The sequence below is a fragment of the Molossus molossus genome, unplaced genomic scaffold (assembly GCF_014108415.1).
Source record: "Molossus molossus isolate mMolMol1 unplaced genomic scaffold, mMolMol1.p scaffold_m16_p_3, whole genome shotgun sequence".
NCBI classification, from domain to species: Eukaryota; Metazoa; Chordata; class Mammalia; order Chiroptera; family Molossidae; genus Molossus; species Molossus molossus.
In genome coordinates, this window is record NW_023425366.1 from 123,466,460 (window position 1) to 123,609,039 (window position 142,580).

Sequence of the window (142,580 nt, forward strand, 5' to 3'; positions counted from 1 at the left end):
AGACACTGATGGCAGAAAGGACATATAGAGTGTGGAGAGGGTGTTTGGGGTGGGCTCTGGGCCCTCAGAGAGGGGCTGGAAGATCCTGGATTTGGGGAAGGAATGAGTAGGTGGGTGTACATGGGGGAAAGCCGAAGGGTAACACTCCTCGGCCCCTGGGTCCGTCCTAGGAATGAGGGATTGGGCGCCTCTGGAGAAGGCTGGGAGAGTCCTGGGGGGCCCCTGGTCCGTTGAGAGCAGGTCACTCACTTGCCCGTGTGGGGCTAGGCTCGGCCCTAGCAGAGGCAGGTGCCTGGGGCTACTCGAAGCTTCACTCCCAGACCTCTGGGTCCTGGTCATCTACTGGATGTAGGGCCACCAGGGAACAGGTGGAGGAGGAGAATCAGGCCCTGTGTTCGCTCCAGTGGGGACTGGGGAGAACTGTGGAGGGGTCGCGTTTAGCAAGGGCCGTGGACATCACGAATGCACAGCACAGGATCACCGTTGATGTTGACATCAGCACTTTACTACCTTCAGCCCCAGTTCGAGCACTCACCTGGGCAAGCCGAAGGAACAGAGACTTGGGGGCAGGGTAGTGACTCTTGTTAATTTAAAAGAACAGAAATGCTGGCAGTCTGGTACCCTTCCCAATCAACCCTCTCAACGTCCCCATCCTTACCCCCACCAGGGATTTACCCAAGGTCACATCAGAGGGGGGTTCTGAGTTTACTGCAATTACATCAGACCAAACTCCTTTTGCCGCAGTTCACTCCTTTTGATCTTGCCAGTGACGGTTTTGGGCAGCTCGGGGACAAACTCCACCTGGTCGGGGAGAAAGGGAACCATCCTGACTTAGTCCTGCTGTCATTTCCTGCCAATCCCCACTCCTCTCCTTCACCCCTGCAAGTCCCCCAAACAGGCTGCACCATGTGGTGGCCTTAAGGGCCCCCAAGTATGTCGGGCTCTCCTCCTTGACCCCCTGATTGGCTGCAGCCCTGTGACATGCTTTGACCAATGAAATATGGTGGCAGTGAAGTATCACCTCTACCAGAAGGGTGGCTGCTCCTTTACTCGGGTCCCAGGAGAACCAGGGTGGACATGAGCTTGAGCAAGGAAGATGCCTTCCTTTGAATAAGCCACACGGCTTTGGGGCTGTTTGTTACTCGCAACATACAGCCCCTCCTCACTGACAAGCATCCTCTCTTCCACTCTCTAGGGGGCAGCAGAGCCTAACATTAGAAGCAAGAACTCTGTTGCTGTTAGAGGCACATGGTTTGAGTTCCAGCTCTGCCTGTATTCACTCTATTCTCAGGCAATTTACATTGAGTCTCTGAGCCTCAATTTCCACTCCGTAAAATACATGGTTAGACCATCTTGGGTTGCAGAGAGGATTAAATAAATAATAATGCATGTGAAGCATTGAATCCAGGGCCTGGCACATGTGGTAAATATTCAGTAACTATTAGCTACATAGCTTTACAATATGCACTGGCCATAGACATTCAGACAATGTAGGAAATGTTAACTGGTTGACATAGGTATCCTTCCAAACTTTGCTTTTAAACCAATACAATAATATTAGGTAAATTCTCTCATAGCCTGCTTTTTTCTCTTAATAATATATTGTGATATTTTTATGTTAAAAAACTACATAATTTAAAATTACAGAAAATTTCACAAATAATTTAATAATTTCTCTATTGGACATTTTTGTTGTTTGCATGCAACATTTAAAACAAATGCAATAGCCCTAATTGGTGCTGCTCAGTGGTTAGAGCATCAGCTGGCGCACTAAAGGGTCACCAGTTGGATTCCCAGTCATGAGCATTTACGTGGGTTGCAGGTTCCATCCCCAGCTCCAGTTGGGCACATGTGGGAGGCAACCAATTGCTATCTCTCTCTCTCTCTCTCTCTCTCTCTCTCTCTCTCTCTCTCTTCCTCCTCCCTTCCTCTCTTCCACTCTCTCTAAGAAAACATAAATGGAAAAAATATCCTCAGGTGAAGATTAACAACAAAAAAATAAAAATAAAAAAACAAATGCAATAGAATAAAAAGCATTGGAATGGACTGCATGTTGTAAGGATCAATATAAATGTGTTAACATTTGTTTCTTGTGTAGGTAAATAAGTATTGAGCTGCAGTGTCAAATATATTTCTTAGTATGAATCACATTCAAAATTAGTTTGGAAGCTGCTGACTTAGATGTCTTTTTCAAATTTTGAAAGATTTTAAGTAACCTCTTGGAAAGCTGTGGGCACCTGTCTGATTAAGGTTAACCTGCCAGCATGTTTTGGGGGTTCTGACCCAGGACAGAGGTTCCATCTCATTCACTTGGCTGCACTCCACCCCCAAGCCCACTGCTTCTTCTGCAGGGAAAAATGCCAGTTCTATTTGCGGTTTAAGAGTCACCCGCCCACCCTGCCAGACTTGAGCGGCAGAGCACGGGAAGGGCACCGAGCATCAGCCCTCACTCACCTTCCTTGGGTACTTGTACGGGGCTGTCACTGACTTCACGTGCTCCTGTAGCTCCTTGGTGAGCTGGTCCGGGTCATGGGACAGAAACTGCGGGGTCAGGACAATGAAAGCCTTCACCACCTGCAATGCAGAACCACAGCCGAGGCTCAGGGTGAGTGGCAACTAATTGTACTGTTTAAAAAGTAAATGTTCATGCAATGAATGGAAAAACAAGTTGAGTTGACATTTGAGCTTTTGGAAAAGGACAAGACCAGGTTCAAATCTAAATACTTCCAATTTCTACTCTTTGCTTTGGAAAATGACTTATCCACAAATTCCTTTTCTCTGACATGGGGACAGTGCAGGTTCATCCCACAGTGGGCTTGTGTTCAGATTCCACAAGACAATGCATATAAAACATACACCTAGTTTAACTTTCCTATTATCCCTATCATTATTATCATCATCATTTTTATTATTAATGTATGTATAGTTCTGTGCCTGGAACCTTGTGGGCATTTAGTAATTGTTGGTAAGTTATTGTTTTTATATTGTTATCTATGTCCCTATTTAATTGCACAGGACCTTGTACACAGTAGGTGCTCAATAAACCCTTGTTGAATCAATGAATGCATTAGAACCAGAGTGCTCAGATTTCTGTCCTGGCTCCACCATGGTATCATTTTGGCAAGTTATTTAACTTCTTTATGCCTGTCTCTCTGTTTAAAAGGGTATAATAAGAGTCTTGAACTCATTAGGTTGTTTGAGGGTTAAATGACCACCCACATAGTAAGGGCTCACCCAGTATTAGCTGTCATCAAATCAACCTTCCTAGTCAGTATTATCTTGTCACAGATGATGCCACAGTGCCTCCTGCTGCCCACATGGTGTAAGTATGCCACACACACCAACTGTTCTGGAAATTTCCCCCGCCCCAGCCTTCCCAGTGCCCACAAGCAGACGCCTGACCTCTCTGCCCTTCTCACCTGCCCTCGGACCGGGTCCGGGCTGCTCACCACAGCTGATTCAGCCACTGCCGGATGCTCGGCCAGGCTGTTCTCCACCTCCACCGGCCCAATGCGGTACCTGCGGGACCAATGGTTCCTGCTCTGGTTCCGAGCAGACGCCAGGGCTGGAGTGACCCAGGCCCTCCAATCTTATGTCTCGGCATGTCACAACTTTCTTTGGCACAGAGGGCAAGTGTCACGAGAGGCAGAGGACTGTGAAAAGGCTCTGTAGTGGGATCAAAATGTGAAGCTCTGGGCATTCCAGGTATAAGAAATACCAAGCTCAGATGCTCCCAGGGTTTCTCCCTCACTGCCTCTTGTGTGTGTGTGTGTGTGTGTGTGTGTGTGTGTGTGTTTGGGGGGGGGGGTGTTGGAAAGCTGTCCCAGGGCTCTGGGGCTCTGGGGCTTGATGTAAGGAGCTCCCTCAGCAGGAAGACTTTTGTAATCCTCTCGGGAGTCCCAAACCTTTGCCTTAAACGTTTAGGGAAATTCTGCCTCCTAGTCCCACTACATCAGCATTTCATTTGGAAGTTAAGAAAGCAGCCAGTATGGCTCAGTGGTTGAGCATAGACTCGTGCACCAAGAGGTCACCAGCTCAATTCCTTGTCAGGGCACATGCCCAGGTTGTGGGCCCAATTCCCAGTGGGGGGCATGCAGGAGGTGGCCAATCGATGTTCTCACTCATCGATGTTTCTATCTCTCTCCCTCTCCTTCCCTCTTTCTATAAAATCAATAAAGAAAAAAAAATTTAGGAAAAAAGACAGCAAAACAAGTTCTTTGGTTTACCTCTGTGGAGCCGGAAGAAGAAGGTCAATAGGGGAAAAGGAGGGACTTCTGCAATACTTCAACAATAAAAAATAAAATAATAAAGCAAAACAAACTAAATCCCCCTGATGTATTTAAGAGACGTTGTTATTTGTGTTACTTTTTCTCCCTCAAAACCTAAGTGTTGGGGACAACAGATTGGAAGCCAGACTACCTTGGTTCAAATCTGGGCTTCACCCTGCACTATCTCGGACACTTTCAGCAACTTACTTCACTGGTCAGTGGCTCAGTGTTCTCATCTGTAAAATGGGCATAATAATGGCATCTACTGCGTTATGCAAAGTACTGAAGAGAGTACTTTCACATAGTAAGTACTCCATAAAAGTTAATTGCTATTATTATTGTTGTTGTTGTTGTTTTTGTGACATGTGCCCCATTAAAGGAACACAGAGAATAATTTCCTCCAACCAATGGGGACAAATAGGGGCCAAAATAAGATCTTCCTTCCCAATCCTACACTTATTCTTTAAATTGCACAGTGTCTTATTGTGGTTGCACTCCAGACCTTCTTGAACTTTATTTTGATGTTGAGTGAGATGCACAGGTAACCTGGGCCATGGCCCTGTAGACACGGCTCTGTTCAGGAATAGGCTGAGGGTCCCATCACCAATGCATGGAGGAATGGTGAGGCAAGCTAGATCCTGCCACCCACGTAGGTGATGCCTCCTGGCTCCGGGTCAGCCACACCTACCCAGAAGCGTTGATGATGTCATCATCCCTCCCCAGGAACCAGATGTAGCCCTCTTCGTCAATAGTTGCATTGTCCCCACTGTTGTAAAAGTCCCCACACTCCACTTCGGCTGTCTTCACTGGGTCATTCTGCAAAGAGAATGGCACTCTTGTTGAAGGCAGTGAGTTTAGAGATGTTGAGCTGCAACCTGGAGTTCGGATCTGGGTTCGAATCCTGATTCTCACTCTACCTGGCACCTGGGCAACTTTTATAATCTCTCTGAGTCTATTTTCTTTATGTGCAAACACTGACAATTGATATTAATATGACACAGCAGCTGAACAGATGGAGGTGTCAATAAACATTTGCCGAATGAATTTGCTTCCCCAAGTACTGTCTCATTTTGTCCTCAAAGAAAGTCTATGGGGTTGCTATTTTTAAAATTAAACTTTTAAGATAATTGTAGATTTGCATGCTGTTATAAAAAATAACAGATTCCATGTACCCTTTATCCTATTTCCCCCAATGGTCACATCTTGCAAAACTCTAGCTCGATATCACAACCAGGGTATTGATATTGCTACAAGCCTTTTGCCTCCCTCGGCTCTCGCCAGTGTTTTACTTGTACTCGCTGGGGTGTATGTATTTAGTCCTATGCAATTCTACCGTGTTGTAGGTTCGCGCGTTCACCCCCACAGCCGGTCATCTCCAGGACCCCTCGTGTCGCTCTCTTACACCCGCACCTGCCTCCCTCCTCTTCCCTTCACATCCCTAATCCTTTCACAGTAACTAATCCTCTCTCCAGTTTTATAATTCTGACACTTAGAATGGTACTGAAGTGGAATCATACAGCACGTAACCTTCTGTGACCAGCTCTGCTTTCTTTTTCACTCGGTGTAATTCTCCAGAGAGTCACCCAGGCTGTTGTGTTCATCAATACGTTGATCCTATTTACTGTTAAACAGCATTTTACATTAGGATGAACCATAGTTTATTTAACTGTTCACCCACTGAAGGGCATCTGGGTTGTTTCTGGTTTTCAGCTATCATGAATAAAGCTGCTATGCACAGGTTTTGTGTGCGACTGACATTTTTATTTTTATTTTTTTAAATCCTCACTTGAGGACATTTTTCCATTTTTGTTGTTGTTGTTGTTGTTCAGAGTGGGAAGAAGAGAGAGAGAGAGAGAAACATCGATGTGAAAAGGACACATCGAGTGGCTGCCTCCCACACGACCCAGCCAGGGCTGGGGACAAACTGCAACCGCGGGACATGCCCTAACTGGGAACTGAACCCGGGTCTCTCTGATCCGCGGGCCAACGCTCTAACCGCTGAGCCAAACCGGCCAGGGCGCGACTGACATTTTTATAACCCATTTAACAGAGGAGAAAACTAATGCTCAGAGAGTCACAGTAACTTGCTCCAAGTCACTCAGCCACTCAGTGGGAGGGTTGGTATTTGAACCACTAAGCAATGTGTTGGGATTCTTTCTCTTGTGGAACATGAAATGATTTTAAGAGGTTCCAGAAAAAACATTAAAAAAAAAAAAAAAAAGACACTGAATCACATCCCTTAATAGCTTCCCTTCCAATTTTTTTAAAAGCTCTGGGACTACCAAAAGGAAGCTATGTTTCAAGATCAGAGTTTTTAGCGGGGACAGGATTCAGCTAGAACTTAAGAACATTGTTTTGTTTGTATTATAGGTATGGTTATAACAGCCTTCTGTTTTTGGCAATCGAAATTGTTTCCCACATGCAATTATTTATTATGTGCGCTGCTGTTCTAACCTGCCTGGGGACATCTGAAGGACTAAAGCAAGACACTTATTTCACAGAAGCCAAAATGCAGGTGGGAAAAGCAGCAGGCATCGCTTATAGAAGCCACCAGGCAGATTGCAAAATTAAGAAGCCCGAAGCAAGAGATTATGGGTGGAGATACACAATGGACCATCATGGTCTGGAGGAGAAGCTGGGATGAGATTTGAGGCGTGGGTGAGGGAATTTGGAAATTCAAGACAGCTGTATACAGGGGCATTAAAGCCATGCACAGGTGTAGGCAAGATACATGCTCAGAAAAGCCCTGACAACGCCTTAAGCTTTCACAGCGGGCTGCTGACCCGAGGCTCGGAGCAAGCCCAGCTGAGTGGTGAGGGAGGCCCTGTACAGAGCCCATCCACACCATGGTTCTGTTTGTTTTTTGTTGTTGATATTTTTGTTTGTTCGTTGGAGATCCTGGCAGTCAAGGAAATCCCTGTCAAGACATTCGCTGAACACGAGTTAAAGGATCAGAACTTCAATGATCACACATGACAGAGAGTCTTTGCAAAAAAATTCTTAAAGCAAAGGACTTCTGTGATTATGGCCTTCAACAGTAGTAGAGGAGGAGGAGGAGGAGGGGGAGGGGGAGGGGGAGGGAGGGGAGGGGGAGGGGAGGGGAGGGGGAGGGGGAGGAGGAGGAGGAGGAGGAGGAGGAGGAGGAGGAGGAGGAGGAGGAGGAGGAGGAGAAGGAGAAGGGCCTGGGTTTGGCTCAGCGGTTGAGCATCAGCCTGCGGACCAGAGTCCCAGGTTCATTTCCTGCCAGGGGCACGTACCACAAAAAAAAAAAAGAAAGTGAGAGAAAAGAAAAACAACCCCACCAGCAATCTCAACCCCTAGGGAAGTGGGAGAATCTGATTTCCAGGTTTATCACATAATAATAGTGAAAGGCCCAATTTTCGACTGAAAAAATCGCAGAACATACAGAGAAAACAGCAAACATGGCTCAAAGAAATTTTAAAAATTGACAGAAACCATCCCCCGAGGAAACCCAGACTTCAGACTTACTAGATGCATCATTTAAATAAATGTGTTACTAAACTTAGTGTGGTGGTCACATTGTATGGTATATGTGTTGAATCACTATATTGTATATCTGAAACTGCTATAATACTGTATACCAAGTATGTATAAGTTAAGAAAAAAATAATAATAAAATGGTTCCCAATGCTGAGAAAAATGTTCAATGTGGCCAAAAAGCTAAGAGAAAAAATTGACAAAGAACAAAATGAAGGCAGTTATATTATATATGAACAAAGGAGATTAAGAAAACCATTCTATTGACAGAAGCATCAAAAAGAATAAGTACTAAAAATAAATTTAGTTAAGAAAGTGAAAGACTTGTGCACTGAAAACTAAAAATCAATGCCTATAAAAATGAAAGAAGACAAATAAATGGAAAGGGCTCCCATTCTTATTGATTGGAAACTTAATATTATTAAGATAGCAATACTACCTGAAGTTACCTACAGTTTCAATGCAATCCCTATCAGAATTTCAGTGGTGTTTCTTGCAGAAATAGAAAAACCCATCCTAAAATTCATATAAAATCTAAAGGGGTCCTAAATATACAAAGCAATCTTTTCAAAGGAGAAGAAAGTTCAAGGATTTATACTCCTGATACCAAAATTTACTACAAAGCCACAGTAATCAAAACAGCATGGTACCGGCATAAAAACAGCCATTCAGATGATTGGAATAGAATAGAGAGCCCAGAAAGAAACCTTCACATATGTTTTCAATGGATCTTAGACAAGAATGCCAAAACCACTCAGTGGGAAAGATGGTGTTTTCCACTGACGATGCTGGTAAACCTGGGTGTCCACATGCTCTTGCCTTATACTATATACAAAAACTATCTCAAATGGATCCAAAACTGAGATATAAGAGCTGAAATGAAAAAACTCTTAGAAGATAACATAGGGGCAAATCTTCATGACTTTGAATTTGGCAATGATTTATTAAATATAATACCAAAAGGATATGAAACAAACAAAATTTATCAAATGTTCCTTATCAAAGTAAAAACTTTGTACATCAAAGGATACTCTCAAGAGAATGAAAAGACAGTCCACAGAATGGGGGAACTATTTGTCAAGGGTATATTAGTGTACAAGCCTTTCACTTTCTTAACTAAGTTTATTTTTAGTACTTATTCAAATAAGAGGTTAATATCCAAGATAAAGAACTCTTACAACATAATAACAAAATAAACAACCCAATTAAAAACAGGCAAAGGAGCCCTGGCCGGTTTGGCTTGGCGGTTAAAGCGTCGGCCTGCGGTCTAGAGAGACCCGGGTTCGGTTCCCGCTAAGGGCGCGTACCTTGGTTGCAGTTTGTCCCTGGCTCTGGTCAGTCGTGCGGGTGGCAGCCACTCGATGTGTTCCTTTCACATTGATGTTTCTCTCTCTCTCCCTCTCTCTGGTCCTCTCTCTCCCTCCCACTCTACCTGAACAAAAAATGGAAAAATGTCCTCGGGTGAGGATTTAAAAAAAAACACAAAAAAACAGGCAAAGGAGCTTCTGCTCAAGATGGCAGACTAGGTAAATGCTGTAATCACATTCTCCCACAACCATATCAAAATAAGCACTAAACTAAAGAACAACTATTATTCAGAACTGCCTGAAATTCAGCTGAACAGAAGTCCTATAATTAAAGATATAAAGAAGAAGCCACACCAAGACAGGTAGGAGGGGTAAAGAAGCAGAACAGGCTGGTCCCACACCCATTGTGGTGGTTAAAAATCAGGAGGGATATCTCAGCTTCGAAGGTCCCCCTGAGAAGTGAGGGGTCCCAGCCCCGCACCAGCATCCCTACTCCCACCCAGGATTTCAGTGCTAGAAAGAGAAGTCCCCATAACTTCTGCCTGTAAAAAACCAGCTGGGAGCCCTGGCCAGTTTGGCTCAGCGGTTAGAGCATCGGCCTGCGGTCCAGAGAGACCCGGGTTCGGTTCCCGCTAAGGGCATGTACCTCGGTTGCAGTTTGTCCCCGGCCCTGGCTGGTCGTGCGGGTGGCAGCCACTTGATGTGTCCCTTTCACGTCGATGTTTCTCTCTCTCTCTTCCTCTTTCTCCCTCCCACTCTATCTAAACAAAAAAGTGGAAAAATGTCCTCGGGTGAGGATTAAAAAAAATAATAATAACAAAACAGCTGGGAGCCCTGGCCGGTTTGGCTCAGCGGTTAGAGCATCGGCCTGTGGTCCAGAGAGACCTGGGGTTCGGTTCCTGCTAGGGGCGCATATCTCGGTTGCAGTTTGTCCCCAGCCCTGGTTGGGTTATGTGGGTGGCAGCCATTCAATATGTCCCTTTCATGTTTCTCTCTCTCTCATATTTCTCTTTCTCTCTCTCTCTCTCTCTCTCTCTCTCTCTTTCTCTCTCTCTCTTCCTCCCACTCTGTCTGAACAAAAAATGGAAAAGTGTCCTCAGGTGAGGATAAAAAAAACAAAAAACCCAGCTGGGATTGTGGCTTCTAGAGACCCAGGCATTCATCTTAAAGGGCCCATACATGGACTTAACTCAGGCTCAATTGCTCTGAGCTCCAGAGCTTGGTCAGTAGCTGAAAAGGCATCAGGGACATACGGGGAGGAAATAAATCATCTGGCTTTGGGGTGAGGGCTTGAGGGGCAGCTTTCTCCCAGACAGAAATGCTGGCAGAGGCTATTGTGGTTTTTTTTGCTGAGCTTCCTCCGCACTCCCTAGGTGGCAGGCAGGTGCCATATCTGAATCTCCATCAACCTGGCTAATATCATTTGCCCACACTGGTGATTCCCTGAGACCCCTCCCCATTCAACTTGTAGGCCCACCCAAGCCATTTCCCATGGCTTTTCCATACAAATGGCCTGTCTTGGCTCATACTTTAGACTTTCCTAAAATCTCTCAAAGATTCATAAACCCTAAAGAAGCAGCACCTGGCCCCCATGTGCCCTGTACCTCTTGTTAAGTGGCTTTAGGCATGAACTAGTGGCAGCTGGCCTTGGTTCACAGCTTGGCCTTTCCTGGGCACCTCCAAGCCCAGCACAAGTAGGAGCCATATTTAGATCACTGTGTAGCTCATGCCTGGTGGCCCCAGACAAGGCATAGGCAACTGCTGACTTTGGCTTACACCTCCAGGGAGACCCCAGAGCCAGCACACCCATGGATAGCTCTAGACAATTCTGGAACAGCACCCGACCACCTAACCAGCAACCCATTCAATGTGTGGACTCACTGGGCACCAGAGCTCCTCTGAAGGAAGCCTTGCTCCCTAGGATCAGCCCCTGCACAGCAGTTCCTCCACCGTAGTCCAGGCCAGTCCTCACAGTGGATCAACCTGCAAGTCAATCCCTTCTGTTGTCATGACAACAGCAATCAAGACTAAACTGCAATGGAAGGGTGCATGCAGCCCACATGGGGAGTGCACCTGGAGAGTCCAGCTTGGGTACTAGGGAGGCTGTGTCACTGGGCTCCACAGGACATAAAGCCACTCTTTTTTTTTTTCTTGATATTTTGTTCAGATAGAGTGGGAGAGAGAGAGAGAGAGAGAGAGAGAGAGAGAGACATCGACGTGAAAGGGACACATCGAGTGGTTGCCACCCTCACCACCCAACCAGGGCCGGGGACAAACTGCAACCGAGGCATGTGTCCTCAGCGGGAACTGAACCTGGGTCTCTCTGGACCGCAGGCTGACACTCTGACCGCTGAGCCAAACCGGCCAGGGTTAAATCCACTCTTTCAAGACCAAGAGGCATAGAAAGCTCTACTTAATACACAGAAACAAACACAGGGAGGCAGACAAAATGAAAAGACAAAGAAACATGACTCAAATGAAAGAACAGAACAAAACTCCAGAAAAAGAACTAAATAAAATGGAGACAAGCAATCTTACCAGACATAAAGTTCAACATATTGGTTGTAAGGATGCTCAACGATCTCAGTGAGAACTTCAGTGAAGAGACAGGAAACATAAAAATGAAGGTAGAAAAGCTTAAAAAGAACCAGTTAAAAATGAAGAATACAATAATTGAAATTAAGACTATATTACAGAGAATCAACAGTAGAGCAGATGAAGCAGAGGATCAAATCAGAGATTCGAACAATGAGGAAGTAGAAAACACCCAATCAGAACAGCAAAATAAAAAAGAGTCCAAAAAAGGATAGTTTAAGGAGCCTCTGGGACAACTTCAAGCCAAGATTGGCATCATGGGAATGAGAAAAAGAGGAGAGAGAGAGCAAGGAATTGAAAACCTATTTGAGAAAATAATGACAGAAAACTTCCCTAACCTGGTGAAGGAAATAGACATACAAGCCCAGGAAACACAAAGAGTCCCAAACAAGATGAACCCTAAGAGGTCCACACCAAGACATACCATAATTAAAATGCAAAAGATTAAAACTAAAGAGAGATGCCCTGGCCGGTTTGGCTCAGCGGTTGGAGCGCCGGCCTGCAGTACAGAAAAAACTAAAGAGAGAATCTTAAAAGCAGCAAGTGCAAAGCAGTTAGTTACCTACAAGGGAGTTCCCATGAGACTGTCAACTGATTTCTCAACAGAAACTTTGCAGATCAGAAGGAATTGGCAAGAAATATTCAGAGTGATGAAAAGCAAGGACCTACACCAAGATTACTCTACCCAGCAAAGCTATCTTAGAATCAAAAGACAGATAAAGAGCCCTGGCTGGTTTGGCTCAGCGATTGGAGCATCGGCCTATAGACCAAAGAGTGGCAGGTTTCATTCCAGCAAGGGCACGTACCTCGGTTGCAGTTCTACCCCGGATCTGGTCAGGGTTGTGCAGGAGGGAACCAGTCAATGTGTCTCTCTCATATAGATGTTTCTTTCTCTCTCTCTCTTCCTCCCTCCTTCCCATTCTATCTGAAGATAAATGGAAAAATATCCTTGGGTGAGGATTAAAAAAAAAGACAGATAAGAAAAACTAAAGGAGCCATGGCTAGTGTGGCTCAGTAGATAGAGCATCAGCCTGTACACCAAAGGTCATGGGTTTGATTCTCAGTCAAAGATACATACTTGGGTTGTAGGTTCGATCCCTTGGTCCAGTTGGGGTGCATGCAGAAGGCAACCAGTCAAGGTGTCTCTCTCACATCAATGTTTCTCTTTGTCTCTGTCCCCCTTCCTCCCTTCCACTCTCTCTAAAATTCAATGGAAAAAAATATTCTTGGGTGAGGATTAACAAAAAACAAAAAAAGAAAAAGCTAAAGGATTTCATCACCACCAAACCAGTATTACTTTTTTATTTTTTTTTTATCCTCACCCGAGGACATTTTTCCATTTTTTGTTCAGATAGAGCGGGAGGGAGAGAGAGGAAGAGAGAGAGAGAGAGAAACATCAATGTGAAGGGACACATCGAGTGGCTGCCACCCGCACAACCAACCAGGGCCGGGGACAAACTGCAAATGAGGTACATGCCCCTAGCAGGAACCGAACCCAGGTTTCTGTGTACCGCAGGCCGACGCTCCAACCGCTGAGCCAAACCGGCCAGGGCCAGTATTACTTTTTTAAGAAGAAGGGGTAAAAAAGATTTAAAAAGATGAATAATAAAATGGCAATAACTACACATCTATCAACAACTACTTTTATTTTTTTAATTTGAATATGTTTTTATTGATTTCTTAGACAGAGATGAAGGGAGAGATAGAAACATAAATCAGCTGCCTCCTGCGCATCCCCCACAGGGGATTGAGCCCACAACCTGGGCACATGCCTTGAACAGGAATTGAACCAGAACATCTCAGTCCATGGGAGGGCGCTCAGTCCACTGAGCCACACCAGCAGGGTATCAACAATTACTTTAAATGCAAATGTATTAAATGCTCCAATCAAAAGACATACAGTGACTTAAGGGATAACAAAACAAGACCCTTAGGCATGCTGTCTAGAGGAGACTCACTTCAGATGGAAAGGCACACACAGGTTGAAAGTGAAGGGATGGAAACAGATATTTCATGAAAATGGAAACAAAGAAAAGCTGAGGTAGCAATACTTATTCCAGATAAAACAGACTTTAAAACAAAAGCTATATATCAAGAGACAAAGAAGAACTGAGCAATTCCACTTCTGAGTATTTATTTGAAGAAACCCAGGAAACTAAAATGGAGAAGACACATGCATCCCTGTGTTTATTGCAGCTTTATTTACAATAGCCAAGATACAGGAGCAAACTAAGTGTCCATCAAGAGATGAAAGGAAGTCCGATTGGTAGCAGGAGTGGACAGCAGACCCCAGAGAGCCAGGAGCAGCCCCACTGCCGCGGACGACAGTCTAGTTGCACATCCCTGGAGGAGCTGCGGCTGCCGCATTGGCCCCAGTCACCATCACCAAAACCATGAGCAGTGAGGTGGGGACCCAGCAGCCCCCTGCCACCCCAACCACCACTCCCTTCCCGCTGCCCCCATCCTCAGCACTGTGGACACCAAGCTGGGCACCACAGTCAGCCGGAGAGAGCAGCGGCCTGGCAGTAGGGACAAGAAGGCCACCTCAGAACAAAGGTTTTGGAAACAGTAAAATGATTCAGTGTAAGAAACAGGTAGGTTTCATCAACAGGAATGACACCAAGGAAGATGTATTTGTACACCAGGCTGCCATGAAGAAGGATGACCCCAGGAAGTACCTTCACAGTGTAGGGACGGAGAGACTGAGTCTGATGCTGCTGAAGGAGAAAAGGGTGCAGAGGCAGCAGATGTCACAGGCCCGGAGGAAACACGCAGCAGATGGTAACCATCCGGGCCGCTGTCCCACAGGGCTCCTCCACGCAATTACCAGCAGAGCTTCCAGAACAGTGAGGGTGGGGGGCAGAACGAAGGGTGGAGAGTGCTCCCAAAGGCCAGGCTCCACAGCGCAGGCCCTACCGCTGGCGACAGTTCCCACCTCACCACGTGGGCGTGGCCCACAGTATCCCTACCCCCTCGTGCAGGGAGAAGTGATGGAGGGTGCTGACAACCAGGGTGCAGGAGAACAAGTCAGGCCAGTGAGACAGAATATGTGTGGGACATAGGCCACAATTCTGCAGGGACCCTCCTGAAGGACAGCCTAGAGAGGATGGCAAGGAAGAAGATAAGGAAAATCAAGAAGATGAGACCCATTCTCAGCAGCCACCTCAGTGTCGGTGGCTTCATTGACCAATGCGGACGCCCAGAAAACCCTGAACCACAAGCTGGCAGGAACCAAAGCAGCCGACCCAGCAGCTGAGAATTCAGGCACTCCAAGGCTGAGAGGGCAGGGCTCAGTACATGCCCGTGCACCGTCTCTCCCACCATCCGGTTTAGTCATCCAACAAGAAGAAATGAATATGGAATCCCAGCAATAAGAAATGAACAAAAGATGGGAGCTGAAGACCTAAGTGCTTAGCCAGAACTATCTGCATTACGTATGCAGCATAGGGTTTTTACCTAAACACGTCTCTTTTTGGTGGTGATAAACGTGTGTGTGTGTGTGTGTTTTAAAGGCCTGATGTTTTCTCAATACACCTTTGTTTTATTTTATTTTTATGAGTCTTTTTAAATTTTATTTCATTTTTAAATTTATCCATATTTTAAAAAGTCACTAAAACTTGAGGAGAAAGCATTAACCTTTGTACCTGAAACTTAGCATTATTCTTTTATTGAAGAAGGGAATCAACCCATTAAAATGAGAAAGTATCCTTTTGAAGGGCTTGCCTGGCATGTGCATTTACAAGTTTATTTTGCAAGTTTGAAATATCACTTAAAAATATTATTAAAATGAACAATTTTCTACCTATTTTTTTTTCTTTATTGGTTTTTAGAAAGAGAGAAAGGAAGAGGGAAAGATGGAAATATCAATGACATCAAGTGGCCGCCTCCTGCATGCCCCCACTGGGGATTTAGCCACAACCTGGGTCTGTGCCCTGACCAGGAATCGAACTGGCGACCTCTTGGTGCAAGTGTCAATGCTCAACCACTGAGCCACACCGGCCAGGCCAATTTTCTACCTATTTTATTTTACTTTCTTTTCTTTCCTCTGAGTAATTTTTCTCTTCTTATCTTAAAATTTATTTCTAATGCTTAAAAAAAATAAGGAGAATTAAATGTAATTATTATTTAAGATATAACCTAGAACATTTTTTATATTGTGAAGTATTTTTGTTGTACTTTTATTATCCAAGTTTTTATTTACTATATGTATTACTTCTTGTTTACCATATTGTACTTTGAAACCTTTATTTTAAGTTTCTTAGTGTAAACACTTGGATTTTGAATGCTAATAGAAATATGTCTTTCTTAAGCTATTTCCTTTTTCTTCTAAAAAAACAAAACAAAACATCTTTAACATTCTTTCCATGTCTAAAATATATCCTAACGCCTAATTAAAGTGACAACATACCCAGAGTTGTGTAAATTCTATTTTGAGATTTTGGATTTAAGAGCTTATAATTTCTTATGAAAATAAAATTTTCTAGAATTACAAATAGATACCATATGTCATTAAAAGAAAATAAGACATATTTATTCTACTTTTAAATATCAAAATTTCCTGGATGAAATACACAGGTTATAAATGGCCTTTGAAGATTGGGATGTTTCCAGATTCCAAAAGAAGAATAAGGGCATCCAAGCACTGTTTATGTAAGACTATAGTCGTTGGTCAGCTCGAGCCTGAAATGATCAAAGACTTACTGTGTTTAACATTCAACTTGCTGAATACATTCAACCAATTTCTTCAACAACTGACCTCAGAAGTTCAAGTTTGAGGAAGCCCTGAGATTTTCCACCTCCATATTGTAATGAGTAAGCACAACTCCCGGGAAACTCTTTGTCCTGCATTAGGTTGTATCTAGCGTGCTCTCCAGGATAAAGGCTTCAGAAGGCCCTGATGAGATATGTCAGAGAGCTGCCCAGAGGCACAGCACTGTGCCTCCTGTGACTTGGCTTTTTTATTTTTTTATCCTCACCCGAGGACATTTTTCCATTTTTTATTCAGATAGAACGGGAGGGAGAGAGAGGAAGAGAGAGAGAGAGAGAGAGAAACATCGACATGAAAGGGACACATCGAGTGGCTGCCACCCGCACGACCAACCAGGGCCGGGGACAAACTGCAACCGAGGCACGTGCCCTTATTGGGAACCGAATCCGGGTCTCTCTGTACCGCAGGCCGACGCTCCAACCGCTGAGCCAAACCGGCCAGGGCCGACTTGGCTTTTGAGAGGTTCATCCAAAACCATTTGCCATTTCACTTGAGGCTTGCATTCTATTCTTTGCTTTCCTTTAGCCTGAATGCACCTCAGAAGAGGAAGGAATGGTAAGGGCTTCTACAGAACTAACAGCGGGCCTCCTGGCTGGGTTCCTGCATCATGTACTCTTATGGCACAAACCGAGGGCAGCTCCAAAGCATTGCTGTCCTCCGCCCGGCTGCCCGGAGTGGCTTGCTGAGCTGCCATAGTCCACCGAGCGACAGCAGCAAGCTTCCATACCTTTAAAGGTTTTTTAATTGTTTTGTATCTGATCAAGTTGAGATTTTTAAGTACCTCACATTTAATTTGTAATAAAAGTTTACACCTTGATTTTTTTCAAAAAAGTAATAAAAACTACAAGCACCTCTTTTTTTTTTATCCTCACCGGAGGACATTTTTCTATTTTTTGTTCAGATAGAGTAGGAGGGAGAGAGCAGAAGAGAGAGAGAGAGAGAAACATCAACATGAAAGGGACACATCGAGTGGCTGCCACCCCCACAACCCAACCAGGGCAGGGAACAGACTGCAACCAAGGTACGTGCCCTTAGAGGGAACCGAACCCGGGTCTCTCGGAACCACAGGTCAATGCTCTAACCGCTGAGCCAAACCAGCCAGGGCCAAGCACCTCTTAATAAGGGCCTTAAATAATAAGCTTTTAAAAAGAAATGAAAGGATAACAAAGAAGTGATGATACGTACAATGGAATATGACTCAGCCACAGAAAAAGAATGGACTCCTACCATCTGCAACAACATGGATTGACCTAGAGGGTATGTGCGGAGTGAAATAAATCAGACAGAGAAAGACAAATGCCAGGTGATTTTACTTCTATGTGAATCTAAAAAACAAAATAAATGAACAAGCAGAACAGAAACAGACTCATAAAGATAGAGAACATTTTGACAGTTGCCAAATGGAAGGAAGATAGGTTGGGAAAATGGATGAAAAAGGTGAAGGGACTGAGAAGTATACATTGGTGTTTACAGCATAGTCACAGGGATGTAAAGTACAGCATAGAGAATATAGTCAATAATATTGTTAACTATGTATGATGTCAGATGGTACTAGGTTTATTGGAGTGATCACTTTTTAAGGAATATAAATGTCTAACGACTGGTTGTACACCTGAAACAAATATAATATTGTATGTAAAGTTGTATGTCAACTGTAATTAAAAAATAAAAACTTAATTTAAAATGTGTATGGAAAAGCAGAAAAATTATTTGTTGTACACTTGAAACTAATATAATATGTCAATTATACTTCAATTTTAAAAAGCTGAAAACAACTTCACAAATTAAATGTAAATCACTGAAAGAAAAATGTTAAAATTTACTGAATGCTTATTATGTTTTAAAAAAAAAAGAAAAAGAGGACTTGAATAGACAATTCTGCAGAGAAGAGATACAAATGGCCAAGAAGAACATGCAAAGGTGCTCAATTAGGAAAATGCAAATCAAGACCACAATGAGATACCATCTTACACCCATTAAGGTGTCTGTTATCAAAAACAAACAAACAAAAAACTGAACACAATGTCAGGAAGGATGTGGAAAAATTGGAACCCTTGTGCACTGTTGGTGGGAATGTAAAATGATTCAGCCACTCTAGAAAATATTTTGGCAATTCCTCAAAAATCTAAACAGAATTATCGTATGATCCAGCAATTCCACTTCTGGCTATAAACCCAAAAAAGTGAAAGCAGAAGCTTGAACAAATACTTGCACACCAGTGTTTATAGCAGCATTATTCACAATAGCCAAAAGGTAAAACAATTCAAATGCCATCAAGAGACTAATGGATAAACAAAATGTGGTATGTACATAAAATGGGATGTTATTATTCAATCTTAATAGGAATGACATTTAGTTACGTACTACAACATGGATGAACCTTGAAAACATTCTGCTAAGTGAAATAAGCCAGACACCAAAGGGCAAAGGTTGTATTACGTCACTTAACTGAGGTACCTCAGGCGAATTTTTACAGACAAAAAGTATAGAATGATTACAAAAAGCTGTGGAGATGGGGAATGCAGAGTCAGTATTTAATGAGAACAGAGTTTTTGTTTGGGACGGTGAACACTGTCTGCACATGCACAGTTGTAACGGTTTCATAATATAGTGAATTTACACAATGCCATGGAACTGTATGCCCCCAAATGGTGAAAAGAGTCAATTTTATGTTGTATATATTTTACCTCAAAAAAAGAAAAGAAAGGAGGAAAAAAATAAGCAAATCTCAATGAAAGAGAGACAACATATTGTCATGAGCGCATGTGAAATGAGAGAGCATGAGTGGGCATATGTGAGGACATCTTTGCAAAATAAAAGTCATGTCCAGTAAAAAGAAATGTCATTGTTCTGGACCATCCCAGTTCAGTTTAATCATTCAGTCATTAACAGTTTTTAGAAAAAGCTCCCAAAATGAGTTTAATGTGCAGACGGGGTTGAGAACCACTGTTCTATATACATGTTAGTCTGTGTTTGTTTTCTCTTTTATCCAAGCTTAAACTTGTGCTCCAGAGAATGAAGGCTAAGACCTTGTGTTTGCTTTCAGGTGATAGTATCAAAGAGGAGCAGCGCCCCCTGGAGGCCAAAGTGATTACAACAGTGACACCAAGACAGCCTCGGGATTAAAGTTCTTTTGGAGAAAGGAGATGGAGTATAAGATCAATTTCAGGTCTGTCCACCCTTCTGTGGCCAATCTTGGAAGCTGAGAATGTCCTCTTATTGGCCTCTGCTACCCTCGGAGGGCTAGAATTTGTCTGGTCAAGAGTTTCAGCAGGTTTCCTTATAGCCTATTGTGTTTTCTGTAGTCCCTGGATTTCTCATTTAGGCTTTGGGGCCCAAAATACATGGGTTTGAATTTTTTTATCCTCACCCGAGAACATTTTTCCATTTTTTTTGTTCAGATAGAGTGGGAGGGAGAGAGAGGAAGAGAGAGAGAGAAACATCGACATGAAAGGGACACATCAAGTGGCTGCCACCCGCACGACCCATCCAGGGCCAGGGACAAAGTGCATCCGAGGTACGTGCCCTTAGCAGGAACTGAACCCGGGTCTCTCTGGACCGCAGGCTGACGCTCTAACCGCTGAGCCAATCCAGCCAGGGCATGGGTTTGAATCTTAGACCTGCCATTTATTTGACATGGGGGAAGACACATAACTCTTCCAGTCTGCAGGTTTTTTTGTTCTTCTGTAAAGTGGGGATAGTGAAGGTCCCTGGAGGCTCACCACAGTTAATAGATTTATTCACAACGTGTTAGTAAGTTGGGTGGTAGGATTTGAACCCAGCCAAAGCCTGCATTCTTAACCACAGGAAGTCACTGGCCCCAAGTCCGATGATTCTGAAGCCAGGCTTCTTTCTACCCCGTCAGTGCCACATGGGTTAGGACAGGAAAGGATGTGGGAACACGACATGAGCTTTGCGATTAATTAGAACAGGCTTCATTGAATTGGAGCAAATAAAGGGAGATGTGAAGAAGTCTCAGGATGCAGAGTTGAGTCCACTCCCTTAAAACTGCAGGGATTCTCGGGCCAGGGAGGGGCAGACGGGGTCCTTACCTCATAGCACATGAACAGGCCGAAGGGCTTGGTAGGCTTGATCCTGATGCCAATTGTGCCTTCAGTGTTGGGCGGCAGGATGTTGCCCTTGCTGTCAATGATCTGAAGCAAGATCATCTGTGAGTCCCACCCTGCCGGCCTCCCCAACACTCCTGCCCCACCCAAATGCTGCCTGGCTTGTTCATGTGACACCAGTGGGGATCATTGGGGATCCCTGTCGTCAGAAAAAGAATAAAATTGTCACATCTTTGAAATCAGCGAGACATGCGTCTATCTGTTTGATGGGATACGGACATTGCGAATGTGTCTTCAAGCCAGGAAGCATGGGTCAGGAAAAGCTAAAAGCACCAGGCGGACACAGCTGCCCGTGCTCCTCCTGGGAGCTCTGTGTGAGCCTCCGGCCATCAGGGGGCTGTACTTATGCCCACAATACTGAAACCTCCCCAGGAAATCAGAGGGAAAATAGGAGCAGGGGAGGAAGGACAACTCGGGCAGAGGCACGGCTGCTTCTGCCACCTGGTGTCACACAAGGGTCCAATCCCAGCGGAGCCCTCGATGCTCCCTGACAATGCCTTTAGGAACAGACCTGGACTTCGAAGGGTGGGATGGCTTTCCCCATGGAACCGGGCTTAATCTTCATTCCCCGGAAAGTACCACAGGCTAGGCCCTGTGCACAAAAGAGGGAGAATACTGGTTGTCAAAGGGTCCGGGCTGATCACAAAGCAGCAAGAATCATACACAGCATCTCTGCTCACAGATGCCACAGAGCCCTGTGGGGAAGCTAGAAGGTCTGGACTGTAGGCTCAAGGTGTTGACCCTGCTCTTCCGCAGACGTTCACTGCTCTGGGCCAGTGCTGGCTGCTGCGGCGACAGGGTCCAGTGGGGGAGGCCAAGAAGGGAGCAAAGGGCTAACCCAAGGGCTGTGGGCCTGTGCTGTGGGTGGTAGGGAGCTCACTGCATGCCAGCCATGTGTCCATTTGCAGGGAATGTCACAAGTCCATCTGCCAAACATTTGCTCAGGACTGTTAAACAGTGATAGGAATCCTGCCTCATCTGCTTCTCTGGGCTATGTTGAAACTGCTCAGTTCTCCTGATGAACTACGTCTCCTTTGTGGCTCTCTGACATACCCTTCTTTCTAAAGCTAAGTGCTTTGCCATCAGACAGACCAGGTGTGAATCTTGACCAATGAATGCCCCTGGATCTCCTCTGCCAAAGGGGCACGGTTCCAGCGTCCCCCACAGAGAGCTGGCAGGTGTTGGGCTGCACAGTGGTCGCACACACCGAGTTCAACTGGCTGCTTAGGTCAACCAGCTGTGACCCAGGCCCCACCAGGGTCAGCTGGGAGATTCTCCTGTAGCATTTTCCCCACATTTCTATTGTCACCAACAGGGCATTATACTGATTTTTTTTTTTTTTTTATCCTCACCCGAGGATATTTTTCCATTTTTTGTACAGATAGAGTGGGAGGGAGAGAGAGGAAGGGAGAGAGAGAGAGAAACATCAACGTGAAGGGACACATCGAGTGGCTGCCACCCGCACGACCAACCAGGGCCGGGGACAAACTGCAACCGAAGTGATTTTTGCATGTCTGTTTCCCTCAGTAGATAATAAACACCTGAGCATCGAGATGGCCCCATCGAGCTCTGCTCTCCTGACATCTGGCCACTACCTCCCCACATCCAGTGAGGACAGCAGTGCCCGCACTGTGGACATGTGCCGGGCTGGGCACTGTGGCCGGAGCTTTACATACTTCCTTTCATTCCCCTCGTCACCACCCACATCATCCTAATTCCCATTTTGGAGAGAGGGAAGTTGAGCTTCTGGAAGGGTCTATGGTAAGCCTGTGGTCTTGAAGCATGCCATTGGCAGTGCTGAGGCGAACTGAGGCCTGAGCTCCTGAGAGAGGAAGGTCTTCCCTCTGCCACGCTGCTGCTCACACTTCAGGCGGAAAGTGCTCACAGATGAGTGAGTGTTGAAAGTGCTCTGGGAAATGAAGCACCATGCAGGGGTAAGGCAGCATTCTGTTTCAAATAGCCAGTGCAAAGGGACTGGGGTTATGGGTGTGGCGTGTGGTTCTCCTAGTCCAAAAATGAACTGTGAGCCATGCAAGGACAGGCCTAGAAGCAGATCACTTAACTGATTAAAATAATTGTTTTTGCAAAAAAATAAATACATAAAAACATCACACAAATATGTGAATTAGGACTGAAACAGGCATTTTGCTGCAGGTCCTGTAGGGGCAGTCGACTCTGTCCACTGACAGGATAGTGGGAGGCTGGGGAAAGTGGCTCTGTCAACATCAGAAGGGGGTGGAGGCCCTGCCGGTGTGGCTCAGTGGTTGAGCATCGACCCATGCACCGAGAGGTCGCTGGTTCGATTCCCAGTCAGAGCACATGCCCAGGTTATGGGCCCGATCCCGGGGGCGGGGGGGGTGTTTATGCAGGAGGCAGCCAATCGATGTTCTCTGTCATTGATGTTTTCCTCTCTCTCTAAAATCAATAAAGAAAAATTAAAAAGTGGGTGGAGGATGCCTTAGAAGAGAGGTAGCCCCTCGTACTGTCACTGATGGAGTCCTTGAGGTTCCAGCTGGGCATGCTGCTCTGAGTGCCCTGCCCACCTGCCTGCTCAGTGATTCAGTGTGGGATCACAGTGTGTGTATGGGGGGGCGGTGAGAGAGAGAGAGAGAGAGAGAGAGAGAGAGATGTCTCTGCTCCCTCCCCCACTCCTGCTCATGCCCCATAGTCAAACCTGTGTGCTGCCTTCATAAACACCCAGAAATGAACTTCTGGGGCCAGCTGCTGCCTGGCCCTGTGGTTGCTGGTCCTAGGGAGGGAGGGTGACTTGGGCAGGACATGCAGGTGGGGGCCTCCATGTTGCAGGAGTGCACCTCCATTTCCATCACCCCTCCTGGGCTCCCCTGGTCACAGGAACATAGCACCGTGTCCTTAGACCCCTTTGTAAGATTTTGTCCAGTAGTTTTCAGCACACTGGTGTCTTGAAAAGTCAATGGGCTGTGTGTGAATTGTCCTTCTGCAAATTGATTTGGGGCAAGTTAGCCTAGAATGTTGGAGCCTCCCATCTGCTTGCTGTGCGCACAGTGGGGCCTGTACACCCACTCGTGGCCTGATTCAGCTCATCTGCTGGACTCGGGGCTGGGCACATGCTGACTGACCCAGAGGGGCCTGTCCACCTACCGTTTCTGACTGTCCATAGCCCTGGTAGAGCAGAAGGCCCGTCTGTTGTCTCCATTTCTCTTGCTCCTCTGGCATTAGGGCCTCCCCGCCGGTACTGCAGTGCTCCAGGGTGGGGAACCTGAGGCTTAGGGGTAGACAAGGTCTCAACAGAGCTTCAGAGCAGGCCCTGGACGCTCCAACCCGGCTCAGGTGTTAGGACCTCATTCATCCTTCTGTTTCCTCACTTTCTTACTTGCCTTCCGGTTGGAGTCATTCACTTCCGGTCAGTCCCTATTACCTCTTCCACAGACGGGGGTGTGTGTGTGGTGATGAAGCTCAGGGTTCAGTGAGAGATCAAATTAAATTTGGATGTTGAGACCATGTCTGAGGGAGGCATTCTATGTGGTAAGAGAGACGTTTTTATAAACCATATAGGGGTGAAGGCTAGGACTCCAGGGACATGCTGGGAAGGTACTTGGACTGTACTTTCTGCCTTCTGGGGAGAGTGGGGTTATGTGCACTGAAGGGTTTGTGTTTCTGAGTGGAGAATTCAAGTTAGGGGTTGGAAATGAATTGTTCAGGACGTCTGGGAAGATTGGGCTGAGTGTTAGAACAGAGGACAGTGGTCACAGGTGACAGCCCTGAGAGAAGAAATGTTGGAGAGAACAGAAAAGTCTACTGTGAATGTGTAGTAGGTACATCGTGTGCTAGGTACATTGTGCACCAGGTCCATCATGTACTCAGTACATCATGTGCTAGGTACTTCGTGTACTCGATACATCGTGTGCTGGGTACATTGTGTACTGCAGATCCTATCTTCCATCTTCCCTGTGAAAATTCCCATTAATAATACAAAAACAATCACACAGTCATGATGGGTTTTCTGAAGGAAATGGGGAGAAGTGACTGAGGTCTGAGTACCAGCAGGCTGAGCCAGGCCAGCCCTTGGGGATGAGGGAAGTGGCAGACATATGGCTCCCCTTTCCACCCTGTCACCCTCTCCTGGTACACAGAGTCATGAGTGCCAGACAGGGCATCTGGTTTAGTTAAGGGTGTCTTCCTCATTCTTCTGGAGCCTTCTCCAAAGTAGATCAAATGAGGAGAGTCTCCAGCGGAGTCATTAGTTGTGCCCTGGTTGAAATTTTACTGGGTTTGGACAAAGTTCATCACCTGAAGAATGATGCAAAAAGTGACTGCAATATGAGCTTTGAAATACAGATAGAGACAGAATCCAGCCAGGTGGAGGCTTCATGAATAAAATCAAGTTGTATTTCAGAGTTAGCTTGGTAAGGGTAGATATTGAACTGCTTGATATTTTAACTCTATGTCTAAAATTTGTAAGGTCTGATTTTTGAAGCAGCCATTTTCATTTTAGAGTATCTAAAATATGCATAAGTGCCCTGGCTGGTTTGGCTCAGCAGTTAGAGCATCAGCCTGTGAACCATAGGGTTGCGGGTTTGATCCCCAGCCCTGGTTGGGATTGTGAGGGAGGCAGCCAATTGATGTGTCTCTTTCATGTTGATGTTTCTCTCTCTGTCACTCCCTCCCTTCCACTCTATCTAAAAATCAATGAAAAGCCTGGCCAGTGTGGCTCAGTGGTTGAGCGTCAACCGATGCACTAAGATGTCTCCAGTTCCATTCCTGGTCAGGGCACATGCCCAGATTGTGGGCCTGATCCCCAGTGGGGGCATGTAGGAAGCGGCCAGTCTATTTTCTCTCTCATCAATGTTTCTATCTCTCTCTCCCTCTTCCTTCCTTTCTCTCTAAAATCAATAAAGAAAAAAATATTTTAAAAAATAAAATAAAAATCTATGAAAAAATATCCTTGGGTGAGTATTAAAAAATAATAAATAAAATATATACATAAATGCCCATTAAATTCAAAGACAAGATTGCAGTTTAACTAAAAATAAATGTACAAACACAGGGGGATACAAAAATAAAACTATAGTAAAATAACACTATGCATCTGTGAGATGGGCAAACATTTATAAACTTTGATAAGAACAAATATTGCCAAAGATGTAGAACTGATACTGTTATAATAATCTAGTTATTAACTAACAGGGAAGGAGCAAAGGGGAGACTGGATGACATAGGCTGGCCAGTTATACAGCTTTGCCAGAAAGCTGCAGTTTAACATCCTCCAGGTCTGTTCCCCTGTGGATCAGTGGGAGAAGGGACTGGACAGAGACCGTTTAGATGCATGCCTGGTAAGGTCTGGGTGATGTGGGTAGATGCTTACCTGTTAGTCACACCTGGGAATGGGTAATTGGCCAGAACAGGCATGAAATCTGAGATACTTAAACTCCTGAACAAAGGGAGGTCTCCCTCTTGGCTCTCTTGCCCTTCTTGCTCTTGCTGATGGTGCCCAACGCCTGGCTTGCGGGGCTCTCACACTCCTGCAGTCGCCCACATGGCTCATGGCCAGGTAGACCCCCCACACAACGGACTAATGGGTTGTGATTAGCCTGATTCTATGCTGGACTTAAATCCACCATGTGATGGAAACTCTGGACACTGGCTCTGCTTCTAGCTCTGCTGAAAACCCCTTTCCCAGGACTGGGTTAAGGGAACTGGGACTTTTGAAACCAAAGGATATAACTTCACACAAATAAAGATCACTCATTCTCCTGTGAGAGTCTCAGAAAATTCTTTTTCTCAAGATATCATAAGAATCCAGCCCCCAGTACCCAATGGGGAAAGGAATCCCCATTCCCACTGGTGGACACTCCACTTCCACCAATAACAGAACAATGAAAATTCTTCCTACCGTGCTTAAAAACATTGATATGGCAGGGACACATCGATTGGTTACCTCCTGCATGGCCCTGACCACGTCTGGGGATTAAACCTGCACCCCAGGTATGTGCCCTTCACCGGATATCGAACCTATTACCCTTTAGCATGTGGACCAATGCTCTAACCACTGAACCAAACCTGCCAGGGCTCAATGCAGTATTGATCATAAATAGCCCTCAAATGGAAACTACCCAAATGTCCATTAATGGCAGAACTGATTTTTAAAAAGGTGGACTTTTGCCCTGGCTGGTTTGGCTCAATGGTTAGAGCATCGGCCTGAGGACCAGAGAGTCCTGGGTTCGGTTTCCACGAAGGGCACGTACCTCAGTTGCAGTTTGTCCCCAGCCCAGGTTAGGGTCCTGTAGGTGGCAGCCACTCTATGTATCTCTTTCACATCAATCTCTCTCTCTCTCTTCCTCCCTCTCTCCCTCCCACTCTATCTGAAGATAAATGCAAAAATGTCCTCGAGTGAGGATTTAAAAAAAAAAGTGAACTTTTCATAAAATGGGATATTATACAGCAATATGATGCAACATGGACACATCTTAGAAATACAACGTTGGAAAAAGAAGCCAGATATTACAGAAAAAATACATGATTACAAAGCTCAAAAGCAAGTAAAATAGACTGATTTGTTTCAGGATATTTCCTTAGGAGGCAAACTACAAGGGAAAATAAACAAATAAGAGAAAAACAAAAACAAAAGAAAGAAATGCACACCATAAAGGTCAAGATAGTGGGTTCCTTTAGGGGAGACGGAAAGGTATGAGCACGTCACTGGGGGGCTGGGAATGTCCTTTTTGTGACTTGAATGAAAGGTTACATAGGTGTTTAATTTTCAACAATTTCTTAATCTGCAAATTTATCTTATGTATTTTTCTGTATATTTGTTATTTATTTCACAATAAAAAATGTTTAAGAAACCCACAATATTGCGGGCTCACCAAGTACTTCATTTGGATCTCTGAGCCCTGCTTAATAAACTAATTAAACTGGCTGATAATTATCACTACCAACAATTCATACACACACACACACACACACACACACACACACACACACACTACCCTCGAAGAACGAATTAAAGCAGTCAGACTGAGACCATCCTTAGCTAGTTACTAAAAGAGAACAGCGGAGTGAGACATTGTTGAGCAAGGTCAGCTGGGAAGCAGAGGCCCATTTGCTTCACCAGGAAGCTACAGCTTCACACCTCAAGAAAACTGTAGCACTGTCCCTCCCAGGAGACTAACACCCCTCCCTCCCCCAATCTGGTTCCTACGTATAATATTGTGTCATCTGCGAGTAGTGACAGCTTAACTTCCTCCTTTCCCATTTGGACCCCTTTTATTTTTTCTTCCTGTCTGATTGCTGTAGCTATGACTTCCAATACTATGTTAAATAAGAGTGGCAAAAGTGGGCATCCTTGCCTTGTTCCTGTTCTTAAGGGAAATGCTTTTAATTTTTCCCCATTGAGTATGACGTTGTCTATAGGTCTTTCACATATGGCCTTTATTATGTTGACATATGATCCCTCTATTCCCAGATTGCTGAGCGTTTTTATCAGAAATGGGTGCTGGATTTTGTCAAATGCTTTTTCAGCGTCTATTGATATGATCAAATGATTTTTATCTTTCATTTTGTTTATGTGGTGTATCACATTATTGATTTGCAAATATTGTACTAGCCTTGCATCCCTGGGATTAATTCCACTTTGTTATGGTGAATAATTTTTTTGATGTATTGCTGGATTCGATTTGCTAGTATTTTGTTCAGGATTTTGGCATCTATGTTCATCAGGGATATTGGTTTGTAGTTTTATTTGTTTGTAGTGTCTTTTTTCAGCTTTGGAATTAGAATTATGCTGGCCTCATAAAACGAGTTTGGAAGTCTTCCTTCTTCTTGAATTTTTTGAAATAGTTTGAGGAGAATGGGTATTAGTTTTTCTTTGAATGTTCGGTAGCATTCCCCCTTGAAGCTGTTCGGGCCTGGGCTTTTGTTTGCTGGGAGAGTCTTGATTACATCTGGAATTTCTTCTGTTGTTATTGGTCTGTTCAAGTTTTCTATCTCTTCTCGGTTCAGTTTTGGGAGACTATGTGTTTCTAGAAATTTGTCCATTTTGCTTAGATTGTCGAATTTGTTGCCGTATAATTCTGTTCACAATCCTTTGTATTTCTGTGGTGTCAGTTACTATTTCTCTTCTTTCATTTCTGATTTTGTGTCTTTGGGTTCTCTCTCTTTGTTTCTTGGTGAGTCTAGCTAATGGTCCATCAATTTTGTTTATCTTTTCAAAGAACCAGCTTTTTGTTTCATTGATCCTTTGAATTGTTTTTTGGTCTCCATGTCATTTATTTCTGCTCTGATCTTTACTATTTCCTTCCTTCTACTTGCTCTGGAGTTTTCTTTTTGTTTGCTTTCTAGTTGTTTAAGTTGTAAAGTTAGATAGTCTATTAGAGATTGTTCTTGCTTCTTGAGATAGGCCTGTAGTGCTATGAACTTCCCTCTCAGAACTGCTTTCGCTGCATCCCATAGATTTTGTGTTGTTGTGTGTTCATTTTCATTGGTTTCCAGGAAGTTTTTAATTTCTTCCTTGCTCTCCGTGGTAACCAATTCATTGTTCAATAACATGCTATTTAGCCTCCATGTTTTCAAATGTCTTTGCACATTCTTGTTGCAATTGATTTCTAGTTGCATGCCATTGTCATCTGAGAAGATGCTTGATATCTTCTTGAACTAGTAGAGACTTAGTTTCTGTCCTGACATGTGATCTATTTTTGAGAATGTCCTTTGTGCACTTGAGAAGAATGTGAATTCTGCAGTTTTGGGGTGTAATTCTCTGTAGATATCTATTAAATGCATTTGATCTAGCGCTTCATTTAGAGTCTGCATTTCCTTGTTAATTTTTTGTCTAAAAGATCTATCCAGTGATGTCAGTGGGGTGTTGAAGTCCCCTGCTATGATTGTATTGCTGTTGATTTCTCCTTTGAAGTCCTCCAAAAGATTTTTAATATAGGTTGGTGCTCCTATATTGGGTGCATATATGTTTATCAAGGCTATGTCTTCCTGTTGGATAGATCTTTTCAATATTATGTAGTTATAATATTGTCTCTAGTTATGGCCTTCATTTTGAAATCTACTTTATCAGATATGAGTATTGCTACCCCAGCTTTTTTTTGCTTTCCGTTTGCTTGAAAGATTTTTTCCCATCCCTTCACTTTCAACCTATGTGAGTCTTCTGTCTAAACAACATATATGTGAGTCATGCTTTCTTATCCAGTCAGCTACTCTGTGTCGTTTTATCGGAGCATTCAAACCATTCATATTTAAGGTGATAATTTATATGTACTTATTTATTGCCAGTTTTGTTTAGTGTGGTTCTATTTTTCCTCCTGTTTCTTCTATTAGTTACAGCAGTCCTTTTAACATTTCTTGCAGTGCTGGTTTGGTGTTAATATATTCCCTTAGCCTTTTTTTTGTCTGGAAAGCTCTTTATTTGACCTTCTATTTTTAATGACAGCCTTGCTGGGTAGAGTAGTCTTGGATTGAGATCCTTGTTTTTCATGACCTTGATTACTTCATGCCACTCCTTTCTGGCCTGTAGTATTTCTGTTGAGAAGTCAGCTGAGAGTCTTATGGGGTTTCCTTTGTAGGTAACCTGTTGCTTATCTCTTGCTGCCTTTAGGATTCTCTCTCTGTCTTTAATTTTTGGCATTTTAATTACTATGTGTCTTGGAGTGGGTCTGTTAGGGTTTCTTACTTGGGGCTCTTTATGCTTCTTGAAGTTGAATGCCTTCTTCCTTCACCAAGTTAGGAAAGTTTTCTGTCATTATTTCTTCAAATATATTCTCTAACCCTTGCCCATTTTCTTCCTCTTCGGGGACTCCTATGATGCGAATGTTATTATGTTTCCAGTTTTCCCAAGTTCTCTTAAGCTATCTTCCTGTTTTTCCTTTTGGTTTTCTGATTGGTTGATTTTTTTCTACCCTATCTTCTAATTCACTGATCTGGTGTTCAGCTTCCTCTACTCTGGTGGTTAGTCCTTTCAATGTGTTCTTAACTTCTGCTATGCCATTCTTCATTTCCACTTGGTCGGTTTTCAATGTTTCTATATGTTTACTCATGGTGCTGATGTCCTTACTCATGCTGTTGAGCTTCCTCAAGATAATGGCTCTGAACTCTATCTCTGATAATTTGCTTAGCTGCATTTCATTTATCTCCTCTTCGATAGAGTTCTCTTGTTCTTTAATTTTGGGATTTGTTTCTTTGTTTCACCATTTTGACTATCTCAGTGGGTTTTGGAGCCTGCCAAATTTTCCCTGTGGGTGTTGGTGTTCTGCTGTTTGTGGCTCCCTCTACTGGATTTGGATGAGCGTGGGTGAGCCCATGCTAAACACCACTGTCAAGTTTTACTTTCCTGGGTAGATTTGCTAGCCAAGGAAAGGTTCAGTTATCCTCTAGCTTTTTCCTGGTGGCTAGTAGTCTCAGTTACTCAGTGCCTTGGAATGTAACCCTGGTGTTCTGCATAAGAGGATTTCCAGAGGGTGGGATAGATGCTGGTTGTTAATGAGCCTCGATTTTTATTTCTTTGCCTCACCTGGGAAAGGCTGAATCTCTGAGGGGGCAGGGGGTGCTGCTGCTTTTCCCCACAGCTCTGGGAAGGAGCACACTGGCCACCGTCCTTTGTGGCCGCAACTCAGCAAAAACTGTGAGTGCCCTCCAAATCCTGGGTGTCCTCACAGAGTTCCAGCCCAGTCTGCCCTCCCTCTGCGTAGCCCCCAGGTGTGTGGCTGTGGCTATTTTAATGCTCTGTTCTGGCTCCCTACACTGTGGAGTGGGCTTGGTCTTTATTCCCCAAGGGCGCTGCTCACAGCTAAGACTGCTGCTGCCCTTGGGCTCCCTCTCGCACCTCCGCAAATCCTACCAATGTCCCTGGTTATACGGTCCTGTCCTGCTGCTTTTCAGTTGTTGTTTTTTCCGAGGATTTGTCTTTATTTTAGTTGTAATTCCCATTTGGTCCTGGGAGATTGTCTGAGTAGTTTCTATTCACTCCGCCTCCATTTTTCACATCCTCCATGCCTATCTTGTGCACAGCTGGGTCTCACAGGCCTTACTGGTGCCCCTGCATCCTGCAGTTCCCGCAGACCGGCAGCTGGATCTCACCAGTCCCTCTCAGGTTCCGGCCTCCCACCGCTCTTGTGAGCTACTGGACAGCACAGGCCTCTGTGGAGCCCCGGGTCCCACTGCTGGGGGCTGTGGAGTGCTGCTGCCCGCTGGGGCTCAACTCCTGCTCAGCTTTTGCTGTAGTTTTGGGGGATGGGTCTCAGTTGCTGGTCTGTGCTTCTGTTGCCTGGGGATGGATTCTGCTCCCCAGCCTCTGGTGCTGAGGGTATATCTGGACTCTGATCGGACTGCTACTATGGGGGATGGTGCTGGGCTCTGGGCTGTCTGTGGCTTCCGAGAAGGGCACCTTGGTAGCTCCACTACTGTGCACCAGTCTGTGTTGACACAGAGTGTCCATGGGTCCGATGGTGCCAGGTGTGCTGCTGGGCTCAGGTTGCTGGGCCCTAGCCGCTCCCACTGCCTCCTCCCAGGGAAGACCCGGGATCTTCCAAAATGGTGGGACCTCCCCGCGGGGCAGGGGGAAGCCCCAGAAGGGCCGCTCACTGCGGTAGCCGGCTGCTCTGACCACAGCACAGCAACCTTCTGCTCCGGGCTCTGCACTGCTCGGGTTTGGTCGTCCACCTTCACCTTCACGTCCACTCACACTCTCTCACACACTCGCTCACTCTCACACACTCGCTCACTCTCTCACACACTCACCCTCCCTCGGGTCCTGCCTGCAGCCCTATATATATATCGGGAATTTCCCTATCCCGTTCCTGATTGTGTGTGTGGGAGGGGACTGAGGGGAGGTGCTGGACCATAAAGGCCTGTCAGTCTAACCTGGGAAAAAGATCATGGAACCCCCAATGCAAGCCCCTGAAATCTTGGGAAGTTAATTGATTGTTTTGAAAAAGTTCCTGGTTAAAACCTCATGAGAACAAAGCTCTTTTTCTTTCTTGCTGCAGACGCACTGGCCCTATTGGTTCTTATTCTTTTGCACCTGGGAGCACAAGACCATACAGGTCTAGTGGCCACCTGGGGCCCACGGAAGACTGTGCCGGCCCAAAGGATTATGGAGCAGGAACTCTGGGCATTGACCTTTGCGTTGGCCTCGTTGAAGACAAGACTGACTTTTCCATGGCAGGACAGAGAGAGATGGGCCACTGGGGAGCCAGGAGAACTCTTTTGATATTACATCACAGACAAACGACATTGCCACATCACAGTCTCCCACTCATGGATCCTCGAAAGAGCCTGTTGCCCACTGACAACAATACCACAGACTCCCGAAAACTCTATCCAAAGACTGTTTTCACAACAAGCCACTTCTACCATACCTGGTAAAATTCTCCTGCAGAATCATTCGAAATACGGAGGGCGCAGCAAGGTATTGGGTGATAGGGTATTTGAAGAATGTCTACAAAGTGAGGAAAGAAAAGATTTATTTTTATAGCTAAGATAACAAATATTGGTCAATTATTAGCATTTTAATTCTGATCAGCTCTCCAGGACAGCCCATTTATTCATTGTTACTTCTTCCAGTATATGGATATTGAATATGATGTGCTTATGGACTGAGGGAGTAGAGCTGATGAACAGTGAGAGACTGATAATACAGAAGAAAAGGTGTAATGCGTTAGAGATGAGCAGAGGGGCCTCCAGTAGAAGGGCCTGGAGGCGAACAGGACCCACAGCAGTGTGGGGAGGGGCTGGGCCTCTGAGAGGTGGAGAGGCAGGTCTGCTGAAGGAAAGCAAAGGTGTGGGGAGTGGACAAAGGAACAGCATTTTCAGGTGCAGGGAAGTAATCTGCGGGGGTTATGCAGGCGACTTCAGTTGTCACCATGGTGTACACATGACAATAATAGCAACTGCTACCGATTACTGAGTGTTTTTAGGTGCAGGCCTCAGGCCTAAGCACTCGACACTCTTTGCCTGCATCATCTCAATATTCCCAACGATTTTATGAGGCAGTAACTATTAAAACTCTTATCTTACAGGGGAGACTGAGGCTCAGAGAGGTAAGTAGACTGCTAATAAATGCTAAATGTGTGAAAAGAAACTAGAGCCTTCATATTCCACGGATTCTGTTTTTACAAATTTTTTTTTCTTTATTTTTCTTTATTGACTTTAGAGAGAGAGAGAATCAATGAGTGAGAACATCAATTGGCTGCCTCCTGCATGCCCCCCACTGGGGATTTGGCCCACAACCTGGGCATGTGTCCTGACCCGGAATCGAACTGGCGACCTCTTGGTGCATGTGTCGATGCTCAACCACTGAGCCACAGCAGCTGGGCCAAGGGTTCTGTTTTCAAACACACACACCAGCTACCTGGCCCTGGAGGAGCCAGGAGACCTGAACCTGCTCTGGTTGCTTTAATTTCTCAAAATGTATATTCCGGATGATTCTGATACAATGACTAATTCGGCACCTCACATTTTGAGAAACCCAGAACCCGGTTTATAATATACTAATGGGCTTCTTCATTATATAAATTATTTGTCAGCAAGGTCCAGCTTTTGAGCTTGAAACAGGAGTTTCTTTTGGGAGTGTGTTGATACAAAAAGGTTAGTCCTCTTACCTGTATTATGACCTTAGGGTCAAACTGGGGCAGATGATGGATGAAGACTGTAGATCCTGCTGTCCATGGTGTAAACAGGGACCCTATGGCAGCCATAATCCAGCCTGGATCTGACAGGCACCAGAGGACATCAGCCGCCTTCAGCTGCAGGAATTTCCTGCTAACTCCAAAATACAGCAGACTCAGCATTGTAACCATGGGAGGGTATAATCAAGGGCTGGGATGTGGATCTCACTCTCAGTTCCTGTGGTTTGTGTGGGGCTCCAGACTCCCTCCCACCCCAGGTCCAGAGGCACATCAAATCATATTTCCTGGTCACATGCCACTTCAACTGGTTCAGTCATAACGATCCTTAAGGCTGGGAATACTGGGATGAAGTCTGTTTCCGGATTTGAGTCTGTTACTGCTATAGTCTTGAGCAATGCTGACAGTCGGGAAAAATAAGGGATGGGCCTTTCTGAGAACAGCATCAAAACATGACAGTAACAGCTGGTAGATGGAGAGAAGAAAACTCGAATCGAGAGGCGACTCAGTTGTCTGAAGCACTTCTCTACTCTACTCTTACTGCTTCCAAGCGACCTCTGTGTGCTTAACTCCTTGAGAAAAGTCAGCTCTCCATGAGCAGGCTATAGCTTGGAAGGGCTTTTCTACTAGTAGGGAGGGCGGGGGAGGGAGAGCCATTCACACTCCCTCAGCCCATCTCTCCTAGGACTGTGGCACACCCACAGGAAAGCACTAGCTCTGGGGACCTCCGTTCTGAGCTTCAGACCCAACCACCCACTGAATATCTCTTCTGGGATGTCTCAGGCACGCCAAACCCAGAGCACCCTAGTCTCTCCTACCTCCCCGGACTGATTCTTCTCCAGTGTTCTCTGTATTTCAGTGAATGTCATTACTGCCCAAGCCTGAAACCTGGGAGTCCACCGTGACTCCCTGCCCTCTCCTATCTCCCACATCTAGGCAGCACACTCGTTCTATCTCCTAAAATCTCACACTTGTTAACTTCTGTTATAACCCAGTAATTCTCCATCTGCTAGAAGAAGGAACCTCTCCTGGGTTCCTTGAACCCGAGTTGTTTTTGCAAAAGTCCTTGAAGAGGAAGGTATGCATTCCTTGAACCCGAGTTGTTTTTGCAAAAATTCTTTTTTATTTTTTTATTTTTTTATCCTCACCAGAGGACATTTTTCCATTTTTTGTTCAGGTAGAGTGGGAGGGAGAGAGAGGAACAGAGAGAGAGAGAGAAACATCGATGTGAAAGGAACACATCGAGTGGCTGCCACCCGCACAACCGACCAGGGCCGGGGACAAACTGCAACCGAGGTACGCGTCCTTAGCGGGAACTGAACCCAGGTCTCTCAAGACTGCAGGCCAACGCTCTAACCGCTGAGCCAAACCAGCCAGGGCTGCAAAAATTCTTGAAGAGGAAGGTATGCATCAGCCATGACCATGAGCTTAACTAATCAGGAGATGCCAGACAGGACAATGAGGCATTCAAGGCTGGGGTCTAGTAAATGTTAAGAAATATAAAATAAACAACTTGTGCAGTTACTAACGGCTGATATCTGCTTCTGTACACGTAGCTTGCTTGCTCTGCCAAACTCTTGAGTAACCTCTGCCCTATATAAGCAACCCTCCCCCTGAGCTCGGGGCTGCAGTTCTCCTCTGTGTAGGTTGGCTGCAGTCCCTGCGCAGGTAATAAAGCTCCTAATATTCAAAATTATTTGGTGTCTGAGTGAGGATGACTCTCCCGGGTTACAACACTTCCTTCATATCCCCTGCATCTTGTCCAAGCCACTACCATCTGGCACCTAAATTATTCTAAGACTCTCTAATTGGTTTTTCTAAATCTATCCTTTTCCCAACCCATCTCCATCCTGCAGCCACTGATCTTTTCAAAATACAAATTTGATTAGGTCTCTCCCTTGTTAAAACTTTTCAGTACCTCCCCATTGTTTTCCCAATAAGCTCCAATCTGTGCGCCATAGCCCATACAACCCTGTATGATCTGGGCCCGGCTCACTCTCTCAGCTCCTCCAGTGTGTCCTCACCTGACACCCTGAGCAGCAGCTCTTCTCAAATCTCTATAGTTCTATGAATGCTACTATTTTTTTATAATCCTCACCTGAGGATATTTTTCCATTGAATATTTTTTTAGATAGAGTGAAAGGAAGGGAGAGAGAGCAAGAATGACAAAGAGAGAAACACTGATGTGAGAGAGAGACACTGATTGGTTGCCTCCCATATGATCCTGAGTGGGCCAGGAATCGAACCCAAAACCCAGGTATGCGCCATGGACCGGCACTCTTTGGTCTGAGTGCCGATGCTCTCACAGCTGAACCAAACCAGCTAGAGTGGGAATGCTACTTTTTATCTTTGTGCTTTTGCTTGTATTACTCTGACCACACAGAAAAGCCTCCCCTGCTTTCTGCCCCCATTCCTTCAAGGTCTTGCTGATCAAGTGCTATTGTTAGCACGATACCCAGTGTCCAGAAGACACCTTTTCTGGCCCATGGTCTCATTAATAAGGTAGAAAATATATAGATCTTGATCTGGTCTGAATATTGCTAGTTGAGGGAGGAGGAGGGTGGAGGAGGAAGGAGGAAGAAGAGATTTGGTTTAATGTTGATTAAAGAATTAACCCAAGGCTATGGCTTCAGCCTCTACAATATTTATTTTAGGTTCAAGGTAGTAGCTTGATTCCAAGTATAACTTCTCTTAACGGCTCATGATTGGGAAACTCCAAGTATGACTTGCTCATAGTGAAGGAGAAAAGAGGACCTGTCACCTCTGGTCACATTGCTACAGCATTCTGTCCTCCTCCCACCAAACCCTGAAACCAGTGACAAAGACACAATGGCTTGTCAGTGTAGTTTACAGAATACCTGCTACCTCCACCCACGTTTCCTCCACACCCTGAAGGTGCTCAGGCAGGACCCCCGTTGTCCTTGGGAGGCTTCAAACACTGAGGAGGCCAGGCCTCTGCCTCGTGACCCTTAGCGGTCTGAACCAAAGGGAGCAGAAGGGAGAAGCAGGATGGACTGGGTTCTACTTAGAGCACCTTTCCCAGCACACACACACACACACACACACACACACACACACACCTTGCCCCAGATTGTGACCCAGCCCCTAAGTTGGTGTCCTCTTTCCTACCTTGAAGGCAAGGAGAATCGAAAGGCAAATCCATGGTTGTGTTTTGCCATCTTGGGGAGGCTGGTGGTCCCACTGGTAAAGTAAATGACCATTGGGTCCTTGGTCTTGGACTTAATACAGGTGTGTTCTGGAGATGCTGACCTGTAAAGGGATTCAATAGAAAAGGAGAGAAGTTATGTCTCCTGGCTCCCATCCTCCAGGTCAGCAAAAGAAACAACATGAGGCTCAGGGACAGAAAACTGGTTTGTTTGTTTGTTTGTTTGTTTGTTTGTGTTGATTTTAGAGAGAGAAACATTGATTTGTTTTTCCACTTAGTTATGCATTCATTGGTTGATTCTCGTATGTGCCCTGACCAGGGATTGAACCTGAAACCTTAGCGTATTGGGATGATGCTCTAACCAACTGAGCTACCGGCCAGGGCAGAAAACTGGGATCTGCAACACTGGAGGGAAAGCTGGTTCTCAGGGTCTGAGGTATCAAACAAAGTTTATGGATAAGAGGACTGACATTTCTTCATTTAAAAAATGGGGGAAACAGTGGATTATTTTTTTATTTAACAAACATGAAATAGAACTTACTGTTTCAGAAAATGCTCTAAATGATTTGCAAATAAGAAATCATTCAATCTTCAGAACAATCCTAAGAAGTAAGTATGCCCACTTGTCATGCTCACTTTGTGGATGAGGAAACTGAAGCCCAGAGAGGTTAGATTACTTGCCTGAAGACATACAGCCAGCAAGTGGCAGAGGCAGGATTCCAACCCAGTCTGATCCATAGACTGTGCTCTTAATCACACTGCTAAGCTTGTTTTTCACACAGGCTAACTCTTAAATTGCCCAGAGTCAGGATGGTACCATTTCTCAGCAAGAACCAGTGTTCCCTCCAGCATGGGAATGACCTGCAGTTTATTTGCACAACACAGGAAGTTCACGCGTCCAATCACCGCAGGTCCAAGAGACTCTGAATCTAGAAGTTTCCAAGAATCCAGGCCAAATGAGGAAACTGCAGATTTTATCTGCTGGCCTCAAACTTACACCAGGGCAGATAAGCACATATATTTGTTTCACTCTCACTCTCCAGGGCTTTCTCTCCCCTACTCCTTACCACCAAGATTGGGGAGTTTAGAAAGTTACAGAGGTAGTAGAAATGAGCCAGGTGGGCTGCGTGGACTCAGGAAACAAGTTAGCGGCAGAAGAATGGCCCTTGGAGCTTAGGAGAGAGAAGGGCAAAGATAAGCGCCTGGGGGAAGAGAGGGGGAGGGAAAGGCCCGTGCTCCCTGGAGGGAGAGCACTAACTCTCCAACCTTCTAATCTAGCGTAACACGTGACTTTGCTGTAGTGCTTGCCTTTTGGGGTTGAAGTAACTTTTTACTTTAAAAACAGAAAGGTTGCCCTGGCTGGTTTGGCTCAGCGGTTAGAGCATGGGCTTGCAGTCTGGAGAGACCCGGGTTCGGTTCCCGCTAAGGGCATGTACCTCAGTTGCAGTTTGTCCCCGGCCCTGGTTGGATCGTGTGGGTGGCAGCCACTCAATGTGTCCCTTTCACATCGATGTTTCTCTCTCTCTCTTCCTTTCTCTCCCTCCCACTCTATCTGAACAAAATATCGAAAAATGTCCTCGGGTGAGGATAAAAGAACAAACAAACAAGAAAACCCCACACACAATAAACATTCTTAAAAAATAATAATAATAAAATAAAAGCAGAAAGGTTGCTGCCTGGTCGGTGTGGCTCAGTGGTTGAGCGTTGACCCATGCACCAAGAGGTCGCTGGTTCGATTCCCGGTCAGGACACATGCCCAGGTTGTGGGCTTGATCCCCATTGGGGACAAGCAAGAGGCTGCCAGTTGATATTCTCTCTTATCAATGTTTCTAACTCTCTCCCCCTCTCCCTTCATCTCTCTCTAAAAATCAATAAAGAAAAAAAACACACACAAAAAAAAAACAAACCAGAAAGTTTGCTCTTGCATCTCGGCCACCGACATGCCATCCAGACTGAGGAAGATGGGCACGTGAGCCACGGCCTCAGCCGCATCAGCAAGGCTAGGAAGCACCCGGGAGGCCGAGGTAGTGCTGGTGGCTTGCATCATCACAGGGCCTACTTGGACAAATATCACCCAGGGCACTTTGGGAAAGTTGGCATGAGGATTATCACTGAAAGAGGAACCAGAACTTCTGCCCAACTCTCAACCTTTTTTTTTAATCCTCACCCGAGGACATTTTTCCATTTTTTGCACAGATAGAGTGGGAGGGAGAGAGAGGAAGAGAGAGAGAGGGAAACATCAATGTGAAAGGGACACATCGAGTGGCTGCCACCTGCACGACCAACCAGGGCCGGGGACAAACTGCAACCGAGGTACATGCCCTTAGCGGGAACCGAACCCGGATCTCTCTGGACCGCAGGCGGATGTTCTAACCGCTGAACCAAACCGGCCAGGGCCCAACTCTCAACCTTGATAAGCCATGGACCTTGGTCAGTGAGTGGACACAGGTCAACGCTGCTCAAAACCAGCCTGGAGCGGCTCCTGTCCCTGACATGGTGCCATCGGGCTACTACAACGTCCTGGGGACGGGAGAGCTCCCCAAGCAGCCTGTCACTGTGAAGGCCAAATTCTTCAGCAGAAGAGCTAAAGAGAAGATTAAGGGTGTGGGCAGGGCCTGAGTCCTGGTAGCTCAAAGCCACATGGAGGGCAGTTCATTAAAATGTTCATAAGTGCAAAACAGAAACCAACAATAACTGGAAGCGTTACTTCAAGGAAACTAACCCAGTGAACTTAAATAGTGTTATAAACCAATGTTACCTCAATAAAATGTTTAAAGAGAGAGAGAGAGAATAAACACAGCATGGTGTGCATTGTGGATGGGAAAAGGGGTTCGATGGAACTAACCGCACAGGTTGGTCTGATCATAAGTTCCTGACTGGGCAGGTCACAATGGGTAGTCAGGCCCAGGCATGTCACTTGTTCAATAAAAGGTTGTTTTTTGTTTTGTTTTGTTTTTTTTGTGGTACGTGCCCTGAGCGGGAACCGAGCCCGGGACTCTCTGGTCCGCAGGCCGACGCTCAACCGCTGAGCCAAACTGGCCAGGACTCAATAAAAGGTTTTAAGTCAGCCTTATTATTCTTGTACATCTAGGTTAACACCCCTTGAAATATGAAAAGTAATACCCCTTGAAAGGGGTATTAAGCCCAGCTGGTGTGACTCAGTGGTTGAACATCGACCCATGCACCAAGAGGTCACTGGTTCAATTCCTGGTCAGGGCACATGCCCAGGTTGTGGGCCCGATCCCCAGTGGGGGGGGGGGTGTGCAGGAGGCAGCTGATTGATGTTTCTATCGCTCTCTCCCTCTCTCTCTTCATCTCTCTCTAAAATCAATAAAGAAAAAATTTTTAAAGGGGTATTAACCCTCAAGAGAGCACATAATCTTAACTATCCTGTAATTGGATCCCCATTGGTTTTCTCCCACCTTCCTGTAATCTTTCTTATGTTCCCTCCTTAATTTCAAATGCATAAAAGAAGCTTCAAAGTGTTATTCTCTGAAGCATCTGAGATCTTGCTCCCCAGCAATGTTGTCTGTTTGGCTCAAATAAACTCTTACACAATTTTCCCACAGGTTCGGATGTTTCTTACATCCACAGGGGAAAAGCTGCCTGAAAGCTTACAGAATTCAAGTCTTGGAGGTGGAAAGGGTCTTTCTTACCTTTCAACATTTCCCTAACTTTTCCTGCAAGGTGTCCCTAATGGCACCCAGCCCTGGGGAGATGTTTGCTCCCCAAATTCCCTGCCAGCCACAGCCTCAATTTATCTTCCAGCCTCAAGTTTCACCTTAAAGATCTCCCTCCCTCCCTCCCTCCCTCCCTCCCTCCCTCCCTCCCTTCCTTCCTTCCTTCCTTCCTTCCTTCCTTCCTTCCTTCCTCCCTCCCTCCTCACCTGAGGACATTTTTTTCCATTGATTTTTAGAGAGAGTGGAAGGGAGGGATGGAGATAGAGAGAAACACTGATGTGAGAGAGACACATCAAATGGTTGCCTCCCAAATGACCCCGACTGGGCCCTGGGATGAAGCCTGCAACCCAGGTATGTGCCTTTGACCGGAAATCAAACCTATGACCCTTCAGTCCTCAGGCTGACACTCTAACCATTGAGCCAAACTGGCCAGGGCCAAACATTGATTTTTAATCTCTCATTCAACTTATTCATATATATATATATTTTTTTTGTACGTGCCCCTAGCGGGAACCGAACCCGGGACTCTCTGGTCCACTGCTGAGCCAAACCGGCCAGAGCTATATGAATAATATTTTAGATTCTCCACCTACAAGAAGGTTGAAATGCAATAATCCTCTAACTCTACTCATCTCCTTTTCATAGTCCCAGGGGTGATCAAATTTTAGTGCGAGAAGCATAGAAGTGCAAGTCTGTTTATTACAGAAAAGCACCTTTGGCTAAGAGAGGGGAAGGAGCTAGCCCAGGGTCACACAGCACGTCAGTGACATAGTTGAGAAGAGTTTTTTGGAGTCAGACCTGGTGAGCTTCCTACCACCAGCTGTTGTCCACCAGTGTTTGGGAGTGGAAGGCCTTCTCCCACCATTCCTCAGAGAGCACAGCTATCAGACCGGAAACTCACTTGATCAGAGATCGGAAGTCCATCCACCCTTTACGGCTATGATCAGACACCAGGAGTTTGATTTTCAGAGCAGGACAGTTAGAAGCCACAGAGTCCACCTCTGACGCAAGGGCATCTGTGGTCACAATGCTCTTGGCATTAGACACCTGCAGTCGGTAGAGAATGTCCTTGACCTTCATCTGGGTCGTCCCTGGAATGAAGATAATCCCTGGGGATGAGAAATAAACAATTTATTTCACTTTTCTCTTTCACAGCCATGGGCTTCAAGCCTGGCTTATCTGCACAGAAGTCCCCTAACCTCTTGCTATGCAAAGACCAGCAGCGTCAGCACCACCTAGGAGATGAAATCCTGTGCCCCACCCCAGGTACTGAATCAGAACCTGCCTTTTAACAAGACCTTTAAGTGATTCCCATGCACATTAAAATTTGAAACGCTTGCCCTAAACTTTTCTGCTCTAGATGGATGCAGTCAGTAGACAGGTGGATCCTACTTTGCACAAGTTTACATGGGATCTGGGAATACAGATGCACGTAGGACAGAGTCTCTGGCATCAGGAGGAGCTGCATCCCTGCCCCATTTTCCTCCTCCCACTTTCTTCTCCAACAGCCCCCATGTCACTGTGCACCCCATCTCTTTCCTTCATTCCTCATATCCAAATTTAACCACATCATTCCTTGAACTTTTCTACCATTCCTTCCATCTTCTGTCACCAACAATTAGTTCAAGTCTTTGTGTGTACCAATTGGATTCTAACCTCTCCACCAGATGCCTTGCCTTGAATCTTCCATATTATTATTTGTTTAAGTTCCACAGAGCATTTACTTCACCCTTTCACATTTTTCTTCTTCACTAACACCTGTGCCCTCTCTCCAGGAAAACACCACACTCCCCATTCTGACATTGAAGACGCTACCCACTCTCCACCTTTCTCTCCCACACCTCGATTCTCTATTTCAAGTGGCTATTCTTCACATAGGCCACTCCTGATGCCAAGCTTTGCATGTGCTATGTCCCTTCTTGCTTCTACTCCTCTTTAACTGTGCTTATCCCAGAGGGCTCAGCTCATGTCTTGGGTTTCTCATGGGCTATCTCCTAGCTCTATAGATGACATGGCTTCTTCATGCTCCCTCTGCTGTTGCTGTTAACTTTTGATTCCACATGACCTTGATGGATTAGTCAACTATTTTATGAAAGCAAGAGAGAGAATATATATGCAAGAGCATGGACAGACTGTTGTGTGAACATCTGATTCAACTGAAATGATTTTTTAAAAAGCCAAGAGTCCCATACAGATTCTAAATTGGATGGATGGATGGATAGATAGATAGATAGATAGATAGATAGATAGAGATAGATAGGCAATTAAAAGGGAAATCTCTGCAGAGGAATGTTAACTAATAAAAGTAGAGGGGGTGATATAAAAAGAAAATCTGCATATAAAACCACCATAATAATATTCAAGTCAGTCAAGAATCATGAATGGATATTCCAACCATAGGGAGAAAGACAGGATATTCACTCAGTCTCATAAGCATTACACCACAGACTACTTACTAATTAGGAAGGGAAGAGGAGCCTTTACCAAGATGGTGGTAAGGAGGTGAAGCAGTATCGCTGATGGAAGAACAGAACAACTACCTCTACCTCCTAAGGTGATGCACCGAAAAAGACACAACATCGTCCTCCCAGCATTCCTGCTAAAAATGTTTAACATGAATATAATCATGAAGCAAGAGTCAGAAATACAAATTTGTATGGATCTCCTGCAAAGCAACTGGCTCAGACAAATGTCATTGTCATGCAGAAAAGACTAGAGAACCATTCTAGGTTAAAGGAGACTGAGAAGACATGAGAAGTAAATGCAGTTGGATTTTGAACTTAAAGAAAGAAATGGCTCTCAAGTACATTATTAAGGCAATTGAGGAATTTTGACTAGGGATGAATATCAGGTAACTATACTGTATCACTGCAGACTTCTTGTGTGATAAGTCTATTGTAGTGGTATGGAGGAAATGTCAGGGATCCAGTGTTTATGGGTATTTATATGGTAATTATGGGTGTTACAATGTCTGCAGCTGATTCTTTTTTTTCATGTCCTATTGATTTATCTGAAGAACCGTGACTAATACAGCACCCAACCTTGGTAATTGCTTTTAGACTATTTTTTTTAATATAATTTTTTCTTTTTCTTAATTTATTTTTGTTACAGATGTTTCTCCTTTTTTCCCCACCGACACCCTCCTCCCCATCCCCCCTGCCCTGTCCCCAGCTTTGTTGCCCATGTCCATCGGTTATGCGTACATGCATATAAGTTCAATGGTTTATCTCTTCCCTCCCCCCACCACTCCTTCTTCTGCAGGTTGTCAGTCTGTACCCTACTTCCACGTCTCTGGGTCTACCGTGTTCCTCAGACTGTTATGTTCATTATATTCCACAAATAAGTGAGATTATATGATACTTTTCTTTCTCTGTTTGGCTTGTTTCACTTAGGATAATACTTTCAGGTCCCTCCATGTCGTCTAAAAGGATAAGAAATCTTTCTTTCTTACAGCTGCATAGTACTCCATTGTGTATATGTATCACCGCTTTTTTTAATTTTTTTATCCTCACCGGAGGACATTTTTCGATATTTTGTTCAGATAGAGTGGGAGGGAGAGAGAGGGAAACATCGACGTGAAAGGGACACATCGAGTGGCCGCCACTCGCACGACCTGACCAGGGCCGGGGACAAACTGTAGCCGAAGTACATGCCCTTAGCGGGAACCGAACCTGGGTCTCTGTAGACCGCAGGCCAACCCTCTAACTGCTGAGCCAAACTGGCCAGGGCTGTACCACCGCTTTTTTATCCATTCATCAACTGACAGATATTTGGGCTGTTTCCAGATCTTTGCTATTGTAAATAGTGCTGCTACGAACATGGGGGTACATATATTCTTTCTGATTGGTGTTTCAGGCTTTTTCAGGTATATTCCTAGAAGTGGGATCACTGGGTCAAATGGCAGTTAAATTTTTAGTTTTTTGAGGTAACACCATAGTGTTTTCTATAGTGGCTGCACCAGTCTGCATTCCCACCAGCAGTGCACTAGAGTCCCCTTTTCTCCACACCCTCCCCAACACTTGTTGTTTGATGATTTGTTGATGGCGGCCTTTCTGACAGGTGTGAGGTGATATTTCATTGTAGTTTTAATTTGCATCTCTCTGATGATTAGTGATGTTGAACATTTCTTCATATGTCTCCTAGCCATTGTATGTCCTGTTTGGAGAGGTGTCTATTTAGTTCCTCTGCCCATTTTTAAACTGGGTTTTTTGTCTTCCTTTTGTTGAGTTGTATGAGCACTCTCTATATATTGGAAATTAACCCCTTATCTGATATATCATGGCAATGAAGTTCTCCCATACAGTGGGTTGTCTTTCCATTTTGATGATTGTATCTTTTGCTGTGCAGAAGCTTTTGAGTTTGATGTAGTCCCATGTGTTCATTTTCTCCTTTGTTTCTGTTGCCTTAGGTGATGTCTCAGTGAAAATTCTGCTGTGTATGATGTCTGAAATTTTGTTGCCTACATTTTCTTCTAGGATTTTTATGGATTCATGAGTCACATTTAAGTCTTTTATCCATTTTGAGTTTATTCTTGTGTATGGTGTAAGTTGATGGTCTGGTTTCATTTTTTTGCATGTAGCTGTCCAATTTTCCCAACACCATTTATTAAAGAGGCTGTCCTTACTCCACTGTATGCTCTTGCCACCTTTGTCAAATATTAATTGAGCATATTGCCTTGGGTCCATTTCTGTTCCTCAGGTCTATATGCCTGTTCTTGTGCCAATACCAGGCTGTTTTGATTACTGCAGTTGATTTTTAAATAACTCAGTAGGGGGCTCAAATATGGCAAAAGGTTAACTCAGTAATAAAGTCTGAGAATGTGCAAGAGAAAACTGTCTGTGTGTATGAACGAGAGAACTATGACATTGTGAGTGTTAGGGAGAGAGTGAGTGAGAAGGAATAAAAATTTTTTTTTTTATCCTCACCAGAGGACATTTTCTCATTTTTTTGTTCAGGTAGAGTGGGAGGGAGAGAGAGGAACAGAGAGAGAGAAACATCGATGTGAAAGGGACACATCGAGTGGCTGCCACCGCACGACCGACCAGGGCCGGGGACAAACTGCAACCAAGGTACGCGCCCTTAGCGGGAACCGAACCCGGGTCTCTCAGGACCGCAGGTCGACGCTCTAACCGCTGAGCAAAACCGGCCAGGGCAGGAATAAAAATTTTTTGAGGGAGTCTGAGAAAGAGAAAGACTGTGAAGAAGAAGACTGTGGGGGAAGAGAAAGCACCTACTATTCCAGGACCAATTGGCTCTAGGCCATGCCTAAGGTCTCCAGGGTCTCTCTGAGTCGCTGACCTGTTCGGATGCAGCCCAGGCACACCAGCCACCACTCGGGCACTCGAGGCAGGATCAAGGCTAGATGGTCTCCCTGCTGCAGGTCACAGGTCTGCGTGAGGACGTTGGCTGTCCGGCAGGTTAAGTCTGTCAGCTCCCTGAAACTCCACTTCACTTCGTCTCCTTGGTTATTCACCCACCACAGGGCTGGGTTTGGGCCTCTTTTGCCTTCCTGGTCAAGATCATACACCATGTGTTACTTCCTGCTTTCAAGGAAAAGGGCACTTACTTCCCCAATCCACTGACATAGTCACATTCCAGTGTGAGCATAGCTCAGGGACTGAGACCCCCATTTTAAATCATTTAAAGAGCCAAGAAAAGTTAGGAGTGAGGAGTGATCCAGCCAACTTCTGGTCTACTGTAGTCACCTCCTCTCAAGTCACATAAAACCATGAATAGCCTTCATGTCACCAACTGAACTCTTAAAATTCCATTCCTACGTGTCTTAGTTCCGCGTAGACAGTGGGTTCCTCTTTGTGCCCCAGCTTTCTCATCTAGGAAATGGGGACAATAATATTACCTAGAAGGTAGTAAAGTCTAAATGAGTTATTTAAATGAGTAAAGTGTACATAACAGTACCTGGCACAAGTAGGTGCTCAATAAATATTACTATTATTATAATCGCTACACAATTAAAGAGGCTAATTAGGTTCTGAATATTTGGGGAAATTTATTTTTAAAATTGAGTTATCTTTAAAGGTGAAATTCACAAGAAGCAGAGAAACATCAAATAAACAACAAACTAAAATGTCTTTGTGGGAGCTCTCCAAACAATCAAGGATCTGTAGCAACCAACAAATGTCCAAACCATTAAAGCCATACTTAGCACGGTAGGACATTCTGCGGTGTTTTTGCTCACTTTTGCACCACCCTTCTCTAATGTGGTGCCCAAAGGTTGGGAGGAAGTCACTGGATTCCCAGCCCCTCCTTGGCACAGAAGGAAAAGAATGAAATTTGTTTGCAACATTCAGTGGGGTTGAGATGTAGCTGGAAAGAAATAAGTTGGTATACGCAATTGAAGTTAAGTTGTTATTAGTTTAAAATAGATTATTATGCCCTGGCTGGTTTGGCTCAGCGGTTAGAGCATCGGCCCGTGGTCCAGAGAGACCCGGGTTCAGTTCCCGCTAAGGGCACGTGTCTCGGTTGCGGTTTGTACCCGGCTATGGTTGGGTTGTGCGGGTGGCGACCACTCAATGTGTCCCTTTCACATCGATGTTTCTCTCTCTTTCTTCCTCACTCTCCCTCCCACTCTATCTGAATGGAAAAGATGGAAAAAATGGAAAAGATGTCCTCGGATAAGGATAAAAAAAATAGATTATTATAACTTCAAGATATTAAATGTAATATACACAATACACAGAATATACACAGAAGGAAATGAGAAGAGAATCAAAACATATCACTACAAGAAAATCAACCAGGCACAAAAGAAAGCTGTAAAAGAGGAAATGAAGGGCAAAAATAAGAGCTATGACATCAAGAAGACAATGAACAAAATGGTAATAGTAAATCCTTCTCTATCAGTAATTACTTTAAATGTAAAGGAACTAAATTTCCCAATCAAAAGACAAAAATTGCTGTCTACAAAATTATAGAATATAATAAAACCGACAAAAAAATTTCAGATTTTTTGCAATAAACTGCTAATAATATAATATCAATGTATATAAGCAAAACCATATTTACATTATAATCTAAATTTAGTAATAATTTTTCACTTATTTATTCAATATTACTAAGTTATTATTTGTTTTTTTAATCCTTACCCGAGGACATTTTTTGATATTTTGTTCAGATAGAGTGGGAGGGAGAGAGAGAGAGAGAGAAGCATTGACGTGAAAGGGACACATCAAGTGGCTGCCACCCACACGACCCAACCAGGGCCGGGGACAAAGTGCAACTGAGGTACGTGCCCTTAGTGGGAACCAAACCCAGGCAGGCCAATGCTCTAAGCGCTGAGCCAAACCGGCCAGGGCTAAGTTATTATTTCTTAGTCACTGTTCTTAGACCAAAAGGATACAATGATAAACAAGAAACACATATATGCACATCTGTAAATAGTTCTAAATATTTATGGCCAATTTTCTTGTTTAAATCACCTGCCTTATTTTCCCCAAGTTTTCTATAATGAACATTTTTAAAGATTTATTTTTATTCCCCAAATAAAACATGTTCAGAGTGAAAATTCAGGCAACGTAGAAATTTATGAGCAAAAAATGTTCTTATAAGCAAAATAATTTCTTCAAATTTCTCATCACATTTTTACTCCCTGAATGTTAGCACTGAAAATGGCTTAGTGAATATTTTTCCAGAATTTTTCCCCTACAGATACACAAACATAATATTACTACCTTTTAAATTCAGATGATTGGAACTAGAGTGTATATCTCATCTGAGTTAAGATTAATGTATGTGCATATACACATATATGTCTTTATAGCTATAAAAAAATCAGTGCTATGAAAATAATTCTTGCCCAGCAGATTAGAGAATATTAACAAGTATTTGTGACAAATTGTACACTGCTTATATAAGGGGAGCATAGTATGTAACATTTCTGCAGGAGTTTAAAATGTGATGGAAAAGTTGGTATGCCAAGGTAGAAAACAATTGTTGCTCAGATTTCAGACAGTGCGATATATATTTCTTGCACCTTAAAGAAGATATCACTTACGTAGTTATAGGTTTTTGTACTAAGAATAAATTTGATAATGTGATGTTGAGATAAAGCTGTTTTCGAGAAGATAAAAACACAACCCTTAAACTGGATTTGAAATTTAAGGTTTTATGAGGGAAGATTTGAAACCAAGGGATATTGAGAAATAGTTTTAAAAGACAAAACACTAAGTAACTCAGCAATAAAAAGAAACAAACAACTAGTCCACAAAGCAACATGGATACATTTCAAAAACATGCTGAGTAAAAGAAATCAGACACAGCCCTGGCCAGTGTGGATCAGTGATTAGAGCGTTGGCCCGCGGACCCGTGAGTTCAATTCGGTCGAGGGCATGGACCTCGGTTGTGGTTCGGTCTCCAGCTGGCAACCAGTCGATATGTCCCTCTCACGTCCATGTTTCTCTCTCTCTCCCTCCTTCCCACTCTTTCTGAAGATAATTGGAAAAATATCCTCAGGTGAGGATTAAAAAATTTTAAAAAGGCATTGGCCGGTTTGGCTCAGCCATTAGAGTGTCGGCCCGCAGACCAGAGAGTCCCGGGTTCGGTTCCCGCTAAGGGCACGTACCTCGGTTGCAGTTTGTGCCCAGTCCTGGTTGGGTCGTGCGAAGGGCAGCCACTCGATGTGTCCCTTTCATGTCGATGTTTCTCTCTCTCTCTCTCTCTCTCTCTCTCTCTCTCTCTCTCTCTCTCTCTCTCTCTCTCCCTCTATTGTAACCCAGGAGATCGACCAAACTCAGACCCCGAGATGGGGTTTAACAAAAGGAGGTTATTGAGCTAAGTCCGCAGGCACCTGCAGTATGTCCCACACAGGAGTAACTGCGGCCCGGAGAGCTAAAATGGCTCCTTTTTATAGGATTTTGTAAGGGGGTTGCTACGTGTAAGCAAGCATGTTACAGAAGCAGAATTTAGCAGTTAGTTAATTACCTGTTACTCAGTTTCCCAGACATCTCAAAGGTCAAGATGTTTTCAATTAGATTATCCCTGGTGCCGCCCAGGATTACTCAAGGGTTAGTTATTATCCCAGGGTTGGCGATTACTTAGGGATTAGTTAGTGAAGAATGTTCTTCAGTAAATGAGTAAACTGACAACCCTTTTGGTTGTCGTGAAGGCCTCTGGGAGTTTAGGTCAATGGCACTGAGTTATAACACCTCCCACTCTATCTGAACAAAAAAAAAAGAAAAGGAAGAATGTCCTCGGGTGAGAACTAAAAAATAAATAAATAAAATAAAATAAAAAAAAGAAATCAGATGTCAGATGCAAAGTGAGCAGCAGGTCAGTGGTTATCTGGGGCTCAGGGTCGGGGTGGGTGGGATCGACTGAGAAAGGACAAAAGCAAATTTTGGGGGTGATAGAAATATTCTAAAACTCATTCAACTTTGTACTTAAAATGTGGGCATTTTATTCTATGTAGAATATATATTGATATAGTTGTTTTAAATGAACAAAAACACAAAACTACTCCTTGGTAAGAAAATTGGAAAGGCAGATCAGTTACATGGGTGATTCATGAATGAGATTATTCTTTTTGAATATCAAAAACATACGAGTTTCTGCCCTGGCCGGTTTGGCTCAGCGGTTAGAGCGTCGGCCTGCGGTCCGGAGAGACCTGGGTTCGGTTCCCGCTAAGGGCATGTACCTTGGTTGCAGTTTGTCCCCGGCCCTGGTTGGGTCGTGTGGGTGGCAACCACTCGATGTGTCACTTTCACGTCGATGTTTCTCTCTCTCTCCCTCCCACTCTATCTGAACAAAATATCGAAAAATGTCCTCGGGTGAGGATAAAAAAATAAAAAAAACAAAAAAAACATACGAGTTTCAGATATACAACATAATAATTAGACATTTATATAACATACCAATATAATATTATATGTCAGTTGTAATTGAAAAATTTGAACAATTATTAAAAATCTAAAGACATCCAAGTCACATACACACAAAGAAACAAAACCTACACTTATGCATTTATTGTTTGTAGAAAGGGTTTGTCTCAGTATTTTTATTTTATTTTATTTATTGACTGATTTTAGAAAGAGAGGAAGAGAGAGGAGAAAGAGATTTGTTGTTCCACTTATTTATATATTCATTGTTTGCTTCTTATATGTGCCCTGACGGGGGATTGAACCCACAACCTTGGTATACTGGGACAACACTCTAACCAACTGAGCTACCCAGCCAGAGCCACAAGGAATTTTCTTTTGTTTTGTAATGAATTCTTTGCCAACACATACACACACACAATCAGAAGAGTGTGCATAAAAATGTTGGATTTCTAACTTACATTTTACAAGTAAAATGTGTTGAAATGTGAGTCAAAATAAATTCTGCCACCCCGTTATGGTGTTGGTTGGTTGTGTTGCTGATTAGGCCATGGATCAGTGTGGGGTGGTGACCGTTACATTGGAAGGGAGGCTCAGGGAGCAGAGTGGACTGCAGTGGTGTGCCCTCTGCCAAGTCTTTTTTTAATCCTCACTAGAGGATATTTTTTCTTTTCTTTTTTTTTTAAATTGGAGGCACTATTACTTATTTTTTCTTTATTGATTTTAGCGAGAGGGGGAGAGAGATAGAAACATCGATGAGAGAGAACATCGACTGGCCACCACCTGCATGCCCCCCACTGGGGATCAGGCCCACAACCTGGGCATGTGCCTTAACCAGAAATCGAACTGGTGACCTCTTGGTGCGTGGATCGACGCTCAACCACTGAGCCACACCGGCGGGGCTGGAGGATATGTTTTCTATTGATTTTTAGAGAGAATGGGAGGGGGGAGTGGGGAGAGAAAGAAACATCAATATGAGAGAGACACATCAATTGGTTGCCTCCCACACACTCCCCTACTGAGGTCTGGGATCTGCTGGAGCCGGGAATTAAACCTGCAACCCAGATATGTGCTCTTGACCGGGAATCAAACTTGCGACCCTCTAGTGCTCAGGCCGACTCTCCAACCACTGACCCACACTGGCCAGGACAAGTGAATCTTTAATAGGAGCAGCACCAAGACCTATGGATTGTAAGGCAGATTTCAAAATTAATTTATTCCACAAATGTTCATTGAGAAACTTCTAGGTGTTAAACACCATGCATCACTAGAAAGACGCTAATCATGGTCAAGGTGATTGGAAAAGTGGAAACAGACAGATCAGAAGTGTTGTGAGAATGAAAGTTAATGGGATAAGGGTGCTTGGGGTGACATTGGGAGACATTGGGAGATGTGGAGGAATTGACAGTGACTGATGATGGTGACATAAAACCCAACAAAAATGAGGGAATACCATTTACTTGGTGTTTACTTGGTTATCTCCATGGGTTGATGCAGGAACTAACCAATACAAATTTTACGAAGATAAATGCAAAGAAAAAGTGATGGGCTCACTTCCTCCTCTCTACCTCCTCCCTCTCCAACCCATCTCATGGTCTAAAAGGTCTTCATCAGATTTATGGCCTGGGCAGTAATGAAAGTCAACTTATAGTCTGAAGGGAGAGATGTTTAGTACCATCAGATCATGAGACCAGGTTAAATAATGGATTTTAGAGTTAGATAACCTGGATCCTATTCTCTCCTTTACTTACTAGGTATGTAATTTCTGTTGGTTATTTAAAACTCTCGGAACCTTAGTTTTCTCATCTGGAAAATGGGGATAATAAAAGTGTCCATCTAGTCAGACCATTAAAATGCAAAGAGCTTGTCCTGGCTTGTTTGGCTTAGTGGTTAGAATGTTGGCCCACAGACTGAAGGTTCGAGGGTTCAATTCCTGGTCAAGAGCACAAACCTGAGTTGTGGGTTTGATCCCTGGCCCCGTGAGGGGTCGTGCAGGTGGCAAACCAATTGATATATTTCTCTATCTCTCCCTTTCCTCTCCCTTCCACTCTCTAAAAATCAATGGAAAAATATCTTCGGATGAGGATTAACAACAACAACAAATGAAAAGCATTCAACATGGCATATAAAAAATACCCCTTATAACCAAAGACTCTATTTTCCTTGGAGTTACTATGAAAATTTAGAGAAAGGAAAAAGAAAGAAGTAGGAGGAAGCCCCATGAAAGGCATATGAGCCTTGAATACTAACATATAGATGCATGTTCATGGGAAACTTAAAAATTCTATCAACTCTCTGAATCTATCACAGCTGAATTCTCTCTTTGCACAAAGATAATGTTGGGTAACTTTTCACACTGTGAACGGCATCAGCTGGGACTTAGTAGCTGGAACACCACCCTGTCTGCCCCAACCCCTGGTGGTATCACTGCTCTTCTTTTGGTCTGTTTCTTAGGAAAAAACAAACCAAATACTTGTTTTTTTCTGAAGAGACATGTAAACTGTACAGGCTACAAGCACTGGTTTCTTTGGACATATCCCAATGCCACACCCAAGTGGGTAGTTGATAGGTAGGACTCCAGCTGAACTTGCCATCCTCACAGGAAGATTGATGACACGACTTAGCTCTAAGTGTCAGATGCACTCAGGTGGTCTGTCCCTTCCTTCTTTTTTTTTTTTTTAATTTTTTTTTTTTTATCCTCACCCTAGGACATTTTTCCATGTTTTACTCAGATAGAGCGGGAAGGAGAGAGAGGAAGAGAGAGAAACATCGATGTGAAAGGGACACATCGAGTGGCCGCCACCCACACGACCCAACCAGGGCCAGGGACAAACTGCAGCCAAGGTATGTGCCCTTAGCGGGAACCGAACCCGGGTCTCTGTGGACCGCAGGCTGACGCTCTAACCGCTGAGCCAAACCGGCCAGGGCTGTTCCTTCCTTCTGAGTGTAGCCTGAAGTTAAGCCCAAGTCTGGTGAGATAAATTCCAGTTAGACTCAAAGTCCCATTAGTTGAAGGTCAGAATGCAGACTAACGTCAACTTGCTGACCTTGTTGATTAGAACTTTGCATTTGGTCATGATTATCTGACTGTGCACCAGATACTTTTACCTGCTGTCTTGTTTCTTAAATGAGATTATCCCTGTTTCATAGATAAAACCACTGAGGCTCAAGAAGTACAAAATTGGCCAGGCTGCGAATCGAAGCCCTAAACGTAAACTTTTTCCATGGCACTGATAAGCTGAGGCAGAAGCTGTATTGGTTCTGTGCCCTCAGCCTACTAGGAGCAAGATAAGCAGGGAGGCCACACCTGTTATCACCGCCCCCCCCCCCCCCATCACAGGTGCCTCCTCACCTTCTCTATTTGAGTCCAGTAGTCTATTACATCACTTGCAAAGTTAAATTCCTCAGGCGTATCCTGGTCATTCCATCTTGTGGTTCCAGGTGCTGACAAAGACTGGTAGTGCAAGTGCCGAGGGGCAGGATGGAAGCCGTGGAAGGACTTGTGGATGCCCCAAAGGACCCGGAACCTCGTCAGCCCCTGCATGGCGGAGCAGTCCTCAGGAAGCGGCACAGACTTCTCTGGTCACCACCTGTCTTGGGGAGAGATGGCTAATAGGTTGGTCATGAAGCAGGACTTTCCTCCACAAGATGAAGGCACATTTCTGGTTACTGGCTAGAGTTTTGTTTCAGCTGACCAGTATTTGGAAGGCACAATTTATTGACTTAGGATGTAGGATTTCTCTCCCCATCTTAGGAACCACAAGGCAGAGAATTATGGGGAGGGACTGTGCTGCTAGATGAGGTTGGGACACATTCCTGAGGGCCTTCTCCTGCTCTTCCACCCCTGGGATTTAAGCTCAGGTTGGCAGCCATGTGGCCGCCCCTTTGTGGTGGAAACCCACCATTTGAAAGTCCTGCACTCCATGCTAGCCTTGCTCTGGAGACCTCTCTTCCTGCTGAGCCCAATGGGGTGGTTCTCAGGAAGCTATTCTAGTTTTAGATGATTCCAGGCCCTGTCCAAAGTTGATTGGTCCAGGGTTGAGCAGTCATTCCCTATAATCTTTTAATCCAGACTGGGCTACTCATGATTCCTCTCCTAAACGTGGCGTGTGCATGTCACCGAGGAGTGGAAGGCACTCTCTCTGGTGGCAGCCACGAAGCACAGTCAGGAGCGGTCGGGGTGCTGGTCCTGGCAGGTGGAGATAGCCGCCCTGCATGAGAGAAGAAAACCACGTGCAGAGACGTGGACCGAGGGGCAGGGAGGATCTCGGAGGCGTCCCAGTGGCTGGTTCATATTGTTCTGAGGCCCATCTGCATCTCCACCCCTCTCTTGTTAATATCCCGTCCTGGATTCTGTGAGCCAACAAGTTTTCCTGCCTGAGACTAGGTCTCAGTCACTTGGGACTATGAGGATATTGACAAACATCCACCACCGCACTCAGGTCAGATGAAACTATGTCACAGCACCTGCCGCACTGGACTGGGGTCTGGCCTCAGGTCTTCCCCGGGACAGCGTTCCGGCAGCTGTCACCAAGCCATCAGCGTTGACCCACCAGACCTTTGCCACACCCGATCCCAACAAATGCCCCTAAAATGGGAGCAAAACCCTTTTTTATTAGATCTTGAAGTGTGAGTGTGAACATTGGCTTAAGCTAGAATGATCTTTCCATAAGAATGCTGACCGAGGGAGAGCCGCCTCCCAAACAGCTTGGAGATTCAAGCCCTTTGTCACTGCAAATAGTTCAGGTTCCTCCCCGACTCAGTAGTCGGATAGTACTGTTAACAAGAGACCTACAGAATAGATCAATAAAACTTGACTCAGTTTATTTTCGGGCCGTTTGGACCCCAATAACCTAGCCTCAGCTAATTTTGATGCTGCCCCCAGAACCCTGCTACCAGTTCCGAGTGGGAAGGCCACGGCTAAATGCGTCACTGGGTTATTGTCGGCAGAAAAGAGCATAGAAATATGTAAAGTTCACGCCTCAGAGTCTGCTTGTTAGCATGGGTTCTTAGGCCACATGAACTTTGCTTCCTTTTTAGTGCCTGTCAATCAACAGCACCACCTTTTGTTTTGTCAGAGTGCTCCAGGGAAAGAAAGGCCCTGAGCTATCAGCTGATGGGACCTGGCACTCGGGGTATTTCCTTTGCTTTGTTTAAATGGGCGTTTCCAGCTTTACCCAGCGTATTTTGCCACACCTCCCTGTTTCTCCATTACTGCACCTGTTGAGTTTAAAAGTCCTGATCTTGCCCTGGCCGCTTTGGCTCAGCGGTTCGAGTGTCAGCCCACAGACCAAAGAGACGCAGGTCCGGTTCCAGCCAAGGGCACGTACCTCGGTTGCAGTTCCTCCCCGGCCTTGATTGGGGTTGTGCGGGTGGCAGCCAGTCGATGTCTCTCTCTCTCTCTCTCTCTCTCTCTCTCTCTCTCTCTCTCTCCCACCCATTCTGTCTAAAGGTAAATGTAAAAATATCCTCCGGTGAGGATTAAAAAAAAATCCTGATCTAAGCCAACACCCCAAGGTTGCAAGGCAAGTGTAGTAGCAGAGCTGGTTCTAGAAACTGACCTTCCCTGTTATTATTTCCAGCACGTACCTCCCTCCACAGGTACCAACTGGTTTAGAGCAAGAATGCCCAACTCAGTTGCTACTACTATACACAGGTGTATAAATGACCTCAGAAATCCTTAAAATACCCAAGGACGGTCCAAAACGCCCCCTTAACAAACCAAATGGAGAGAAAGAACAAGGAGATTTATTAACCCTTTATTATGAGCCAAATTGCATCACCCCCCCCCCCAATTTTATATGTTTAAGTCCTAACCCCCAGTACCTCAGAATGAGACTGTTTGGAGGAAGAATCTTTAAAGAGGTAATTAAGTTAAAATGAGGTCATTAGATGGACCCTAATCCAATGCGACCGGTGTCCTTGTAAGAAGAGATCAGGACACAGACAGGTGGAGGGGATGCCATGTGGACATGAAGCCGGCCGCCTGCAAGCCAAGGAGCTAGTCCCAGAAGAGACCACCCCTGCGGATGCTTCCATCTCAGGCTTCTCGCCTGCTGAACTGTGGGAAATGATCTGAGCCCCCCAGCCTGTGGTTCTTTGTTATGCCAGACCTAGCAATCTAACACACCTCTCTTAAATAAAAAAGAAATGACTTTGGTATTATCTTATAAAGATGTTTGAAATTCTGACTTACTCTTCATCATATGAGTGGGCCAAACACCACCAGCACGGAGCTGGGAGGACTGTGGGAGCTGAGAGCCTGCCCCTAGGAGTCAAACAGCACAGGTTCGAATTCCAGCCCCTCCACTCATCACCTGCACAGCTTTGGGCAATTTTCTTAACTTCTCTCTAAAATATTAGCAGCACCTGTTTCCTAAAGTTGTGGCAGTGAATAAATGATATCCTGTATAAAGCATGTAGCCCAGCCTGGCTGGTGTGGCTCCATGCACCAAGAGGTCACTGGTTCCATTCCTGGTCAGGGTACACGCCCAAGTTGTGGGTCAAATCCCCAGTGGGGGGTGTGCAGGAGGTTCTCTCTCATTGATGTTTTTATCTCTCTCTCCTTCTCCCTTCCTCTCTCTCTAAACTCAATAAAAAAATTTTTTTTTTAAAGATATAGCCCAGATTCCGCACAGATAAGTGGTCCTGATATGGGAGTTTCTGTTAATAAACACTCTCTCTGGGGAAACTCTCACTGAATAATTAAGCTTCAGAAAAATGGCTGCTTGACCTTTGGAATTAGTGTCTAATGTGAAGGAACAGGGATAAATTCCTGAACACAGACACCGCAGTGTCCAGCTTCTGCATGAATAAGTTAAGAACCTAATCTCACAGTGTTAAGACTAAAAGTCAGAGATATCTATACTTATACGTCTATCTCTATCTACATGTATATCTGTCTTTATAACTATCAATTTCTATATCTATAATTATGCCCATATATGCTGTTACCATCTGTATCTATAACTATTTGTATATGTATATGTATGTGTACATATTCCTCAGAATGCCTGGGAATCGAACCAGGACCTCTCAGACTAGAGGAGGAAACTCAATCCACTGAAACACACCAGTGAGGCACACATTGGTACTTAAAAAAAAAAAGTTAGATTTTTCTTTTTTGTCATAATTTGGAAAACTGAAAGATGAAAATTGGGGGGAAAAATTCAGTATGCCTACAAAATGTCTGAATTACAGAATATATATATATATATATATATATATATATATATATATATATGCCACATGTAGTTTTAGATATATCAGAGATTAATTAGGCTGCAAGAATTCCTACTCTCTTGGACTTTATAGTCTAAGGCAGTAACTTTTAACGGGTATGCTGCAAGAATTTTTAAAACATGCAATACCTGACTATTTAGTTAGGAGCACTGACCTTGTTTCCCTAAGATTGTCAAATAAAAAAATGACGGCTGCCTCCCCAGCCAGTTTGCTAAGTGGTTAGAGCATCAGCCTGTGGATCTCGGGCTCAATTCCCAGTTAAGGGCTCATGCCTGGGTTGCAGGTTCAGTCCCCGGCCTCAGTCAGGGTGTGTTCAGGAGGCAACGAGCTGATTGACGTGTCTCTCTCACATCAATGTTTCTCTCTCTCTCTCCCCACCCCCACTTCTCCCTTCCATTTTTTCTTAAAAAAAATCAATGGAAAAAATATCCTCGGGTGAGGATCAATAACAACAAAAAGACAACAGCCAACATAACAATAGCGGTTTGGTGTGAATGAATCAAAATTATACCTATTTTGGCCAGATTGCCAAAAAAATATAATATATTTTTTGGTGTGTCACAGAATTTTAGTAATTAGTTTATATGTGCCATGAGATGAAAATGGTTAAAAATCGCTGGTCTATTCGGCGGCGGTCACTGAGCAGATCGGAATCCTCTAGTTCGAGCACCAGGCTGGGCTTTCTCTACAACCATGTCAGAGAAACCTGATATGGCTGACACTGAGAAATTTGATAAATCAAAATTGAAGAAAACAGAGACGCAAGAGAAAAATCCAGTGCCATCAAAAGAAATGATTGAACAGGAGAAGCAAGCAGGCGAATCGTAATGGGGCATGCACCGCCAATATGCCCTGTGCATCAACAAGCATTGCCTTCTTATTTCACTTCTTTTTTTTGAAATCTTCACCCGAGGACATTTTTCCAGTTTTTCTTCAGATAGAGAGGGAGAGAGAGAAACATCGACGTGAAAGGTACTCATCGAGTGGCTGCCACCTGCACGACCCAACCACGGCCGGGGACAAACTACAACTGAGATACATGCTCTTAGCGGGAACTGAACCCGGGTCTCTCTGGACCGCAGGCTGACGCTCTAATCGCTGAGCCAAACCGGCCAAGGCTTATGTTACTTCTTTTAGCTGTTCAATTTTGTAAGGTGCAAAGAGGTTGGATCAGTTTAAATGACTGTGCTGCCCCTTTTCAAATCAGAGAACTACTGACAAGGAAGGCCGCACCTGCCTCTCCCATCTGCCTGTCTGGCTGGCAGGGGAGGAAAGAACTTGCCTGTTAGTGAAGGAAGAAGCTGGTGGGATGACAGTGAGACCTAGAGTGAAAACCAAGCTGGTCCAACGGGTCCTGCAGGCTGTAAAATGCAGTTTAATCAGAATGCCATTTTATTTTTTGTTCAAATTATTTTAATTAATGAAACAATTTTTTATGTGCAAATAAAAAAAATTTTCAAATATGCAAAAAAATAAAATCGCTGGGCTAAGGACATCCTACAAAATAGTTTTAAGGAACAACCTTTTGAAATGCTTTAAAGTGTATTTTGAAGTCACTTTGGCATTGCAGTTTTAAGGAGTGACTCAGCTCCCGACCGTATGCCGGTCCACAGCGCCTTGAAGGGTTCCAGCAACCTTCTGATTTCACAAAAATTTGGCCTGAAGAAAGCAATCTGTTTTCTAAAATAACAGATTTAGTGTGTCATAGGAGGTCTTAGAGTTTGGTTCCACTGCCTACCAGCTGGATTTTGGCCATTATTTGTGTCTCTGAACTTAAGGGCACAGTAACAATACCTACCACCCACCTTCCTTCAGGATTAGTAAAATAATCTACAAAAATTACTTTGCCAGAAAGAACAGGCAGATAGACCAATGGAACAGAACAGAGAACCTGGAAATGGACCCAAGGCAATATGCTCAATTAATATTTGACAAAGGGGGCAAGAGCATACAGTGGAGTGGAGTCAAGACAAGCTGTTTAATAAATGGTGTTGAGAACATTGAACAGCTACATGCAAATAAATGAAACTAGACCATCAACTTACACCATACACAAGAATAAACTCAAAATGGATAAAAGACTTAAATGTGACTCATGAATCCATAAAAATCCTAGGAGAAACTGTAGGCAACAAAATTTCAGACATCATACGCAGCAGAATTTTCACCAATACATCACATAAGGCAACAGAAACAGAGGAGAAAATGAACACATGGGACTACATCAAACTCAAAAGTCTCTGCACAGCAAAAGATACAATCGTCAAAATGGAAAGACAACCCACTGTATGGGAGAGCATAATAGCCAATGATACATCGGATAAGGGGTTAATTTCCAATATATAGAGAGTGCTCATACAACTCAACAAAAGGAAGACAAAGAACCCAATTAAAAAATGGGCAGAGGAACTAAATAGACACCTCTCCAAACAGGACATACAAATGGCTAGGAGACATATGAAGAAATGTTCAACATCACTAATCATCAGAGAGATGCAAATTAAAACAACAATGAGGTATCACCTCACACCTGTCAGAATGGCAGCCATCAACAAATCATCAAACAACAAGTGTTGGCGAGGGTGTGGAGAAAAGGGGACTCTAGTACACTGCTGGTGGGAATGCAGACTGGTGCAGCCACTATGGAAAACAATATGGTGTTACCTCAAAAAATCAAAAATTTAACTGCCATTTGACCCAGTGATCCCACTTCTAGGAATATACCTGAAGAAGCCTGAAACACCAATCAGAAAGAATATATGTACCCCCATGTTCGTAGCAGCACTATTTACAATAGCAAAGATCTGGAAACAGCCCAAATGTCCATCGATTGATGAGTGGATAAAAAAGCAGTGATACATATACACAATGGAGTACTATGCAGCTGTAAGAAAGAAAGATCTCTTATCCTTTGAGACAACATGGAGGGACCTGGAAAGTATTATCTTAAGCGAAACAAGCCAGACAGAGAAAGACAAGTATCATATGATCTCACTTATTTGTGGAATATAATGAACATAACAGTCTGAGGAATGGGGTAGTCCCAGAGACATGGAAGTGGGGTACAGACTGACAATCCCCAGGAGAGGGAGTGGTGGGGGAGAGACAAAGCACAGAACTTATATGCTGAACAATGGACATGGACAACAAAGCTGGGGACAGGGCGGGGAGGGGGGAATCAGTGGGGGAAAAAGGAGAAACATCTGTAAGAAAAATAGATTAATTAATTAAATTTAAAAAAAAAAAACTTTGCCAGCACTGTGTCTAATAAGGGTAAAGGGCTCAATAAATGTAATACCCAGCAAATTCTAAAGCTGATCCCGGAGTTAAATATGAAAATTGTTTTAGAAAATGAAAGCCAATGCCTTGGCCAGTTTGGCTCAGCAGTTAGAGTGTCAGTCCGAGGACCAAAGAGTCACGGGTTTGATTCCCGCCAAAGGTCATGTACTTTGGTTGCAGATTGGATCCCCCACCCCAGTTGGGGTCATGCGGGAGTCAACCAATTGATGTGTCTCCCTCACATCTCTCTCTTTTTCTTCCCCCATCCCACTCTATCTAAAAATCAATGGGGCAAAAAAAAAAAAGAAAAGAAAAGCCAAACGCTTATATAATGTGAACCCACTACTGCATGGTGGAGTTTTCTTTCACGTATTCACCTCTGGGTCTTTTTTTTTTTCCACTCCCCTCTGCACCTTGCCCCATGCAGAGCTGTACAACATTAAACCGATCACCTGCTCTGTGCCAGCCACTGCGTTAGGCATATCATGTGCATAGTCCCATTCATCTCCCTACTCAATATCACCACCCCCATTTTGCAATTAAAGAAATGAAGTGTCAGAAAAGTTAAGAGACTTGGCAAAAGTCAGCCAACCTGTAAGTAGTATTGTCAGAACCTGAAACCGGGCTTTCAGATTTTCAGTTCAGGGCTCTGTATATACTTGACTGCCCCCAGATTCTCTCTCTCTCTCTCTCTCTCTCTCTCTCACACACACACACACACACACACACACACACACACACGACGCTGTCATTCACCTCTCATTGGCCTCTGTCTTACCTGGGACTGGAGACTTTCTAAGAAACAGCTGGACCAGGTCTTGGATTGGGACAGAAAAGGGAATTTTGTGTGCCTAGTTCTCTCCAGTTAGCAGTTTGCAAGAGTGTGCACATAAGTGAACTTTGCTCCTAGTCACTCCCTGGGTGAAAACCTTGGCAGGAATTGGATGATTTAGAAGAAGGAATACTCAGGTAGAGCAAGCAGAGAGCCAATCATAGGCCTGCAGACAGAGAATTGGATAGAAAAACAAGTCATATGATCCCATAATTCTTGTGGGATGACTGTCAGTGTGAATGAACAAAGCCGAGTGGAGCACTTTCACTGTTCTCTGTGGCTGACTTGCTCCCCTTTCCCAGCCCTGTACCTCCAGTGTTTCCATGTAAATGAGAGCCAAATGGCAGTGTTGCCTAGTAGTTAAGGCCCGTGCTCTGGAGGCAGAAAGATTTGAGTTTAAGCCTCAGGTCTGCCATTTGCAATTTCTTTGACCATTGCTGACCTCCTTTCTTTTTTTTTTTTTTTTTTTAATCCTCACCCGAGGACATTTTTCCATTTTTTTGTCAGGTAGAGTGGGAGGGAGAGAGAGGAACAGAGAGAGAGAGAGAAACATCGATGTGAAAGGAACACATCGAGTGGCTGCCACCCGCACAACCGACCAGGGCCGGGGACAAACTGCAACCGAGGTACACGCCCTTAGCGGGAACCGAACCCGGGTCTCTCACGACCGCAGGCCGACGCTCTAACAGCTGAGCCAAATTGGCCAGGGCCTGACCTCCTTTCTCTAAGCTTCGGTTTCCTTATTTGTAAAATGGATATGACAGTAGTGACACCTGTTGCCTATGGCTTTTATTTTAATTTTATTTTTTTTGTTAATCCTCACTCGAGGATATTTTCACATTTATTTTTAGAGAAAGTGGAAGGGAGGGAGAGAGAGAGAGAAACATTGATTTGATTGATTTGTTGTTCCACTTATTTCATTCACTGGTTGCTTCTTGTATGTGCCCTGACTGGGGATCGAACCCACAACCTTGGCATATCAGGCCAATGCTCTAATCAACTGAGCTACCCAGCCAGGGTATGGTTGTTTTGTTGTTGTTTGGATTAGATGAAATAATTCGTGAAAAGCAAAGAGCACAGTGCTTGGCATAATCAATGTTGGCTGTTTGCATTAATTTGGGATTCTAAGGTTAAGTTTGCTGTACTAGCAAAATGAAGGGTCTTTGGAATCCCAAAGTCTTGAGCTTAAGTTCTGGCTCAGCCACTTATCAGATGGCCCATGTGCAGGCCATTTGCCTATTCTAACCTTGGTCTTCTGGTCTGAAAAATGGAGGTGTGGGGGTTGTTGTCAGATGTGTCCCCTGGGATCTCTGAAAGGACTGCATATGTAATGCCCGGGAGGTGCCTGGAGGTCCTATTGAATAAGCCTGGATTGTCACACGTAGTGGCTTGAACTGTTCGTTCTCTGCTGGAGGCATTTTGGGGGTTTTGTTGGGTATGTTGTTGGAGGATAGGGGCACCTCCAGTATTCTGGCCCAACTTTCTCAGTACATTATACCTCCCAACCTCCATTGATCCAGGAGAGAAATACCACTGTCCAAAGTCACCACCAAAGAGTGCTGGAAACACCTAGAACCTCCCTGCCGTGGCCAAAGGGAAACCTGGCTTCTGAGAGGTGGATCTTGCTCTTCCTGATTGATTCACTCGTGATGAACTTTCAGCTCGGGACAGACTTTCACGTCATGGAGAGGAGCCAGTGAGAAGGCAGGGCTAGTTGACGGGTCACAGCAAGCTAAAGATTAAACACCAAAAGTATCAAAGTATTAAAAACCTGTTATTCAAGCCCTGGCCGGTTTGGCTCAGCGGTTGGAGCTTAGGCCTTCGGTACAGAGAGACCCGGGTTCGGTTCCCGCTAAGGGCACGTACCTCGGTTGCAGTTTGTCCCCGGCCCTGGTTGGTTGTGCGGGTGGCAGCCCCTCAATGCATCCCTTCACATCACTGTTTCTCTCTCTCTCTCTCTCTTCCTCTCTCTCCCTCCCGCTCTATCTGAACAAAAAATGGAAAAATGTCCTCGGGTGAGGATTAAAAAACAACAACAACAACAAAAAGAAAAACCTGTTATTCAAGCAGAAGAAGCAGTCACTTTGAGAAGAGAATGGGGACAGGAAGAAAAGTCCATGAGATACTCTCTGGATCTCAGTAGATCTCCTGTGTGGAACTGTGACATCAGTGTTGGGGTCAAGAAGACAGGCTCCGGGGTCAGGAAGCCTGGGTTTCAGCCTAGCTTTTGCTAGTTGCCAGTTCTGTGACATTGAGGTTTCTTAGCGCTTGGGGCCTCGGTCTCCTCACCCCTAACAACGGGTGGATGGGAGAGATAGTAGAACTCTGAAGATTGTATGCACACTTTTCTTTCATTGCCCAGCTTCTCTCATAGTTAGAATGAGGCCACTGAACTCCAGTTGTGGTGAGTGAACCCCACCTGGAAGTGACACAAGTCACTTCTGGTCTAGGACATTTCAGGGCAGGTATGAGTTCTCGACTCTCTTCCCCTGACTCACTAGTCCTGGAAACCCTGTGTGGATATAGTAACATCAAAATACAGCAGAGACTCTGTCAGCCTAGTTCTGAGTGACTATGTAGCCAAGTCTGCTGTCAACCTGAACACACTCATTCCCCTCCTTAATCTTATAACAAACCTGTGATGCATTCATGCATTCAGCAGGTATTTATTGGGCACCCTCTTGGCATGGCTGTAGTTTTGAACATGTCAGACAAGTTTACTGCTCTCAAGGAGTTTAAATTCCCATGATAGGGAGGCAGAAGACTACAAACAAAATCATCAATTAAACTGACAAGAAGATCGCAAGTGGTAATAGGTGCCTAGAAGAAAACAGAACAAGGTGATAGGACAGTGTGACGGGGCGGTGGGTGGTGACTAAGGATATCCTCTCTCGGGACGCGACATTGGAGGGTTGAAGGAGCACGGAGAAGCACACCCAGCAGGAGGCAGCAAGTACAGGTGGAGGTGAGCTTTCCAAGGAACAGACCGAGCTGGTGTGGCAGACTTTTGAGTGAGGGAAGATGAGGCTGGAGTCAAAGACGCAGGCAGGAGGCAGACCACGAAAAAGAAAATGTTGGCCACAATAAGGAGTTTAGATTCTGTTGGAAGTGTGATAGGGAATCTTGAGAGGATTTTAAGAGAAAAGAGACATGATTCAAGATTCAATCAAGTAACTAATTTCCTTGGTTACTTGATTTTGAAATAAAATAGCACGGGAAGGTAGATAATTCAGAAACCAAACGATCAGATTTGCACTTTGGAGAGCTCACGGCAGTTCTGTGGAGAAGGGCTCGTGGGGGCAGGCACAGCTGCAAGGAGGCTGGGCCACGGCTGAGCTTGCTGGCAGCTTGGGCGAGCTTGACACAGCGAAGATGGAGAAATGGGCAGATGTGGGATGGCGCTTTGAGGTACCATTAGGAGGACTTATTGATGAGGGTTTTTTTTAAAAAAAAAATTTCTTTATTGATTTTAGAGAGAGAGGAAAGGAGAGGGAGAGAGAGATAGAAATATCGATGAGAAAGAACATCAATTGGCTGTCTCCTGCATGCCCCCACTGGAGACTGAGCCCACAACCTGGGCATGGGCCCTGACCGGGAATCGAACCAGCAACCTCTTGGTGCATGGGTCCATGCTCAACCACTGAGCCACACCAGCCGGACCTTACTGATGGTTTTGATAGAGGAAATGAAGAAAGAGAGGAATTAAGGACAATTCTCGGCCTTTTGGCTTCTGCGGTGATACATATAGTCAGTCATGTTTTATCACTGTAGAAGCAAGCTGGAGAGATTAGCTACCATGGCCAAGGTCCCAAAGGCTAGAGATGGCAGGAAAAGGCCTGGAGGCTGGTTTTCTTTAAGACAGCCCGCCCTGCGCATCTCTCGACAATATTCTACTTCTATCCTACCTGCCACACGTCTCCATCTCTGATTTCTGGCTTCTTATACACACACACACATGCACACACACACCAATAGATATGAGTTACTCAACTGAGAAATGGGTACTGGATGGTAGGGACTCCTATTCTCTTTATACTACCTGGTCAACCCCATCTGCTCTGGGAGAAAAAAAATTCTTTGGCTCTGGAATTTAGGGCCCCTACAAAATCTCAGTGTAGTTTTATCCTTCTCCAAACCATAAGAATTCCCTTGGGAATAATGTTTGGAAGACCCTCAAAATGGCCTGGCATATGGAACTTACAGAAAGCACTTTTCAAATGGCAGCTGTTATTGTTTTTGTTCATTTTATTTATTTATTTATTTATTTACTTACTTATTTATTTTAATCCTAACCCGAGGATATTTTTCCACTGATTTTCGGATAGAGTGGGAAGAAGAAAGGGCAAGAGAGAGAGAGAAAAAAACATCAATGTGAGAGAGACACACTGACTGGCTGCCTCCCACACGACCCCGACCAGGACTGGGAATCGAACTGCAACCGATGTACATGCCCTTGACCAGAATTGAACCCGAGATTCTTTGGTCCATAGGCCGATGCTCTAATTGCTGAGCCAAAATGGCCAGGGCTGTTATTGTATTTAAAACAGAGGTCTGGTGCCAAATGGGCAGAACTGAAATCCTGTTCCACCAGTAACTAGGTCACACCTGGGAAAGTTATTGCAATGCTGTGCTTCAGTTTCCTCACTGAAAATAAGAATAATACTATCTATCTCATAGGACTGATATGAGAATTAAAGGAGATAATAGATATAGACTGCTTAGAATAGTGCCTGGCACATCAGAAGAATATTACTATTATTATTATTATTATCATTATTATTATTAAAGGAGAGGGGCAATGGGAAGAGAGAAGAAATAATTCTTAATGACTTCTTGCCTGAAAGTATTCATAAACATCACCTCATTTATACATGTCCTATTACCTCAAGGTAGGTATTTTTATTTTCATTATAGAGATGAATTAATTGAGAATCAGTTATTTTTCGTGACTAGAAATATTGACTCAAATTTATTGAACGTTGGTTATGTTTCACTGTAACAAACCATTTACATGTATTAAGTCATATAATATAGACATTATGTGGAAGGTACTATCATTAGCACCATTTTACTAGTGAGACTATTGACATGCAGAAAATCTAAGCTGCTTGCCCAGGGTCACACAGCCAGAAACTGGCAGCAGCAGTGTTTGAATTTACATCCACCTGGCTCTAAATCTGCGCCTCTCCGTCATCATGGTTTTTTGTTTGTTTTTGTTCATTTTAATCCTCACTCGAGGACATTTTTCATCTTCTGTTCAGACAGAGTGGGAGGGAGAGAAAGGAAGAGAGAGAGAGAGAAACATCAACGTGAAAGGGACACATCGAGTGGCTGCCTCTCGCATGACCAACCAGGGCAGGGGACAAACTGCAACCGAGGTACGTGCCCTTATAGAAAACTGAACCCGGGTCTCTCTGGACTGCAGGCCAACGCTCCAACTGCTGAGCCAAACCGGCCAGGACTCAGTCATCATGTTTATTCACCAGTGCAAATTGAGCCTAAGGATAACTTCCAACTAACTGAAAGCCCACAGGTCTTTGATAATCATCCTTTGTTTTGATTTTTAGAGTCAACCTGTTCTGAAGACAAGTGCAAACACTCTGAAGCAGAACAAAGCTTAGCTTGAAGCTCGTACACAGATTACAATTATTATGCTCTCCTACACTGTCCTGGGAACTCCTAATACATTTTATCATAAAATAGTATTGGGGGGAAATGTTTTTAACTGAATTAAAGTGTACACACTTACAGGTGGCAGAGATTAATCAAATAATTCACAACTAGAAATATAATTACGGAACTTTCACTTCAAGTAATGGAATAGTATCTTCCACAGCATCAACTTTCTGACAGATACCAACTATGACCCCTGGACAAAATATAAAAAACAATGCTAGAATGTATTATAGAGCAACCAAAAGCTGTCATAAAACGGAGGACATCTACCCTTGTAAGAAATGAATGGCATCGGGTGAGTTTCCCATTTTTTATGGGGAAAATTCAGGAAAGAGAGAGCCAGAGAAAGGGATCCCCAAATTCTGTGTATACACTTTGCCCAAAGTTATGGCTTATCCCTCAACTGCACACAATCCTTTTAGCTTCAGTCTAAAAAGAACTGAAGAGAGGCTCAGTTTCTGAAAACTGTAGAGGGGACAGAGTTTAGAGCTTGAGTATGGCCAAGTTAACTGCCTGCTGAAACAATCAAAATAACTACCCTTCAGAAAAACAGAACAAAATTCAGAATCTCTGCAGTATACTATAGACAAATTGGGCCCAGCTGGGAGACCAGGGAGGCTGTGCCACTGGACCCTACAGGACACCTACAACAATAGGCCACCGTAGGAAGCCCAGGAGACATAGCAACTCTACCTACTGCATAGAAATAAATACAGGGAGGCAGCTAAAATGAGGAGACAAAGAAACATGTCCCAAATGAAAGAACAAAACAAAACTCCAGGAAAAGAACTAAACAAAATGGAGATAAGCAACCTAACAGATGCAGAGTTCAAAACACTGCTTATAAGGATGCTCAATGAACTTAGTGAGAACTTCAATCAACCTGAATGGTGGAATACTTTCAGAATCCATTATCTCGGTGCTGACTTCTTAAATCATGCCCCAAACCCTGGATTGGAGAGAATGAATCCTGGATTGTCTCCTGTCTCCTTACCTGTTGACTTTGCAATAAAGCTTTTCTTTTCTCAAAAGCTGGGGGTCACGATATTGGCTTTTATGCATATTGGACAGTGAGCCCTTGCTTGGTAAGAAGTTCATCAAACAGCTGGATCTTCATTTCTATAAACGCCCCTGCTCTTTTGAGCAAATGCTCTTTCTCTGCTCACTCCTCCCTTCTGTCTGTCTCCTTCTGTGGGCAGACTGGCTCTCTTGGTGGACTGAAGTTTTAGTAAAACTTACCTGAAATTAAATCAGAGGTTACTGCTGCTCAGAGTTCATGCAACCAGTTTGCTTTGTGCACCCTGACTGCACCTCTGATTGCGGAGGCAGATTTTATTCCCTTTTTTTTTTCTTTTAAGATTTTTTATTGGTTTTTAGAGAGAGAGGGACAGGGAGACAGAGAAACATCAATGTGAGAGGTAAACATTAATCAGCTGCCTCCTGCATACCCCTTCACCGGGGATCAAGTGGGTAACTCTGGTATGTGCCCTTACTGGGAGTCAGACTGACAACCCTTCAGTGCACAGGACGGCACTCAACCAACTGAGCCACACTGGCCAAGGAAAAGGGTTCACTGTTTGTTTGTTTTTTTAATCCTCACCTGAGGATATTTTTCCATATTTTATTCAGATAGAGTAGGAGGGAGAGAGAGAGAGAAGCATTGATGTGAAAGAGACACATCGAGTGGTTGCCACCCACACGACCCAACCAGGGCCAGGGACAAACTGCAACTGAGGTACGTGCCCTTAGCGGGAACCGAACCGGGGTCTCTCTGGACCACAAGCCAATGCTCTAACCACTGAGCCAAACCGGCCAGGGCCAAAGGGTTCATTCTTTTAGCCCCATCTCAGGCCTTCACACTTGTGCCTGTCAAATATGAATCTCTTCCTAGTTATTTACCTGCACCCTGAGAGCTGCTTCCACAGGCATAATCTTTATAAGTCACTACTACATCCCTGTGATGACAAAACAAGTAGAATAAATTGTTCCCCAAAATTGCTCCATTGAGTCAATCTTTGACAGAACTATGGCAGTTTATCAAAAGATATCTATAGAACAATGGTCCAGGAACTACCCTGACTTCTTTTAAGTTTGTTTTTCAGATCAAAAGCCAAGCCACAAACCCCAGAGACAAACTCAATACCTAGTTGGGAAAGTTCCTGCATTCCATAATAAATCTTGCACAATCCCAGAATGCTTCAATTCTCTGACATGTACCCGGACATCAGTGGGATCACAGTGTTCCTAAAAAGGAAAAAGCCAGGCAACCTACACCCTGACTGGTTAACCCCAGAAACTTCCATGTTCCCAGGGAATAAAAACCCTTAAACCCCACAGATGAGACTTAAGCCACATTTGGGGCACAGAACCAGAGGCCCTATCTCAGTGTTTTTGCCCTCTGCAGAGCCTCAATCACTATGCCTTTGCTTTTATCGGTGACCCTGGTCTAAATTCTTTAATATCAGGAGACAAGAACCCAAACTTGTCAGTAACAATGATGTTAGATCACTCCCATTTCCCAGATAAGGAAATTAGGTGTAATCGAAATCAAGTTTCAGCTGCCTGCCACCACAATAGCCAAATTCGTGAGACTGCTGCTAGTGAAAAGGGAAAGAGGTTTATTCATGTGCCAGCTACCTGAGAGGATGGGGGGGGGCTCTTGTCCAAAACCCATCTTCCTACCTCAGTGCAGGCAGAGGTTTTTATAAGGAGGGAGAGGGGAAGCAAAACAAAGAAATTAAGGGGAGGAGGTTGAAAGTTCTCTAGTTGCAGGCTAGCACAGTCCATTCCAATAAGGACCTTGAAACTGGTCAAGTGATGGTCTGCTGTGCATCATTTTGGTCTTCATCATCCTGGTTCTACAGTTGAAAGACAGCAAATCTCCTAGAACTGTAATGACTGAAGGTTGGATTCTGCATCTTCTGAAGTTAGTTCCTAATATTCTTGTACAAACATGCTGTTTATCTACAAGCTGCATATTACTCAGAGTCAGCATTTATAGAAACAATGTCAAAATAATGGTGAGGTGGGTTACAATTTGCCACAAGGGCATTCCTCTGGAGTAAGAGAACTAGAACTCAAACTTATAGACTTCAACTCCAAAAGTTAGTTACCTTTCTCTTCAATCTTTGGCTATTTCCTTTTAGGTAAAATGACACTAATTGCCTTTTCTTTGGGGTTTTCATTTTGGTCCCATCCCTTCTCTTCTCTTCTGTAATTTTTCCCCATTCTTACTCTAGTGTTTCTCAAACTTCAGTCATCCATGCCTCACCATTTTCTTTTCTTTTCTTTCTTTTTTTTTTTTGCTATAACCATTACCTGTAGTTTTATTTACCAATATTTGTCTTTACATTGATTCCCTAAAATTTTAATAAAACAACAACAACAACAAAAAGTAATCATCCAAATGGAATTATATCACTACTATAATTTAAAAGTTGATTTTAATTGCCACAAGGGAAGAAACTAAAAATGCATACAATGAGAGCACAGATTGTTATCATTTTTAAATGTCATTTGGATTTGGTTGCTGAGAAGTATTTGAGACTAATCTTGGTCTCTTTTTGTTAAAAAGGAGAATTAAGCTTTTGTAATTTTCTTTTTGCTATAATAATGATGCATAACAAACAATTCTCATGTCTCAGTGGCTTAAACCAACACACACTTCTTTCTCACACATTTGCAGGTTGTCTGGGAGACTCAGCTTCAGGCAGATTGGGGTTATGTCTAATCCACAAGCCTTTCATTTTGGGACCAGTAGTTCTGCAGAGCATATTCTTCTCATGATGAATGGCAGAAGCACCAAAAATCAAGTCAAACCATATAAGCATGTTTAAAACCTCCGTTTGCATCATTCTTCTTAACATTCTATTGTCCAAAGCAAGTTAAAGGACCATGCTCATCCTCGTGGAGTGAAGAACGCTGCTCCTGCCTTGAGTAGGGGGCGGGTAGATGAGTAGAGAATGAAAATTTGCTGAATAACAAATATGGTCTACCATATAGGAATAGAAGACATAGAAGTAGCAAACTGAAACTTTCTAATTAACTTAATTGAAGAGAAATGGAAAAGGATTGGCTTAGTCACATCATCATTCATGTCTTACTGGTGAGCTCACTCTGGTTCTGAACAAAATCAGGGTTTTAGCAAGGAACAATGTGGTGTGAAAGGGTTGGTGAGGAATGGCCAGTGGGTAGGTGTACTTGTCTGTTATAACAAAAGACCACAGACCGGAGGCTTAAAAAATACAAATTTATTTTCTCACAGTTCTGGAGGCTGGAAGTCCAAGATCAAGGTGCCGCCAGGGCTAGTTTTCTCTTGGCTGGATGCTTCTTCACACGGCCGTCTCTCTGTGCATGCACCCCTGGTGTCTCTGTGTGTGTCCTAATCTCCTCTTCTTAAAGGACACACTAGTCCGATTGGATCAGAGCCCACACTAATAGCTTCATTTTAACTTAATCATCTCTTTAAAGGCCCTATCTCCAAACACAGTCACAATCTGAGGTCTTGGAGTTAGGGCTTCACTATATTGAATTGGGGGGGGGGGCATGGTTCAGTGCATAACAGCAAGAGAAAGGCAATGTTTACCACATGTGTTCAAGTCCCTCCCTCCTTCAAAAATTGCTGCCTTGATTCTGTAACTTTTCTTTGGTTCCTTCTTTCATTTATTGTTTATTAAAAAGAGTAGTCGAGCCCTGGCCAATTTGGCTCAGCGGTTAGAGCGTCAGCCCACAGACCAATGAGTCCTGGGTTTGATTCCAGCCAAGGGCATGTACCTCGGTTGCAGTTCGTCCCCAGCCTTGGCTGAGGTCGTGCGGGAGGCAACCAGTCAATGTGTCTCTCTCACATCTCTCTCTCCTTCTCTCCTTCCCTCCTAATCTGTCTCAAGATAAATGAAAAAATGTCCTTGGGTGAGGATTAAAAAAAAAAAGAGTAGTCGAGACCTGGCCAGTGTGGCTCAATTGGTTGGAGCATTGTCCTGTGCACTGAAGGGTCATGAGTTCAATTCTCAGTCATGGCACATAAGGGAGGCAACCAATCAATGTTTCTCTCATTGATGTTTCTCTCTCTATCTCCTTCTCTTCCTTCCTCTCCCTCTAGAATCAGTGAGAAGTATGTCCTCAGGTGAAAATTAAATTTAAAAAAAAAAGAGTAAACTTGGCCAGTTTGGCTCAGTGGTTAGAGTGTTAGCCCAAGGTCCAAAGAGTTGCAGGTTCGATTCTGGTCAAGGGCACGTACCTCAGTTGCAGTTTGGTCCCCAGTCCTTGTTGGGGTCATGTGTGAGGCAGCCAATCCATGTGTAAATATCCTCAAGTGAGGATTAAAAAAAAAAAAAGTAGACATTAACTATCCCTATCTCTTTGCATTCTTCACTGATAACCACCGCAGCTATTAATTTTTTTCTACCCTTAGACTCTATTGAAACTTTTTTTTTTTTAAACAAGTTTTCAAATGTTCTTGCTGCCAAACCCAATGGATCCTTTTGGGTTCTGACCCTTGGCTGGTCATGGCAAAGTTAACCAACTCCTGAGTTGTCTCTTCCATCTTTCTGTTACCACATCCTGTCTTTTTTAGTTTTTGTTTTGTTTTGTTTTGTTTTGTTTTGTTTTAATCAGTATTGTCCATGGATTCCTCTTTCTTTTTTTCCTCTTTAAATGTAATTGTTCTCCAAGGACTCATCCTCAGCCAACAGTCCCTCTCATTTTTTTTTTTTTTTATTCTCACCGGAGGACATTTTTCCATTTTTTGTTCAGGTAAAGTGGGAGGGAGAGAGAGGAACAGAGAGAGAGAGAGAAACATCGATGTGAAAGGAACACATCAAGTGGCTGCCACCGGAAAACCAACCAGGGCCGGGGACAAACTGCAACCAAGGTACGCGCCCTTAGCGGGAACCGAACCCGGGTCTCTCAGGACCGCAGGCGGACGCTCTAACCGCTGAGCCAAACCGGCCAGGGCCAGTCCCTCTCATTTTACACGCACTCTGTCTATCCCATTCTCTCTCTTTCCACCCTCCCTCAATAATTTCCTAAACCACATTTAAAATCTTGACCTTTCTTGCCCTGACCTCTGTTGTTCTGTGGTTAGAGTGTCGTTTCACAGACCAAAGGGTCTTGGGTTTGATTCCTGGTCAAGGGCATGTTACCTGGATTGTAGGTTCTATCCCTGGCCAGGTTGGGATGCTTGCAAGAGGCAATTGATCAATGTGTCTCTTTCACATTGATGTTTCTGTCTCTCTCTCTCTCTCTCTCTCTCTCTCTCTCTCTGGCTCTCTCACCCTGTCCCCCCCTTCCACTCTCTCTAAAAAAAATAAATGAATAAATCAGCCCTGGCCGGTTTAGCTCAGCAGTTAGAATGTAGTCCCACAGACCAAAGTGTCTCAGGTTCAATTCCAGGTCAAAGGCATGTACCTGGGTTGCAGGTTTGATCCCTGGCCCCAGTTGGGGTTGTGCATGAGGCAACCAATCTATGTGTTTCACTCACATTGATGTTTTTCTCTCTCTCCTTCCCTCCCTCCTTCCCTTCCACTCTATCTAAAAATCAATAGGAAAAATATCCTTGAGTGAGGATTAACAACAAAAATCTTGACCTTTTTCACCCTGCCTGGTTTGGCTCAGTGGTTAGAGTGTCGGCCTGCAGACCAGAGAGTCCCAGTTTTGGTTCCTGCTAAGGGCACGTACCTCAGTTGCAGTTTGTCCCCGGCCCCAGTTGGGGTCGTGTGGGTGGCAACTAGTTGATGTGTCTCTCTCACATCGATGTTTCTCTCTCTCTTTTCCCCCCTCTCTCCCTCCCGCTCTATCTAAAGATAAATGCAAAAATGCCCTCAGGTGAGGATTTAAAAAAAAAATCTTGACCTCTTTCCCGAGTTCTAACTTAAATAAGTAGCTGATTACTAAATATATACTAACCTTGGTATTCCATAGATAACATAGATAAATTAACATGACCACAACTGAATTCAATGTTCTTGCCTCCAAACCTGTCTCTCTCAGAAAGTATTATCACAATCTACCCCAGTTTATCTGAGTAAAAAGCTAAACATCACCCTCCCATTCCTTCTTTCTCTTCACCCCATCTGCCTTACTTAGTCATTGAGTTCCAAGAAGTCCTTCTTCTAAACATTTTTCAAATTCTCCTTTAATACATCCACCACTCAGCTACCAGAATAATCATTTATAAATGCATAGTTCCCTGCATTTGTTACTCTCCAGATGAAGTCCAAACTCTGCCATGTGATACAATGACCACCCTTTCTGTCATTTCACAGCATGAATTGGATGTTGAAATAACATTGGATGTAAGTAAGATGACGGCTCTTCTCCAGGGTAAGTTCCACCTTCTATCTACAAATAATAGCAATAAATCTGGGACACCTCACGCCACCAACACACACCTAAGTCGGGGAACCCTCTAGAGCTAATGATTGTCCAGGGAAGTTATGCACAGGGACTTGGCAAACATTACTTCTTGGTTTTGGAGGTTTCTGGGGTGTCTTAAGGTTTTTATTAGACAAGGACAAGAAGAATGAGGTGGTCTACCTTTAGCTCATCCTAAAAAAGACAAGAGTTTCATTGCAGTCATAGTAAACCAATCTTTGGGAAATGTACTGGCTGAATATTATGGCTTGCTTTATACAAGCCATAGGGAGAAGAGCTGGAGTGGGGAGAGAAGAGGCAGAATTTGTACTTTGAGTAGGTCATAGATTTCCCCTAAAGGTATAAATAGGTTCCCATCGTTAATCATTCTTGAGCCTCTGTGGAGGCCCTGTTTAAGGGGTAAAATGGGGAACCATGGCCTTTTATTTCCTTCCTAAAATCTAGTTTTCCACTTAATTTGGTTACTGTCTGTTTATCTGTTCATCTGTGGGAGTAATAATGTTTTCCCCCTCCTCCCTCTCTCTTCCTTCCTGTCTTCCATTATTTTTTTAATTAATTTATTTTTGTTACAGATATTTCTCCCCCCCCCCACTGATTCTCCCCTTCCCCCTCCCCGCCCTGTCCCCAGCTTTGTTGTCCATGTCCATTGTTCATGCATACATGCATATAAGTTCTGTGGTTTATCTCTCCCCCACTACCCCCTCTCCTGGGGATTGTCAGTCTGTTCCCCACTTCCACGTCTCTGGGACTACCCCATTCCTCAGACTGTTATGTTCATTATATTCCACAAATAAGTGAGATCATATAATACTTGTCTTTCTCTGCTTGGCTTCTTTCGCTTAGGATAATACTTTCCAGGTCCCTCCATGTTGTCTCAAAGGATAAGAGATCTTTCCTTCTTACAGCTGCATAGTACTCCATTGTGTATATGTACCACCGGTTTTTGATCCACTCATCAACAGATGGACATTTGGGCTGTTTCCAGATCTTTGCTATTGTAAATAGTGCTGCTACGAACATGAGGGTACATATATTCTTTCTGATTGGTGTTTCAGGCTTCTTCAGGTATAATCCTAGAAGTGGGATCACTGGGTCAAATGGCAGTTAAATTTTTAGTTTTTTGAGGTAACACCATATTGTTTTCCATAGTGGCTGCACCAGTCTGCATTCCCACCAGCAGTGTACTAGAGTCCCCTTTTCTTCACACCCTCGCCAACACTCGTTGTTTGATGATTTGTTGATGGCGGCCATTCTGAGAGATGTGAGGTGATACCTCATTGTTGTTTTAATTTGTATCTCTCTGATGATTAGTGATGTTGAACATTTTTTCATACGTCTCCTAGCCATTTGTATGTCCTGTTTGGAGAAGTGTCTGTTTAGTTCCTCTGCCCATTTTTTAATTGGTTCTTTGTCTTCCTTTTGTTGAGTTGTATGAGCTCTCTCTATATAATAGAAATTAACCCCTTATCTGATATATCATTAGCAATTATGCTCTCCCATACAGTGGGTCGCCTTTCTATTTTGATGATTGTATCTTTTACTGTGCAGAAGCTTTTGAGAAAATGTGTTCATTTTCTCCTTTGTTTCTGTTGCCTTAGGTGATGTATCAGTGAAAATTCTGCTGCATATAATGTCTAAAATTTTGTTGCCTACATTTTCTCCTAGGATTTTTATGGATTCACGAGTCACATTTAAGTCTTTTATCCATTTTGAGTTTATTCTTGTGTATGGTGTAAGTTGATGGTCTAGTTTCATTTTTTTGCATGTAGCTGTCCAATGTTCCCAACACCATTTATTAAAGAGGCTGTGTTTACTCCACTGTATGCTCTTGCCCCCTTTGTCAAATATTAATTGAGCATATTGCCTTGGGTCCATTTCTGGGTTCACTGTTCTGTTCCACTGGTCTTTATGCCTGTTCTTGTGCCAGTACCAGGCTGTTTTGATTACAGTGGCTTTGTAGTATAACCTGAAATCTGGTAATGTGATCCCTCTTACTTTGTTCTTCTTTTTCAAGATTGCTGTGGCTATTCAAGGTCTTTTTTGGTTCCATATGAACTTTTGAAGTATTTGTTCTAGTTCTGTGAAGTATGTCGTTGGTATTTTGTTGGGGATTGCATTGAATCTATAGATTGCTTTGGGTAGTATGGACATTTTAATAATGTTGATTCTTCCAATCCATGAACAAGGTATGTGCTTCCACTTTTTTATGTCTTCCTCTATTCCTTTTCCCAATGACCGGTAGTTTTCTGCGAATAGGTCCTTTATTTCTTTGGTTAAGTTTATTCCTAGGTATCTTAATTTTTTTTGTTGCAATGCAAATTTTTTTCTTAGTTTCTCTTTCTGTGAGTTCATCATTGGTATATAAGAATGCCATCGATTTCTTGATGTTAATTTTGTATCCGCTACATTGCCAAATTCATTTATTAAGTCTAGTAAATTTTTGATGGGGTCTTTGGGGTTTTCTACATATAGTATCATGTCATCTGTGAATAATGACAGTTTCACTTCCTCCTTTCCCATTTGGATCCCTTTTATTTTTTCTTCCTGTCTGATTGTTGTGGCTAAGACTTCCAATACTATGTTAAATAAGAGTGGCAAAAGTGGGCATCCTTGTCTTGTTCCTATTCTTAAGGGATATGTTTTTAATTTTTGCCCATTGAGTATGATGTTGGCTGTAGGTCTTTCATATATGGCCTTTATTATGTTGAGATATGATCCCTCTATTCCCAGATTGCTGAGCATTTTTATCAGAAATGGGTGCTGGATTTTGTCAAATGCTTTTTCAGCGTCTATTGATATGATCAAATGATTTTTATCTTTCATTTTGTTTATGTGGTGTATCACATTTATTGATTTGCAAATATTGTACCAGCCTTGCATCCCTGGGATGAATCCCACTTGGTCATGGTGAATAATTTTTTTGATGTATTGCTGGATTTGATTTGCTAGTACTGTGTTCAGGATTTTGGCGTCTATGCTTACCAGGGTTATTGGTCTGTAGTTTTCCTTCTTTGTAGTGTCTTTTTCTGGTTTTGGAATTAGAATTCTGCTGGCCTCATAAAACGAGTTTGGAAGTCTTCCTTCTTCTTGAATTTTTTGTAATAGTTTGAGGACAATGGGTATCGGTTCTTCTTTGAATGTCTGGTAGAATTCCCCCATGAAGCCGTCCGGGCCTGGGCTTTTTTGTTTGCTGGGAGAGTCTTGATTACATCTGGAATTTCTTCTGTTGTTACTGGTCTGTTCAAGTTTTCTATCTCTTTCCGGTTCAGTTTTGGGAGACTATGTGTTTCTAGAAATTTGTCCATTTTGCTTAGATTGTCGAATTTGTTGCTGGATAATTGTTCATAATATTTGTTCCCAATCCCTTGTATTTCTGTGGTGTCAGTTATTATTTCTCCTTTTTCATTTCTGATTTTGTGTATTTGGGTTCTCTCTCTTTGTTTTTTGGTGAGTCTAGATAAGGGTCCATCAATCTTGTTTATCTTTTCAAAGCACCAGCTCTTTGTTTCACTGATCCTTTGAATTGTTTTTTTTTTTTTTTTTTGGTCTCCATGTCATTTATTTCTGCTCTGATCTTTACTATTTCCTTCCTTCTACTTGCTCTGGGGTTTTCTTTCTGTTCGCTTTCTAGTTGTTTAAGTTGTGAGGTTAGATAGTCTATTAGAAATTGTTCTTGCTTCTTGAGATAGGCCTGTAGTGCTATGAACTTCCCTCTCAGAACTGCTTTTGCTGCATTCCATAGATTTTGTGTTGTTGTGTGTTCATTTTCATTGGTTTCCAGGAAGTTTTTAATTTCTTCCTTGCTCTCCGTGGTCACCCATTCATTGTTCAATAACATGCTATTTAGCCTCCATGTTTTTAGATGTCTTTGCATGTTCTTGTTGCAGTTGATTTCTACTTGCATGCCATTGTGATCTGAGAAGATGCTTGATATGATTTCAGTCTTTTTGAACTTGTAGAGACTTAGTTTGTGCCCTAACATGTGGTCTATCTTTGAGAATGTCCCATGTGCTCTTGAGAAGAATGTGAATTCTGCAGTTTTGGGGTGTAATTCTCTGTAGATATCTATTAAATCCATTTGATCTAGCGCTTCATTGAGAGTCTGTGTTTCCTTGTTAATTTTTTGTCTAGAAGACCTATCCAGTGATGTCAGCCGGATGTTGAAGTCCCCTGCTATGATTGTATTGCTGTTGATTTCTCCTTTGAAGTCCTCCAAAAGATTTTTAATATATGTCGGTGCTCCTATATTGGGTGCATATATGTTTATCAAGGTTATATCTTCCTGTTGGATAGATCCTTTCAATATTATGTATTGGCCTTCTTTGTCTCTAGTTATGGTCTTTATTTTGAAATCTACTTTATCAGATATGAGTATTGCTACCCCAGCTTTTTTTTGCTTCCCATTTGCTTGAAAGATTTTTTCCCATCCCTTCACTTTCAACCTATGTGAGTTTTTTGTTGTGAGGTTGGTTTCTTGTAAACAACATATATGTGAGTCATGTTTTCTTATCCAGTCAGGTACTCTGTGTCTTTTTATCAGAGCATTCAAACCATTCACATTTAAGGTGATTATTGATATGTACTTATTTATTGCCATTTTTGTTTAGTGTGGTTCTATTTTTCTTCCGATTTCTTCTACTAATTACAGCAGTCCTTTTAGCATATCTTGCAGTGCTGGTGTGGTGTTAATATATTCCCTTAGCCTTTTTTTTTGTCTGGGAAGCTCTTTATTTGACTCTATTTTGAATGATAGCCTTGCTGGATAGAGTACTCTTGGATTCAGATCCTTGTTTTTCATGACCTTGATTACTTCATGCCACTCCTTTCTGGCCTATAGTGTTTCTTTTGAGAAGTCAGCTGAGAGCCTTATAGGGTTTCCTTTGTAGGTAACCTGTTGCTTATCTCTTGCTGCCTTTAGGATTCTCTCTTTGTCTTTAATATTTGGCATTTTAATTACTATGTGTCTTGGTGTGGGTCTGTTTGGGTTCTTCTTACTTGGGGCTCTCTGTGCTTCTTGAACTTGAATGCCTTCCTCCATCATCAAGTTAGGTAAGTTTTCTGTCATTATTTCTTCAAATATATTCTCTAATCCTTGCTCATTTTTTTCCCCCTTCAGGGACTCCTATGATGCGAATGTTATTATGTTTCCAGTTGTCCCACAGTTCTCTTAAGCTATCTTCCTGTTTTATAATCATTTTTTTCTTTTGGTTTTCTGATTGGTTGTTTTTTTCTACCCTGTCTTCTAATTCACTGATACAGTCCTCACCTTCCTCTACTCTGCTGGTTAGTCTTTCCAATGTGTTCTTAATTTCTTCTATGTCATTCTTCATTTCCATTTCGTTGGTTTTCAATGTTTCTATATGTTTACTCATGGCACTGATGTCCTTACTCATGCTGTTGAGCTTCCTCAAGATCATGGCTCTGAACTCTACCTCTGATAATTTGCTTAGCTGCATTTTTTTTGGGGGGGGGAGGGAGAGAGAGGAAGAGAGAGAGAGGGAAACATCGATGTGAAAGGGACACATCGAGTGGCTGCCACCCGCACGACCAACCAGGGCCGGGGACAAACTGCAACCGAGGTACATGCCCTTAGCGGGAACCAAACCCGGGTCTCTCCGGACCGCAGGCGGACGCTCTAACCGCTGAGCCAAACCGGCCAGGGCTGCTTAGCTGCATTTTATTTATCTCATCTTCGATAGAGTTCTCTTGTTCTTTCATTTTGATTTGTTTCTTCGTTTCGCCATTTTGACTATTTCAGTGGGTTTTGGAGCCTGCCAAATTTTTCTTGTGGGTGTTGGTGTTCTGCTGTTTATGGCTTCCTCTACTGGGTTTGGATGAGCCTGGGTGGGCCCACATTAAACACCATTGTCAAGTTTTACTTTCCTGGGTAGATTTGCAAGCCCAGGAAACATTCAGTTATCCTCTAGCTTCTTCCTGGTGGCTAGTAGTCTCAGTTACTCAGTGCCTTGGAATGTAGCCCTGCTGTTCTGAGTAAGAGAATTTCCAGAGGATGGGATAGATGCTGGTTGTTAATGAGCCTTAATTTTTATTTCTTTGCCTCACGTGGGAAAGGCTGAATCTCTGAGGGAGGGCAGTGCTGCTGCTTTTCCCCACCGCTCTGGGAAGGAGCATACTGGCCACCGTTCTTTGTGGCCACAACTCAGCAAAAACTCTGAGTGCCCTCCAAATCCTGGGTGTCCCCACAGAATTCCAGCCCAGTCTGTCCTCCCTCTGCTGTAGCCCCCAAGTGTGTGGCTGTGGCTATTTTAGTGGTCTGCCTTGGCTCCCTGGGCTATAAAGCATGCTTGGTCTTTATTCCCCAAGGGTGCTGCTCACAGCTAAGACTGCTGCTCTCCGTGGGCTCCCAGCCTGCCACCCTCTCACCCCTCTGCAGATCCTACCAGTGTCCCTGTTTATATGGTCCTGTCCTTTTCTGTTGCTTTTTCCAGAGGATTTGTCTTTATTTTAGTTGTGATTCCCGTTTGGTCCTGGGAGATCATTCTGCGTGGCTTCTATTCACTTCGCCTACTTTTTCACATCCTCTAGTCCTATCTTGTGTGCAGCTGGGTTACACAGACCTTTCTGGTGCCCCTGCACCCTGCAGATCCCATGGTAACTGGATCTCACAGTCCCTCTGGGGCCCGGCTCTATGCCTATGTTATGGGCTGCTGGGTCGCACAGGCCTCTCTGGTGCTTCAGTACCCCACAGGCCCTGTGGGTAACTAGATCACGCAGTCCCTGCTAGGTGGCACAGGCCTCTCTGGTGTTTCAGCACTCCACAGGTCCTGTGGGAAACTGGATGGTACAGTCCCTGCTAGGTGGCACAGGCCTCTCTGGTGTTTCAGCACTCCACAGGTCCTGTGGGAAACTGGATGACACAGTCCCTGCTGGGTGGCACAGGCCTCTCTGGTGCTTCAGCGTCCCGCAGGACTGAAGGGTAACTGGATCGCACAGTCCCTGTTGGGTGGCACAGGCCTCTCTGGTGCCCTTGCACCCTGCAGTTCCCGGGGGCGAGCAGCTGGATTGCACCAGTCTCTCTTGGGCTTTGGCTTCCCACTGCTCTTGTGAGCTACTGGACAGCCTCTGTGGAGCCCTGGGTCCCACTGCTGGGGGCTGGGGAGTGCTGCTGCCCCCTGGGGCTCAACTCCTGCTCAGCTTTTGCTGTAGTTTTTGGGGATGGGTCTCATCTGCTGCTTTGTGCTTCTGTTGCCTGGAGATGGATGTCTGCTCCCCAGCCTCTGGTGCTGGGGGTATATCTGGACTCTGATGGGACTGCTACTGTGGGGGATGGTGCTGGGCTCTGGGTTGTCTGCAGCTTCCGCAACCGGCACCTTGGCAGCTCCACTACTGTGCACCGGTCTGTGTTGGCACAGAGTGTCCACGGGTCCTTTGGTGCCAGGTGCGCTGGTGGGCTCAGGTTGCTGGGCCCTAGCCGGTCCCACTGCCTCCTTCCAGGGAAGACCCGGGATCTTCCAAAATGCTGGGACCTCCCCGCAGCGCAGGAAGAAGCGCCCTGAAGGGCCGGCTGCTCCGTCCACAGCACAGGCACCTTCTGATCCACATCTCTGTACTGCTCGGGTTTGGTCGTCCACCTTTGCATCCACTCACACTCTCACACCCTCGCTCACTCTCTCACACACTCGCCCTCCCTCTGGTCCTGCCTGCCGCCATCCTCTTATCAGTTTCTATTTTTATTGATCTCTTTATTTTCTCTTTTCTTTGTTTTTCCTTCTTTCTTTTTTTTCTCTTCCTCTAATTCTTTCTATCTTTCCTCCCTCCCTCCACCCCAGCTTTTCTCCCTTTCTCCTTTTTTCTTTCTCATTGCTGTTTTAATCTTTCTTTCTCTCATTTTCCTGTTCCTCTTCTCTGTTCTCTCTTTCCTTGCTCCCATTCCCACCCTCCCTTTCTTCCTTCAACATCTAACATGGGATATTTTGAGTTAATAACCAGGGAAAGACAAAAATCAGATGTCTTGTCATGAAGATTCTCATATTTCCAGAGGGAGACAGATGACCCAAAGGGAAATGGAAAAGGAAGAAGGGCAGGACCCAAAAGAAAAGCCCCCTACACGTCTCAATGGACCCTGGCTGGCCCAGACCACTTCTGCTTTTTATTTCAAAGCCTGTCAGGAAAGGGAATCTGGCCTGTAGTGTGTGAGTTCTTAACTTCATGTAGGAAAATTTCACATGAGTCCAGGTGAATTTTAGACGGTGTTTATTAATGCTGGGGACAGTGAAACAAGGAAGGGCTGGGAAATGAGCCCAGGCTGGGCTGCTGACTCACTAAGAAGTCAGAGAAAAGGGGGCCTTGGGCACAGGGTCGGGGATTGCTTCCTGGTTGCAAGCCTCATGGGGTCCCTTAGAGTCTAAGAGATGCATGCCTGTGGGGGAGATGCGTGGGGGGTGCAGGCATGCTCCTGGGAAGGAGATGGCACACTGGGTCCTTTGTCTTGAGGCTTTTATTTCTCTCTTGCAGGCGGGAAACTTAGGGGAGGGTTTCAGCAGAATATTCGTCAGTTTTCTAGGTGTGCTCCTTCAGGGTCCTGGTCCTTCCTGATGGGTCAGCGCCAGGGCAGAGGGTCGTTAGTCATTGCAGCTGGTCCTGGTGTCATCAACCTGGTTTTACTGCTTTTCTGGGTCTGGAGCTGAAATACAACTAAGGCCTAGATGTGTATTTCTAGGGAGGTGACCTTCCGTATCCACTGTATTATTATTATTATTTTTTTTTTATCCTCACCCGAGGATATTTTTCCATTTTTTGTACAGATAGAGTGGGAGGGAGAGAGAGGAAGGGAGAGAGAGAGAGAAACATCGACGTGAAGGGACACATCGAGTGGCTGCCACCCGCACGACCAACCAGGGCCGGGGACAAACTGCAACCGAGGTACATGCCCTTAGCGGGAACTGAACCCGGGTCTCTCCAGACCGCAGGCCGACGCTCTAACCGCTGAGCCAAACTGGCCAGGGCCGTATCCACTGTAAACTGTTCTGTCAATTTGTTCAGCTCTGTCTCCATTTCCCTGATCCACTTGCCCTGACTTACTGGCCTGTCTCAGAAGCTTCGTCCACTGGATTTTCCCTGAGACAGTTATGGGCAAGTCCAAGACAAACTCCATCTGTTGAGACTAATCAGCCCATGGTTGGCGTCCACAGCTCCAACAGCGTGGGATTTTTTAGAGGAATTGCTATGGGGTCGGGGGAGCTCCTGAGGCTCCAGGTGACTGACCATGGAAGCTGGAACACTCCAGGACAGCCCCTTGTGTGACCAGAAGGTTCAGAAAGTGCTCTGGGACAAGGAAAAGAAGAAAATGATTAGCACAGGACGTAAGAGTCAGCTACCTGGTCTCTGACACACTCTGGGACAGAGCAGCAGTGCAGTGAGCTGACATGACACGGGTCCGACGCCTGAGCTTGTACATCAGATTCTGCCTCCAGTCTCTCCTTTCCCGGCACTGAACAGGTCGCTAGGCTTTTCTGAGACTCAATTTTCCCAGTGAATAAGCTGGAAAATAACAACCTTGTTGCATTGTTGTGAGGATCAAATAAGGTTATGCAGGCTAAGTTCTTCGCATGGGTCAACGCTCCAAAATGTTGGCTGTGGCTTTGAATCTGGCCTAGAGACAGTGAACATCTAAAGGTTGGGGAGCCTGGTTTTCATTGTTATCTCCATCATTTCCTGTCGGTGTGTCCTCGGCAGAACAAAAAACCTCTCCAATGCACCTTTATCACTTGTGGGAGGAATGTTTGATGCGGAGGACACTTCCATGTCTAATATTCCCGAATCCTAAGGGATAGGTGATGAAGAGAATTCACTGAGGCTTCCGGTTATATGGCTCAGCTTGCAGAGCATTGGTCTAGAAGTCAGATGCTTTCAGGTTGAAGAAAAGTAATAACAATAGGGAAAAAGTATCTTCTTAGCAGCTGACTTGGCATAAGGCAAGACTAGCTTTTTTAAGGAAAGAATTTGTTAAAATCACTATGGGTGGAGCAGGGGTGGAAGGGGGAGGGGGTGAAAACTACAGCCTATGAGCAAAATCCAGCCCTTCTCCTGTTTGTTTTAATAGCAATATTTCCTTTTTTAAAAACATTTTTTAAAGTTGATTTTTAGAGAGAGAGGAAAGGAGAGGGAAAGAGAGATAGAAACATCAATGAGAGAGAACATCAAATGGCTGCCTCCTGCATGACCCCCACTGGGGATTTGGCCCACATCCCAGGCAGTTTGATAACTGGCAACCTCTTGGTGCGTGGGTCAACATTCATCCACTGAGCCACACCAGCTGGGCAGCCCTTCTCCTGTTTTTGTATAAAGTGTTTTGGGTTTTTTAAAAAATTTATTTGAGAGAGAAAGACAGAGAGAGAAACATTGACTTGTTGTTCCACTTATTTATGCATTCATTAGTTGATTCTTATATATTCTCTGACCAATGATCAAACCTGAAAATTTGGTGTATTGGGATGATGCGCTAACCAACTGTGCTACCCAGCCAGGGCTGTAAATAAAGTTTTATTGAAACAACAGCCATACCTATTTATTTACAGTTGTGGCTGGCTGCTTTCTCACTACAAGGGCACAGTTGAGTAGTTGCCACAAAGACAGTATGACCTAAAATACTTACTGTAAGAACGAGGTGGAACGAGGCGGTGCAGGGTCTCCAGAAGGGCAGGTTTATTGGGAATCAGCCTGCCGGACTACCTCTAAGGAGAGAGTAGCAACCGGCTTGTACAGACTAGGGATTTGTAGACTTAGGGCTGGGGGTTGGTCGGTCAGCCGAGGAGACGTGGTCAACTTTGATTGGTCGGGCCTGAGGTCTCCTGAGTTCTTGATTGGTCGGGAGCTGGGGTCTCCTGAAACTTGTTTTTCTTGTCGAGTGACCTTTGCAGTTTTGGGTGGGTTAGGGTGGTTCCATCCTTCCTTCCGCCTGACTGGAGTGATGGGTTTTGGTTTCTTGAAATGAGAGGTTTAGGGCAGTAATATGGAAGTTAAGAGCTAACACTTACCATTTGGCCACTGTGTATAGAAGGAAACCACAGAGGAGATCCAGGTTGTCGATGTAAGAAACATTTAAACCTAGAGAGAATTTTTGTTTATTTAAATCAAACTGTCAACAATTGTTGGGAAGCAAAATCTCAATGGATTCAGATAATTCTCCAGAGAATGGCAGTTTTGCACCTTATTTCATACACTAAACCCAAAAGAGAAGATGCAGGTGGGTTACATGAAATCCATTGATGATTAGGGAGGCAGAAGAAAGCAACGCGGGAAACCTCTGGGATTGGACGAGAAGTAAAATGATAGACACATGCATCTTTTACACAGGTGAGTACAGGTTAGTTAACAGTCAACAATTAACGTGATAACCAGCAAGGAAAAGATTTATGGTCTTGGCTCTGGTGCATTGGTTGTGCCCTGAGGGGTCTGGGGAAAGGGGGAAGTTGCCCTGACATCCCAAAGGAATCTTATCATAAATGCAAGAGACACTACGAGCGACAGGTTTAGTTAAGTTAAAGATTGACTTTTGTCAGGGAAAATTCTAGCTTAGGACATGACTACCTGCCATAAACTGCTTTTAATTAAGAAGCTTTCATTTCAGACCATCCTTTGTGGTTACTTTAGGTCTTTGACTTTGCAAGGCTGCCACGAAGGCCTCCCCTGAGCTTGGCAGGTTAGCATGCGGCCCCTTTTCGTGCACAAGGTTTAATGCTAAGAAAAAAGTGACTCTGTGTATCTCGAAGAAGGGAGCAGAAAGGTGTCGTCGCTGGGAGGAGGAAAGGGGTGGAAAGAACATGCTGCCCAGGGCATTCTAGAGGGGAGACTTATCAAAAGAGACACATCTACTGAGCAATAATGATACGGTTAATAACCTGTTATTATCAACAGGAAAGGAGTGAAGGGGAGACTACTAATATAGGCATGCCATTTGTACAGCTTTGCCAGGAAGCTGCAGCTGATACGTACTTTTCAAGTCTGTTCCCCACAGATCGATGGGGAGAAGGACTGGACAAAGGCAGTTTAGACACATACCCAATAAAGTCTGGGTGACATGGGAAGATGTTTGTCATTGATATCTGGAAACAGAAATTGGCTAGAATAGGCATGGCCACTGCAAGGGTACGAAATGGACTGATGGACTGAATCTAGCCTGATGCTCTGCTGGACTCGGCTTCACCAAGGAACGGAAACTTTGGACACTGGCCCTGCTTCTAACTGCTGGATTCCCAGATGCCCCTTTTCCAGGACTGGCTTCTGGGAAATGGGATTTTGCAACCCGAGGGATGTAACTCCATGAAAATATAGTCTTTTACCACATCTCATTCTCCCGTGCACATCTTTAAAAAATTGTTTTCTCACCCTGGCCGGTTTGGCTCAGCGGTTAGAGCGTTGGCCTGCGGTCCAGAGAGACCTGGGTTTGGTTCCCACTAGGGGCACCTACTTCGGTTGCAGTTTGTCCCCTGTCCTGGTTGGGTCGTGTGGGTGTCCCTTTCACATCGATGTTTCTCTCTCTCTCTCTCTCCCTCCCACTCTATCTGAACAACAACAACAAAAAATTGTTTTCTAAAAATAATGCAAGAATACCGTGAAGGACAAACACATGCTATGTGTAAGGTAGCCAGGCACTGCCGGTGGGAGGTGGGAAGAAACCGAAGAGCCAAACAGCCGAATAAGCAGAAATCAGGCTTTATTGGGTACACTCCGGGCGGGTTCACAGACTCTGGGGGTGGAGTCCGAGAAGCCGCGCCCGATGCTGGGGTTTGTGATTTTTATATCTGCGCCTATGGCAGCGGGAATTTGTTGTTAGGGTTAGGTCCTGAGGGGCTACGCATGGGGGGCCCTGGAATGTGAGTCTATTGTCCCGGAGCAAACAGTTCCTGGACTAGGACAGGAGAATGGGGCAGGAGTTGATCTATGAGTTCGGGGCAAACAGTTCCTGAAACAGGGTGGGAGTTTAGGTTGGGTAAGCAAGGTAATGGCTAAGCAGTTTGCCTGGTGCCAGTGCCCAGGCTATCAGACACTATGTGAACATACAGTAAAAATTTTTCCATTAAGCAAGGAAGGAGATATACATCAGCCAGATTTAACCCATTGTATAGTTAATTCATCCCTCAGACGTAATGGCTCACCGCAGATATCTGCTTCTGTAACTGCTTGCTTGCTCGCAAACCTTTAGTCCAATTTCTTAACTGGGGCTAAGACAACTGCATAAGCAGCCCTGCCCCGGAGCTCGGGCTGCTCTCTCCTCTGCGTAGGATGGGACAGTCGCCACGCGGCTAATAAAGCTCGCTTAATTTGAACCCAGTTCGGAGTCTGAGTCTGGTCTGTCTCGTTGGTCTACAACAATACCACTCTCACTAGTGATAAGAAATAGGATCCATTCATTTTTCCAGCAATAATAATACACTGTTATACTGCATGATAGGACTTCTCCACTGGATCCTCAGAAATATTCAGTTGCAACTCAAAATTCATAATATGCATGGTGTGATTGGATTTCTAGTCTCTTCTGAAAATCTTATTTAATTCTTACTAAGGTGCCTTACAAATATTAACTGTTCTTTTCAACAACCTGTGAAGGGGTAACACCATAAGCCCATTTTACAGATTCGAAAACTGAAGCACAAAGAGATTGCCAAGTAAGTGATGGAGGCAAATGCAACAGTCTTTTTCCAGAGACTGCTAGACTGTCTCACTATCAGTTTGAGACTGAAAGTCTGTGTGGTGGGCTCCTTTTGTTTTTTTATTAATCCTCACCTGAGGATATTTTTTCCATTGATTTTTAGAGAGAGTGGAAGAGAGGGGGGGGTAGAGAGAGAGAAACATAGAGGTGAGAGAGACACACTGATTGGTTGTCTGCCACACATGCCCCGACCAGGGCTGGGTATTGAACCTGCAACCAGGTATATGCCCTTGGCTGGGAATTGAACCTGCAATCCTTCAGCATGCTGGCCGACACTCTAACCAGCCAGGGCTTGTGTGGTAGACTCTCTGATGTGCTGCCCAGGCCCCCTGCAGGAAGTGTGACAAAAATGTGACATACACCTCTCACAGACACCAGAGAGGTGTTACTGTACAGCCCCCTGAGTCAGAGGGAGCTGGCTGTCCCCAACCTTGACTCTTGTCTTCTGATATAAAATAATTTATATAAGAGACTCTAGGTAATATTTGCATTGTGTAAGTGAATTTATTAAAACATTAATGCAAGTGGCCCTGGCCAGTTTGGCTCAGCAGTAGAGAGTTGGCTCGCGAACCAAGGAGTCCCAGGTTCGATTCCAGCCGAGGGTACGTGCCTCGGTTGTGGTTTGTCCCTGGCCCCCCCTTCCCCTGATTGGGGTCATGCGGGTAGCAACCAGTCAATGTTTCTCTCTCTCTTGCTCTCTCTCCCTCTCTCCCTCCCTCCCACTCTATCTGAAGATAAATGAAAAAAATATCCTCAGGTGAGGATTTAAAAATAATAATAATGCAAATGAATTTACTAAAACATTAAAGCATGCATATTTATGAATGAAACAAAGCCGCAAACCTATACATCTGGCTTATGAAGCACAGACCGGCTCTCAGCTAATCTGAAGAACAAGAAAGGTAGGCAGTTTCTACTTATATACCCTTCTGTCTATAAGTTTGCATTTTTTCCAATTTCTTTGCTAAATATCCTGGTACAGATTAACTCTAAAACTCTCCCCTTTTCTTTGTTATGGCTTTCCCATAATTTGTGGGAGGTACTTGGCAACTAAATCCAGATTCCTGGCCTTTTTTTGTTTATAATCTTCTTTTCTCCTCCTCCCTGCTGTTCTTTTTTTTCTTTTTTTTTTTTATCCTCACCCGAGGACATTTTTCCATTTTTTGTTCAGATAGAGCGGGAGGGAGAGAGAGGAAGAGAGAGAGAGAGAGAGAAACATCGATGTGAAGGGACACATCGAGTGGCTGCCACCCGCACGACCAACCAGGGCTGGGGACAAACTGCAACCGAGGTACGTGCCCTTAGCGGGAACCGAACCCAGGTCTCTCTGTACCGCAGGCCGACGCTCTAACCGCTGAGCCAAACCGGCCAGGGCCTCCCTGCTGTTCTAACAACTTCTGGATGATAGATATTTTCCTAGCTTTTCATTGTCCTACAACAGAAAGACTCACTCTCCCAAAGCCAGGCCCCTTTGGGGAGTGCAGCAGCTCAGGACAGCTGGCTCTCCCAGGAAAACATCCCTTCCCAGGGCAGCCTGCACGCAGGCCTGACCTACATGGGCTATAAAGGCCCTCCTCTTGCTGCTGCTCAGGAAACTGAAAGGTTGTCTTAGCTTCAGAACTCCCCTATGGGGCTGGCGGAGGCCCCCACTGGACTACAATCCCTTCCCTTCCAGTGTTCAACCCAAAGAACTCCCTAATAAACCTCCTACATGTTAATCTGCTTCCCAGAGACTGCCTCAGACACCCCACTGGGAACAATTAGCCTGTGCTGACTATTGTCAGTGAGCATCTGGGTTACATAAAAATCTGCGGGACTTCAGGCTTAATGTGGTTGCTTCCACCACAGACTCAAAAAAGATTATAAATTTTCCCTGGGGCAAACTCCTATCTTGTACTCAACTCCAAAAACTGAGTCCCTCTTCTATGTCCACCTCTATGCCTTAGTTCCTGCCCCAGAGTGAAAACAGATACAATAGATTCTATGCTTTTTGCCTTTTCTGATAATAACAATTCTATTTTCCTGTAGGGAGTCATCCCTCCCTCACTCAGTCCCTGTGGTGGGTGTAGGGCAGCCCTCTGTGCCAATTTGCTGCTGTCTCCCCAGGGATGATCACATGACCCAGAACTGACCAATTAGAGTGCTTCATCCCCTGGTTACAGGGATTGGTTTAACAACGGACACATGACCTGAACTGGTCCAATGAGAATCAACTTGAAGACTTGCTGGTGCCTTTGAGGAAAAGGGTACTCTTTTTCGTTTTTTCCCCCTGTTGTTTCTATTTTGATAAAATTTTTATTGAATTTATTGGGGTGATGTTGGTTAATTAAAGTATATAGGTTTCAGGTATACAAGTCTATAATATATCATCTATATCTTGTTTTGTGTGTTCACCCCCCAAAGTCATCTTCCATCACCATTGATCTCCCCTTTACCCTCTTCTACCTCCCCCACCCTCCCTTTCCCTCTGGTAATCACCATACTGTTGTCTGTGTCTATGAGTTTTTCTGCTTAATCCCTTCACCTTTTTACCCAGTCTCCCAAACCCCCCTTCCCTTTAATAGCTGTCAGTCTGTTCTCTGTATCTATAACTCTGTTTCTATTTTGTTTGTTTATTTATTTTGTTCATTAGAGTCCACATATAAGTGAAATCATATGGTATTTGTCTTTCTCTGACTGGCTTATTTCACTTAGCATAATAATCTCTATGTATGAGTTCACATTACCAGATTTCAGGTTATACTACAAGCCACTGTAATCAAAACAGCCTGGTACTGGCACAAGAACAGGCATATAGATCAATGGAACAGAACAGAGAACCCAGAAATGGACCCAAGGCAATATGCTCAATTAATATTTGACAAAGGGGGCAAGAGCATACAGTAGAGTAAAGACAGCCTCTTTCATAAATGGTGTTGGGAAAATTGGACAGCTACATGCAAAATAATGAAACTAGACCATCAACTTACACCATACATAAGAATAAATTCAAAGTGGATAAAAGACTTAAATGTGACTCTTGAATCCATAAAAATCCTAGAAGAAACTGTAGGCAACATAATTTCAGACATCACTGCTTTTTTGTCTATTCATCTATTGATGGGCATGTGGACTATTGTAAATAACACTGCCAGCGTATAGGGGTACATATATTTTTTCAAATTAGTGTTTCATGTTTCTTTAAATAAATTCCCAGAAGTGGAATTGCTATGTCATAAGGCAGTTTAATTTCTAATTTTTTGAGGTAACTCCATACTGTTTTCCACAGTGGATGCACCAGTCTGCATTCCCACCAACAGTGCACTAGGCTTCCCTTTTCTCTATATCTTCACCAATACTTGTTGTTTGTTGACTTATTGATGGTAGCCGTTCTGGCAGGTATGAAGTGATATCTCATTGTGGGTTTAATTTGCATTTCTCTGATGATAAGTGAATGTTGAGCATTTTTTCATATGTCTACTGGCCATCTGTATGTCCTCTTTGGAGAATATCTATTCACGTCCTTTACCCATTTTTTTATTTGATTTTTTGTCTTCTGGGTGTTGAGTTGTGTAAGTTCTTTATAAATTTTGGATATGAACCCCTTTTCAGATGTATCATTGGTGAATACATTCTCCAATTCAGTGGGTTGTCTTTTCATTTTGTTGATGGTTTCCTTTACTGTACAAAAATCTTCAGTTTGATTTCTCCCATTTGTTTTCCTTTGTTTTCATTGCCTGAGGAGACAAGACAGAAAACATATTGCTATAAGAAATGTATGAGATTTTACTGCCTATGTTTTCTTCTAGAAATTGTTATGGTTTCAAGCCTTACATTTAAATCTTTTATCCATTTTGAGTTTATTCTTGTGTATGGTGTAAGGTAGTGGTCTAGTTTCATTTTTGTGCATGAACCTGTCCAATTTTCTCAACACCATTTATTGAAGAGACTGTCTTTATTCCATTGTATGTTCTTGCCTCCTTTGTTCAATATTAATTGACTATAAAGGTGTGGGTTTATTTCTGGCCTCTCTATTTTGTTCCATTGATCTATATGTTTGTTTTTATGCCAGTAACAAGTTGTTTTGATAACTATGTCCTTATAGTATAGTTTGATATCAGGTAACGTGATTCCTTCACCTTTGTTCTACCAAGGATGTAAAAGACCTGTACTTGGAAAATTATAAGACACTAAAGAAAGAAACTGAAGAACATACAAATAAGTGGAAGCATATACCATGTTTATGGATAGGAAAAATTAATATTATTAAAATGTCCATACTACCCAAAGCAATCTATAGAATACAGAGCACAGAAATAAACCCACACCTTTATGGTCAATATTTGACAAAGAAGGGAAGAGAATACAATGGAATAAAGGAAGTCTCTTCAATAAATTGTGTTGGGAAAATTGGACAGGCACATGCAAAAAAATGAAACTAGATCACCAACTTAAACCATACACAAGAATAAACTCAAAATTGATAAACGACTTAAATGTAAGTTGCAAAACCATAAAAGTCTAGAAGAAAACATAGGCAGTAAAATCTCAGACTTCTCTTATAACAGTATTTTTGCCAGTATGTCTCCTAGGGCAAGGGAGACAAAAGAAAAGATAAACAAATGGGACTACATCAAACTAAAGATTTTTTGTACAGCAAAGGAAACCATCAACAAAATGAAAAGATAACTCAGTGAATGGGAGAACATATTCACCAATGATACATCTGAAAAGGGGTTCATATCCAAAATTTATAAAGAACTTATACAACTCAACACCAGGAAGACAAACAATCCAATAAAAACGGGTAGAGGACCTGAATAAACGGGTAGAGGACACTCTCCAAAGAGGACATACAGATGGCCAGTAGACATATGAAAAAATGCTCAACATTCACTAATCATCAGAGAAATGCAAAATTAAACCCACAATGAGATATCACTTCATACCTGCCAGAATGGCTACCATCAATAAATCAACAAACAATAAGTGCTGGTAAAGATGTAGAAAAAAGAGAAGCCTAGTGCACTGTTGGTGGGAATGCAGACTGGTAACTAATGGAGTTAGGTCAAAAACTTAAAAATGGGATTACCTTTTGACCCAGCAATCCTACTTCTGAGAATTTATCCTAAGAATCCCAAAACACTAATTCGAAAGAATATATGCACCCCTATGTTCACAGCAGTGTTACTTACAATAACAAAGATCTGAAAACAGCCCAAGTGTCCATCAACAGATGAATAGATAAAGAAGCTGTGGTAAATTTATGCAACGGGATACTATGCAGCCATAAAAAAGAAAGGCATCTTATCTTTTTGACAGCATGGATGGACCTGGAGATTATTATGCTAAGTGAAATAAACCAGTCAGAGAAAGACAAATGCCATATGATCTCGCTTATATGTGGAATCTAATGAAGAAGATAAACTGACAAACAAAAGAAAAACAGAGGCATGGATACATGGAACAGACTGCCAAATGTCAGAGGGGAGGGAATAGTGGGACTGGATGAAAGAAGGTGAAGGGATTATGCAAAGAACATATATGCATAGCCCACAGACAAGACCACAGTGTGGCGATGGCCAGAGGAAAGGCTGGGTAAGGGCTGGGGGGAGGTGGGCAAAGGGTGGGGGAGAATGGGGACATCTGTAATAGTGTCAACAATAAAAATAAAGTTAAAAAAAGAATTTTTTTAAAAGGAGTCATTAGCCAGGAAAGAAAAAGGAAATGAAGTCAATACAGAACGGAGTCAAGGGGTGAAAGAGACATCCCTGACCACATTATTTGCCTGTTACCAGACATGACTGAGGCTTTACCCACCTTTATGAATTGTGTGAGAAATGAACTTCAAATCGGATTTCTGTCACTTGCAGCTGAGAGAATCCTGAGTAAAATATAGCAAGACCTGCCCTGGCCGGTTTGGTTCAGTGGTAGAGAGTTGGCCTGCAGACCAATGAGTCATGGGTTTGATTCTGGCCAAGGGCACGTGCCTCGGTTGCAGTTTGTCGCCAGCCCTGGTCAGGGTCATGCGGGAGGCAACCAGTCGATGTGTCCCTCTCATGTCGATGTTTCTCTCTCTCTCCCTTTCTCTCCCTCCCACTCTATCTGAAGATAAATAGAAAAAAATATATCCTCAGGTGAGAAAAAAAACAAATTTATATATATCTCAAGACCTTGGTGCAGAAAGTGGGAATAGAGGCCAGATATTGGCTAGAGCTTGTTCTTTTTTTTTTTTTTATCCTCACCCGAGGATATTTTTCCATTTTTTGTACAGATAGAGTGGGAGGGAGAGAGAGAGAGAGAGAAACATCGACGTGAAAGGGACACATCGAGTGGCTGCCACCTGCACAACCAATCAGGGCCGGGGACAAACTGCAACCGAGGTACATACCCTTAGCGGGAACCGAACCCGGGTCTCTCCGGACCGCAGGCTGATGCTAGAGCTTGTTCTTATGGGAGCATCTGATTTTCAATCAGAGTGAGCTAAATGCTGAGGCCAATTTTCAGGCATCCATAGTTGCTAGATTGTTTTTTGGGGTTTTCTTGGTTATGGTCAGGCAGAATTTTGCAATTACAGTCTTTGTCCACAGTCAGAAGAAGGGAAACATGAAAGGATGTCATCTCTCCTTCCTCGAGTTTGGGGAGCCCAGAGTCCTCACCTTCCTGGTACAGGGCTGTCACTGACTTCATGTGCTGCCGCAGCTCTTTGGTGAGCTGGTCCAGGTCATGGGACAGAAACTGTGGCACTAGGACCACAAGTGCCTTCACCACCTGCAGCGAGGTTGAGGGCCAAGAAAGGATCAGAACACATCGTCATCTCCTGGGATAATACAAAATCAATGTGAAGACTTCCACCACAGCCACCACTTTTATGTCCTCTCAATTGTACCTCCAAATATTTGGGAGGGTACAAAGGGAAAAACTGGGGTAATAAAGGCCACGAGTCCAATTGCCTCTCAAATTGCTTATTGGATGGGCAGGTAGGACTGTAGACTAAGACCAGGCTCAACTTATATCCCAGGGACAATAGAATGACAGGGAGAAACTAGATATAAGTGAAAAGAAGGAAACAAAGACTGAATGATCTGTTTAACCTCTCCAAACTACAGTTTGCACATCTATAAAATGGAGATCCAATTGTCATACTTATTTCATGGGAAATACAATGAAATCATATACAGCCTGGCTTAGCTCTGTGCTTGGCACATAATTTTCTCAGTAGAGGATTCTCTTTGGGCCCCATTTCCCTAGTGGCTCCTATGATTTCTATGGTGATAATGTCCCATACCTGCCAGAGATATGCTATTGTCAACTTGCACCCTGCAGAAATGTACTAAGACATTGACCCATATCTCTGCACCTTAACCTTTCCCCACACATACACCAAGTTCCATTAGACTCCATCTAGATCTTTTTCTATAACCCTGGCATTATTATAAGTGTCTTTCATCTTTTCTGTATTCTTATTGCAAACCCCATGGCTCAGGGGCTCTATCTCTTGGCTCAAATCCCTCCTCTGTTCTTCTAGTCAGGGATCAGATTCTGATTCAAGTGCCAATAATAGTAGACCTTGTAAGGTGCTTGCTATGTGCCAGATCTTATTCCAAGCATGTTATAAATATTAACACATTTTATCATCAAACCACCCCTCATCTTACAGCTGGGAAACTGAGGCTCAGAGAGGCTAAGTAACTTGCCAAAGTTCTCACAGCCATTAACCAATAGGGCCAAGATTTGGACCCAGGATGTCCAGCCCCAGAGTACATCTCTTAACCATCATACTATATGCCCTTGTTTCCCAAATTTGCACACACCTCCAGCCTGCTGCTCCCCCATCACCTCTCCTCGGATGGGTTCTGGGCTACTGATAACAGCGGTCTCCACCACAGCAGGTGCTCCATCAGTGCATTCTCCACCCTACAGGTCCATTCCGGTACCTGGAGAAGAACCTACCCTTCAAACTGGACACAACCTCTAGGCCAGCTCCAAAGTCTGAAATCAGTCAGAATAAAAATCCAGATTACCCTTCCCAGCCCAGAACCCAAGCTCACCCACCCACTGGAGTAATTATATCATCTGCCTGCCTTATGTACTGGAAACATCCATTTTGATCTTTGAGGGCCTGATCTCCCATGAACCACAAACCCCTCGAATGCTGGCTGCTGTCTTCTCGAGGTTGTCCTGGTGGCCACAGAAAGACAGTCATTGTACCGACAAAGCCTAGATCCTCTGTCCCAGGGCTGCCATGAACAGATGTGATAGCTGTGCATTTTATAACTTGAACAACTACCCATGGTGGGCTTGCCCTGAACTTGTCAACCCCAGCCCCTGGGGTGGAGCTGGAGTAACCCCCTTTATTTCAGTTATTGCTCCCAGGGCTTCTCCCTTGCTCCTCTATGTCCAGTCTAAGGGATAATATCAATGTATTCATTCACCCATGCCCTAGGGCATTTTCCCTGACTGATTCTACCTTCCCTTCAATGGTCAGCCTAATTCCTGCTCCATTTCATGACACCATTTAAGAGTACCAAGGTTTATAAGACATTTTTCTTGGCTCCTTTGTTAAATGTGAAAGTTCTAGAAATATACCAGCAAGGCCCCAGGGCCCCACCAATGTGCATATTTCTACAATGGCTCGACTCCTCTGTTCAGGTGAGGTACTTGTTTGTGAACAGTGAGTTTTGGGGTTTACCCTTTGTTAGTGCATCTTTGTTTCTTGTTCAAGTGTAGGAGTGTGGGCTCTGAACTGGACGTTCAATCACTGGATTCAAAGGCAGCTAGGAAGTTCATGCTAGTCTCCTCATTTGGAAAATATGGGTATTGAAGATCAGAGAGATCGAAAGGCGTGTCCAAAGCCAGATAGCCATTACAGATGACAGAGCGAAGACCTGAAATCAAATCTCCTGACTCCACCTTGACTCTTTCTCATGGTCACTATTCAACCTCTGCTGGCACTATCTCTGTGGGCCTTGAGCCAGTCTGTTTCCTAGACTGTCAAATGGGGAGAACCCCACGCCTTAGCCACCTCACTGGCGTGTGAAAATGGAGTGGGACTGCACCCAGGAAATGCCTAGAGAAGTGCACCATGAGGCTGTACCCTCATCTCTGAGGCTCACTTTTCTTAATCTGTATAAGGAGAGTGATAATATGGATTTCCAGCAATTCTCTTCTTTTACACTCTCTTACATAGCATTGTTCTAAGTGTTTCACAAATACTGATGCCTTTTGATAGCCATAGTAATGCTATGAGACATTATAATACACATTTTACAGGTTAGGAAACCGAGGCATGAAAGATCAATCACTTGCTCACACAGAAAATAGTGGAATAGGATTTTGAATTCAAGCAATTTGGCTCCAAAGATATCAAGGTCATTGGGAGGATTAAATGAGTTTAATGTATGAGAAATGCTTTAGGACTATGCATATCATGTAGTAAGCACACAATAAATGACAGCAATTATTATTACTAAATTTATTACTTGATTTAATGTTTGAGGTCTTCTCTGCTCACTTTTCAACAGTGGTGGGCTTGCATGAGTCTTGTAATCTCTGGTTTCACCATCCTCCCCTCCGAAGCAAGGCTGTTGGACTCAAGGATCATCTATTTCTAACATTCCAGGGTTTGAAGATAGGAATGCCTCCAACTATATGGTGAAGTCTCAGTGTGATGTGTCTAATGTGGCTCTAAAGAGGAGTAATAGCATAGAGTAGGGAGATGATACTTGGGCACAGGGCTGCCCTTGGGAGAACGCTGCCATATGTAGTTCAAGGGCAATAAACTTTCTGCCATGAAACAGTTCTTGTGGGTGGAAAGGGGTATTCAAATAAAGATAATTATACAGACGAGATCTTAGTGATAAGCTAAGGATGGCACAGGTGAATGGCCAGTCTTTTATCTTGGCAAAGTGCCTATTCTCAGACATTGGATACTCTTTGTCAATGCCTCTTGGGAAGTTCATAACATTGGGACCCTCTCTCATCCCTCTCAGAGCTCTGTATTCCCACCAGGGGACAGAGGTGGAGGAGCACAAATTCCTTACCACGTAGCCAGAGAAGATACCTGTGGGCCTGATGAGTTTGATCCTGATGCCCAAGTCTCCTTTAGCAATCGGGGCAGAATATGGCCCTTGTCCCTACAACTTGGAGGAAGAAGCAGATTGTAAGAATGATCTGCATAACAGGAGATGCCTTGAACAGCAGCATGGAAAAGCTGAGCTGGTCAAGTGGAGACCCTCTTGCTCTAATGAACCAGAAATGAAGGGAAGCTAAGAGTTTGAAACCCAGATCTCTAACCCATCTGCCTGGAATGGTTTAAGCGAAACCCGGTATTGAGACTGGACCAGATGAGCTTGGGAAGCTTCTGGCTTTAGGAGCTCAGGAAATACAAAAGCTTCCCATTGTCTCTGAGGTCCATGGATTTAGACATCAGACAGATCAAAACTCAAATTACAACTCTGCTACTTTACTCGTTGTCTTTGAGCTAATTAAGCTCTATGTCTCAGTGTCTTAATCTGTAAAGCAAAGATAATAGCAGCTTATTTCACAGGACTGTTACCAGAACATGGACAATACTCTATAATATCTTTGAAAAATTAATCAAGTATTACAAGTTTATTGTAGAAACATTAGAAATTACAGATACATTCAAACAAATTATTGTGAGTCCCAAATATCTCCTGCAGAGCAACTAAGGTCCATATTTGATGTTCAGGAGAAATGGTTGCTGAAACCTTTACAAATGCAAACTTTGTGAAATCCTTGCTAGCATAAGTTTCATAAAATGCAGGATATATAGCTGAGATTGGGTAAATGGTCAAGCCATTCATTGAGATAGACACCACAGAAAAAAGAAAAAAAAAAGCTTGATGGACAAAAATTATGCATGAAGTTTTGGGCTGAAACAGTTTGTGTTGAAGTCTGAGATTCTTCTAATGAATACAAAAATATTAAGGGCCTATTATGTGCCAGACAGTGTACTAAATACTGTGAATATACAGGTGAACAAGACAGATGATCCTAACCTCACTGAGTTGGCCAGTATAGTAAATAATCAAACAGATAAATAATCATAAACTTTGGTAGGGGTTATGTAAGAAATTATAAGATACTAGCATTATAGTTAATGTTTGCTCACATCCTTAATATGTTCTTGTGGAGGTTTCCTAAAAGAGCGATTTCTGGATCTACAGATTTGCTTGTTTTTTAGTTACTTTTAAGTTTTTATAAATGGATTTTTTTGTTCACAGCAAAATTGAGGCAGAAAGAGTTCTCATATACCCATTGCTCCCCCTCAATCAACACTCTTGTATTTTAGGTTTTTAAAAATTATTTTACAGGGGCTTTGGAAAATGATAAAGAATAATGAAAACATACAAGGATCCTGGCTCGTTAAAATATGGTTTAGCGGAGAAATCGCGCAGTGTGTCAAGTAAAAACTACATTTCCCAAGGGGCAACGCGGCACGCCACAGAGGATGGACAGCGCACGCGTGTGGGGGGTCCTCGCGCTGCGTCTCAGCTCACGAAAGGGCAAAAGCGTGGCTCTCGACGTGCCGCGAATCTTCGAACACAAGCGCGTTATTATCTACAGACTTTGAAAAGCATTCGAGGGACGCGCCTACACCTGCCCTCGCAGTTTCCAGCGTGCCGTGCTTGTTCCCCCAGTGAATCGGTAGGTGGGCACGGGTCGCGAGCTGAGATCCTGGGAGAATGGCGGGAGCGGAGCACTGGGGTCCTCCCACTGCGTCCCCATTCCCAGGCCTCGCTGAGTCGGCTTCGGAGAGGCGGTGCGCACGCGCCTGGTCTTCCTGAGGAGAGGCGGGGCTCGGGGAGAGAGGGCCCCCGCGGGGCTTTGGGGTCTGCGCGGGCGACTTCGGTGCGGAGGCCGGCAAAGGTGGGGTACTCAGCGCAGGTGCGAGAAGACGAGGGTGGAGAACGGGTCCCAACTCGGCAGATGTATCTTCACAAGATGCACCGTTCCTAACAAAACATCATTCTTCCTCAATATACCTCCAGTTGCCTTCTCTCGACTCTGTCTCCGTTTGCAACCAAAGCTCCGGTTTGTACTTACTAGCACCTTCTCTCCTCCGAATCTCTTTTGGACCCACTCCAGTCAGGCCTTGGCCCGCATCTCTCCCCTGAAATGGCTCTTTGTCAGGGCAGCCAGTGATCTCGGGTCGCTAAGTTCAGTGTTAAGTTCTCAGCCCCATCGCTGTATTTGATGCAGCTGATTACAGCCCCTTCGTGAAACACGTTCTTCATTTGAGGTGGGAAACATTCTTGGCTAACTTAGCCTCAGCTCTCTCTGGCCTCTCCTCTGCTGGATCTTGCCCCTCTTTCTTTAATGGTTGTACTGCCTCAAGGCCTCATCCTAATCGCACCCCTGCTTTCACTTTCCAGGCGTTATCTAATTTCAGGGCTTTTAATACAAACACCGTCTGTTGTGACAACTCTCAGGTTTCCATCTTCAAACGCAGTGCTCCACCTTGAACTCCAGGTTTTTATTATATTCAGCTCTCACGGAGCATCTCTTAAATGACTGAAATTTTTAGTTTTACCCTTCACTTTCCCCAGCCCTCCTGCTCTTCCAGTTACTCAGGCAAAACTATTTTTGGTGTCATTTGCTTCTCCTCTCTCTTCTTCCTCCATCAATCTGTCAGCACGTATTTATCCTTGAAGCTTTGAAGTTGCACTACTGAATATTTAGTTGTAGATAATCTTTTTGGCACCTTTCTGCCTGAGAATTTATTTTCAGTTCTTTGACATTCTCTGTCTTTATTGAGATTTATCTATTTATCTGTATCCTGTTCTTTTTTTTTTTTTTTTTTATCCTCACCTGAGGACACTTTTCAATTTTTTGCACAGACAGTGGGAGGGAGAGAGAGTGAGAAACATCCACGTAAAGGGACACAGCGAGTGGCTGCCACCCGCACGACCAACCAGGGCCGGGGACAAACTGCAACCAAAGTACGTGCCCTTAGCGGGAACCGAACCCCGGTCTCCCTGGACCACAGGCCGACGCTCTAACCGCTGAGCCAACTGGCCAGGGCTGTATTCTGTTCTTTATTGCCCTTTTAGAGCGTTACTTTCACCTACAGATAAATATATGGAACCATTTGTTTAATGTCTGTGTTTCTTTCTGGACTGTGAGTTTCCTAAGAGCAAAGCAGGGACTGTTTGTCTCTTGCACTGCTATATATCCCATATGCCTGGCACAGAGTAGGTGTTTGATAAATATTGTTAAATGAATTAATTTATAAAAGGGAAGTACCTCTTTTCAATAGGTGGGAAGTAGACAATTCCTCTTCGAGTATATGTTGGTAGCAACTAATTTTTTTCTGGAGTTGGGAAGAAGATACTGAGTAGCCCAGCTTCAGAATTGTTGCTGTGTTTATAACTTGAAAGACTGTTTTAAGCTCTGGCCAGCTTGGCTCAGCGGTTAGAGCACTGGCCTGTGGACCAGAGAATCCCAGGTTTTGTTCCCACTAAGGGCACGTACCTTGGTTGCAGTTTTTCCCCGGCCTGATTGGGGTTGTGTGGGTGGCGGCCAGTTGATAGGTCTCTCTCACATCAATGTTTCTCTCTCTCTCTCTCTCTCTCTCTCTCTCTCTCTCTCTCTCTCTCTCCTTCTCTGCCTCCCACTCTATCTGAAGATAAATGCAAAAAAATGTCCTCGGGTGAGGATAAAAAATAGTAAAAAAGAAAGACTGTTTTAAGAGGTTTCCAGGATTCAGTTCAGCAGTCTGTTTTGAGGACATAGTAGGTGCCAGGCCCTGTGCTAGTTGTTGGGAATTGAAAATGAATAAAACTGCATCCCCACTCTGTTTGGCAGGAGAGACAAGTAAGTGAAACAGTCTTTCGGTGTATATGTGACAAGTGCAAGAATGAAAGTTTGTTTAGGGTGCTTTGGAAGTTTTTCTTTAAAAAAGATTTTTATTAATTTTTTTTTTTTTTTTTTTTAAGAGAGAGGAAGGGAGAAGGAGAGAGAAAGAGAAACCATTGATGTGAGGGCGGAACATCCATCAGCTGCCTTCTGCACAACCCTCACTGGGGATCAAGCCCAAAACCTGGGCATGTGCCTTGACCAGGAATTGAACCAGCTACCTTTCAGTGCACAGAACGACTCCCAAACAACTAAGCCACACCGGCCAGGGTTGCTTTGAAAGTTTGATTGCCCTTGGCACTGGGACAGATGAGAGGGGCCTGGGACAGCCAGATCCCCTTGCCAGTTATGTCTGGCCGTAAGCAGCTTTGTTCTTTACTCCAGTATGCCATAGAAATAGTATCATGTTCCCTGTGGGCCATGGTGTGAAAATGTTGGCCAGTACTGCTATAGAAGTGTTAAAGTTGCTGCTATTTGATTTAGACCATGAATAATGAGTAAATTTACAAGAGTCAGGGGAGAAAAGGGGAAAGGATTAAAGGGCATTTCAGGGAAGCATAATGATGAGGTCAGGTATAACAGAAGCATGGAAGTTTGTGCTTGTTTGGGACAGAGACACTGGAGTTGTTTTGTGTGGCTTTTGTAGGGTAGGGTCAGTAGGAGAGAGCTGTTTGGAAGGTGCTGTCCAGGATCTGAAGGATTGCCTTGAAAGTGTTTTGTTTTGTTTTTATCCTCACCCGAGGACTTTTTTTTTTTTTTGCATTTATCTTCAGATAGACCGGGAGGGAGGGAGGGAGAAAGAGAGAGAGAAACATCTATGTGAGAGAGATACATCGAGTGGCTGCTACCCACACCACCCAAACTGGGGCTGGAAAAAAACTGCAACTGAGGTACGTGCCCTTAGTGGGAACCAAACCCAGGACTCTCTGGTCTGTGGGCTGACGCTCTAACCACTGAGAAAAACCTGCCAGGGCAAAAGTGTTTTGTAAACCACAGTATCCATTTTATAAATACCTGGGCTCAACCATGAGGCACCCTGTTCTCAATGGGTAGGTCCATTACAGTCCATAGTTTTTTCTAGTGACCAACGTTCTGGAGTTGGAAGTGGAGACATGTGGTAAGTCACAGGCCATTTTTTTCTTTCTGATTTCTGAATTTGTATACAAAGATTCTTACAAAGGTTTTTAAAGTGAATCTCATTTAGATTTTTGATGAATTGTCTGCATTAGAGAAAATATTTAATTTATGTCACTTCAGGATTTGTGGTCACTATATCCATGGAGTGGAAGGTAGTTTGATGAACATGAATCAATGGGAGTTGAATGTTGATGATAAGGGCAGTTTGAGCCCTTAAGGTTTAGGTTGCAGAGTCAGGCAAATCTAGATTTGAATCTCACTTCTTCACTTTTTACTTGTATAACCTTGATAAAGTCTTTTATTTCTCCTCAGTACTACATGAATAATACTTTCTTTGCAGGACTGTTAGGAGGGTTAAATAGGATAATCTACATAAAAGTGCTTAGCACATTGTAGATTCTCAGTAAGAAATAGCTGTCATGCCCTGGCCAGTTTGGCTCAGCAGTTGGAGCGTCGGCCTGCGGTCCAGAGAGACCTGGGTTCGGTTACCGCTAAGGGCACGTACCTTGGTTGCAGTTTGTCCCCAGCCCTGATTGGTCGTGCGGGTGGTAGCCACTCGATGTGTCCCTTTCACATCGATGTTTCTCTCTCTTCCTTTCTCTCCCTCCCGCTCTATCTGAACAAAAAATGGAAAAATATCCTCGGGTAAGGATAAAAAAAAAAGAAAGAAAGAAAAAGAAATAGCTGTCATTATTACCTTTATTTTTCTACCTCTTTTTTTTTTAAGGTGCCACAATAAATCACCATCATGTAAACACAATAACCTAACAGATGATTGGCAGTTTACGGGAGACAGATGCTTCTATTTCCGTGATCTCTTTTGGTATTGAATATGTGAAGTAGTGACAAAACTGGAAATTGGAAAAAAGACCATATCTTTTAGAGTTTCCAGTCTCTAATCCCAACTTAATTACCAGTATTTCCTAACTGAGTTACCTAGCATAATTAACCTATCTGAACTTTGGTTTGCCCAGGTAGAAAGAGGGTGAGCATGTAGGATTGCTGTAAGGTGTAAATGAGAATCACCTCTGTAAGCTCCAGTGCAAAAGCATGGTAGATCCTAGGGGGAAAATGTCATTTTTCTCCTTAACTTTTTTTTAAAAAACAGTGTAGATTCTTATTGATGGTGGCTGGATTAAGGGTATGGGATCTGAGTGTAGGGTTTTAGATACCTTTCCATCCTTTGATTCAGAACAAAGCTCATATTGTCTTAAGCCCTGTGGGATTAATTTTAGAGTGGTTTAATTATAGAATGTTTGGATTTGTTTGAGGCTTTGGCTGATGGGGCCTTGGCTGCTATTAGAGGGGCCAGAGTGCTGTTTTAGGCGGGGTGTTCAGCAATTAATATATGCTTCCATTCTACAACCTTTGTCTCTAAGTATTACCTCTTAGTAGTCAAACTTCTCAGTTGCAGATGAGAAAAAGCTAACCTAAACACTACCCCAGGTGGAAAAGGGGTATTTATTGATTCTAACCGAAGAGTCCTGAGTATACCAGCTTCAGGCACAGCTATATCCAGAAGACTAAATTATGTCACCAGTATTTTCTGTCTCTCAGCTCTGCTTCCCTCCATGTTGTTCTCTCTCTCAGGTAGGCAAAAGCTTCTGTCAGTTGCAAGCTGTCATGCTACTCTTTTAACCAACAACTGAAAGAGGGTATCTCTTTGCAGATAGCTCCAGTAAAAGATCTGAAATTGATTTTAGCCACACTTGGGGTACATATTTCTTCCTGAACCAGTCATGGTGGTAAGGGGGAATGTAGTACTTTTATTGGTCCAGGCAGTATACCGATCCTTGGAGCCAAGGTGAGGGATGGTTTCCCAAATGGAAATTGTAGTAATGTTATAAAAATGGAGAAAAGGTGACAGCCAAGACAAGATACTCAGAGGTTGGACTTCCAGTCAAGATGGCGGCATAGGTAAACGCGGTATCGCGTCCTCCCACAACCACATCAAAGTTACAACTAAACTACAGAACAACCATCATTCAAAACCGCCTGAAATCAAGCTGAATGGAAGTCCTACAACTACGAAATTAAAACAGCAGCCACATCCAGACTGGTAGGAGGGGCGGCGGCGGCCGCGACGGGCTGGTCCCACACCCAAGTGTGGCGGATAAAAATCAGGAGGCTCCCTCGGCTGGGAAGATCTTTCCTGAGGACTGTGGGGTCCCCGTCCCCACACCAGGTGCCCCGCTCAGGGTTCCAGTGCCAGGAAGATAGTCCCCATCACTTCTGGCTGGAAAAACCAGCGGGAACTGAGGCTCAGGGAGGCTGAGGCGGCTGGAGCCCCAGGCAGCTCCTTAAAGGGCCCACACACGGACTTATCGGACTCTCTCCCTCTAAGCTTGGAGGGGAGGCAGCTCGAGGGGCACCAGAGACATACAGAGAAGAACTGAGCTGTTTGGCACTGGAGCAAGGGCTGGAGAGGGGGCTTGAGGCCTTTGTTCCTTTGGTGAGCCCTTCCCTGGGGCGGCAGACAGTCGCCATATCTGGGACTCCAGCAACCTGGCTCACACTGGTAGCCCCGCCCTGGTGACTCCCTGAGGCCCCGCCCCGCCCCACCCAACTTTCAAGCCCACCCAAGCTGTTGCCACTTGCTTAACCATAGGATTGGCCGGTCTTGGATCCTGCTTCAGGTTTTTCCTAAATTCTTTCAAACGAGCAGCATCTGGTCTCAGCGAGCCCCATACCTCTCAGTAAGTAATACACTGAAACAAACACAGGGAGGCAGCCAAAATGAGGAGACAAAGAAACAGGTCCCAAATAAAAGAACAGAACAAAACCCCAAGAAAAGAACTAAGCGAAATGGAGATAAGCAACCTAACAGATACTGAGTTCAAAATACTGCTTATAAGGATGCTCACTAAACTTAGAACCTCAGTGAACTTAGGGAGGGCCACAAGAGCATAAAAAAGGACCAGTTAGAAATCATGGATACACAGTTAGAATTGAAGGAGGCATTAACTAAAATAAAGAATAATTTACACAGCTTCAATAATAGAGTATGTAAATCCAAGAAGCAAACCATCGATTTGGAATATAAGGAAGCAAAAAATGCCCAATCAGAACAGCAAAAAGAAAAAAGAATCCAAAAAAATGAGGATAGTGTAAGGAGCCTCTGGGACAACTTCAAGTGTGTCAACATTCGCATCTTGGGGGTGCCAGAAGGAGAAGAGAGAGAACAAGAAATCGAAAGCCTGTTTGAAACAATAATGGCAGAAAACTTTCCTAACTTGGTGAAGAAAACAGACAAACAAGTCCAGGAAGCACAGAGAGTCCCAAACAAGATGAACCCCAAGAGGCCCACACCAAGACACATCATCATCAAAATGCAAAAGGTTCAAGACAAAGAGAGAATCTTAAAAGCAGCAAGAGAAAGGCAGCTAGTTACCTCCAAGGGAGTTCCCATTAGGCTGTCAGCTGATTTCTCAAAAGAAACTTTGCAGGCCAGAAGGGAGTGGCAAGAAATATTCAGAGTGATGAAAACCAAGAACCTACAACCAAAATTACTCTATCCTGCAAAGCTGTCATTTAGAATCGATGGACATATAAAAACTTTCCCAGACAAGAAAAAGTTAAAGGAGTTCATCACTACCAAACTGTTATTATATGAAATGATGAAGGGTCTTTTTGAAGAAAAAGATAAAATGTATGAACAAACAAAATGGCAATGAATACATATCTATTAACAATGGAATCTACAAACAAAATGAACAGGTAGAACAGAAACATTCTCATAGACACAGAGAACATTTTGTTGGTTGCCAGATGGGAGGGGGGTTGAGGGAATGGGTGAAAAAGGTGAAGGGATTAAGAAGCACAAATTTATTGCTAGACTGACAAACCTCAAAGGAAAGAGGTTGGGGGGGATGGGAAGAAATAAACCAAAGAACTTATATGCATAACCAATGGACACAGACAATAGTGTGGGAAAAGGTGGGAGGCGGGCGGGAGTGGGGAGGAAGGGGTCGATGGGGGGAAAATGTGGAACATCTGTAATACATTTTACATCCAACATTAAAGATTTGAAAAAAAAAAAAAAAGATACTCAGAGGTTGCTACAGCAGTGGTATCAGGCCAGCCTTCCTGCAAATAATGAATACAAACCCTGCACAAAATATTAGAATAAAAAAAAGAACAACTCTATTTGAAAGGTACTAGAGAGTAACCAGAAGCAGGCAGTAACTGGACAGGAGTTGACCCACAGAAGAAAGGAATGACACTGCTGAGTTTCCTATTTGTTTGTTGTTTTTAATGCCTTGTGAGCATTATGACAAAGGTGCATCTTGGAAAGAAGATAGCCACAGAGAAGGAATTCTAAGTCTATATAAAAGTAGTTTTGGGGGGTGGTAAACACACAATAGTGTACAGATGATGTGTTGTAGAATTGTACACCTGAAACCTGTATAATTTTATTAACCAGTGTCATCCCAATAAATTCAATAAAAAGGAAAAACAAAAAAGTAGTTTTATCCAAATGTCCACCAGCTGATGAATAAACAAAATGAGGTATATCCATACAATGGAATATTATTCAGCCATAAAAGGAATGAAGTTCTGATACATTCTTCAACATGGATGAACCTTGAAAACATTATGCTAAGTGAAGAAGCCAGTCATAAAAGGCTGCATGTTGTATGATTCTGTTATAAACTGTCTATAATAGGCAAATCCGTAAAGACAGAAAGTAGAATAATGGTTGCCAGTAGCTGAGGGGAAGAGGGAATGGGGAGTGACTGCTGGTGGGTAAAAGTTTCTTACTGGGGTGATGAAAATATCCTAGGATAGTGGTGATGGTTACACAATTTTGTGATTATACTAAAAATAAAACAAACCCACTTAATTGAATACTTTAAAAAAAAATTTATTGATTGCTTTTTAATTTGTTTTTTTTAGAAAGGAAGGGAGAGGGAGAGAGAGATAGAAACATCGATGAGCGAGATCATTGACTGGCTGCCTACTGCATGCCCCCCACTGGGGATTTGGCCCACAACCTGGGCATGTGTCCTGACTGGGAATCGGACCGGCGACTTCCTGGTACATGGGTCAGTGCTCAACCACTGAGCCACACTGGCTGGGCTGAATTGAACACTTTTCTTTTTCTTTATAGATTTTGAGAGAGAGAGGAAGGAAGAGGGAGCGAGAGATGGAAATGTTGATGAGAGAGAACATCAATTGGCTGCCTCCTATTTGCCCTCCACTGGGGATTGGGCCCACAACCTGGGCATGTATCCTGACCGGAAATTGAACCGGTGACCTCTTGGATGCTCAACCACTGAGCCATACCGGCCAGGCTGAATTGAACACTTTAAAGGAGTGAATGATAAAATATGTGAATTATATCTAAATTAAGCTGTTATTTTTATTTTTATTTATTTTATTTATTTTTATCCTCACCCGAGGACATTTTTTCATTTTTTGTGTGGGAGGAAAAGAGAGAGAAACATCGATGTGAAAAGGACACATCGAGTGGTTGCCACCTACATGACCCAACCAGGCTGGGATCAAACTGCAACCGAGATACGTGCCCTTAGCGGGAACTGAACCTGGGTCTCTCTGGACCACAAGGCCGACACTCTAATCGCTGAACCAAACCGGCCAGGGCAGCTGTTATTTTTAAATCTGCGAAACTTCTGGACTAGACAAGCATGGGGCACACTCTAAGCAGCTCAGCTAAAGCTGAAAGAGCTGTACACATTTCAGTTGATGCCTACCACAGGGAGACATATTGAGAGTTTGAGTTCAGCTATGTTTAACTGTTTGCTAAAAAAAAAAAATCAAACTCTTTTTTTTTTTTTTTTTTTTTTATCCTCACCTGAGGATATTTTTCCATATTTTGTACAGATAGAGTGGGAGTGAGAGAGAGGAAGGGAGAGAGAGAGAGAAACATCGACGTGAAGGGACACATCGAGTGGCTGCCACCCGCACGACCAACCAGGGCCGGGGACAAACTGCAACCGAAGTACGTGCCCTTAGCGGGAACGAACCCGGGTCTCTCCGGACCGCAGGCCGACGCTCTAACCGCTGAGCCAAACCAGCCAGGGCAAAAAAAATCAAACTCTTGAGATGAGCATAACAGAATCTAGAGTCTATAGTACATCATTCACAGTGTCCAGCATATAATCCAAAATGACCAGATACAAGAAACAGGAAAATATGAACTATATTCACGAGAAGAGGTAGTCAATGGAGATCAACTCCAAGAAGACCCAATTTTGTTATTAACTGACAAGAATATTTTTGTTGAAGATGGCGGCGTAGGTAAACTCGCTATCACCTCCTCCCACAACCACATCAAAATTACAACTAAACTATAGAATAACCATCATTCAGAACCACCTGACATTGAACTGAATGGAAGTCCTACAACTACGAAATTAAAGAAGCCACATAGAGACTGGTAGGAGGGGCAGAGGCGCGGACAGGCTGATTCCACACCCATGTGTGGCAGATAAAAATCAGGAGGGACACCTCAGCTATGAAGGTCCTCCCTGAGGAGTGAGGGGTCCTGGTTCCACACCAGGCACCCGGCTCAGGGTTGCAGTGCCAGGAAGTGAAGGCCCCATCTTCTGGCTATAAAACCAGCAGGAACTGAGGCTGCTGGAGCCCCAGGCAGTTCCTCTTAACGGGCCTGCACATGGACTTACTTGGACTTGCTCCTTCTGGACTCCAGCATTGGGGAGGCAGTTTGAAAGGCACCAGAGAACTGAACTGTTCACCATTGGAGCAAGAGCTGGAGGGGCAGCTTTTTCCTGGACAGACTTGTGGGAGGCCATTGTTCCTTTGGTGAGCTGCCATATCTGGAACTCCAGCAACCTGGCTCATACTGTTTGCCCCACCCTAGTGATTCCTTGATGCCCTGCCTCACTCAACCTTTGGGCCCACCCAAGCTGTTTCCAGTGGCTTTACCATAGGATTGGCCTGCTTCAGATTTTCCTAAAATATCTCAAACAAGCAGCATCTGGTCTCAGTGAGCCCCTTACCTCTCGTTAAGTGGCCCCAGGCCTGGCACTAGCAGCAGCCAGCCTTGGTTCACAACTTGGCTTTTCCTGAGCACCTCCAAGCCCAGCACAAGAAGCAGCCATTTGCAGAGCACTTTGTAGCTTATGCCGGGTGGCCCCAGGTAGAACACAGGCAGTGGCTGACCTTGCCCCAGAGCCAGCACACCCAGTGGATGGCTCAGACCACGTGAAAGCATCACTACCCAACCACCTCCTCAAGTGACACACTGAATGAGTGGACTCAGTACCAGAGCCCTGCTAAAGTAAGTATTGCTCTGTGTGGTGGGACCCTATACTGCTGATCCTCCAAGAGAGTCAGAGGCCAATGATCAGTGGGCACAGCCAGTCCTTATAGCTTATCAGCCTGAGTAAATCCCTTTCATTGACATGCCAACAGCAATCAAGACTCAATTACAACAGAAGGGTGTACAGTCCACACTAGGGGTGTACCTCGAGGGCCCAGCTGGGCTGATCAGGGAGGCTGTGCCACTGGACCCTACAGGACACCTAAAATACTAGGCCACCCTATGAAGCCTAGGAGACATAGCAACTCTGCCTAATACATAGAAACAAACACAGGGTAGCAGCCAAAATGAGGAGACAAAGAAACATGTCCCAAGTGAAGGAACAGAACAAAATTCCAGGAAAAGAACTAAACAAAATGGAGATAAGCAATCAGTCAGATGCAGAGTTCAAAACACTGATTATAAGGATGCTCAAGGACCTTTGTGAGACCTCAAGGAACTTAATGAGAACATCAATAACATAAAAAAGGATCAGTCAGAAATGAAGGATGCACTTACTGAAATAAAGAATATTTTACAGAGATCAATAGTAGAGTAGGTAAAGCCAAGAAGGAAACCATTGATTTGGAATATAAAGAAGCAAAAACCACCCAATCAGAACAGCAAAAAGAAAAGAGAATTAAAAAAATAATAATAAGGATAGTGTAAGGAGCCTCTGGGACAACTTAAAGTGTGCCAACATTCACATCATGAGGGTTCCAGAAGGAAAAGAAAGAAAGCAAGAAATAAAAACCTATTTGAAACAATAATGGTAGAAAACTTCCCTAACTTGGTGAAGGAAACAGATATACAAGTCTAGGAAGCACAGAGAGCCCCAAACAAGATGAACCCAAAGAGGCCCACACCAAGACACATCATCATCAAAATGCCAAAGGTTAAATACAAAGAGAGAATCTTAAAAGCAAGAGAAAAGCAGTTAGTTATTTTCAGATCCAAGTTCTGTTGGCAAAGCCATTGAGTGTTTCCAGTCATGGGCTGTTTTAGCAGGTATTTCTATTTCAGCAGAGCTTCCTAGCTTTTTGTTCCCTTTAAACTTGATCTTAGTTTTTTCTTTAGGTTCAGGAAGTGACTCTTTTTTGTCCTCAATAATTTAACTGCTTCATAAATTTGCTGGCTAAAGTTTTTTACATAAAATAAAAATGACAACACTGTATGTTGGCAAGAATATAGAGCAATTGGAAATCTATACATTGTTGGGAGTGGGAAATGGTACAACTACTCAGGAAAAGGGTCTGGTCTGGCAGTTTCCCATAAAATTAAATATATCTCAGACCTAAGTATTTATTCAAGGAAAGTGAACATCTGTCTCAAAAAAGACTCACATATGACTGCTCAGACCAGTTTTATTTATAAGGGCGCAACACTGGAAAGAGCCCAGGCACCATTAAAAGAATTGGTTAAACAAGCTAGTTTATTCATACGATAGATTGAGCCTTGGCAGTGGAAGGGAACCAATTCCTGATTTATACAATATAGATGAATCTCAAAGACATGTTCAGTGAAAGAATCCAGGCATTAAATAATTGGATGGCATGATTACATTTATAATGTTCTAGAACAGGCATAACTGATCTGTAGTGACAAATACCAGAATAGTGGTTCCCTCCGTGGGTAGAAATAGATGGTGTAGGCTTCTAAGTCACTGGAAAGAAGAGGGGTTAGGAACCAAAAGTTCAGAGCGCTGATCCTTTCCTCAGGATGAATGCCTGAAACCTTGCAGGACTTGCCTAGCCTCTCATGGTTCGAGAATAGAACTTTGGGAACCTTGGACTCTACCTATAGGCAGCTTGGGCTGGAAGCTTTCCTGCCAACTGGGAGCTGTGTGGCCATTCAGGTCTGGTGTGGTTCTAGTCCCCAGTACCTCATTCCTGCTTGCTGTGCACCGATAGGCATGGCGTTCTCAGAGCAGTGAGCCTGAGAAACCTTTGCCTCTGCTAGGACTGTGCTTTCTAAGAAAATTCAACTTCATAACTGGATCTGGACGTATCAATAATTTGTTGTAAAATAATAAAATGGGGTGGTTCTCCTAGGCAGGGCACTACCCAGTAGGCCAGGTGACCCTCCAGAACCCTGTCACTCATCTCAGTACTTCAGAATTGTTTCACATTGGATAGAAATGGGGTGAGATGAAAGCATTTTAAAAGTCACAAGTCACTGTTTATATGTGTGGGGAGCCCGATAGTTGGTGGAGAGGCTGAGTGTTGGAGGGCCTCGACATGTCTCTTCGCAACAGGGCCCTGCTTTCCCACTGCTGCCTGCTGGTTGCAGGGTTAGGCCCTGCCTGGTTTGGTGTATGATCTACTCCTTCCCCTCCAGACCTCATGGTCAGCTTTCTCACTGGTTTGTTGAACATTTCAACCTCAATCCCATGTGTCTGTCTGTCTCTGCAGCTACCATTTACAAAAAGTTTTAAGAAAAATACTTTATTTCTTATATATTCATTTGATGTCACTGGGGAAATAAATACCAAAGAAATAATAGTGGTTGCCTTGCCCTCGCTGGTTTGGCCTAGCGGTTAGAGCGTCGTCCCTTGGACCGAAGGGTCTCAGGTTTGAATCAGGTCAAGGGCACGTACTTGGGTTGCAGGTTCAATTCTTGGCCTGGTCATTGTGGTACAGGAGGCAACCAATCGATGTCTCTCTCTCTCTATCTCCCTCCCTTCTACTGTTCCTAAAAATCAGTGGAAAAATATCCTTGGGTAAGGATTAACAAATAAACAAAAAATAGTGGTTGCTTCTAGGGGTGGGAGGTATTGTACTTCTTGAATTGTTTGAATATTTTTTACTATGTACATATATTATCTGTTCAGTTTTTCTTCCCCCTTAAGAGAAACAGGTTTTGTGTCCAACCACAATAAGACAGAGATGGTATGATATTGTGATAATATGATGAGGGCCTAAACTAAGACCTTGGCAGGTGTGGTGGAAGAGAGGGGGCTGGATTTGAGATGAATTTCTGAGGCAAAATGAATAAAATTTGAATGGAGATGGGCGGTGGAAGATGAGCAAGGATTTCCAGCTTGGGAAGCTGGCTGGACGGTGCCATTAACCCACATCTGGAAGGCAGAGCAGTGCAAGACAAAGTGTGAGGTGTCCGATGGGGCCTCTTGGTAGAGCTGTTCAAGTGGCAGCTGGAAGTCTGAGTTGGAGCCCTGGAGAGAGGACAGAGCTGATGATACTGACTTGGAAGTTTCAGAATATGGGGGCCTGAAGCCGATGAGAATGCTCAGGGAGTGCCTAAAGAATGAGAAGAGGATCTCGGGGTGACCTTACACTGGTGTGGAGGAGGAGGGCAGCGGAAAGGCTACGCTGGTGGTGAGAGAAATAGGAGATTGGAGGCCTGGAGCTTTGGGAGGCAGCATGTGGGCAGGTGTTCAGTGCAGTGGAAAGTCCAGGAGCTAGCAGGAGATTGCTGGAGACTGAGGGAGACCCAGACTGCGATGGGGGTGAGGGATGAATGGGAGTAGAAGGAAGGATGCTGGGGCCCTGGCCGGTTTGGCTCAGCGGTTAGAGCGTCGGCCTGCGGTCCTGAGAGACCCGGGTTCGGTTCCCGCTAAGGGCGTGTACCTCGGTTGCAGTTTGTCCCCGGCCCTGGTCGGTCGTGAGGGTGGCAGCCACTCGATGTGTCCCTTCACATCGATGTTTCTCTCTCTCTCTCTGTTCCTCTCTCTCCCTCCCACTCTACCTGAACAAAAAATGGAAAAATGTCCTCGGGTGAGGATAAAAAAAAAAAAAAAAAGAAGGAAGGATGCTGGGAACTGTGTGAATAGCTCTTTCGCCATTGAGTGTGTTGTCAGCAGTGACTGTTCATAGGTGCCTTTTATCAGGTTGAGGAAGTTCCCTAGTTTGAATATTACTTTTTTAATAAACAGGATAAAAAATCCTTGCCCTCAGAGATTGGACAAGCTAGGAGAGGAGACAAATACAAAGATAATTTTAATATGATTTGGTAGGTATAGTGGTAGAGAGATGCACAAGGTATTATGGGAACAGAGAAAGGTAACTTAACCCAGACTAGGGTTAGAGAAGTAGGTGACTTGGTAGTAAGCCAGGTCTTAGAGAATAAATAGTTAAATCAGGTAGAGGATTAGGGGAGATCTGGTTGTGGGAAGAAAACAGTTAGAGGGAACAGCATGAACATAGGGCATGGAGATACGAAATTGCACGGCGTATGGTCAAAAGCATAACAGTTCAGTATTGCTGGAATATAAAGTGTGAGGCAGACAGTGGTGAGAGGTGATGGAGTCCAGGGAGAGATGGGGATGGAAGCCTGTTCATGTGTCCTGCAGCTTTGCTATTCTGACCTTTTTATTCGTTCTAATAATTGTTTAGTGGATGTAGTGGTTTAGGATTTTCTATTACAAGGTGATGTCATCTGCAAATAGAGGTAGTTTTACTTCTTCCCTTCCAATCTGGATTATTTTGTTTCATTTTATTGCCTAGTTGCCCTGGCTAGAACCTCCAGCCAGTATCGGCTTGTTTCTGATCTGGGTGAAAAGCTCTCAGTCTTTCGCCTTTCAGTGTGATGTCAACTATGGGTGTTCATAGATGCCTTTTATCAGGTTGAGGAAGTTCCCCTCTGTTCCTAGTTTGGATATTACTTTTTTAATAAACTGAAGCATAAATTTAAGAAGATATGAATATTTAAATAAATGGAGTTTACAATTTATTAGTTGGGGGCAGGTTATTCTATTCATTATGAATCTAATCTTTATGGGTATGGAGATATATTAATTGAATAACCTTTCTAAGAAAATAGGATATCATGCAGAATTTCAGCACCCTAGAAGTTTTCCTCTTGTTTTTTTTCAACCTACCTTTATCTTCAGTCATATGTTCGTTTTTGCCTAGTTACAACAACTTTGGTCTTTTTATTACCTTTTGTTATCTTTTATTCTTTTTCTAATTACCTTTTATTACATTTTATTTTCATCAATAAATTTGTCTTTCCTTAAGTCAGATTTTTCTTTAGTAGTTCATTTCTCTTCCCTCTATTATAAAAAAGTAACTAACAATGCTTTTTTTTTTTTTTTTTATCCTCATCCGAGGACATTTCGCCGTTTATCTTTAGATAGATTAGGAGGGAAGGGGAGAGAGAGAGAGAAACATCGATGTGAAAGAGACACATCAACTGGTTGCCTCCCGCACAACCCTGGTCAGGGCTGGGGACAAACCGTAACTGAGGTACGTGCCCTAGGCTGGAATCGAACCCAGGTCTCATTGGTCCGCGGGCCAACGCACTAACCGCTGAGCCAAACTGGCCAGGTCAGTAACAATGCTTTATGACATGGAAAGTGTCTTAATCTTAAATCTTATTTGAATCCCCATTTTACAGATTTTTTAAAATGGAGCCCAGAACGCTTAAATCATTTGTCAGCAGAGCTGGGATTAGGGCGCGCTGCTTTTGGAAGTGACTCAATAAGTATTCCTTGACTTGATTGAACATACTGAAGATAAACACCATAGCTTGGGGTAGTTGCAGGACTGCTTGCCACTGCATTCATTTCTTAGGGCTGCTCTACCATATTATCACAAACTGGGTTGCTTAAAACAACAGAAATGTACTCTCTCACAGTTCTAGAATTCCAAAATCAAGGGATTGGCTTGGTTCTAAAATCAAGGAAGGGGTTTCTTCTTGGGTGCTCAGAAGGAGAATCTGTTCCGTGCCTCTCTCTCAGTTGCTAGTGGTGGCCAACAATCCTTGGCAGTAATCCTTAATTTGTAGCTGCCTGACTCCAGTCTCTGCCTCTGTCATGTGGCTGTCTTCTCTGAGTGTGTCCCTCTTTTCTCTTCTTATAAGGACACCAGTCATGTTGGATTAAGGGCCTATCCCTATTAGGGGTTAGGACTTCAACATAATCTTTTTTGAGGGCACAGTAGTTTATTTTTTTATTTATTAGTTTTTTTCTTTATTGATTTTAGAGAGAAGAAGGGAGAGGGACAGAGATAGAAACATCGATGAGAGAGAACATCAGCTGGCTGCCTCCTGCATGCCCCCAACTGGGGATTGGGCCTACCACCTGGGCATGTGCCCTGGGAATTGAACCGGCGACCCCTTGGTTCATGGGACCAACGCTCAATACACTGAACCACACCAGCCGGGCTAGGGCACAGTAGTTTAATCCATAACAGCAACTAATAAGTTTCTCCTCTTTTCCCCCTCCATCCTAGGTGCCCAGGTACCATGGCTCTCGTGTCTGCTGATTCCCGTATTGCAGAACTTCTCACAGAGCTCCATCAGCTGATCAAACAAACGCAGGTAAAGGCCACAGCCCTCCATTCCTAGATGGGAACATGTGCTGCGATGCTGAGCCGTGGAGGGATGGGTCGGGGTTGTGTTCAGAAAGATTGGACATGCAGGAACCAAGATGATGTCATGAAGGTAAGAGGAAGAGGGTAGGACTCCCATTCCTGTTGGATTATCCATCATCATGTGCAGGATCTCACAATTCTTTGTTTATTAACAACTATATCGAGATATAATTCACATACTATACAATTCACCCATTTAAAGTATATAATCCAGGGGATTTTGGTATATTCAGAGTTGTGCATATCAAATGATCAATTTCAGAACATTTCACTGCTTGCCAGAAGTGCCTTATATTCAATAGCAGTTACTTCTTGTTTCTTTTACCCCAACCCAGGTAAACAAACATACTCTTTTGCGGCAAGATAGTCCAAGGTTAGAGGTTCTCTCTCAGAATTTGTTCAGAGGCCAAACCTTTTTGAAATGTGAAGGGTTTGAAAACCAAGGCTTGCTAAGTTCATCTTTTACTGCATAAACCACCCCCCGGCCCTTGGCCTAGGCTCTCTTACAGCAAAGCAATATTTGAGCATCTGTCTTTAGTATAACATTTATATCATGGATACGCAATAACATCAGTATGAACATGCCTGACATTTGGAGGAGCCTGTGTGGGGTAGAGATAAACTTAGAGAAACAACGAATCTGTACTTAGAGCCATTGCATCCATTTTCATATTGTTGAACTAATTTGATGACTCATTTCCCCCTTCACCTACCACTGTTTGTACATTCTGATAAATTTGTGTAGAAATATTTAGCATTTAGCTGATGATTAGTGAAATCTAGTTCCTGCTTAGGCCACTCGTTTTCTTTTTTTTTTTTATCCTTACCCGAGGACATTTTTCGATATTTTGTTCAGATAGAGTGGGAGGGAGAGAGAGAGAGAGAGAAACATCGACATGAAAGGGACACATCAAGTGGTTGCCACCCGCACAACCCGACCAGGGCCGGGGACAAACTGCAACCGAGATACGTGCCCTTAGCGGGAACCGAACCTGGGTCTCTCTGGACCACAGGCCAACGCTCTAACCGCTGAGTCAAACCGGCCAGGGCAGGCCACTAATTTTCCATCAGTATTACACTCATAGAAGGCTTTAACTCAGTGTCCTAATACAGTTGGTCATCAGTATCAGTGTTGCATCACTTATTTACATGAGGTTGTTGAATCTTACCAACAGTGCCATGTGTTATACTACAGTGAAGTATGGTCGTGGTAAAATTCAGTTTCACTATGGAACAAATCATTAAGAATTACAGGGCTCTGTTATGTCTTCCCAACAGAATCAGCCTTGCTCATTTACCAGATACTGGTATGGATAGGCTTTATGACAGTTGGCCATAATTCAGTTATTTTTGGGTTCCAAGTCAGCTGGAGATAAAGCCAGTCACCCTGTCTCAGCTCAAGGCTTGTACCGAGCCTGGTTTCCATCGTGTGCTCTTATATAGCAGGGCCGACCTCCCTTCTAAGGGGAGGATGGTGGTATTCAGAGTACAAGTCCTATCTCTGCCAACTGTACTTCAGGATATGTCTTTTTTTAAAATTGATTTGTTTTGTTTTGTTTTGTTTTGTTTTAGAGATAGAGGAACGAAGAGGGAGAGAGAGAGAAACATCGATGAGAGAGAACATTAATCGGCCACCTCCTGCATGTCCCCCAACTGGGGATCGGGCCTACAACCTGGGCATGTGCCCTGACAGGGCGAACCAGCAATGTCTTAGTGCATAGGTCAGTGCTCAACCACTGAGCAACACTGGCTGGGCAGGATATATCTTATTTTGATCAATTCTTGGGTCAGGGGTAGTCATGGTGCATCCATGTACTTACAAGTGCCCCTAGGCGGCTTCCATAGATGTGGAGGTCCAGAATATCCCATAGTTGTACCCCTTGGGGCTCAGCAGACAGTATGGAGAGCCTTTGCCCTGTGGCTATGTTAGCTTCCACCTGTATTAAAATAGGAGGCCGACCGAGGTGGTCAGAGTACAAGCCCTTCCCTAACAACAGATGGTTCCTAGACTAGCATTATTTGTTGAGTTGGCCTAAACCACTTTACTAAAGCTTCATCATCTCTCCAGCTGACTCCCATCCCTTCCCTTCCTCTTGCAAGAGAACTCACTTCAGTCAGATTTTTCTGATTAACACATTTTCCCCCTGAATGCTGCTTCTCATTAAAAGTGCATTTAGTTGTCCCACAACATGCACACCCTTTTCTGACTGTGGACCAGTGTTGCTTACTCCGCCCTGCATTTTGTTGCCACCATATGCTAATGGTCTGGGTGTAGTTAGGATATGTATTTGTACCCAAAAGTGTTGGGTGTCCCATACTAGGGTTAGATGTGTGGTCATCACACCTGGAAGTAACTTAGCCTGAGACTATCATAAAGCCTTTCCAAACCTCCTTCATCTCTGGGTGGGGCTGTTCCCCAGGGGAATTTGGACCCAGCAGGTGGTACCTAGTGTTTTATTCCTATCAGAAACCCATTTTCTCCCCTGTTCTTTTTAATAGTTGTTCACTCACCAAAACAAGGGTGGTGTGTATTTGTGCATAGCACACTGCAGCATATTGGGCGTGCACCACTGTATTTTGTCCATTATACCTTTCTCAGCATTCCGTCACCCAAGTTTAGTTACACGGTGATCAGTCTGCTAAGGGTCGTAACTGCACAGTCCAGGATGGAGCAGTTCCCAGAAATTCCTTCACAGACGATATCCTTTGTAGTGGGCTGTAACCTGAAAACTAAGAGTGAAAACACACTGTAAGGTAAAACAAAAGAGTAAAAATATAAGGGGTTTGGAGGAAGGGAGGGATGAATGGGGGAGCTCAGAGGATTGTTGGGGGGTTGAAACTATTCTGTATGATACTGTAATGATGGGCACATAATCTTATGTATTTGTCAAAACCCATGGAATGTACAACACAGAAAGTGAACCCTAATGTAATCTATGGACTTTATTTTATTTATTTATTCATTTTATTTTTTTTATCCTCACCCGAGGACATTTTTGCATTTATCTTCAGGTAGAGCGGGAGGGAAAGAGGGAGGAAGAGAGAGAGAGAAACATCGATGTGAGAGAGATGCATCGAGTGGTTGCCACCCACATGACCTCAAACAGGGCCAGGGACAAACTGCAACCGAGGCACATGCCCTTAACAGGAACCAAATCCGGGACTCTCTGGCCCACGCGGGCCGACGCTCTAACCACTGAGCCAAACTGGCCAGAGCTATTTATTTATTTTTAACTTATCTTTATTGTTGAATGTATTACAGATGTTCCTCCTTCTTTCTCCCATTGACTCCCTCCTGCCTTCCCCACACTATTGTCTGTGTCCATTGATTATGCATATATGCATGTAAGTTCTTTGATTTCTCTCTTCCTCCCCTCCCATCCCCCCTTCTCTTTGAGGTTCATCAGTCTAACAACCAATTTGTACTTCTTAATCCCTTCACCTTTTTCACCCATCCCTCTAACCCCCCTCCTATCTGTCAACCAACGAAGAGTTCTCTGTGTCTGTGATTCTGTTTCTGTTCTATTTGTATTTTGTTTGTAGATTCAATTGTTGATAGATACGTTTTGTTTTTGTTTTTTTGGTACGTGCCCCTAGCAGGAACTGAACCCAGGACTCTCTGGTCCCATAGGCTGATGCTCCAACTGCTGAGCCAAACCAGCCAGGGCGATAGATATATATTTATTGTTCATATTTTTGTTCATTTTTAAGAAGACCCATCAACATTTTGTATAATATTGGTTTGGTGGTGATGAACTCCTTTAGCTTTTTCTTCTCTGGGAAGCTCTTTATATGTGTATTGATTCTAAATGATGGCTTTGCAGGATAGAGTGATCTTGGTTGTAGGTCCTTGCTTTTCATCATTTTGAATATTTCTTGCCACTCCCTTCTGGCCTACAAAGTTTCTTTTAAGAAATTGGCCTGACAGTCTTATGGGAGCTCTGTTGTAGGTAACTAACTGCTTTTCTCTTGTTGCTTTTAAGATTCTCTCTTAGGCCCTGGCCAGTTTGGCTCAGTGGTTAGAGCTTCAGCCTGTGAACTAGAGAGTCCTGGGTTCAGTTCCCACTAAGGGCACATACCTTGGTTGCAGTTTGTCCCTGGCCCCGGTTGGGGTCAGGTAGGTGCAACCAGTCGATGTGTCTCTCCTCATCAATGTTTCTCTCTTCCCCCCGCCTCTCCCTTCCACTCTATCTAAAGATAAATGCAAAAAAAAATGTCCTCAGGTGAGGGTAAAAAAAATATATTCTCTCTTTGTCTTTTAATGATGATGTGTCTTGGTGTAAACCTCTTTGGGTTCATCTTTTTTTTTTTTTTTTTTTTTTGTGGTATGTGCCCCTAGCAGGAACCGAACCTGAGACTCTCTGGTCCACAGGTCAATACTCAACTGCTGAGCCAAACTGGCCAGGGCTCTTTGGGTTCATCTTGTTTGGGACTCTGTGCTTCCTGGACTTATATGTCTGTTTTCTTCACCAAGTAACGGAGTTTTCTGTCATTATTTTTTCAAATAGTTTCAATTTCTTGCTCTCCCTCTTCTCCTTCCTCATTTTGGTGTATGGGGGGGTATTTTTTCTTTTTACTGTTCTGATTGGGTGCTTTTTGCTTCTTTATATTCCAAATCAATGGTTTGCTCTTTGGTTTCACCTGCTCTACTATTGATTTCTTGTAAATTATTCTTTATTTCACCTAGTGCATCTTTTGTTTCTGACTATCCTTCTTTATGCTCTTGAAGTCCTCACTAAATTCCTTGAAGTTCTCACTAAATTCCTTCAGCATCCTTATAACCAGTGCTTTGAACTCTGCGTCTGTTAGATTGCTTATCTCCATTTCATTTGATTCTTTTCCTGGTGTTTTGTTCTATTCTTTCATTTGGGACATGTTTCTTTGTCTCCTCATTTTGGCTGCTTCCCTGTGTTTATTTCTATGTATTAGGCAGAGTTGCTGTGTCTCCTAGGCTTCGTAGGATGGCCTATTGTTGTAGGTGTCCTGTAAGGTCCAGTGGCACAGCCTCCCTGATCAGCCCAGCTGGTGCACCCCTAATGTGGACTGTACACCCTTCTGTTGTAATTGAGTCTTGATTGCTGTTGGCATGTCAATGGGAGGGTTTTACTCAGGCTGATAAGCTGCAAAGACTGGCTGTGCCCACTGACCACTGGCTTCTGACTACCTTGGAGGTGGTGGTGATTCGATGTGGTCTGAAGCTGTCCACTGAGTGTGCTGGTTCTGGGGCAAGGTCAGCCTCTGCTTGTGTTCTATCCAGGGCCACCCGGCGTAAGATACGAAGTGATCTGCAGATGGCTGCTTCTTGTGCTGGGCTTAGAGGTGCCCAGGCAAAGCCAAGTTGTGAACCAAAGCTGGCTGCTTCTAGTGCCAGGCCTGGGGCCACCTAACAAGAGGTTTGGGGCTCCCTGAGACCAGATGCTGCTTGTTTGAGAGATTTTAGGAAACTCTGAAGCAGGATCCAAGACAGGCCAATCCTATGGTAAAGCCACTGGAAACAGCTTGAATGGGACTGAAGCTTGGGTGGGGCGGGGCCTCAGGGAGTCACCAGGGTGTGGCAAACAGTGTGAGCCAGGTTGCTGGAGTCCCAGATATGGTGCCCATTTCCTGGGCCTGTGGGGGAAGGGCTCACCAAAGGAACAACAGTCTCCGCATGTCTGTCCATCTGTCCAGGAGAAAGCCCCCTCTCCAGCTTTCACCCCAATGCCAAACAGCTCAGTTCTTCCCTGTATGTGTCTGGTGCCTTTCGTGCTGCCTTCCCTGCTCTGGAGCCCAGAGGGCCTAGTAAGCCCATGCATGTCCTTTAAGAGAAACTGCCTGGGACTCCAGCGACCTCAGCCACAGTTCCCACTGATTCTTACAGCCAGAAGTGATGGGGACTTCTCTTCCTGGCACCCTGAGCTGGGCGCCTGGTGTGGGACTGGGACCCCTCACTCCTCAGGGAGGACCTTCTCAGCCAAGGTATCCTCCTGATTTTATCCGCCACACGTGGGTGTGGGACCAGCCCATTCGCGCCATGGCCCCTCCTACCAGTCTCCATGTGGCTTCTTTAATTTCGTAGTTGTAGGACTTCCATCCAGCTCAGTTTCAGGCGGTTCTGAATGATGGTTTTTCTGTAGTTTAGTTGTCATTTTGATGAGGTTGTGGGAGGAGGTGAGTACCGCGTTTACCTACACCACCATCCTGACCAGAAGGGTTTTTTTTTTTTAATCCTCACCCGAGGACATTCTTCCATTTTTTGTTCAGATAGAGTGGGAGGGAAAGAGAGAGAGAGAGAGAGAGAGAAACATCGAAGTGAAAGGGACACATCGAGTGGCTGCCACCCGCACGACCAACCAGATCCAGGGACAAACTGCAACCGAAGTACGTGCCCTTAGCGGGAACAAACCCAGGTCTCTCTGGACTGCAGGCCAACACTCTAACCGCTGAGCCAAACCGGCCAAGGCTGACCAGAAGTTTTAATCTATGGACTTTAGTTAAAAATTATAAGTATTGGTTAATTAACTGTGACAAATGTAGCACACTGATGCAAGAGGTTACTGAGGTGAAACTGTACAGGGTTCCAGAAGCAGGTTTATGGGAACTCTCTCTGTTGTAGACCAAGAGACAGACCAGACTCAGACTCCGAACTGGGTTCAAATTAAGCGAGCTTTATAAGCCGCGCGGCGACTGTCCCATCCTACGCAGAGGAGAGAGCAGCCCGAGCTCCGGGGGAGGGCTGCTTATACAGTTGTCTTAGCCCTAGTTAAGAAATTGGGCTAAAGGTTTGTGAGCAAACAAGCAGGTACAGAAGCAGATATCTGTGGTTAGCCATTACGTCTGAGGGATGAATTAACTATAAAGTGGGTTAACTCTGGCTAATGTATATCTCCTTCCTTCCTTTCTTTTTTTTTTTTTAATCCTCACCCGAGGACATTTTTTCATTTTTGTTCAGATAGAGTGGGAGGGAGAGAGCGGAACAGAGAGAGAGAAACATGACATGAAAGGGACACATCGAGTGGCCACCACCCTCACAACCCAACCAGGGCCGGAGACTAACTGCAACCAAGATACGTGCCCTTAGTGGGAACCGAACCCCAGTCTCTCTGGACCGCAGGCCAACGTTCTAACCACTGCGCCAAACTGGCCAGGGCTCTCCTTCCTTTGTTAATGGAAAAATGTTTACTGTATGTTCACATCACATGTGTTTGTCCTTCGTATCTCTACCATCTGCTCAAATTTTCTGTAAACCTAAAAGTGCTCTAAAAATAGTTTATTAATAAAATTTTAAAGCTAAAGAAAAAGAAAATACTGGCACATTGTTAGAATTCCATTCCGTCATGAGCAGTTAGTCCAGTGTATCATCACACCATAACCAAAATGTCTCTTAGAGGGATGCCACTCAGGATTCAAGCTCCCATTTGATTGTCAGTTCTAAAAGCAGGAGTGGTGTTGGCAAATATACGGCTTCACCCTTCTGGGCATCTGAGTTAAGAGCCAATAGTAATCTCTTACTGAGTCTATCTTGAGGTATTAATATAATATTGAATTTACAGCATTGCATAACCCATTCATTCTTTTACCCTCAGCTGCTCTTTCTCCTTCTCTTCATTTGTCATTGATTTTTTTTTTTTTACCCAAACTTTTACACCCTTGAAAGGATGTTAGGTTCAACCACTGTGCTGGTCCAGATTGCAGCATCAATGTTAGTCTAGCAGGAGTCATGTCCTGTCTCCTTCCCACCCCCTGCTCTGCCATTCCCATTCATGTAGGATAGGGTCACATAGGTACAGAACTGGTGGGCCATTTCACCCACTGGGCAGTATAGCTGTGCTCACCATTAACTCCATTTTGCCAGGCACTTAGAAATTCTGGGACTTGTCCCTGTTTCTGGCACCTTCAGTTGCAGCTGTGGTCCCAGGACCACTGATGTAGGGAAGAATTGTACCAGCATCCTTCCCCATCCTCTTCCCCAGGTGAATTGGTCATAGATGTACGTGTTAATTTCTGGACTCTCAGCTCTAGTCCGTTGCTCTATATACCAACATCACACCTATAGCTTTGACAACTGTAGCTTTGTAGTAAATTTGGAAATCAGGAAATGTGAGTCATCCAATGTTTCTGTTTTTCTTTTTCAAGCTTGTTTTGGCTATTCTGGGTTACTTGAATTTCCATATGAATTTTAGAATAAGCTTGTCAATTTCTGCAAAGAAGTCAGCTGGAATTTTGATGGGGATTGTATTAAATCTATAGATCATTTTGTCTTTTCTGATGAAGGAGAGTCATTAAATCTATAGTTTATGATTTAACATCAATGCCTTTTGTAATGCTTTTGCATTAGTAAGGGGGGGGAATCCTTTTGAACTGGTCCTGAGTTTGGATCTAGAAAATGAGGACCATGTTTATGGGCCTCTGGCCTAGGGTACAGGGTGCCCCAGCAGGATGAAGGGCCTTCCTTCTATCTTGTTGACCTCTTTGCAGGAAGAGCGTTCGAGGAGTGAACACAACCTAGTGAACATCCAGAAGACCCACGAGCGAATGCAGACAGAGAACAAGAGTGAGTAGCTGGGCTCAGGAGAGAAGGCGGATGAGAAGTGGGTGTGGGCCCAGACTGGAAACTGGCTGCTATCCTTTTCCAAAGGGACTTTTGCATGTATCTGCATAACCCAAAATGAGCTGTTCCTTAGGCCAGAGGGACAGTTTCCCTTAGGCTGGGTGACCTTAGGAGACTGCCTAGCACTAAGGAATCTTAAAATCCCCCAACTCTAGGGACTAGAAAGTCAGTGAAATGAGGCTGCATCTAGGGAAACACTGTAGAGCACACAAGCACCCTGATTAGCTGGTGTTTTTTAGAGCGCTTTCCTCCTGGGGTGTCCTGAGGCCCTCGGATGGCCAGCCTCCTGGCCCTGTGCTTTCCAGCTCTGAGCAGCTTTGAGAATTGTTTTCTGTTTTCCCATGTGCTGAGAAATACTTTCTGTGTGTATCATGCTACGGCAAAGGTGAGAAAGTCCTGCCTCAGACGTAGTGATGGCATTTGTACCATATGAAAGTGGGAGCTCAGGGAGCACTTCTGAGCCAGTAAAGCTTCTGCCTCAGGGCGCGACTTCTCTGTGCCTCCCAAGGTCTGCTTCTGGTCCTGGAAGCAGTGCCGCATTCCTGCCAGCTGCCCCTTGCCCACACCTTTCTCCCTGTGCTTGCTCTGCAGTCTCTCCCTATTACCGGACAAAGCTGCGTGGCCTCTATACAACCGCCAAAGCCGATGCAGAGGCTGAGTGCAAGTGAGTACCAGCCGCCGCCGGCCATCACCTCCCTTGACCTCCCTGCCTTGCCCAGGTTCTGGGCTGCAGGAACCTGGAGACCATGGCCCCAGCCTGCCTTCCTGCCACCGATGAACCTCTCCCGTGGGGCCGCCTTCCCTAGAACCCGCTTCTAGGCGCCCTCTCCCCTAACCCTGCTGTTTTATAGATGGCAGCAAGGCAGGGTCAGGTCCCAGCACTGCCCTTTACGAGTCACATTACCTTGGGCAATCACTTCAGTGGAGACTTAGTTGCTCCATCATTAAAATGGGGATAATAACTACCTGTAGAATTGTCCACATAAGTGAGATTATGTATATAAAGTGCCAAAGATGAGTATTTTTCAAACTGTTATGACTAACATAACTCACATTAGGAAGTGCATCTTCTATTGTGGTATAATAATAACAACAATAAAAATTCTGTGTGGCCAGGTATGTTCCAAATACTTTATATATTTACTTCATTTAACCCTTAGAGCAACCCTAAAATGGGGGTGACCCCCATTTAACAGATGAGGAAACTGAAACACCAGAGTTGTATAATCTACCAAAAGTCACAAATAGTAAGTGGGGAAGCCCACTTTTAAACCCGAAGTCTATATTTAATACCATGTGTAACGATGCCTTTCCACAGTACACATTTATTTTATATGCACATATATCATGGAATTGGAATAAGAACTATAGTTCTTACTGTTACTATTATGTAGTCTGTTCTGTTTCATTTACTTTTTTATCCTCCCCCGAGGACATTTTTTTTTTTTTTTTCATTTATCTTCAGATAGAGCAGGAGGGAGAGAGGGGGTAAAGAGAGAGAGAAACATTGATGTGAGAGAGACACATCTACTGGTTGACACCCACATGACCCCAATCGGGGCTGAGACAAACTGCAACCAAGGTACGTGCCCAGGAACCGAACTTAGGACTCTCTGGTCCGCGGACCAATGCTGTAACCACTGAGCCAAACCGGCCAGGGCTACTCTCCCCCACTTTTATTGGTTTTAGAGAGAGAGGAAGTGAGAGGGGGAGAGATAGAAACATCGACGAGAGAAAACATCGATTCATTTACTTTTTTAAATGCTGTTTATTACCCAAGAAACTAATTTTATGACTCACTAACAAGTCATAGCCTACAGTTTACATTACATTGCCTTGCACATGTGGATGGTGGCTAATATGCAGGGCCCAATGCAGTGACAGCCATGCGCCAGAGTTGGCACCCTGAGGATTACTGGAGGCTCCAGGGCTCTTCTGTCCTCCTCTCTTCCCCTTGCTCGTGGTCCCATGTATTCTTTGCCTGCTGTCAGTCATTCTGCAGACCTTTACTGGTGCTACCCGGCGCCTGGCACTGGGCAGTCCCCATATAGAGACATAGGATAGTAAGGATGCAAGGATCCTGCCTTCAAGGGCAAGCAAGCCAAAAAAGAAAGATTAGAGGACAGTGTAGTTGGTGGGCCAGCAGAGAAGGGGCTCACTGTGTTTGGGGATCTGGGACGGCCTTAGAGAGGAGGACAGGCTTGAGTTGGGGATCAGTAGACAAGGCAGAGAGGACAGTGTGCAAAGGCTATGGAGGAGAACCTGTGGGGCATGTGCATTTGGGAAATAAGAAGTAGTCCAGTATGGCTGGGGAAGGGGAGGGCAGAAATGTGGAGGGCCTCCAGTACCTGGACTTTATCCTGGAGGTGATAGGGAGCCAATGGAGATGTAAAAGCAGGAGAAAAACCCTGGATGCTGCGTGGAGGGGAGACTGGGTGAGATTGAAGGCTAGTTAGGAGACCAGGTAAGAGATCCTGATGGAGTTGGGCTAAGACAGTGGCAATGGGAATGGATAAACAAGAGTGAGTTCTGGGACAGTTTCTGAGTTCAAATTGAGGACCAGTTGGAAGTGAAGTTGAAGACTCCAAGGTTTTTAGCTTGGACAGAGGGATCTGGTAGGGCTCCCTATGCCAGGCTGGGGAGCAGAACAAAAGTGTGGGGCCCACTTGGGGAGGAGACAGAGAATTTGATTGGAGGCATTGCCTTCTTGGCTCTCTAGCCCACCCTTCCTCACCCCACCTTTCGATTTGTAGATTTCTCATATGGCCAAAGTCCGGCCCTTTCCCAATCATCTGGGTTTGCATAAGTCAGAGTGACTTCATGCTCATTTGAGGGTAAAAGGCAAACTGTCTCTTCCCAGCTTAACTGGTGACAAAGTAAGGTGACAGCTTCTGAAACAGTTTTGGTGTGAGCTCTTCTCTGGCATTGACTCACCCAGAGCTAAGCTTGGTTTATAACTGCAGGTCCCAACTTCTTGCACTTCTGCTGCGTTTCATTTTTACAGACGCTCAAGCTCACATGTGTTCATTGCTAAACCCCGAGTGAGGCTTCCCCAGCACCTAATGCTGTGTGTGCTGGGCAAGGAAGAACAGGTGAGGTAGCAAGGACGCCAGCCCTGCCTGCAGGGGACGCCACAGCCTGGGGAGGACACACAGTCACGCCCCCTGCAGCACTGGCCCAGGCCTGCAGCATGCACCGGCTCCCTTTCTGAGTAGGTGAATTAAGACCATCCAAGCCCTGGCCGGTTTGGCTCAGCGGTTAGAGCGTGGGCCCGCAGACCAGAGAGACCCGGGCTCGGTTCCCGCTAAGGGCACGCACCTCAGTTGCAGTTTGTCCCCGCCCAGTTGGGGTCGGGTGAGTGGCAACCACTCGATGTGTCTCTCTCACGTGGATGTTTCTCTCTCTCTTCCTCCTGCTCCATCTGAAAATAAATGCAAAAAAATGTTCTCAGGTGAGAATTGAAAAAAAGAAAAAGACCGACCGGAAACTTGAGAGGCACCAAGAGCCGGCTTTAGGAACTAGCCCAACTCCTGAGACCTGAGAGGTGGTGGTGTTCTTTCTACCGTGTGCGCCACAGCTGCCGCCCACCTGCTTTTCCTCCTCCTGCTCTTCAGAGAGTGGAAAGGAGTCCCTGTTCTTCATTTAACAATCCTCACTCTGTCAGAAAGGCCTTGAAGTAGCATACTGGCTGCAGGAGTCACAGGGAAACAAGCTCCGAGACCTCACTTTCCACCCTGGCTGGGTGCTCAGCTAGGTGGAGCATGGTCCCTTGCACCAAAAGGTTGTGGGTTCAGTCCTGGGTCGGGGCATGAATGGGAAGCAACCAATTCATGTTTCTCACATTGATGTTCCCCGCCCCCCATTCCCTCTCTTTCTAAAAATCAATAAGAACATATCCTCTAGTGAGGATTTAAAATTATATATATATATAAATATCTCACTTTCCATATTGCAGTGGGAGACAGGTAGCCGGGTGGGAACAAGGTATTTACTAACATTAGTTTGAAAGGCATTTCTCTGTAAGAGCACAGTGAGCGGCATGGGGATAGTGTGTAACACTGACTAGAGATAGTGGGTAACAGCCTCAGTCACTCAGTGTGCCAGCTAGGGAAGGTAGCTTAGGGAGTGGCTAAACCAGTGCATGCAGAGGTATAATTTAATTTTTTTCTTTTTATTGATTTTAGAGAGAGAGGAAGGGAGAGGGAGAGAGATAGAAACATCAGTGAGAGAGAACATCGATTGACCGCCTCCTGCATGCCCCCCACTGAGGATTGGGCCCACAGCCTGGGCATGTGCCCTGACCAGGAATTGAACCAGACTGGGAATCGAACCAGTGACCTCTTGGTGCATGGGTTGATGTTCAACCACTGAGCCACACCAGCCAGGCGTACTTTATTACTCCAAGGGCCAAATGATTCACGGGCTGAAATGTCAAGTGCCTGGAGGAGAGCGTGAATGCCTAGTCCATCTTTCCGAGCCAGGCACTGGGGCCTGGGCAGTAGACCACTTGCTGGTGGGCACCTGCAACGTGGCTGTTGGTCCATGTTGCTGAGTGTTTGGTCTTGACACATTGCAGGAGTGTCAGCTGTCCCTCCTCACCCCTGACACAGACCACCTAGAGTTGGGCACAGAAGCCATGTGCCTGAGAAGCTAATGTCTATTACCCTGATCCTCCTGTTGCAGCACCGCCGCACTGCGTCCTGGCAGAGGCATGCCGAGGCAGCAGGGCTGCTGCAGGCTCCTTCTGCTGGAGGTGGGCAGAGGCAAGGGTATGGGTAGGCAGCTCCTGCTAGTTCCACCTGGATTGTGCCCTGGGCTTAGCTGCTTTGTGTCTAGCTTTGCAAACACAACTCCAACTATTTGAGCAAGAGAGAAGGCCCAAAAATAATTATTTTTTTCCCTTGTCTTTGTACAATGTCTCCCTGATCGAATAATGGCACTGAATTTGTATGCAGCAGTATTGGAGTATTTTAAAGGGTGCACAGCATTTTAGCCCCTTACTACTGGCCAGCAGGGAGGTACTGAGGTTGGGAGGAGGAAGGTTAGAGCTTGGCTGAACTCGACAGGATGTCAGCCAGAAAGAAGGCCTTCCTTAGCTGTCGCAGGTGAAGTAGGCTTGGGGTGGCACCATCCCTGAGCATTGCTGCCAGGGAATCTCTAGAACATGGAATTACATTCCTCTCCTGGAGATTCACAATGCCAATTAAAGTATCAAAGGCTCTGCTAAGTTCTGCAAACAATTTCTTTAACTCAGTATTTCACAAACTTGCTTGGTAGTGGAATATGTTTACATGCTGGTTCTCAAGTCTGGCTGCACCTAAAGGTTTTGGTTTAATTAGGGGTGGAGCTTGGACACTGATATTGATTTAAGTTTTTATTTTTTACATAATTTCAGACTTGTATTTAAATGTAGTATTTTATCACATCTGCTTTATCGTTCTTTATATACACATACATTTTTTTCTGAACCCTTTACATTGCAGACATGATGCCCCTTGACCTCCAAATACATCAGTCAGTATTTCCTAAAAACAAGGACATTCCTTTTTTTTACTAGAATTTTTTTATTAATAGCTAAATCACAACTTTACATTCTAAAGGGACCAAATGAGAGATGTAGAATAGTTAAAATGCAAAAATAGAAAAGAATGCCCAAAAGATCAGTTATATTGGAATAGAATTGTAGTAATCATTAAAGAGTCAAGTGTGTTCAACCCAGTGTCACAGGAAGGATGTGGCTGTAGCAGAGCCATTCACACGGATTCCGAATGCCAGTCAGAAGGTGTTTCTTATCTGGAGCTACCATGATTTCGTGTTCTCGATCCGCCCCCGAGAAAGGTGAGGGTGCTCTGAGGATCTTGGCTGGCATCGTCAGCTGAGGAAGAAAACCTGCACATTGAATTGCTGAGTTGTCCAAGGTTTGGATCAGAATACCTTTTGCATCCACGACCACTGTTCTGATTACCCCTTTATGGCTCTGTGTTCTCATTAGAGTCTCCGCCACCTCTGACAGTGTTTTTAATCCATTGGGAACTTTCTTTTGTGGTCATTATTTTTCAAGAGCTCTGAGTTGCTGAAAAATTGCAGGTGGTAGCGATGGAGATTCTACAAAGTTCCCAAGGACATTTTTTTTTTTTTAATTTTTAATTAAATTTAAAGAGAGAGGGGAGAGGAAGAGAGAGAAACATTGATGAGAGAGCAAAACATCAATTGGCTGCCTCCTGCACACTTCCTACCTGGGATTGAGCCCGCAACCTGGGCATGTGCCCTAACCAGGAATTAAGTTAGCAACCTTTTGGTGCATGGGACTGACCAGGACTCGTTTGTTTGATTGTTTGTTATTGTTTGCCCAAGGATACTTTTATGTAACCATGGTACATTTCTCAAAATCAGGACTGAAATAAAACTATTAACTAATCTACAGATCTTATTCAAATTTCATCTCCTTAGTAGCTAAAGAAATTTTTTCTAGTGCAGATTACCATTGCATTTAGTTATCACACGTCTTCAGTCTCCTTCCATCTGAAACAATTCCCAGGCTGCCTTTACCTTTCATGAGTTTGATATTTTGACGATCGTAGGCCAATGATTTTGTTGAATGCCCCTCAATATGGTTTGTCTGACATTCCCTTGATTAGATTCAGGTTTTATACTTTGAGCAATAATAGCGTGGAAGTGATGTCTTCGGTGCATCAGATGAGAAGACACTGTCCCATTGGTTAAGGGGGTCTCTTCCAGGTTTCTCCTGTGTCAAGTTACTGCTATTTTCCATTGTGTCATCAATACGTATCTTCTGGGAGATACTCTGAGACTGTCTAAATATCCCACTTCATATCAGACCCACTAGTTTTGGCATCTGTTTATGATTCTTGCTTAAAACATTGGGATTTTTTTAGGCTCCCCAGGGGATTCTGATGTCCAGCTCAGGTTGAGAACCACTCCATTAATATCTCACAGAATACAGCTTAGGACATGCTACGTAAACCCGTGTCCTCCAGATAGGCCCTGCAGCAATGATCAGACTCAGGTTCCCTTCGGCCTGGTCTTTATTCCTCTGCTTTCCTGGATGCCTGATTGCCCCATGCCCCTGCTCACAAACCTGCAGTGGCTCCGGCTGCCTCCTCCCTGCATCCTAGACCAGCACACTTAACGCTGATGCTCTGAGCATACTGGGCAGGCTGTTGGCTGCTCCCTACCCCATCTTCTGGCCTCTGCCTGATGAATTCCACAAGTCACACCCTGTGGGACACCCACTGGGACACCTTCTGTGACCCTGTATTTGCTGTGTCCTCAGCTCCCTCCTACTGAATGCAGGCCTTCAGAACCATGTGGGCATTTACTAAAGGTTTGCTAGTGGCATGGACTGGAGACTGGCCCAAGTGAGCATATAGAGTCTGTTGCTTATTGATGTTGAAATATGCTTTAGGGAGCCCGGCCAGAGTGGCTCAGTTGGCTGAGCATCATCCTGTGCACTGAAAGGTTGGCAGTTTGATTCGCAGTCAGAGCAAATACCTGGGTTGTGGGTTCGGTCCCCAGTCAGGGAGTGTATGGAAGGCAACCAGTGGGTGTTTCTCTCTCTCCCTCTCCCTGTCTCTAAGCATGTCCTCAGGTGAGCATTACATATATGTGTTAGGGAAGAGGATTCCCCAAGGTCTAGGCTGAAGAAGCCTTCCCCTGGCAAGGATTTGTGTTGGCTTCTGCCGGGTTGCTTGGGCTGCAGTCAGTATGGAACCCCATCAACTAACTGCAGAGGTTCCTGGGGCAGCGGTCTTTCAAGGATGAGTTCCCTCCACCCCAAGCCCTGCTCTGAGCCAGCAACTCCCACAGTGCTCTGCATTGCCTCCTTTCACATGTCCCACCGTGGGCAGGCCCCAGGTGTTTCTTGTGTTCCAAATCTCAAGAGGTTGTTGGAAGCTACCCATGCCCAGCAACATTTCTTCAGGATTTGTCAGATGTACTCAGGCAAGGCAGCTGTCTGCCTTGCTTACCTATCTAGGATCCTCTTAGGTTTTTTGGCCTTTACTTCCTCCTGTCTCATCAGTTTTTTTATGCTTTTAAGATCAAAAGCCACCTGTGTAGGATTCATAGTTTTTGGCAAGAAGCTTGGTCTACATTCTTAACCAGAAGAGAAGCCTCTGCTTTGTGCTCCATCCAGACCTCTTCTTTCCCTTCTCCCCACCCTCAGCATCCTCCGGAAAGCCCTAGATAAGATTGCGGAAATCAAGTCTCTGTTGGAAGAGAGGCGGATCGGTGAGTTAGAGACGTCAAGTTAGTGCGGTGTTCCCTGACCAGGAGTGAGGGTTCCTGAGAGCAGCAGTCATGTCTTCTGCGGTGGGGAGCCTGTAACCTCCGCCTGGTGTGATCAATGGATCCGTGGGTTTGGACAGAGACACACCAGGGCAGCCTGGGACTGGGAAGGAAATAGAAGTCATCCCCAAGGCTCAGAGGCAGGGCCTCCCCATTCTCCTTCTGCAGACCACAGTGATTGGCCACAGTCCCTCCTCCACTGCCTAGGGCAGTCACCCCAGCTTCCTACTGCCCTCACTCCCATTTCTTGCCGTGGTGAGAACCTGGCTGTTACTGAGAGCCACACTGGGGTGTCTTGAAGCCAGCCTTTCAGATGGAGTCTACACAGGGTGCTGGCTTCCAAATCCCTGCAGACTGCTTTCCCACCAGCTCTGCCCTTTCAGTGAACCCACAATGGGCAACTCCTGGCTCATTGAAATTGTCACACTGCCAGCTGGGTTTGAAGTTGACTGGGTGTTGAGCCATGCCTGAGGAGGTAAGGGCTCTGCCATATTTGATAGTTCTTTTAACTTTTTGTTTAATTACTACGTATTAATAGAAAATACATGTAAGCATACATACAGCTCAATAAAATTTTCACTAACTGAACAAATGGATGTAACCGGCACCCAGATCAAGAAACAACTTGACCAGCACCTCAGAATCCCCCTTTTGCCCTTTCTAGTTCCTTCCCCCAAAGGTATCCACTCAACTGCCGTCTCAACACCTGTTAGTGTCACCTGCAGTGTCTCAGCATGGGCATCTCGTGGAGGGTCAGAGATCACATCGGGGCCCTTGGTGCTAACTGGAGAGGTGGGGTGAGCTCTGGTAGCTTAGTGCAGGCATGTTAGGAGGGCCTAGGGACAGGCACCCATCCCTGGTGCCTCAGGGGCTCACTTCCTTCCCACAGCGGCCAAGATCGCGGGCCTGTACAATGATTCGGAGCCCCCTCGGAAGACCATGCGCAGGGGGGTGCTGATGACTCTGCTTCAGCAGTCAGCCATGACCCTGCCGCTGTGGATCGGGAAGCCTGGTGACAAGTGAGGGCAGGCCCAGGGAGGGGGAGCTGGTAAGGGAGAGGCTGGGACTAACACTGTTTTACTGTATTCTACCCTCAGGCCACCCCCACTCTGTGGTGCCATTCCAGCCTCTGGGGACTACGTGGCCAAACCTGGAGACAAGGTGGCTGCCCGGGTGAAGGCTGTGGATGGGGATGAGCAGTGGATCCTGGCCGAGGTGGTCAGTTACAGCCATGCCACCAACAAGTGAGTGGACACACCCAGCCCTACGGGAACTGGGATGGCATGTGAAGGGCCAGCTGCTTAGGCTACTTCCCCTCCCTGCCCTCCTTGGTCCCCGGCCTGGGCTGGGCACCTTCCTGCATCCACTGTTCTTCTGCTCACCCACAGGTACGAGGTCGATGACATTGATGAAGAAGGCAAAGAGTGAGTGTGCTGGCCAGGGAGGGGCAAGGGAACCCTGGGGACAGCCATGCTGCTGGGAAAGCCCCACCAAGCCATGGGTTGACCTAAGCGCCCCTTCAGGAGACACACCCTGAGCCGGCGACGTATCATCCCACTGCCCCAGTGGAAGGCCAACCCTGAGACGGACCCCGAAGCCTTATTCCAGAAGGAGCAGCTCGTGCTGGCTCTGTATCCCCAGACCACCTGCTTCTACCGTGCCCTGATCCACACCCCCCCCCAACGGGTAAGGCAATCCCCGTGGGAGAGACCGTCCATGACTCCAGGACCACCAGGCTGACCAGCCAGGTCATGGGGTCATCTTCCCACTTCCTTCCTCTCTTGTCCTCGTCTTACAGCCCCTTTGCGCTGGGAGGGTCTTGTGCGCCGCCCTCCCCTGCTGAGTGGAGCAGCCGCAATGTGTCCTCTAGTCTAACCCCTTTCGCATTGACATGGGGAGCCTGAACCCTGTGACAGAAGTGCCATGCTCAGGGCCCAGCCCCCGACTCCTGCCCCACTGCCCTTTCCTTGCTTTTCCTCAAGTTTGTGACACTGCTGCTGGCACCGTGGTCACCCCTCAGTGATGGCAGTTTAAAGACTATTCTCCCCTCTTCCTCCAGGATTTCTGCCTGCTGCCCTCTGAGCTGTCCTGCCTCCCCTTAATGTAGAGTCCCCGAAAGGCCACAGCCCCTTCAGATGTGGCCTGTATAGGTAGCGAGTCCCCTTTGCCTTGCTCTGCATCCCCTGTCCTCGGCACTTTGTTGCTGAGAACTCTGTAGTCATAGGGAGTGGGTTCAAACATCTAGACTTCTCGAGTGAAGACGAGACAGGAAAGGCTAGGAGCCCGCACACCAGAGGTTCCTATTGGTCTAGGCTTGGGGGGGTCTGTGCCTGGGGGTTTCTGACCAGCCCTCCTGTCTGCCTCCTGCCGCAGCCCCAGGATGACTACTCGGTCCTGTTTGAAGACACTTCCTATGCAGATGGGTACTCCCCTCCCCTCAATGTGGCCCAGAGGTACGTGGTGGCTTGTAAGGAACCCAAGAAAAAGTGATGCAGGCTGACAGGCTCGCAGTCTCCTGCCACCCTCTCTGGGGGAATGCAACAAAAGATTATGTGGTCAAATAAATATTCTTCCCCTTGGCCCATGGCTCCTGAGTTTTAGTTTTCTAGACTGTTCTTACCCCTCCCCACATAGGGCAAGTTGGGGAACTGGGAGCCTCATTTGGTCCCAGTGGGCATTTACTCTCTTGTAGCTCAGGTTTGCTTTGCTCCCAATAGAGGCACTCACTCCACTCAACACAAAATGGATTTATTCTTGAGGCCGCTGTCAGGCTGCTTTCACACGTCTCCCTTGTGGGAGTGGTTCCCACGAACACCACTCACTGCTCCGAGCGGAACTTCAGGCTGCAGCCTGCCATCTTCTGAGCGTAGTCGGCATCAAAGCGCTCATTCTGGGCCACCGTGAACATGGTTTTCCAGTCCCCTATGATGCCTGGGGAGGTGGGAGGGAAGGAGGGAGGCTAGAGGTCCTGGCCACAGGGGAGGCCCCAAGTGGCTCGGGCCAGCTCAAGCCGCTGCTCCTGCCCTTGCCCCCAGACGCCCATCCTGAAGGGCACTCACCTTTCCTCATGAAGGCGGAGATGCTGTGGTCCATGATTTCAATGGGTATGTTGCTGTAGTTAGCCATGGGGTTCTTCTTCATCTCCTTGAATGACGTGTGCTGCACAATGTGATCCACAGTCTCCTCTGACAGGGAACGTCCCACAAACTCCAGGATCTTCTTAATCTCCCTTTTGGGGTTCTGGAGTAGCACCAGGGCTTTCAGTGGAGGTTTGGGTTCACTGAACAAACAAAAGGGAGGCCCCTCTCTAATCTCATGGCTGCCTCCAACCCTGCTGCTTGACTCTGGTCCTCTGTACTCTGGCACTCTTGGGGTAAAGCTCATTGCCTTCTGCCTGTGATCTTTCATAAGCTGTGTCTGATTCCTTGTGAGTGAGGGCAGGGACAGTCCTCAGCATAACCATGGCCCCAGGGAGAAGCAAAAGCAGTAAATGGATGATCAGTGGCTGCACGCGGCACGGACTCGGCGCAGAAGATAAGAGCTGCACGGTGTGCTGTCCAGGGGGCACAAGCTCTGGGCAGAGAAGGTGAGGTGGGGGGTCTAGGAGAACCAGTGTGGGGTCTGCCACAGGGAAGGGGTGCTTAGAGGGCCTTGGCAGGTCCCCAAGAGGCTCCTGCCACCTCACGTGCAACATAGAGGGAAGTGGTAACAGGTGGTCTCACCTCCTTTATGTCCTCATAGAAGAGGTAGAGAACAGGGTGGGTGTGTCTCAGCTCCCACCACTCTTGCACATGCTGGTACCAGGACCCATAGGACACTGGGGGAAAGGGCAGGGCACACAAACAGAGGTTGGTTAGTTAACTGGCTGCCCCTCAGCTCCACCCCCTCCTTCCTCTAGAGTCGGCCCACCTTCCCCAGCCATGAACTTCTCCAGGAAGCAGTCCCAGGTGCCAGGGTCAGGGTGCACCTTGGCCATGCGGTAGAAGTGGTAAAAAGAGACAGCCACGTCCTTTGCATTTCGGGCAACATAGACCACCTGGAGAGACAGGAAGACACCCCCCCACCCCCACACCGCGTCATCACCACACAGCACACCAGGCACTAGGCGTTCTTCCACCCTTCACAGTATCCCTGCAGGGAAGGTTCTCTCTTAGTTTGGCCAAGAGGTAAACAAGCTTAGAAGCTGACTTGCTCAAGGTCCATGGTACGGGTGTGACTGAGCTAGCATCTGAACCCTGTCCTGACGCCAGAGTCCTGGCTGCTCCCGGGAGCTGTATCTTATACTAAGCCAATCCTCTCGGTGCCACTATACCCAGATTTGGAACAAGGTGTGCAGAGTTTCTTCCAGCCCCCTCCTCCACAGGCCTGTGAGCATCCAGGCCCTGCAAAGTCTCCCTTTTACTGGCCATCTGACCTCACTGGAGCATGAGGTTGAGGACCTCTCCCTCTTTAAGATGAGATCAGGCTTGAAGTAAGGACACCTTCCCAGAAGATAAGGCCAAAGCTGGAATGGCCCCAGCAACCCTTTTCTCTAGCTTCCTGTGCCACTCACCTTGACCTGATCCAGCAGGGCCTGGGGGAGCAGAGCCAGGGGCAAGTGTGTCTTGAGGAGCCGTGGGGCTGGTGTATCTTTCAGAACCTCAAGACCTAAGTCATGGGTAGGGAAAGGTCTGGTGAGCTGGAGCCCAGGTCCTACCTCCCTCCACCTCACTTGTCCCCAGCACCCCATCACACACCTGTGGGACACCCTGGACCCTTGAACTCAAGGAAGGGCACCCGGGTAAGGATGGAGCCCCTTCGACATTTCTCCAAGTCGCCACCCTGGTAGATCATGTCCAGGATCTCACTCACCCAGGTGGTGCCTGGAGAGGAAAAGGGAAGGTGAGCAGGGCTGAGGGCACGCCCATGCTGGCCTAAGGTGGGGACTGCAGCCCAGGAGGGGTGGGCAGTCCTCATCACCTACCAGATTTGGGGTAGGTGCTGATGAGCAGGTCATCAGGCCTGGGTTGGAAGCTCTGCAGTGGCCCAATTGTCTCTGCAAAGTACTTGATGAGAGGGATCCCCTTCACATACTCCAGTGGTGGGCGGGAGGTGTCCTGGACCAGTTCCATGCTGCCGAGTCGGGCCAAAGTGGGGCTTACCTCCCTTAACAACATTACAACATCTGTTAAATTCCTGTTTGTTTTAAGATAAGGAAACAGGCTGAGGGAGGCTGGGCACCTTGCCCACACTCACAGAGCTAGTTGAATGCTGGACTGGATTCCCAGCCAGATCTAGTGCAGTGAGCCACAACTCTGGCTGCACCTTGGATTTACCTGCAGTATTTAAAAATCCCAGTGCCCGGGCCACACCCCAAACCAATTAACTCGCTCTGGTGGTGTGACCACAGATACCCGGGTTTTGGAAGCTCTCCAGATTTCAATGTGAACTTGAGAGAACTACTCTGGGACCTGCCATGTATTCTTGCTTTCATTACCTGCCCCATGGCTCCTCCTAGTCCTTCCCTCCTTGAGCTCCCTGGACCCCTCACATACAGAAGAAACCTCCCAAAAGGCAACTGGTCCTGTGACCCCACTTGCTCAACCACATTCCATCTTGGCTCTGAGATAAACAGACAGTTGAGCAATTGAGCTTGTTTTGGGAGCAGAATCTGGTGTGTGAATGAGCAAAATTGGGATGACTCAGCAAAGGAGGGAAGAGGGATTAAGGCCAGGTTGGAGTTGGTGTCAGATTGAGCTGGGATTTCCATGGGGAAAGGACAGACTCCCTCCCGATTGAGCTGGGATTCCCATGGGGAAAATGCAGGGTCATTACAGGCAGAGATGGAGAGATCAAGCCATAGGAGATAACAGTGCAGGGTGAGGGAGGTCTAGCACTCACCTGACTTCTCCAGACCTTGGCCTAGTGACTGTCTCGTGCTGTTGCTTTGCGTGAGTGCAGTGCAGTGAGTGAAGAACAGCTTCGAGCTGAAAGTCTAATAGGTCCAAAGTAGGAGGGATCTGGAGCCAGCACTGGGATTTTTTGGCTGTCCTCCAGAGGCAAGGGTGGAGTTTGGAGTGGGAGGGTCCCTCTCTGCTACCCTCCTTAGCGCCCCAGCTGGAGCCAAGATTAGACTGGCCTGAAAACCCAAGATGTGGGTTTAGTGTGTAGAAAATAAAAGATCAACTCTAGACAAAGGGGCCTAATAGTTTTCTTTTCTGTTCTTGGTTTTTTTGTTTGTTTTTGTTTTTAGCTATAATCCTGGCTCCTGGCTTGCACTCTAAAGTCTAGCTCTGCAAGCAGGCCAACAGCTTTTCCTAAATGCACCTGGTCTAGAGGACAGCGGAGTGGAGGGAGAGGGTGGCTCCAGGCCAGTCTGAAGATGCCAAGGGTTGGGGGGGCACCCACATTCCAGAGTGATATGGGTGGGCTGGGTGACGGGGTTTGGGACAGGGCGCTGCTAAGCAGGCTGTTTTTGAGGCAGCAGAGGATGGGAAAGAACAAGAACGCTGGAGTCGCATAACATTGAGAGCCCGGTCCACAGTTCCCGTGGGGCCTCACTTGGATGGTGGAAGAACGGCCCCCAGAAAATGCTTTTCTTTCCCTGGGCTTGAAGGGAGCTTGGCCTTTGTCCTTACTATTTGGATTAAAGTCCAAAGTCAAGTTGGGCACTGGAGGTGAGTCAAGGGTGTGAGTCTCCTAAGCCCTCAAGTTCTGAGACCTCAGAGGCAGGCTGCGGAAAGCTGAGGCAGAGGGGCCTCCAGCAGAGGGGAGGCGGGTCCATGTGCGGGTCAGTGGCCCTTCCCTCATCCTCCGTTCTCCTCAGGCCCCAGTGGCTGGCATGGCCTCTGCCTCCTAGTTACACACACACACACACACAAATAGAAGGTACCCTTAACTCAAACTTTTTATTATACTCAAATAAAAACTGCCCAGACCCAAAGGGAGTGGCACAGAAAAGGAATGGGCGGAGGGGTGGGGATGCTGAGGATCAGATCTCCAGCATGTCTGTCCAGTGTTCCTGTGGAGAAGAAAAGGGTGGTCAAAGGCAGCCTAGGGGATAGGGTGGGGTAGAGCCCAAAACCATCGCTCACCTCTTCTAATTCTAAGTCTTCCTCTTCCTCCTCATTGCCCATCCGGCACAGCCAGATCAGGTCTCCCCACAGCAGTGAGTTCTTACAGCTACGAAGGGGTGCAGTTGGTAGGAGACACAGAGTCAGGATCACAAGCCTCCAGATTAGGCCTTGGGTGCCAAGATGAGGACTCAGATGCCCTTGGCCTAGACTTGGACAACTGGGCACTGTGTTCCCAGAGGTAAACCAGGCTGGGGTGGGGATGCTGGACTCACCCAGGGCATTGGCCCTCTAGGGGCAGAAGCTGCCCTGGCTCCTCCTGCAGGAACTCATCTGCCAGGCAGATCATGTGGGCCCTCAGGGAGCAGCCAGGGTGGGGACAACACAGAGGGTCTTCTTCATCCTGTCAGAGGTGGCAGGCAGGGAAGAGAGGAAATGGGGAGTAATTACGTAGCTAACATTCACAAAGAATTTCTATGGACAAGACAATGCTCCAAGGGCTTTGCATAAAACAACTCTGAGGCACGTACTATTATTTGTATATTACGGTACAGATGTGGAAACAGGCATTGAGGGGTTAAAATGCTTGCCCATAGGGACTAAGTTGGCCAATTTTCTCTGAGTATTAGCAGTGATTCTACAACAGTGTGGGCACTGCAGCTAGACCTAGAATTCCTTACAGGCTAAGTGATCTGAAGCAGGCTGCTGAATCTCCGAACGGCAAGTCCAGTCACATGCCACATAACGTTTCAGTCAACAAGGCACCACATATATGATGGAAGAACATCACGTATGTAGTAGGCTATTCCATCTAGTTGTGTGTAAGTGTACTTTATGAGGTTCACACCACAAATTCACCTAAGGACACATTTCTCAGAATGTGTTCCCCTGGTTTGGCAGCATCTGGCTGTTCTCAATTTACTTACAATACTATGAGTGGAAGTCAGACCTATCATCTCAGTTAATACACTAACTGTTTATCTGCCACACCTGCTCTGTACCAGACCCTGTTCTTCAGTACTGAATAAGAACTACCCTTGTGGAGTTTAGTATGGGGGGGTGAGAGAGACTGATAATAAAATAAAATACAGTTGACCCT

The 142,580-nt window shown here is 44.9% G+C and overlaps 6 protein-coding genes and 2 pseudogenes across 8 annotated transcripts in view; 4 read left to right on the forward strand and 4 right to left on the reverse strand.

The window, feature by feature from the left end:
• Positions 1-714: 714 nt before the first annotated feature.
• Positions 715-54,387, reverse strand: LOC118642295 (acyl-coenzyme A synthetase ACSM1, mitochondrial-like). Its single transcript, XM_036279984.1, has 13 exons — positions 54,196-54,387; positions 46,312-46,522; positions 41,915-42,122; positions 37,297-37,437; positions 34,144-34,303; positions 32,902-32,981; positions 23,684-23,807; positions 21,075-21,155; positions 20,489-20,590; positions 4,957-5,084; positions 3,420-3,519; positions 2,455-2,574; positions 715-801 (listed from the first exon to the last, which is right to left on the reverse strand). The coding sequence occupies exons 1-13, from the start codon at positions 54,385-54,387 to the stop codon at positions 715-717; spliced, it is 1,734 nt and encodes a 577-aa protein (XP_036135877.1).
• LOC118641510 lies at positions 13,916-15,042 on the forward strand (annotated as a pseudogene).
• On the forward strand, positions 39,274-40,003 carry LOC118641511 (annotated as a pseudogene).
• A 4,391-nt stretch (positions 54,388-58,778) lies between the features above and the next one.
• LOC118642345 (thymosin beta-4-like) lies at positions 58,779-58,913 on the forward strand. Its single transcript, XM_036280078.1, has one exon. It carries the CDS (start codon positions 58,779-58,781, stop codon positions 58,911-58,913), a length of 135 nt encoding a protein of 44 aa, XP_036135971.1.
• Positions 58,914-100,378: 41,465 nt separating this feature from the next.
• On the forward strand, positions 100,379-136,999 carry SGF29 (SAGA complex associated factor 29). Of its 3 annotated transcripts, none has more exons than XM_036280047.1 (10): positions 100,379-100,567; positions 117,392-117,479; positions 125,990-126,065; positions 126,714-126,786; positions 134,308-134,372; positions 135,319-135,448; positions 135,527-135,673; positions 135,818-135,853; positions 135,953-136,115; positions 136,803-136,999. In XM_036280047.1, exons 2-10 carry the CDS (start codon positions 117,405-117,407, stop codon positions 136,917-136,919), a joined length of 882 nt encoding a protein of 293 aa, XP_036135940.1. In that variant the 5' UTR covers positions 100,379-100,567; positions 117,392-117,404; the 3' UTR covers positions 136,920-136,999. The 3 variants fall into 3 exon arrangements, with proteins under 3 accessions (XP_036135940.1, XP_036135942.1, XP_036135941.1); XM_036280049.1 differs by lacking the exon at positions 100,379-100,567 and adding an exon at positions 100,734-100,789; XM_036280048.1 differs by lacking the exon at positions 100,379-100,567 and adding an exon at positions 100,900-100,954.
• Positions 131,833-133,450, reverse strand: LOC118641512 (dynein light chain roadblock-type 2-like). The gene is made up of 2 exons (XM_036278782.1): positions 133,439-133,450; positions 131,833-132,159 (listed from the first exon to the last, which is right to left on the reverse strand). Exons 1-2 carry the CDS (start codon positions 133,448-133,450, stop codon positions 131,833-131,835), a joined length of 339 nt encoding a protein of 112 aa, XP_036134675.1.
• Positions 137,000-137,176: 177 nt separating the features above from the next.
• Positions 137,177-140,394, reverse strand: LOC118642322 (sulfotransferase 1A1). Its single transcript, XM_036280046.1, has 8 exons — positions 140,310-140,394; positions 139,393-139,574; positions 139,166-139,291; positions 138,982-139,076; positions 138,339-138,465; positions 138,152-138,246; positions 137,489-137,669; positions 137,177-137,360 (listed from the first exon to the last, which is right to left on the reverse strand). Exons 2-8 carry the CDS (start codon positions 139,538-139,540, stop codon positions 137,248-137,250), a joined length of 885 nt encoding a protein of 294 aa, XP_036135939.1. The 5' UTR covers positions 139,541-139,574; positions 140,310-140,394; the 3' UTR covers positions 137,177-137,247.
• A 912-nt stretch (positions 140,395-141,306) lies between these two features.
• SLX1A (SLX1 homolog A, structure-specific endonuclease subunit) overlaps positions 141,307-142,580 on the reverse strand; it is a 3,805-nt gene continuing 2,531 nt past the window's right edge. Inside the window, exons 4-6 of the mRNA XM_036280052.1 lie at positions 141,757-141,884; positions 141,503-141,590; positions 141,307-141,429 (exon numbers count right to left, since the gene is read on the reverse strand). Of these exons, the coding sequence (XP_036135945.1) occupies positions 141,400-141,429; positions 141,503-141,590; positions 141,757-141,884 (246 nt within the window). The 3' untranslated portion in view covers positions 141,307-141,399. The remainder of the gene's footprint in view (positions 141,430-141,502; positions 141,591-141,756; positions 141,885-142,580) is intronic.

Coding starts and splice junctions, on each gene's coding strand:
- LOC118642295 (XM_036279984.1), bottom strand. CDS start 54,387: ATGCAGGGGCTGACGAGGTTCCGGGTCCTTTGGGGCATCCACAAGTCC. Junction 32,982..34,143: donor ACCCTAAGGTCATAATACAG/GTAAGAGGACTA, acceptor CTCACTTTGTAG/ACATTCTTCAAATACCCTAT. Junction 802..2,454: donor CGTACAAGTACCCAAGGAAG/GTGAGTGAGGGC, acceptor CTCCCCGACCAG/GTGGAGTTTGTCCCCGAGCT.
- LOC118642345 (XM_036280078.1), top strand. CDS start 58,779: ATGTCAGAGAAACCTGATATGGCTGACACTGAGAAATTTGATAAATCA.
- SGF29 (XM_036280047.1), top strand. CDS start 117,405: ATGGCTCTCGTGTCTGCTGATTCCCGTATTGCAGAACTTCTCACAGAG. Junction 135,449..135,526: donor ATCGGGAAGCCTGGTGACAA/GTGAGGGCAGGC, acceptor TTCTACCCTCAG/GCCACCCCCACTCTGTGGTG. Junction 136,116..136,802: donor TCCACACCCCCCCCCAACGG/GTAAGGCAATCC, acceptor CTCCTGCCGCAG/CCCCAGGATGACTACTCGGT.
- LOC118642322 (XM_036280046.1), bottom strand. CDS start 139,540: ATGGAACTGGTCCAGGACACCTCCCGCCCACCACTGGAGTATGTGAAG. Junction 139,292..139,392: donor CAGCACCTACCCCAAATCTG/GTAGGTGATGAG, acceptor TTTCCTCTCCAG/GCACCACCTGGGTGAGTGAG. Junction 138,466..138,981: donor CCCTGCTGGATCAGGTCAAG/GTGAGTGGCACA, acceptor CTGTCTCTCCAG/GTGGTCTATGTTGCCCGAAA.